The following is a 144179-nucleotide window of genomic DNA, read 5'->3' as shown; positions in this document are numbered from 1 at the left end:
TCAACTTACAAAATATGTCAAAGGTTTAAGCATCCCAAACATTACCATGTGACTTGAGTTTTTGATTTGTCAATATCAAGCTCGATATTTTCCATAACATCATAATAGTTCCGTTTTATCATTAAAACAACAAAGGACTAACTAAATATCAATGTAAGATAAAAAAAAAACTTAATTCAAATAGTTTGGTGGGGGGGGGGGTTAAACTGCTGCAAGATGTGGTTATCCGACATTGATTTTTACATATATCTGTATGGGTCAATCGATTTTTCCCAAATTAAGTTAAGGTTAAGAGGAAGGGGGGGAGGGCAGTGAAAAAACTATGTGAATTAAGTTTTTTTTATCCTCCATTGAACTTTTGATGTCTTCCCTAAGTACAATTTTAACCCAAGCCGGGGGTGGGGCGGCTTTCGTCGGAAAACTATGTTTGATTAAACATAGGGAATCACTGGAGCGAGCTACCCTTAGCTCAGTTAGCGCCCTCTCCCCCTAATGTGAAATTCTGGATCCGCCACTGAATCATGATTGGTTTGAACAGTGCGAGGGAAGTCATCAAATGTATAAAAAAAAAAGATTATGCAAGTCTGTGCTGGTTATTTACATACGGGAACGAAAATTTAACTTCAAATTGTGAAAAAGAGTGAGGTGTAAGATTCGTTCAAAAAAAATATCGTCTGACTCAAAATTCGTTCGAAAAAAATATTGTTGTCAGGCAAAATTTGAAATAAAAAAAAATATAAATTCTGATCAAGATTCTAAAACCTTACAGTGTTAAGTTTTGAAAGAACAAAATATTTGATTGATGGAGGCGGACAATAAATGTTAGCGCTCAGACAAGAAAACCATACCCCCTTTGAAGCTAAATGATTAACTTACTTCCTTGTTGATGAATTGTTTCCTCGCTTGCTTTGGTAGAGTATTGTTGCATGTTTCACACTATACGCATGTGTAGTACATGAAATATGAAGACACCGGTGTAATACTATAGTACTTGACTTGTACAAGTGAGTATGTATGAGAAAAATAGAGTGAGCCACCGTATACAGTAAAAAATCAATATAAGGGAACTTTGATATTCTTGAATTTGTTGGTGAGTTGTGAAGAACTAACATACAAATAACGGTTATTCAAGTAAAGTACTATAATACAATCGAGTCTTTATGTGATAAACTATAATAAAATTGAGTCTAATGTAAAACTGTTAGATAAGTAAAGACTCTTTATGATCCTTTATGTCTTGCAAATTTTCGACTGTAGGTAAACTATAAATAAGAAAAGAAAAAGATATAAATAGTATATTCAAATCGTATGAATCGTATGAAAAATATTGGCGAACCAAAAAAAGTATCATATGTCGTCGGACAATTGTAAGATGCTATAAGATAGACTAAAAATGTATCGAAAATATAGCACAAAAGCATAAAATAACTCAGTGCAATCCCAATTTAAGATGCAAACACATCAAAAGAAAAAGAAAATCACACCATATCTCCCCATGACACAAAACAAAAACCAACTGCAATCAAAAAATAAGACGCAAAGAGTCAAAAGAAATTACAAAAAAATCCATTCGCGGGCAACTACCGACTTATACTGTATGATCGAACACAAACATAGCCAAAATATGACACCAAAGAAATAAGACGCAAACTTAATTACAAGAAATTGCAAGATCAATAAATGATGTATAAAAAATAATTCCGAACGACAATTGGTTAACACAAACAAAAGGAATACAACGATATAAATCTATGCTACGCCAAAAACTCAACTTCACAATGATCAACCAATCTGGGTTACTGTATAACTGAGGTGTAACAAAATGTGTAACAATTTTTTTTTAAATAATACAGAAAATATGACTGTCGGTGTAATTGTAATTGTTTAAGAAAAAAACATATCAAACTTGCAAATATTATTAAAAAAAAATAGTTTTAAATCACTTAAAAGTCATGTGATGTTACATATAAAGGACGGGTGTGTTCGAGGCGTAAATTAAGTAACAAAACCCCGTCATATAACATCCAACTTTGAAATTGCGTCCAAATGTCAAATTTAGGTGTGCCACCTTGGGAATGGTCTTAAACAATTGATAATACATTTCTCAATTTTTGTAATTTTTCCCAGATTTTTCTATGTCGGGCAAAAAAAAGTAGCAGTTTATAAGGAGACCCCTAAATGACGTAACAACTTGACTTGTGGTCGTTTTAAAAACGATTGTTTGCAAGTTGCATTGTTAACAATTGTACAATTTGAAAATTAAACAACGTGAATGCAAAAAATTTTAATGACTTTACGGAAAGTTACTTTTGTGACATCTTGACAACCGTATTCAAAGTTCATTTCACTTTTCTACCTTCTAAACACAAGAGGTCGAATTCTTTTGTTCTCTTTAAACCGCATATCAGACTGTGTCAATGAAAACTCATCAATAACAACATTCTTTAGATTAAAAATTGTTTCTTTTTGATGTTTTATCTATTCATTGTGTTTACTTTCAAATATGATTAAAGCCTTAGGGGGCCGTGGGGTAAAACACTCAATCAACAAAAACACATTTTCATGTGCAAATGTCGTAAATGAGTTGTTCAGGTGAAATATTAAAATTTGTAAAGGGTTCTCTATGGAACCCTGGTTCTCGCCTGGGATTTCTCCAAGCGAAAAATAATTTATCAGTCCATTACAGGATTTAAACAAATCAAATATTTTCATTAGATATTTTGTCTTGGTCAGGAATATTAATTTCTGCACAAGTTTCATGACAAACTACGGAGGTTTATAAATTTATCACGAAAATTAACACATCATAGATACCAGCTTTGACATTTTGTACTTGCGCCAGACGCTCGTATCGTCTACAAAGGACACATTAATGTCGCTCGAAACAAACGTGACAAAAATTCCAGATCGTTTGATTTAAATTGCGTAAAGATATTAAAGTCTGTCTGTCATTATAACAGTTACACGGAAAATTGAGAGAAAAAAAGTTTGCTTCTGAAATTAACCATAAAAAAAACTTCAATAAAGTTTCATTAAATTCGACGAATGTTTAACAAAGTAATTGACATGTAACACATTTTAACCTCAGACTGTAAATGCAAAATGAATTCCTTTTATCCATAAATTACGGGAAAACTCAAAATATAAATCGAAAATGTTGAATTATCATTTATGTCTACGAGTACGAAACCACAAGATCCTACTTAAATTGGCCATGTTTTCAAATCATATCAAATGATTTCATTGGTCTTCACTGAAAAATGTACTGAATTTATTGTTTAGCTAAATTATCAATGTTAGGTTATTGCATATTCTTCAGAGCTGTATATTTAACTAATAAATTGAAAAAGAGGGGATGAATATATGTACTAAACTTTTGTCTGTATTTTCAACACATCTAACAAACATGTGTGAAAAATTAGTTTTAGAATACGAAATATCTCTCTCATTCTGTAAACAGATATTGTAGGATTGTTAAGGTATTTTGGTATTTTTAAAAGTCCACCTTTTTTTTGTAATATACACCACACTGAAAAACATTTAGTTAGGACGAAGAACTAATAAACGATAGTCCTATAATGTAAGGCTTCAGAGTTACATATCATTTACTTGCTTGCATTTCCTATCATGATTTTCTTGATAGAGGTTTGCTGCTCACAAGGAAGCTATTAAACCAAGAGTTCCAAATGGTGAAGTTGAAATCATCCCTTCGTAAATTTTACGGACGCCATCACGAGTTGGTTGACCGTTATGGAATAACCGTTTCACAAATGATATCGGATATGTTCCTTACGTCGTAACTACAATCCCCATCCCTTTCATGAATATGACCTACCGAATTAGACTATTTACCGGATTTGTAATCACTTAAGCAACACGACGGGTGCCACATGTGGAGCAGGATCTGCTTACCCTTCCGGAGCACCTGAGATCACCCCTAGTTTTTGGTGGGGTTCGTGTTGTTTATTCTTTAGTTTTCTATGTTGTGTGGTGTGTACTATTGTTTTTCTGTTTGTCTTTTTTATTTTTAGCCATGGCGTTGTCAGTTTGTTTTAGATTTATGAGTTTGACTGTCCCTTTGGTATCTTTCGTCCCTCTTTTACATTCAACATGTTTATCGGATTTTTTTTAACTGAATGTAAATGATATGAACCTCAGGTCTTATATTAAAGGACAATACATAAGACTTCTGAGGTTTATACCATTTACATTCAACGGTTTTGTCGGATTTCTTTTTTACTATGAACCGTTAAACATCAAGTAAAAGAAAAATCCGATATAAAAACGTTGAATATAAGTGATATGAACCTCCGAAGTCTTATATGATAGCACTACGGTAAATAAAATAATTGAAATTTAGTTAATTGAGTGTGGGAGGCTATTTTAATCCACTTTATGAGTGTGCATAATATTATGTAATGTTACAATGTAACAAACCTAACAAACACACCGTGAAAAATAACATTATCTCCCCTGGAAATGCTTAACAACAAGACACAAAAAACTGCTACCTTTTTTTGCCCTATATCACATAATTATGAAAACACATTACATAGATAAGGAATACTGTGTCTGTGTATACATTTGAATCTGTAGGTGGCACACTCAGAACGATCGTCTCTAGATTTTTTTTTTTTAATTCGTCCCGGCCTTTCCGGGTTCACGTAGCAACACGTTTCTTTACTTTCCAGCTTTTTCTGATTATGAATTAATTCAAATCATGCATTTATCCCAAAGCAACAACTATTAAACAACTCACCTATACCCAATGGTGATCGTCAAATTTCTAGCTGATTCCGTTAAAAGAGGGACGAAAGATACCAAAGGGACAGTCAAACTCATAAATCTAAAACAAACTGACAACGCCATGGCTAAAAATGAAAAAGACAAACAGAAAAACAATAGTACACATGACACAACATAGAAAACTAAAGAATAAACAACACGAACCCCACCAAAAACTAGGGGTGATCTCAGGTGCTCCGGAAGGGTAAGCAGATCCTGCTCCACATGTGGCACCCGTCGTGTTGCTTATGTGATTACAAATCCGGTAAATAGTCTAATTCGGTAGGTCACATTCATGAAAGGGAAGGGGATTGTAGTTACGACGTAAGGAACATATCCGATATCATTTGTGAAACGGTTATTCCATAACGGTCAACCAACTCGTGATGGCGTCCGTAAAATTTACGAAGAGATGACTTCAACTTCACCATTTGGAACTCTTGGTTTAATAGCTTAGTAGTGAGCAGTAACCCTCTATCAAGAAAATCGTGATAGGAAACGCAAGCACGGGAATATCGTATCAATTGGGAGATATATACCCCGTATGCAGGTGCTGCTGGAATGTTGCTACTTAGAAATGGAAAGTTCACAATTGGAAAGCTGAAATCATCTCTTTTGTCGTAAAGTTTTGTTTTCAACCGACCCTCATTGTCAATTTCTAGATGTAAGTCAAGATATGAAGCCGACTTAACTGTATCTGTAGTATCCTTTATCTCCAATTCGATGGGATAGATGCGTTCCACATAGTCACCAAATTTAGAATTGTTTAGTGAAAGAACGTCATCTATATAGCGGAAAGTAGAGTTAAAGGATATTGCTAACTTCTTATCTTTCTTCCTAAGAAGTTCCTGCATGAAGTCAGCCTCATAATAATAAAGAAACAAGTCGGCAAGTAGAGGGGCACAGTTTGTTCCCATTGGGATGCCTGCCGACAGTCTGTTGAAAAACACGTCCTCCGAACGTTACAAATATGTTGTCAATCAAGAAATCAAGCATCTTGATAATATCGGTTTCAGAGAATTTTTTGTTTGAATCAGAGTGATTCTTTACAAAGTATGATTTATCCCTCCCTAAGACAAGATATTTGTATCTACGTTGGCCATTCTTTTTTATGAAACAAAGTAATACCAACTCTTTCAATTTGTCTTTTAGTTTGGAATGTGGAATACTTGTATAAAGAGTAGAAAAGTCAAATGTTTTAATACTGTTACAAGATGAAAGAGAGTTAGATTGTATGTACTCTAAAAGATTTTTGGAATTTTTAAGTATCCACATCTGATTCACGCCACCTCTAGAATAGGCAGTTTCACAATAACTTTGAAGCCCGTCTTTGATTGCTGATAAAATAGATGTTAATAATTTAGAAAGAGGTTTCGTGGAGCACTTGGAAGACCCAGCAATATACCGTTGTTTGTAAGGACACTTATGTAGTTTAGGTATCCAATACAGTGATGGAAGATCCAGTTCTTCATCTTTGGTTGAAATACCAAAGGAACAAAGAACAGACCTATGATTATCCAGGATTTCCTCTTTGGTAAGTGTCGTGAGGGTATATGTTGAGTTTCCAAGTGAATTGTCTATACCTAATTCGTTTATCAAGCAATTAATGTAGTGACTCTTACAGACAAAAACGATGTTATTTGGGTCTTTGTCTGCAGGGACAACAACATATTTATCATGGAGGTCGGATAAGTGTTTAGCAACATTTGGGTCTTTAAAGATTGACGTAGCATGGGCATTGATGGACCCATTCAGTAATCGTACCTTTCTTGACGACACCCGTCGTTGTAGCGTCTACCATTGGAGGTAGCGAAATTACATGATTTGACAGGAGAGCGAAATAAACAAGGGGAGCAATTTTATCGAACCGCATTCCGGACTGGACAGGAATGGTAATATGTCATTCTCGATAACGCATAAACTTCCGGAGGCTTCACCCCCGCTAATCTACTACCAACAGGTTCTTTGGCCTGGATCCGCTTGGGCCTTCAGGCCCCTCAACAAGGTTCGGGCGTACACGTAAAAATGATCCCTCCCCGTTCTCTTCCTTCGATAAAATTTACTGCGATTCTACATAGATACTAGGGAACAGGACAATATTTTTTTGCAATAAGAAAAACTTGTGGTTTTGTAAATCACAATGAATTGTTATAGGAGTTAATATTTTAGATCATACAAGGTTTAAAAAAAATGTTGTTTTTTTTGTAGATGCTTTGATTTAATAAACTAAGGAAAATAAACGGCCTAACCAAAGGGTGGGGGTATATATCCCCTAATGTACGAAATATTGGTATTTTTTATTGATATTTGACTGTCGTTCCCCCTTTTCATACAAAATAACTCACACAACCGAAGCACATTAAACAAACGAAATATGGAAATCAATTTAAAAATAGACCTATGTTTTTCCAAAGTAGTCACGTTGTTTTACCTCATCTTCAAATAAACAAGTTGTCGACTTACTCAATGAACAAGTTGAATTCATCATGTCGACTTCTTATTACTATGTCATTACATTTATATTAGCAATCGAAATTGTAATGCAATTATTTCTTCATCATTCCGACAAGTTGACTCTACATGATGATAAGATTCCAGCTTATAACACGCAACATAACTAATAATTCCGACTTATTAGCAACAAAATAACGTTAAAAGGGGTGTACCATATGCGCTTCCATAAAAATACTCCGTAGTTCCCGTTCTTTGAGTAGGCGGGAAAACTCGTGTAACTAACGACGCACATTTTTGTTTTCAAAAATTTTCAGGAGTGGCGTGTAATTACGTATACCTCGCCTTAAATGATAAATCATAGAAAAATTACATAGGTAAACAAGTGATACATCAAGAAAATATATGTATGATATTCCTAAAGAAATATAACAATTCGTCCATTGCTAGATTTGTCAGATTTGTTAACAGTTATATCTGTTATAGCATTAAAATAGTTGCAAAGTTAATTCCGTAAGTATTATTCCAGGTAACTGCAAGAAAATAAGTTTTGTTTGTCAAAGGAAATATCATTTAAAACTCTAACGGTCGTATAAAACAGACGAAAACATAATTTAAAACCATGTGCAAAGACAGAAAAATTGTGAAAAGAAAATTAAAAAACGATTATTTGTTTTAACATTTTAATGCACGTTGTATTAAATTATAGATGAAACACAAAGTATAAAAGGAATCAGAAAGTTTTATTTGTGGTCATCTTAACTTATCTGCTTAATATCTAGCTAAACAAAAAAACAAAAAATGTTGTTCAGTAGTTGTCAGCAGTTGATGTGGTTTATCAATATTTTCTCGTTTCTCGTCTTTTATATAGATACTACCGTTGTTTTTACCGTTTGTATGGATTGACACTAATACATGTACTTTTTTGGGCCCTTTAGAGCATGCTGTTCGGTGTAAGCGAATGCTCCGTGATGAAGACAGTACTATAACTTATATTGATTTACTTTTATAAATTGTGACTGGGATGGAGAGTTGTTACATTGACATTCATACCATACCTTCTGATATCGATTGTGTGTTCTATTAACCTAAATATAAGGCAGTGATTTAATGAAAAAGAAAACACACTTTGAATTTTGGTAATTTTATTTCGGATAAAACAACGTTGCAAAAGTTAAAAATTAAAATGAATGTAAAAGCTTCAAATAATATCGAAAAGTTTAATACAAACATACAACAATTCTTTTGATACGTGTATTTTATAAACATTGGTAAAAAGTTGTTCACATTTCAGATTGAGATTGGTTGATGTATACATTAAATAAAAAAATAAGTAACTTACCTTTTTCGCAGATAAATGGTAATAACGTGTTACAATTGCCATCATACCATGCAAACTCGAAGGCACTACTCAATGCAAGGCAATTTTCATTTCCATTAAGATTGTTTGGTTCTTCCCAGTCCCAATTAGTATAGGTGAAAAGGTTCTGACTTGGTGACCATATCCAAACATTTTCTTCTTGTTCGTCTGTTCCACCTAACCAGTGCCCTATAGATTGCATTACAACAGTATTAAAATATTGTCCTTTATAATGGTAAAACCCACACGATGAAATATGTAGTAAATTTAAATCATTGCTTTATTATTTATGTCTTTTTGCCTGTTTTGTTAGTTGAAGATTGTGCCTGTTGTTAATTGAATCAACATAGTACTTTCCGTCTATTTCATACAGTTGGTTTTGTCTTCTACATATACGAGTAATAATTCCCTCTCCTATACATGCTGTACTTGTACAATGATGGGGCAACGATAAATATATTGAACCGTCACATGCTTTGTTATATCGGCTAAGGTCACGTCATCTCACTAAACGTCACGTAGCGCAAATCGTTGGAAATGAAACATATAAGCGACTGAAGAAGGGTCACATGTCGTGAATAAGACGTTACGGGACACATAAAGGGGGGGGCGTACATTTAGGCTGTAAAGATATATTTAACTCTTACATTTACATGTTACAAAGCGTATGTTGAATTAAACTTGGTGTTTAAAATATTGTTTTCATTTTGCGTGAGCTGCCATAATGAGATTTCATTTATTCATTCAGAAAATTAGTTGAAAGTCAGGAGCCTGTAAATCAGTGTCTGTCGCTTGTTGGTGTACTTCATTTGTATGTTAATAAAAATAATTTTCCCTAATATATTGTAATACATTTTATGCATTTTCGTAGTTTGTTATGCGGTATGGTTTTCGCACAAAATAGAATGTCGTACTGAGACCTGTTGTTATTAATTATGAGATCTACACCATTTTGTCTTTGTTGAACAGTTTTTTTTATTGACAACCGTTTTGACTCGCAGTTCGTTGACAGAATACGTATTTCGCATTTTTATGTATATATCCTTGTAAGCTAAAACCGTATAAAACCGTTGATCAAAGCGTTTGAAAATGTTCAAATATTGATATAATGTAAATCTAGAAATTATTGCGATGTTATTATTAATGCGAAAAATGTGACAGAGTTATAATCGAAATAAATCAAACTCCATTTTAATCTTTTTTTAGAATCTGTTATCTGGAAATTCGCATTTTAGTATAAAATGACAAAATTGCAATAATAAATGCTTGCAAAAATTTACAGTTGTAAAGTAAGTTGATAATTTAATAATAAAATAATATATTATTATCCGTCATTTGCTTTTTTTTTAAACGGTTATGATACCTATGCTCACATTTTTTGTCTTTATAGATGACTTTTACATGATAGATATATCACAATCTTTAAAGATGTCCACCTGTGAAAGCTTTATAAGCATATATGTGTAGCAAGTTGTATATGCAATACCCGACTCACTTGCTTTCATTTTATTACATTAAATATACATACATTGCTCGCTTGCTGACATCTTTAAAAAGTCGTTTTCACATTTTGAATTTACTTCTACAAGTATTCCTCCATCATCTTCGCAGGCAACCTGTCAAACATATATATATATATATATAAACAAGTCTTAATTCAAAACAACGTTCAATCCTCTGATTGCGTTGGATAAAAACCACATTTTTTATGCCTGTGCATGTAAAAACAAATTTTGTTGTAGAAGGGCTAAATACAGCACAAACAACATTTTCCAAAAGACCAAAAAAGTGAAAAAGTTTATTTTAACAAAACGCATTTGACTAACAGGTTGAACAACTGAAGTTCTTAAACCCTGCCGACTGTAATTAACGATTGACAAATAAATTGATTACACAATGTAACAAAATAAATCTTAATATTAATTTAATACCGAACAGATCGAAAACACTATATATATAGTATGAATAGAATAACATTTTTTATAAACTGACTTTATCATTGTACGACATCGGGGTCGTACCTGCTTTATTCTGTTTATCTGTATGAAAGAAAGGAAAACTCTTTTATAATACGGAAAAAAAGGATCTACTGTACGTTACAAAAACAATGACATACATTTCATTTACACAAAAAAAAATTATGTGCGACTTTTATCAATGAAACGAATAGTAGATCCTTACGCGGACCACTCGCTACGTCAATTTTGAACTTGCCTAATAATTTTGTTTTACGAGTATACTGACTATACTAATTACTGATAATTAATGTATATTGTATAACACATGTAACATAACTTTTAAAATTTAAACAGCTCTTTCGTCTATATTGTATTTTTTTTACATTTGGGCAGGACTATGACTATTCTTAAAAAGAGTATTAATCATAACAATAGTAAGTTTAATACAGTTGATCGATTCATCTTATATGTAAGGGCTACTTAGTATTTTGTTTACAAAGAGTTACAAAGTAACCAAAATTGTGGACATTACAATTTGTGGGTTTTGTTGGTTGACATTACAACATACAGTCGATATTCTATTTTGCAGTAATTTTTCATCAGAACCGTTTGACTTGATTTTGTACACAAAAGACAGAAATAAGTCCACCTGGACAATTTCAAATATGTCACTCCTATACCTATAGTTGGGTGCAGACCTAGCATTACATAAAGTAAACGCGTGTTAACCCCGCGTGCACATATTTCGTTAGTTTACTTCAATTTTTGCGTTTACTATAATTACGTTAACGCGGTCAAAATGGTAATTTATCATGTCTAACCGAGTAAACGGACATACTGTGTGTCCGTTAAGGCTAGTAGTAAACGCGTTTCTACTTCAGATTTCACATGTTTAAAAATAAGTAAAAGTAAACGGACGTTTTGTGCAGACTTCACAATAATATGTTTACGTGCACTTGAAAGTAAACACGCGTTTACTTTTCGCGTTAACTGATTGTCTAAATCATGAAATATAACTTCGTGTATACTTGTACGTTTTGAATTTTGTCTTATCTACATAATTAAACTTACTAAAACTAAAACAATGCATGCATGCCCTTAATGATATCAGGTTAATGTTTTTAATATTGACTGAGAGTTGTGTATCAAGTTATTAAATAAAATGTCTCAAGATTGATTTTCAAAGGAAACCCTCTGTCCATGTCCTTTTATTTTAAAATGCAAATTTAATAAAGAAAATCAATAACATGTGAAAAATGCTTTCAGCAGTTATCATGAAACTTTGCTGAGTTGTTTGTATCTATTGATATAAGCTCCCTTTTGATTTTCATACATTTGTAACATGATATTGAAAAATTAGAAAAAAATATTGAAAAAAATATATCAAATCGAATACGAATAAAATAAAATGGTTTGTCTATCTTACTAAATAGAATATTACTAAATAACATAAAAGTGCAAGCAACATCCGATAATTAAAGAAAAATACGATGTGAAATAAATTACAAATTACCAACCTTTGCGTCCATCCAAGTTTTAAGCTCTTCACTGAAAAAGTAGCATTTGGTTCCGTTTCTAAACCATCCGTTTGGGCATGAACGTGAATCTGAAATTTGATTATAATAAGCGTTAACAAAGAGGTATTTATATAACTTAATGTCAATTTAAACAATTCTCTACAGTGTGTTCCTGAATATCAAGAATACGTTTGAGTGACAAATATTTGAAACTTATTTCGTTTTTGTTCTGGCAGCCAAAAGCTATTTTTCTGAAATACATTAGACAAAAGCTCTACAATGTAATGTGTTTTTGTACTACAAGTAATGTTTTAAATTTGTTCAAATAAAGCAATATACAAACATACATTATGTCCCTTTTCCAAGTCAGGAGCTTGCGGTTTGGCTAGGGTAGGTAATTTATTTGTAAAATATTGTTACGTTATACATTTGGCCGTTAGTTTTTTCAATTGGATTGATTAATACTTTGTATATCGGAGTCCTTATGGCTGACTTAACAGAATGAGTTTTTCTCAGTGTTGAAGGCCTGTTACTGTTGTCCATTATGGCTTACATCCACTTAATTTGATTTTTGATAGATAGATGTCTCATTGGCAATCATACCTCATCTCCTTATGTTAAAATACTCTGTTGCAGCTGAAGAGTGGACTTAATTATATATACAAAAAAAAACGCACAATGTTATTTAAAGACAATTAAAGTTCAGTTAACAATTATCGTTGATTGCATTTAATGGAAGTTTGGTTTATAGTTCTGTCATAGGAATAGAGCTATTGTCTTTCCGCACAAATTGTACTTACATGGTCATGGGGAAGACCGACTGAAATAGGCACAACATACGCATGAAACGTTTTAGATAATCATCACAAATGTTATGCCTAATGAGATGTGTCAGTGTGTCGACTTACAAGCGTTAGGTTTTTCATTGTTTTAGATATTTTGGTACCAGAACGGTCGTTTGATCTGTATCCTACCAATATAGGATTTCGCTATTTTCTTCTAACTAGAGGCTCTCAAGAGCCTGTGTCGCTCACCTGGTACTGGATTTACTGATGTCGGCCGGCAGGGTCATTAGACACTGTTTTAAAATAGATACCCTAGTAATGATTGTGGCCAAGTTCGGTTAAATTTGGCCCATAGTTTTAGAAAAGAAGATTTTTGTACAAGTTACAAAAATGACGAAAAGTTGTTCAATATTGATAATAAAGGACAATAACTCCTTAAGGAAATCTCTGATAACTTTGGTCATGTTTGACTTATTTGTAGATCTTACTTTGCTGAGCATTATTGCTGTTTACAGTTTATCTCTATCTATAATAGTATTCAAGATAATAACCAAAAACTGCAAAATTTCCTTAAAATTACCAATTCAAGGGCAGCAACCCAACAACGGGTTGTCCGATTCATCTGAAAAATTCAGGGCAGATAGATCTTGACCTGATAATCAATTTTACCCCATGTCAGATTTGCTCTTAGTGTTTGGTTTTTGAGTTATAAGCCAAAAACTGCATTTTACCCCTGTGTTCTATTTTTAGCCATGGCGGCCATCTTGTTTCGATGGCCAGGTCATCGGACACATTTTTTAAACTAGATACCCCAAGGATGATTGTGGCCAAGTTTGGTTAAATTTGGCCCAGTAGATTCAGAGGATTTACTGCTAATAGGAGAACAAGATATTTTAATTTTAATGCCAAAAAATGGCTGTTTTGAATCAAAAGAAGATAATTTGGAGCTTCTCAATGATATAAAAATTTTAAGTCATATGGGTCCAAACCAAAATCAATGCATATGCATATGGTTTGGTGGATTTTTTACTATATCATCAAGTAACAACAAATAAAGTAATACAAAAAAAAATTAATACAAAAAAAAAATAAGTAATCAAGAGTATATTTATTCAAAATTTCAATTCAGCTAAATGTTGCCTTCATGAGTTTTTTTCACGTACAGATTGGAGGAAACTTCAATGAGAGCGAAGTACATAAACACGAACAAGGTCAATCGTAAAATATATTCGAATAGACTTTATAAGAAGAGTCCCCACCAGTTATTCCACAAATATTCCACATATGGATGTAAACACTCATAATTGTTATAATTGTTTCGATGATGTAAATACAATTATATTCCTTAACTTGTTAGACGATATGAAGCTTGGTCCTTCAACAAGCTCTCATGAATGACATACTATTTAATTTTCTAACATTTATAGATGTATTTACATACTTATATTGATAAAGCATTGAACATTGAAAGCAATAAAATAACGACACATATCTATATATAAAATTTATAATCCTGGTACTTTTGATAACTATAAACTATTAAACGAGAAGACCTCATTTTGTGTGTCGCTTCTCTTCCTTCCACAATAAGTCAATCATCATGCCTTGGTGTCCTATAGGTAACATGCATAGTCGCATTTGTCATCCATTCTTATGATTATTCAGGTTGAGTTATTTTGGGAGAAAAACGACAAAAAAGGAATCCGGATGTGATTCCGTCATCAGACTGAATTTTAGTCATAGATAAGACTTCCGGTTCGAAACATGTACAAATACAACTAATCGTATGATAGATAACACAAATGAAAAATAAATAAGCCAATCAGAGTAATCTCAACATCATGGTGGTTAGATCGCAAAAACCACAACTATTATACCTCCTTATAGAGGACAATTATTTTTCGCGTTTATCTACATGTAAACTACGATTATACTACTTCAATATATAGAGACTCTCTGTATTCTGTCTAGTGTTTTCTTTGAAATGTTAACGTTTAATATCTAAGGGGTCATACCAGTTGCATATATATTAAAATAAGTAAAACATGTGACACAAGTACAACCAATCGTATGATAGATAACATACATGAAAAATAAATAATCAATTCAGAGCGTTCTCCATATCATGGTATTTAGATCGCAAGAATCACAACTATTATACCTCCTTAAAGTGGACAATTATTTTTCGCGTTTCATATCATGGTGTTTAGATCGCAAGAACCACAGTTATTATACCTCCTTAGAGAGGAGAATTATTTTCGGCGTGTATCTACATATAAACTACGATTGTACTACTTTAATATATAGACTCTCAGCTGTATTCTGTCATGGACTTTCTATGTTAGTAAAGAAAGTCCCTGATTCTGTCTACTGTTTTCTTGTTTTCCTGTTTACTATTTAAGGGGTCATGCCACTTGCATATATATTAATAAGTAAAACATGCTCAACTTCATCTAAAGCTACCTCGACCAAAAACTTTAACCTGAAGCTGGACAGACGGACGGACGGACGACCAAACGGACGACGAAACGGACGAACGAACACACGGATGCACAGACTAGAAAACACAATGCCTATAAATGGAGCATAAACATTTATGGTTGAAAGGGAAAATAGTGATTTGGCAAAAATGAAAGTAAGGTAGAGATTAGAGGGAGGCAGGACCTTTTTCGGGGCGTCGGGATCTGGTGTTTTTAAGCTCGGGATTTGGGGATTGACCCTTAAGGAATCCGGGAATATATTTTTCGATTTCGGGATTTCGGGATTTCGGGATATGAATTTCTTTAAATTTTGCATCTCGGGATTTCGAGATCAGGACCCCTCCAACCACCCCTCAAATTAGTTTCTTTAAATTCTGCATGAATCCGGGAATATATTTTTCGATTTCGGGATTTCGGGGTATGAATTTTCAAGCCCGGGATTTCGGGATCAGGACCACCCCTCAAATTAGCCTAAGTCGGTCTTAGTCATTTATACATGATTCATATCCTACCATTGGTATGTTAATAAGGCTCTCAAAAGAAAAGGCACTGGTGGACTGTCCTAGAAGCATATTTATTTAGACTAATAATGGTCTATTATATATAAGCAGTTACATTTATTTCATGTTTGAAACGGTGCAAATTTTTAATTTGATTTGACTTTTACCAAAAGAAGCATTGTAGCAAAGGAGAAGAATAATTTTGGTCTGAGGCCAGAAACCCAACAATAATTGAATTTAACAGAAAGGAAACAAATATCGGATTTTGGAAAAAGAAAGAGGGCTTTTGTAACCTTTTATGATACTCTCCATACATAATATCTTTTACAAAAAATCATTTTACAACAGTTCACAAGCTGTATATGCCCGCGATTTCGCGGGTGTGTTCTAGTATGTAGTTTATAACACCAAATATGATACGTTACAAATAGAAAATGTTACCCAATTTAAAAATTTCAACAAAGGATTTGTGTAGCATAATTTCGTGAATGTAAATCATTTGCCAATAGGAGAAAAAGATGATAAGTTCTATAAAATATTGCGTTTTTACTACATTTGCAGTTCTGCATTAACCACAAAAAAAGAGAAAACTAACAGAGAAGTAGTAATTATAGTCATCTAGGGAACACATTTCGCCAACCAAATATACCCAAATTTCTGTTTATTGAAACTTCAATGAACTGTCCGTACTTTTTTTATCCAGGTATAAATAAGCGCATTTAAGGTTTGTGATATTCAAATATTACCATAATTTGTGTAATGATAACTTTGTTTCTTAAATGTTGCTTTATTTTGAAACATGTCCAAAACAAATTTCGAATAGTTTTTATGGTTTTACATTGTTTATTTTGGGGTCCTTTATAGCTTGCTGATCGGAGTTAGCCAATGCTCCGCGTTGAAGACTACGGTTTGACCTATATTGTTCACTGTTACATATTGTGACTTGGATAGAGAGTCTTCTCATTGACACGTATACAACATCTTCTTATGCATGTGCTATTGGAGTTGTTTGTTCTCTTAAAATTTATCGTTTTTAAACAAACACTTGTCAGTGTGTGTAATAGTTCTTACTAACTTTGACCTGAACTCTAAAATAAAAATCAATTACATAAATATCGCTCCATAATTTGTAAATAAAACTGAACTCATGCAATGAAATTTCGAAACATGATTTAAAAAACAAAAGAACATTTGTTATCGAAAATATTAATTTAATTAGTTCATTGATCCAGGTTTAAAAAAGTAAAAACCTGTCATGTATGAAGTTAGAAAACTAGAGAAAACACAGGACAGTCAACAACAAAATAGTAGGCGTCATAAACCCTTCCGAGTCGATGGATAACTCGATTGAGCCTGAAATATTTGACCACTTCAACGTCACGATTTAACCTAAACATGCTAAATGGACAGAAATCGATAGAAGCGTGACACACGGAAGTAATACTAATTGGAATCCTTTAACGAACTAATAAAAATGGGAACATGTTGATGCTATCACACTTATTGCACATCCTTTAATAAAAAAATAAATAAATAATTATTGTTTCCGGGTGGAACAGATATATACACATGTTGCAAATAGAAATTACCCACACACAAGAAAACAAATAAAGGACAATTCCCCTCCCCTTTTTTTTTTTCTTTAAAATAAATCAGACTCTGAGATCATTTGAAAATTTTAAAACAATAGACATATATGCAAATTGAAAAAGCACCATTATGGTACACTTACAGTTAATATTTTCGATAACTTTTGGACCTTTTGGATTATAGCTCTTTATCTTTTATATAAGCTTTGGATTTCAAATATTTTGGCCACGAGCATCACTGAAGAGACATGTATTGTCGAAATGTGCATCTGGTACATGAAAATTGGTACCGTTAATTTTATTATACTTTTTGTGTCATTGAAGTTAGACATCGAATTCAATATCTAAAGTTAATTTTCGTATAATATTTTTGTAAATTTAAATAGATTTGTGTAATACAACGTTGATTTACTAAATAATTTAAGTATATTTTTTAGACACTTATACGCGTTCAGCAATTAACAACGAATGATAATTTTGAAATTGAAATAATGTTGGATGAAAATTTACCTGATCGCATCCCCAAAATCAGTGCATCTACTGATTGCTCAATTTCTGGACAGCAAGATTTATCTACGATGCATTGCGTTGTTTTCTGATCATAGCTAGCAACACAGCATGCTTTATGTTTTGAACAAAAAGACGCACACGCTGACAGTGATCGTGAGTTTTGCTGAAAGATTGTGGTATAGCTTGGAATAATTCTTCTTTCTTTTGTAGTAAAATAGTCACTTTTTACCACATTCAGCTGTGCAACACCTATTGCAAACATAACACACAAACATACTATCGAACCATCAACTCTAGTTGTATGCAAAATAATCATGGCAAAAAAAATTGTCAGATTCGTCTTATGATCAATATGATATAAATGTTCGTATGGAGATAAATTGTTTCCAAACTGAATATTTTCCAAGCACAAACTTTAATGAATTGCAAACAAATGTACATTGAACATTAAAGATTTAATAATGATTTCGAAATTAAAGGATTGGTTAATTGATTGAATATGAATCAATTGAAATATCATTTCATGTGCTGTGGGTGTTTAATGACACATTTTTTATATCACTCTCTATAAATTTCAATTTACAATGTCAGATATTCTATGGTGTAAGCACAATCCTCGACACTCCTTTTTGACAACAAATGCAGCTGCATGCATATTCCTCAACTCTCCTTTTAAACTACAGATGCAATTATGACGTAAAAACCTGTCTTAACAAGGACAAAGGACGAAGCATAGTCGATAGTTATATCGTCTATTTTAAACAACAAATGCGCGCACTAAAATAACAAATGCAATAATATACTAACACGTTAAAGAATAAGTATATCAGCAGTAAAAATGTTGCCTCAAAAGTACGTCACACCTCTCAATATCATCAAAATTATTGCAATTCAAACAAAAAAGTAAGGGTAAATAAAGGCAACAGTAGTATACCGCTGTTCAAAACTCATAAATCTATGGACAAAAACAGAATCGGGGTAACAAAACAAACTAAAACTGAGGAAAACGCATTAAATATAAGAGGAGAACAACGACACAACATTAAAATGTTACACACACAGTAACGGACTAAGCATTAGACAAAATCCGATGAGAATAACTAATATCACATCAAAACCAAATATATAAAAGACAAGATGAGAAAAAAATCCATACGTTTAGTTGTATGTATTGATCATATTCATCCACCTTAAAAAAAAATAAAAGAGTAGTATCTCTATTTTGTCCGAAATTGCAAATCCTAGCCTTTTTTACGTAGATTAATTTAATTCTTAAATTTGACAGCGATGCACTAAACTACATAATGACCGGAGATTAAGTAAGTTTCATATAAATCTAAGACAGCTGCATAAATCCAAGTTGATTTGAAAAAGTTATTTAAAAATATAAATTGCACTGTCTCTATTTTGACCAAAAAAAAATTGTACTAGTCGAGTAAAATGTGTGCTCGATTTTACTGGTCGATCACAAAAACTGGTAAATTCGGACTCTGAGCAGTTTATAGTGATAGAAAGCACATACAGTCGGCGAAAAGGCCCCTCAATATATTTTAAAATCATCAAATCTCAAATTTCAATTACATAGATTTTTTTTAAACAAACTATAAATTGACAGTAAATAAATTGTCGTTGAAAATATGCTTTTCAAACAATACGGATTGACTTATCAGGTTGGTACTGGGAACATAGGAACACATAATAAATATGTAATAAAAAAACAAAACAACAAGAATGTGTCCATAGTACACGGATGCCCCACTCGCATTATCATTTTCTATCTTCAGTAGACCGTGAAATTGGGGTCAAAACTCTAATTTGGCAATTAAATAAAAAAGATCATATAATAGGGAACATGTGTACTAAGTTTGAAGTTGATTGGACTTCAACTTCATCAAAAACTACCTTGACCAAAAACTTTAACCTGAACGGACGGACGGACAGACGGAAGGACGGACGGACACACAGACCAGAAAACATAATGCCCCTCTACTATCGTAGGTGGGGCATAAAAAACACTCAGTAAAACCCAACAAACACAGAGTGCCAATCTTTGAGACCTAAAATGGAAAATGTTCACAGAGACTAACATCTCTAAAAATGTTGTGTACGGACTTCAACAGCTGTATGCGGAAAGCATGACCATTAACAAAACGTGTTTAAATCTTGACAAAACACGAGTTAGATATGATTCGATATTGGAATTCGTTGATTAGTTATTATTTTCATTACATTGACAAATGACATGTAAATGGAGTTATAGTAGAAAATATGAAGTCTATTATCTTTTTCTCCGGAACCACAAGTTGTTTTTCGGCGACGTCAGCGACGACGTTTTGACAACACGTATTGTTGTATGACGTCAGAGGAGTGCAATTATCGGTTTTATTTCACTGGGTAATGACGGTAATTCATAAAAGTAAAAGAAAATCACCGTCCAACAAAAAAATGAAAACAACAGGAAAATAGAATTATCTCTTTTGCTCAACATTTTAGTATCACTACAAACCAGTAACAGTCCGAAATGGCCTATATCCGAACTCGACCATATTGATTTTTACTCGACCAGTCTGAATTGATATGAATTTTATTTGACATTACTCGACCCTAATCTTAACCGTGCTGGACTGTATTGATTTGTACTTGACCCTAATCTTTGACATTGAAAATAGTCTGAAGAATTACTCGACCAGTTTGAAACAGTCTTAACCCGACCTAATTTTTTTCAGTCTTTACCATACTCAACCATAGGTGTGAATAATACTCAACCTGTCTGAACCATACTTGACCAAATAACCTCTTTTTTTCATTTTAACTGTTAAAATATATTTCTTTTTAACTGACACGACAACAGCCACAATATAATATATATGTATATAAAATCAGATGATTAACATCATTACATGATTCTCAGATTTATCAAATAGAAAAGATTAAATCATATTATCTTATATAAAAAAATATTTTTAAGAGTTAGAGTTCCGTTAAATTAAATGATTTTCTTTCGAGTATGGTTCAGACTAGGTCACTCATCGTTTAGACTTGATCTAACATGGATTAGACGGGTTTCAAATAGTTAAGTACAAGTTTAGATTATTAATAGAATTGAGAATGGAAATGGGGAATGTGTCAAAGAGACAACAACTCGATCGTAGAACAGAAAACAGCAGAAGGTCACCAATAGGTCTTCAATGCTGCGAGAAATTCCTGCAACCGGATCCGTTCTTCGGCTGTCCCCTTAACAGATATACATACAAGTTCAGTAATAATGGCCGCCATACTAAAGTATGGTTCAGACCATAGTCGAGTATTATCAAGTTAATTTCAGACCAACTCAGACTGGTCGAGCGAAAATCAGTACAGTCGAGTACAGATATAGGCTATTTCAAACTTTACTAGTTTGTAGTGTATACAATTTCTTATGTGAACGCTTATACATGATATATATGACAGACAGCAACCATCGACACCAATTGAAAGTAAAATCACAAAAATACTGAACTCAGAGGAAAATCAATTCGGAAAGTCCATAATCACATGGCAAAATCATATAACAAAATGCATAAAAAACGAATGGACAAGAACTGTCATATTCCTGACTTGGTACAGGCATATTCAAATGTAGAAAAGAAAATGGTGGATTGAAACCGGTTTTATAGCTAGCTAAACCTCTCACTTGTATGACAGTCGCATCAATTGAACAACAGATATAAAAAGTAGGACATACATATTTAGGAGGGATAATTTTAAGACAGTGAATTTAAGAAGACAACACAACAACACATGGTAACAATCATGAAATGACTAGACATTAGATCTGCGCAAAGCACACATATAACTAACATCAATACATGGGGGGGGGGGGGGGGGGAATCGGAATAATAAGATTACTCACAGCTGTATCATATTGATATTTAAATTGAATTTTAATTTGATAAACACATATCGTCTTCTAATTACAAAATACGATTCTAAAAAGTTACTGGAAACAAACAAATCGACAACATATTGAAAAAATTACCCCTAAGCATTATCCAATCCCTAACTCTTACCCTAACGCTAACTCGTATCCTAACTCTAACCTTAAATATCGTGATATTGTTTACCAAATGAGCAAATACATAGTTTGTCTTCTTCTACCTTCACTCAGGCTTGCATAAAATACTTTTTATAGTAAGTAAATATTTTAGATTATGTGAAAAAGATAGATAAAAGATAGGTGATGGGTACCAAAATGATTTATAAACTCAAAAGTCAAAGACAAGTTGACAATGCCATGACAACAATGGAAATAGAAATAAACGCAGTCAATAATTCACTAAAAACAATAATGACCATGCAACATAATCTTTTCATGCCATTTACAAAAAAGCAATGTCCTCGCCTCATTTTGCTAAACATTGTTACTATTGTTGAATACTTTTATGTGATATCCGTTTGACGTGGCTCGGTACTTATACATCTCGTTTATATGTTTGTATTGTCTTTCATTTTTTGGTGGCGTGTTTTGTGTATGCGACTCTTTGTATTTCTTTAGATCTTATAACGTGACTCTGCACTTTAAAAAATCCCGTCAGTATGATATTGTCCTATTTTATGTCATTATGATATATTTCTATTATAAATTACAAAATACGTTGAACCATCAACGTCAAAATCATTCAATCGCGTAGTGGAATTAACTATTTGTGGATTTTTATAAATTCTATATATAACTTTTTGACTATTGTCAATCGCGGTCTATTTCCGAAATTTATTCTTACATACTTTTGATTTTTTAACCCTATATGCTAACATTGCCTATGTAAATTTTAAAATTGTTTGTATGCACATTGAACGACAAATCTATGTGACGTATTACATTTTCTGACGTCAGACACACAAATCAATGAATGTGTTTGTAGACAGATGTTTTTGTGTTCTGTTAAATTGTTCCTTTTAAAATTGTTATACGATGATGACTGATGTACCCATATTTTGACTATTTAATTTATTGTGTCTGTTTAGTTAACGCATCAATGTTAATATAACGGAATTTGATGAGACTGTCAGGAATATGGCAGTTCTTGTCCATTCGTTTTTTATGCGTTTTATTATTTGATTTTGTGATTATGGACTTTTCGTATTGATTTTCCTTTAGGTTCAGTATTTTTGTGATTTTACTTTTTTTACCATTAAAAATTCATGACAGGGAAATGAAAAGAAAATGTATAAGGGATCGAGTTACCGTTTAACTGTGTTAGTTGATACAGATGTTTTACCGTGTCAATTTTTTGATGATTTTAGGGAAAACAACAGTCAACATAGCAACATTTTAATAGCAATTGTATGTCTATAAACTAAACAAAAAATAGTGTTTTTATTCGAGCGTCACTTATGAGTCATTTGTAGACGAAGCGTGCATCTGGCGCAAAATATCAAACCTGGTATCTATGATGAATTTATTCATAGATAATTGTTGACCTTTACATGTTGTGACTTAGATGGAGATTTGTTTCATTGGCACTCATACCACATCTTCTTATTTATATATATACTTTTTTTTCTGTTTAGTATTAAATTCATATTAAGAACCATTTTGTTACATCTTGTAATCGCCAATGGCAGTCAGCAGGGTTCAAGAACATCAGTTGTTCGACCTGTTAGTCAAATGCGTTTTGTTTAAATATACTTGTTCACTTTTTTGGTCTTTTGGAAAATGTTGTTTGTGTTGTTTTTAGACCCTTCTACAACGAAATTTGTTTTACATGCACACGTATATAAATTGCAGTTTTTATCCAACGCAATCATATAGGTTTGAACGTTGTTTTCAATTTAGACTCGTATATATATATATAGATATGATTCGTAGATTTTACAAAGCATGTAGAAGTTTAAATGTTTATACTGTAATTATCTATAGGCGAATTTATTTTCTATAATACTTAAATGGTGTATGTAGTTTTTTATTTTTTTTTTACACACTAGCTCTTTATATTACACCTATTATTTTTAGCATATATTATACCATGTATTTTAAAGATAATACTTTATTGTAATATTTAATTGAACTAATAAAATGTTAAAATCAATGATGAGGACTAAGTAATGACGAGATGTATGTTAGGTCGTTTGGAGCGGTTGTGGCGAAATCAGGTCTTAGTAAAGGCGAAATGAGTGAGCAGTAAGATAGTGGTAAGTTTGCAAAGGTCGCTGTAAAATCGCGATTCTAGTCGAGGAGAATGCGCTACGATCTCACAGCGACTGTACTACGACCTAACTACGACCACCACGTTCTTACCACAACCTGAACACCCTTCCGCTATGAATATACCACGTTTATACCACGGTGTTCAATAAAGACTATAGTACGATTGTAGAACGCACTTGTCGTCCTCATCACGTTTCTCATACAACCAGACTGCGTTCATACTACGTTCATAATGCTCGTAGTTATTTTCATATACAATACATAAAAGATCTTCAGCTTTTGTTTGTCTGTATGCTTATTCTTTAAGCTCCTGTCAAGTTGGACCACAATCGCACCACCCTCACCACGATCTAAAATTAGTTCAAATAGTGGTGAGCTCGCAGTAAATTTATTTCCATTTCAATCTCATCATCATTACGCTTTTTCAGCGATCTGCTACGGTTGTACCACGTTCCCACTGCGCATATTTTGCGTGTTCCACTTAAAAAAAAGTAGTGAAAATGAAGATGAGCACACTTCTACAATTATTAACGCCCATAGACTTCCCAACTATACACAAATAAAACTTATACGAACCATATCTAAAGTTCAAATTAAATACCTACACGACAGTGCTATATGCTGAATACCCACACGACAGTGCCATGTGCTGAATACCCACACGACAGTGCCACGTTCTGAATACCCACACGACAGTGCTATGTGGTGAATACCCACACGACAGTGCTATGTGGTGAATACCCACACGACAGTGATATGTGGTTAATACCCACATGACAGTTCCATGTGCTGAATTCCCACACGACGGTGCCATGTCCTGAATACCCACACGATAGTGCCACGTTCTGAATACCCACACGACAGTGCCATATGCTGAATAACCACACGTTAGTGCCACGTTCTGAATACCCACACGACACTGCCATGTGGTTAATACCCACATGACAGTTCCATGTGCTGAATTCCCACACGACAGTGCCATGTGCTGAATACCCACACGATAGTGTCATGTTCTGAATACCCACACGACAGTGCCACGTTCTGAATACCCACACGACAGTGCCATATGCTGAATAACCACACGACAGTGCCATGTGCTGAATACACACACGACAGTGTCATATGCTGAATACCCACATGACAGTGCCATGTTCTGAATTCCAAAACGACAGTGTCATGTGCTGAATACTCGCGTATTTCAGATATTTTCCTAATAAATAAATTCACATTAGCAAGATAAAAAAAAATAACCGAGAAACGCGTCTAGTCGAGCCAGCTCTGTCGTGCTAAATGGTTATATCCAATGAAGCGCGGGAGTTCAAAAAACGGTCTTTGGGCAGACAATTAGAAGAAATTAGTTTCAATAATTCAGGTAAAAATTTCATTTCTTCTACAATTACTAGCGTCCATAGATTACCTAACACATAAGACTAACAAAATCAAATTAAATTGGTACCCAACACTTTGACTAAGATTAAATTGGCTCGTTTAATTTTCTTAAAATTTTGACAAAGTATTTACTTTGACCCTTCTACAAAAATATAAAAATTTCAACAAATTTGAACCAACGGTTTTATCAGAAAAAATACATCAGTTTGACAAACACTTATTTTGATCATTGAGAAGCTTGATATTCCCTTAACAACATAACGTAATTAAAACGTTTTGCTGATTTTACAGAGTTATCTCCCTGCAGTGTTAGGTACCACCTTAAATTTCAAATTGAATATCCACAAGACAGTTCCATATGCTGAACTACAAGGAACAGGAAATAAAATGTGTATCTTGATTATAGAACTTAATTCACTTTGAAAATAAAAAGTCAGAACCAGATTATAAACCTAAATTTTCAGAAACAATTCCCTGAAATCCAGCTACCATGTCTTTTGAACAATCGATCGGAAATACCTCTATTAGCGCCAGTTGTAGCTCCACCAGAACGTAAACTGTTGAATCCATATTTCTAAATATCTGACACAAATGGTTGAAAAGCTTCAATAAATAATTATCTCATAAGTGTGTAAGACAGGGGTTTATTGTCCTTCCGAAGAACACATCGATCCTTGAATTTTGTTAAATATTTTTCTGAATCCGGCGAAATATCAGCCCAAAACAAATACAACTTCAATTTCTTTACTGGCCACATATCGAAATCCACACAGGCTACAACTTCAGAAATGCCATCACGATAAATATCAGTTTTACTTTTCGGAATAAATATAGATATATAACCTAACTAAAAATGATATCACATATCTGTATATTTAATAACTCGCGCGATCGGACACTCTCAAAAATCCTGTGTAAACAAGTAAACACGCGCAAATAATACGCTGTGACATAACATTATATTCCTTAAATAATGAACTATACATTTCAGATAGAAGCTCAAGAGTAACTGGTTCCTTTTCTCCATTCGTGTAGCTGAACGCCGTTTTGCACCTTCTTACACATTTTTCACAACTAAATTTTAGGTAGGAGACGTTTGACCAATCATATGATGTGCTTATTGTACATGTATACTATAAAATGCTGAAATAACTGAACTAGCAATGTGACTGTTATAAATTAATGAAGATAAATATCGTTCAAGGTGCAAAGATTTCGCCTGTAAAATATCACTACCATTTATACTGTTATGAACGGCCAACTTTTTCCAACGGACAAAACCTGCATGATAAGTTTTAATGGTACTGTCAGCTTTAGATTCGCAAAATAAATCCATAAGAACATCAACATTGGTATGCAGCGTTGGTAAAAAAAAAACATATTCATAGGCCTGTAAAAACACACGACTTTCTGTATATACACTAATTAAGCGAACAAAATCTCACATGTAAGAAACTATCAACAGAAACAATAAGTGTTAGTACATATCACAAGACCATATACAATAGTCTTAAGGTGGTACCTAACACTTTAACTTAAATTAATTTGGCTCGTTTAATTTTCTTAAAATTTTGATAAAGTATTTACTTTGAACCTTTGACAAAAATATAAAAATTTCAAAAAAATTGAACCAACCGTTTAATCAGAAAAATTACACTGGTTATATAGCAGTTTGACAAACACTAATTTTGATCATTGAAAAGCTTAATATCCCCTTAACAACACAACGTAATTAAAACGTTTAGCTGATTTTACAGAGTTGTCTCCCTGTAGTGTTAGGTACCACCTTAAATGCTGATCATAAGCATAAAACTAATTTTGTATTTGTTAGTATATATATTAGTTCTTAACACACCAATTATAGCCTTAATGCAGATTCAGATACTGTAAACCAACTAAAATTTGTGAGAGATTTATTTTCGCTACTTTCGCGAGTAGAAAAATAATGACGACTTCAGTAAGTATACTAAAGAAAATAATCCTGTTGAACTTTCTTTAAATAAAGCTAATACTATCAATGACCACTGTCCTTTCATCGATCTTGATATCTATATCATTAACGGAAATCATAATACTAAAATACTTATGATAAAAGAGATGTTTTTTTTTCATTTCCTATCGTTAATTATTCATTTTTAGATGGTGACGTTTCCTTGTCACTATCTTACGGTGTTTATATATCTCAACTTGTACGATTCGCTCGTGTATGTAACAATGTTATAGCTTTTAACGAGATAAATGTATGTATTACTAAAAAATTATAACACTAGGGTTTCCGATATCACAAACTAGTCAAAACATTACTAAATTTTATGATCGGTAGCAATAAGGTCATTATTCCCCAATCATTACGATCAACGATGCGACTCAAAAAATCAGCTAACGGTTTTTTGGGGGGTCCCAGGTATCCAAACTTTAATCACTGTTGACATTGTTCTTCAAACATGCGCTAAATATGTTCAATGCTCAATTTTGTAAATTAGTTCTTGTACTTCCTTTGCTTACATGCTCACAACTTTTTTGGATACCTATAATAACATTAACGGTACCAATTTTTCTGCACCAGATGCGCATTTCGACAAATAATGTCTCTTCAGTGATGCTCGTGGCCAAAATATATAAAATCCAAAGTTTTAATAAAACATGTAGAGCTATAATCCAAAAGTTCCAAAAAGTATAGCCAAATCCGTGAAAGGAATCAGAGCTTTGCATGAGGGAGATACATTCCTTAATTTATAATAATTTTTAACTTTTTGCAACAGCAAATTTAATAACTCAAAAAATCCGTATTTTCATGACAGTACCGGAGTACTGGCTACTGGGCTAGTGATACCCACGGGGACTAACAGTCCACCAGCAGAGGCATCGACACAGTAGTAGTAATAACATTAACGGTACCAACTTTTCTGCACCAGATGCGCATTTCGACAAATAATGTCTCTTCAGTGATGCTCGTGGCCAAAATATGTAAAATCCAAAGCTTATATAAAACATGTAGAGCTATAATCCAAAAGTTCAAAAAAGTATAGCCAAATCCGTGAGAGGAATCAGAGCTTTGCATGAGGGAGATAATTCCTTAATTTATAATAATTTTTAACTATTTAACTTTTTTTTCCTTTCTTTACCGCTGAAAGTTCCTTCACAGTAGAACTATCTCTACCTTCTGATTCAACCCATATACCATGTACAAGGTTTTGTGGTGTTTCTACAATAAAACCTCCTAAACCTGTATCCCTAGCGTCACTGTATATAATACTATGAGAAGATAAATCAACACTAAAATGTTTTACGTTAACCTCACTAATATACTGTTTCTAGAATTGTATCTGATCGATACTAGATTTAGAAAGTTTGATATAACATGTATAAGAATACCAAGACGCAGATGCTTTAATGTTAAATGTTTAGTCATTAAATAAACTAAATTTCCAATAACCAAGTATGTAGATATTATCTGACCTACAACAGATGCAACATTGTTCACATACACGCTTTTACGCCCAGTTGAACAAGATATAATGTCATCAATAGAATGAATCATCTATTCATTCTGTTATCTGATATTTTGTAAAAAACATTTTCTGTATCAATAAATGTTCTTAACCAAACCAAACGTTTAGTAGGTTCCCACAATGACTTGTCAGCCTTAGGTACAAAGCCACTTCTAACTAAATCTAGCTTTTCTTGTTCAGACACAATATTGTACATTTCTTGACCTTGTTCTATACCAAAAACATCATCAAGATACGTGTTAAATTGTTAACACTCAGATTGCCATTTCTTTTCAAGCGGCCTAGTCAGTTTAGTAAAAAGAAAACAAGCTGTACTCAAACCAAATGGTAGAACAACAAATTTGAAAAATATAGGACACCCATTATTGGTCCATGAAAAACCCTAGTACTCTGTGTGTGGTTGAAAAATGTCAACATAGTGATAAGCTGGGTGAACATAAAACTTAAACATGTTATTAATCTATTTAGTATGCTGTTGACCAGTTCTCATATGCTCAAATGTAACGCTCGGTGTCCATAAATGTTTATTTACCGGTCTCAAATCAAGTATCATTATTTGCTTCACATTAAATTGACTTGATACAGTAAGAGGATAAACGACAAAAGGTCGCTTGTAAAACTGAATTATTAAACCTCTATGTAAATATTTGTATGTGCAAAATCGAAATTATACAAAGGCGATAAATTATTATTGTATAAATACGTATACGAAATACTAGAATAAAATGGTATCTTATAACCACTTTTTATAGTATCAATAATATAGTCATAAGCACCAATATTTAATCAAAATTGGATATTTTTCTTAACCATACCTTTAACAACAATATGAGTACTTTCTTGCTGATATTCGTAATAATCATGTGTAGAATTTAAAGCATACACATTATCTAAAGAACTTATGTCAAAATTATACTCATATTTTACAAAGTTAGTTTCTTTTGAGTGATGCAGCTGCTGTCTTGTTGTTTTGGAAGGAGCAGTTAACTCTCCAGTGCTTGTAAGACCAACAGTTCAAGCATGGTCCCCGTTGAGATTTTCCAGCGTACTGGTATTGGGCATACGGGAAACCTTCACACCAAGACGGCTGGCCCCTCAAAAGGGCTGTTGATCTTAAAGCTACATCTAGCGATTGCAGGAATCTGCTGTTTCGCTGCTGTTTAGCTACTGGTTTGCTCTTTGTCTTTTTTACTAATGGCCCTGTTTCAGCCCTGATCGTCTATGACTCATCTTCTGAATCGCTAGGAATTGCGTTTGCCTCGTACTGGCGAGCGGTATCCCAACCTCCATCGGAAGTATCCGCGATATTGATGAGCTAATTTCTATGTTTAAAGCTTATCAGTACAGGATGCAACAATGTCTCTAGCATAATCAACTTTGTCATTGTCAAAAGCCCAAATAGCCTGGGTTAAGTCTTCAGGGTTTTCTGTATGATAATTGAACTAAATTTTGTTACCTTCAGAACGCCATTTGTGCTGGGAGTCCGACTTCAAATTCTTAACTTGAGACTTCATACTCTGGTTTGTCAATTTTGTTAATTTTGTCGCGCAAACTATTTATCTTATTGCTGATTTTTGTGTCCACAAGAACATTGATGTCCTGATTTTGACGATTCACTTCGTCTAAAACTGTCAGGAAGATTTTTCTTAATGGGGTGTATCGGAACCCATATTTGTTATAACTAAGAAACACGTTTAGTCGAGTCAACCCTGTCGTGCTGAATGATTATATCCCATGAAGCGCAGGAATACAATTAACGGTCTATGGACAGACAACTAGAAGAAACTAATTTCAATCTAATTCAGTCCCTTCAAACGGTTGAAATTCCATTTAACTGATGTGAATATAGATAAATAAAAACAATCTTGATTCAAGTTAATACTGTATCGTTCCTTATGTGTCTTATTAATACGTAGAAATTCATGGAAACCACACAGTCACGCAACGAAAATCTTTGTTAGGATCAATCCGACCTGAATCACAACTTATTGCTGGTCAATCAAGATCAAATGACGATGCCTTAGTGAACGACAGTAGGAATGACACAGATGTGTCAAGAATGATTTAGCCATTGGAGATAAAGGACGAGGTTCAAATTACATACAGACAAACAAAAACTGGTGAGCTTTTATCAAATTGTATATAGCAATTACAATGAACATGATGATCGTAGTATGAATGTAGTCGTATGGAACGCCTACACTGTCTTGTTATGACAATTTTCATTATATCATGTGCAGTCACCTTAATATGATGTGCTTTTACCTTTATATGATGTGCACTTGTCATTAAACGATGTGCAAACACCTTTATATGATGTGCAAATATCTTAATATGATGTGCAAATATCCTTATATGATGTGCAAACATGGTATGGGCTTTGCTCATTGTTGAAGGCCGTACGTTGACCTATAGTTGTTAATGTCTGTTTCATTTTGGTCTTTTGTGGATAGTTGTCTCATTGTCAATCATACCACATCTTCTTTTTTATAAGACTATAGAATATATTTATTTATCGAAAATGTCATTCGTCACGAATATCGTTATATAATTCTAAGTCTTGTAAACGGAATTATTGCCTCAAAACGTTCAAGCTTTTCGGATAATCGTGTCGTGGACCTGTCTCACGTTCATGGGCCCAAACCATTGAGGGCTTCATTCATTCAACAGTACAATTTTACCACTGTGAACAGATCGTACAGCCCGATGCTTAGAGATAATTGGTGAGTAACATATGGCATAGATAGAATGTACTTTAGTAATTTTTGTTTGTACCAGATTAGGAGATGACAGTTGTTACACTTTGTAAATTCAACTGTTTCATAGGCCTCTTTTTGGTAGATGTATAATATTTATAGATATTTTGTTTTTGTTCTGTTAACGTACTTGTTCACCGATAGATTCTCTATGATTCATCTCGTTTAATTTAATTTAATGATTGGCTACGTTGTTTTATTTATCAGCTCATAAACATAATTTTGTCATGTTAACGTGACGTTATCATCGTTTTTTTCATGACTTACTCCGGTTTAAGACGGAATTAAGAATTAAGAAAGATTTGTAATATTTTTTCTGTCAATTAGAACTAACATCAAAAACTTATTTTACATGATAATAGTAATGAATGATGAATCGGTTTTTTTCAGAACTGCCTGATTCTTACAAATAGTTGTTTTTTGGTATTTTGGATTTTTCTTTTATAACGAATTATGTATTCAATTAGATGCTATTCGTTGAACTTAAAGATTGATTATGCTTCAAATAGATTACTGCATCTTACTTTTTTCGAATTTTTTTTAAAAATTGCAAATACTACGCTTACCATATTAACTTTAATCTTAACTCGAAGTATGATTTGTATTTATTATCGTAATTGATCCAGTAATTATTTAGCATTCAACCTAGGACGTGCATACATTTTTATAGCGCAAATTGATCGTTGTGTAATGCGTAAAATCTGCAAGTTTTTCAAAATTTCTGGAAAAAATATGTGAGTCTTCTGTTAGGCAAAAACTTTTTGATATTACAAGTAATATTTAAATAAAAATTGGTGTCAACGCCTTTATGTCAATATCATTTTTCCACGGTTTAAAAACGAACAAAATTTGCAAAGGGGAACAATCTGTGTTAAAAGAGAATTTACCGCATAATGAAATTGTCAATAAACATATTAATCATTTAAAAATGTATATCTTAAGTTGCTGGATGAAAATTTAAAAGCAAACACTGGTCCATATTTTACTTTGAACTATTAAACATTTTAATTTCAGCTGACACTTCTATTAATCTGTATTCAATATTATGCAGGTTTGAAATAAACTATATTGGCACAACAGAACCTAGTGGAAACACATAGATGCTCCTTTACAGTTCTACAGAAATAGAAAATGCACGAGATTCCATTAGAAAAGTAATATGGACCGGGAGCTATAATAGATATCACGGTCATAAAACTTTCGAGCATGATTTTTGTACTCAGACTCGAAAATCAACCAATCAAATTACTGGATTTTATAATTCGAGCATGATTTTTGTGCTCCGAGCACTGAGCAAAGTTTTATGCCTTCAAGGCCAGGTGTCAAAAAACTAAATATTGATACCAGAAATGCACTTAATAATTAACATTAAGGAAAAAAAAAATCTTTGCTTTTTTTCTCTTTTTTTTTTTTTTTTTTTTTTAATTTCCAATAATGAAAGCGTATACATGAAACACATATCGTAATACATGTCAATTTTCACGGAACTAGAACTGTACACATGTATGTTTAGAGGCCAGCTAAAGTCCATCTCCGGGAGCTCAATTTTATCGCTGTATTGAAGGACCATTGGTGGCCTTTGGCTGGTTGTTTTACTCTTTTGTCGAGATGTTGTCTCTGTAACACATGTATTCCAATTTCAATTGACAATTTTACTATTATAGATAATAATAACATATATTCTCTTATGGTTGGGGCCTGTTATCTATTTCTCGCATGAATAGATAATTCTCGTATCACACTGTCCGGAGTGTGATACGAAAAAGTGATACGAAAAATGCGTTAATTTGATTGGCCAACGAAACCTCCTGAAACGATATTGCGGCATTTTCATTGGCTATTCTTTAGGTCATTGTTGACAGTTAAAGGTCACAATGATGTACATTTCCTCCATTGCAACGGAGATAAGCGATTTCTTCAATAATATAGAAAATACGCACACTTTTCACCTTATTATATATTCTTATTCAAATATTATTACATTCTGAAGCGTACAAAATGTTTAAAAAAGTCTTATGTTGAAGATTGACGACGAACAGGACATATGACGTCACAATGCAGTTATGTTCAAGCGACTGGGTCGACGTTTCGCGGATTTTTTTTATTAAGCACAAAAAGCATGTTTACCATAAGAGAAATAGGTTTCACAACTCGGGAGAATTAGATATCGTTTGATATCAACTCTCTTTATTTAATTTAAATAGTAATAACAAACTCGCCACAGGCTAGTTTATTATTATATTGAAATTAAATAACTCGAGTTGATATCAAGCGATATCTAATTCTCACTCGTTATGAAACCTATAAGTATAGAAGTGGACAATGGAGAAGAAAACGGAAAAAAGAAATTATTCAGTTTTATCCCTTTATTAAATATTATTTTTGTTTATTTATATATGTAACAAATTCAAGATTAATAATTGTCTTTGTTGATTTCAAAGAGTCGCAAAAGTTACCAAAGGGACATTCATAATCACAATTCGATTCGAGAACAAACTTACAACGCCATGGAATAAAAGAAAAAACGATCAAACGATAAACATCAGTAAACAAAACACAATACAGAAAAAAAACCTGATTGACATTCCCCCCTTCTAAAAAAAGAAGGTGACCTCAGATTCACTGGAATGGTAAGCAGATGCTGCTCATCATTTGACAACCTTGACATCCCCCCCTTCTAAAGGCAGGTGACTGTAGGTTCACTGGAATGGTAAGCAGATGCTGCTCATCATTTGGCAACCTTGACATTCCCCCTTCTAAAAGTAGGTGACCTCAGGTTCACTGGAATGGTAAGCAGATGCTGCTCATCATTTGGCAACCTTGACATTCCCCCATTCTAAAAGCAAGTGACCTAAGGTTCACTGGAATGGTAAGCAGATGCTGCTAATCACGTGACAACCATCGTGTTGCTCATGTAGGTACAAAAAAACGGAAGTAAGTATAATTCGGTAGTTCACATTCGATGAAAAAAGACAGGGTTGTGGGTACCTTGTCCGTAAAACTGTATTAGTTTTCCCTTTTTGACAGTGATTTTTCTGTGGTCTCTTCTAACAGTGAATATATTTCAAAACTTTTTCAATATATCCAGCTCTGTCAGACTAAACTACTACTTCATAGCCCCATATCACTTTTGTTAACTTCTGCAGTTTCGTTTCAAGATGGAAAAGCTACTAAGTCTGAAGTTCATACATGTATAAAGTGGCAGTCATTGCAAGTCAAAACTATATGTAGTAAGATTGCCTAGGAAAAACACAACTAGAGTTCAAATGAATTAAATGTAAACAATAATAGGTAACCGTACAGCGTTCAACAGTAAGAACCCATACCGTAAAGTCAGTAATAAAGGTACCAAAATGAAATGTGAAACAATTTGTACGAAAAACATAAACTTTCAGGCATTTATAAAAAAAACAATTGACGAGAACAAATCATAGACATACTAAACCAACAACAACCTATAGACTCCTCACTAGGGAAAGAAACAAATAGAATATGGCGTGGTTAATCGTGTTTTGAGAACTCAACCATCCCCTCACCTTGTACATTGGTGCAACAAATTTTGAAAATAAATAGCAATTGGCTCAAAAGATCGATACGAGAACATAAAAACAAAAGACAAAATGCACTGAAATAAGACGTATCTTACTGAATGCTAGTTCAATGCCAATTACAACTTATTAACAAATCATGTTCTACCACACTAAGTACATAAACGTGTTGTGGATAAAAAAAAATATGATGTCAATGTAAGAAACTGTTTCATGCAAAATACAACATACAGGTCATATGTTGCTGATATTGATCAATGTGGTTGTAAATTTTGTAAAATGGAGATAAACGACTATAAATGATTACTTATAACACAAGAATACAACTTACCTTATACCCCCCTCCCCAGATGACCCCAAGTTTGTAAAGAAAGTTGATGTTAAATTTAATTGAAATTGTACGGCGTATAGATCTTATCTACAGATAATAAATTTGTTTAGAATGCAGTAAAGTAATGATTATAGACAATGTGGTGCGAGGAAAAATAGTGTACCCGTTGTCTTCCTGTCATTAATACGGTGCGAACCCAGCGAAAGATTATTTTGTATAGCTTGCAAAAGAAACAACATATCTAAAGTTTATGCTTAAGATGTCATGCCATCGTTTTAGTAGCCATAATTCAGTCCTATTTGTCTATACTGCTGTGAATCAATTTGCTTCTGAGGATATGATGTCATCAGAAAATACAGTTCCTTTCTGATCTGACGTCATCGGGTTATTGGACTGACTTCATCTATTGTGCAAATGCTTATTGTACATGACAATTAATAAAATCAGGTATATGCTACAAAATACTACACCGATTCTACTTAATATAATGGAATAAGGAACTTCCATGATTACGTCCACTTTATTTGCCTCACTAATTACTTCAGTAAGCCACCGCCAAACTGCCACCCCTGTTGCTATTCCTGTAAATAAACAAATATACTATCAAATAAAATTGAGAATGGAAATGGGGAATGTGTCAAAGAGACAACAACCCGACCAAATAAAAAACAACAGCAGAGGGTCACCAACAGGTCTTCAATGTAGCGAGAAATTCCCGCACCCGGAGGCGTCCTTCAGCTGGCCCCTAAACAAATATATACTAGTCCAGTGATAATGAACGTCATACTAATTTCACAATTGTACACAAGAAACTAAAATTAAAATAATACAAGACTAACAAAGGCCAGAGGCTCCTGACTTGGGACAGGCGCAAATATGCGGCGGGGCTAAACATGTTTGTGAGATCTCAACCCTCCTCCTATACCTCTAACCAATGTAGAAAAGTAAACGCATAACAATACGCACATTAAAATTCAGTTCAAGAGAAGTCCGAGTCTGATGTCAGAAGATGTAACCAAAGAAAATAAACAAAATGACAATAATACATAAATAACAACAGACTACTAGCAGTTAACTGACATGCCAGCTCCAGACTTCAATTAAACTGACTGAAAGATTATGATTTCATCATATGAACATCAGGCACAATCCTTCCAATCAAATAATATGCATTAGGGTGGATCAAGGAGCATGAAGGTGGGTATTTGTAATTTACAGAATAGAGAATAATGAGCATAAAATATAAAAATTAGACCGGTTCAGTGGAAAATGATATCTGAGATATAATTATAATGGACTAATTTAAGACCTATTAGTAACCGCCGGCTGCTATCTGCTCTTTGGTTGGGTTGTTGTCTCTTTGACACCTTCTCCATTTCCATTCTCAATTTTATAAGTATAAAGCATAGGGAAAATAGCCTATAAATTACAGAATTCATAAACGAAGGACCACCTCCCACCCTTTTTCACCATCCAAACACTTAGCGGCGTAGGCCAAGGCTGTACGACTATTACATAAGCAGAACATCATGTGTACAGTAACCTTCTGTTAATATGCATTGACCTTCAATTAATTTGAGCTTCGGACAGGTAAAAGTGCTGCATCTCTATTATAAGAAAGGCACTTAATGAAGAAATAACTGCACTCTCGTCTTGATACACAAAAGAAGCTTTAAATGATGTTTGCTTTTCCGTTTCAAAATATAATCTTTTAAAAAGACAGTTATAAATCTATGTATAAAAATAAAGAAACAAAAAAGACAGACAAATATGAAAGGTCCATGTGCTTGTTTTCGAGATAAAAGTCATTGAAAATTTGGCGGGAAAATTTCTCTCTAGACTTCTCAAACATATACCATCGGTACTTTTTTTCTTTCAAAAATAATGACAAAATAATAAAGTTTTCCTAGAATTTTCAATTACGGCTTTTTAAATTATATGTAATAAATTATGAAAGGTAGGGGTTAGCAGGGAAATATATTTAGTGTATTTTATCGATAAAACCCGATGATTCTGAATATTCGACAAGACAATATTTTAGCACAAGAATGAACATCCTTAAGGTTAAAGTAACCTTACCCGTAGAGTATTCACATTTTATAAAAGTAACTCATCCAGAAGCATTTGAACGAATAATTGATTAAAGACAAACCATCTGATGTTAAAAATAACCAAAATGGTGTATGATTAAAATTGAGAATGGAAATGGGGAATGTGCCAAAGAGACAACACCCGACCATAGAAAAAAACAACAGCAGAATTGCCTTTTAAATGAAAAAGAAAATACACTCTTATCAAACATAGAAAAAAGTAAATGAAACTTTATCCTACGATTTTTCATATTTTATAAGAATTAAGCCACCATGACACTTTTCACATAACCGATTGCAAGGAAAAAAGTGCATTGATTTAAAAAATAGATGAATTTAAGGGCATTTTTTCAAAATGAAAGCAAAAATGTAATGCTCATACCTGCACCTGTACTTGTTATGATTGGCCACATTAATATAGATGGCGCACTGTATTGTTTGTAGCATGACGTAAGAAGTATCAGCGACAGTATACATAGGACAACTCCAATGATGACCTCGATCTGATATTCTAAAAGAGGGACGAAAGATACCAAAGGGACAGTCAAACTCATAAATCTAAAACAAACTGACAACGCCATGGCTAAAAATGAAAAAAGACAAACAGAAAAACAATAGTACACATGACACAACATAGAAAACTAAAGAATAAACAACACGAACCAAAATCCCTGGCTTCAAGCATAAAAAAGAACTCATATTGATATACTTCCGTTTCCGGTTGGGGAAATTCAAATAGATTCCAGGCTAAAAGAACAACAAATACCATTTATAGTTGCATAATTCTGCTTCAAGTTATGGAAATTCTAATAAATTAAGAAATAATTGATGCAAGATATACTTTATTGTAGTTTTACATGGGTAGACATTATATTCGTGATGATTTTTGCCCGAGCGACAGTGAGGGCTAAAATAGCACAAATATAATGCCTACTCATGTTAAAACTGCAATAAAGTATAGATTGCATCAATTATTTCGATTCTGATTAGGACAATTAAGGTCATTTATATGTCTGATGTGTATAAGGGTAAAACGATTAGGTAGGCCCTTCGATGACCCTTCCCTTTTTTGGGTGTTGCTAAACGGCGGAAACGGAAAAAGGTACGGAAACGGAAACGGAATGAAATTTTTATATAGACGGAATTTAAGGGGGGAAATAAAGAACTAGGAACATCAATGGATCTTGTCTTGCTGATAATTTTTTCTATTAAAAGTTTCTATCTATTTATCATATATTTCAATATAACTGGCAAACATGCAAGTGAAAAAATTCGTCATATAAGGTCTATAACTCCTATAAGAAGTCATTTGACTGACCGTTTTGACGTGAATGGACTTCAACGCAGCGAGAAAATCCCGCACCCAGACGTATCAGTTGGGCGCTAAATGAAATTGTGTACTAGTTCAGTAAAAATAAGCGTCACACTAAACTCCAAAACATATAAGGGACTTATCATTTTTTACCTGAGAGGGGGGCTGGTCATTTTGAAATCGAACATACAAAATTTATTGACCCCCCTACAATATTTCACCAATTTTATTTGACCCCCCCCCCCCCCCCCCCCAGTAAAAACATTAAAAAAATTTGACACCCTCTATTAAAAATGTCAAAATTTTAACATGCAAAACACTTATCATGTTATTTCACGAAAATATTGAAAATGAAATATTCTCAGTAGATTGAGTCCCAAAACATAGTTGAGGGAAAATTGTCTTGAAATAGGGCTCCCCCATGAGGCATCTTCCATGAATATAAGTAGGTAGTACAAGCCAGTGCTTTGCGCAGCTTTTTCTGACTTTTTTTTCGAATTTCCTATATTGTGCTATTAAAGAATACTTGATCCTATGTAACTCTAAAAAAATAACTTTTGAAACAGTAACAACATATTATTTACCAAGAGGAATCTATTATATGTCCTTCTCTTGAACGCTGCTTGAACTTAATTTTTACGTAAGGCCTTATTGAAACGTCAATTGAGTCGCTTAACTTTTTTTTGGGATAGTGCATGCTTTCAGCTTGAACAATTAGGTATATCAATATTCAACTGTCTGTATGCAGATTAGATGAATATTTAATCATCTTTTGGAGAATTTATTGCTCTACACTATATTCTTTCATGATTCGGCGTGCTTTGTATTTTTGGACACAATTTTGCACAAATCGCTGTAGATTTCGTTTTAATTTATACTTAATTTCTTTCAAACTACATTAATCTGATTAAAACAAAACTTGGCAGTAATACTTGTTTATTTAGTTATCAAGGGGAGTGAAATACATGTATAACGACTGAATTATTTGGATTATGAAACACATATACAGCTTCCTACATCACCAAAGTCTTGTTATGTTTTACTTATAATTAGTTGTATATGAATGGTGCTAAAAATATATTTCGATTTGACTGTCGTAATGTTCTTCTTGACATGTTGTCTCTTGAAGTGTCTGAAATACTTATTTCCATGTGTAGAAAATATTGATACCCCACTTTGAACTTATAAAAAAAATTGAACCCCCCTTTTCAAAATACAGAAAAAAAACTTGATTCCCCCTGTCTTTTGACCCCCCCCCCCCCCCCCTCCCAGATAAAAAATGATAAGTCCCTAAATGAAATTAAATTCAAAAAATGTATACAAGACTTACAAAGGCCAGAGGTTCCTGACTCGGACAGGCGCAAGAATGTGGCGGGGTTACACATGTTTTGTTAGATCCCAACCTTCCCCATATACCTCTAGCCTATGTAGAATAAAGAAACACATATGAAGCAATACAAACAGAAAGATGCGACAGAAAATATTCATGGGAAAGATGGACAGGCAATGATGTAAGTATTAGGTATACAGGTAGTTGTTAAATGATGAAATTAATTTGAAAACGTATCACTAGGTACATTTACAGGCGACTCTTTCAAAACCTAAAACCGAATTTTGAAAATCTTTTAAGTGTAGTTCCCAACAAACAACAAACTAAAGTTAATTTGGCTCGTTAAATTTTCATAAAATTTTGACAAAAAATTAACTTTGACCCTTCGACAAAAATATATTTTTTTTTAAATATTTGAACCAGCCAATTTATCGGAAAAAATACACTGGTTATATATCAGTTTGACATACACTAATTTTGATCATTGAGATGCTTAATAATCCCTTTACAACACAACGTAATTAAAATGTTAAGCTGATTTTACATAGTTGTCTCCCTGTAGTGTTAGGTACCTGAGTAAAATGTGAAGAATATTTATCAAGTTATAGCGATCATGATACAAGTATTCCGTAAACAGGAAGTTGTTGAGTGATGAAAACGCACCACACGGTATATGTAGCTGACTTCTATAAACCCTAAATCCATGCAAATCTTATGATGCAGTCTCTGAAAAGATGCGACCAAAATTTTGATGCGACGGACAGACGGACTGACGGACATCAGAGGTATGAGTTTACATATACTTTTTTAGAGTGGGGGTATTCCGGTAAATTTTTACTAATTACTCTATTCCTACTAGTGGGAATGGTAGTTAATACAGACATTGTCTAATCAACATGACATCTGTCTTAAGATCTTTAACTTTAGATAAGATAAATAAGATAAATACGTTTATTGCAATAAGCACAATTATGCTATAGCACATTTAAATTACAACATTATCATGTGTAAGCAACATGAAATTTATATTAATACATAGGTATACAAAACTGCAGAGAACATAATTAACAATATGAACATTTTGTTAATGAAAAAGACAATTAGATTCATATATATGACTAAGTTAATATGAAAGTTCTGAGTTTCCAACTTTCACGCAAAAAACACATCAAATTGTAAATAACAGTTTTTGTTTGAACTTGTAGTAGTGAATACAGTTTGTTGATATTTGGCCATGTATGATAATGTTTTGAGAAGTATTTAAGTCTATACTGTCTATATGCTGGACAAACCATAATAAAATGATATTCGTTCTCTATACATTTAATTCATGTCAAATGATGAAAATAAATAATAGAAAAATGATACATAGTAATAAAACATTTACAAAAATTGAGTTCTTTTAATAGATAGTTACAGTAGAGCACTATACATTTACACTAAACTACCTTCACACTATTCTATACACATTTTTGTCGCACTTTTTTACACGTTTTAGTCTAAACATGTATCTGTTCTAAACATGTTAAGTTTGAAATGTGTTTAATATCGTGTTAAGCTCAATTTTCATTAATGTTGGATTCTTATTCAAACTCTAAAAATAGCATTTGTTGAAATTGAAGACATGTTTATATTTGATGTGATTACTGAGACATGTGTTAAGATATTAAACAAAATCTTAAACCTATAAAGAACTAAACATGAAATACAAGTGTATATTTTCTAAACACGATTTTTAAGTATAATTAATGTATCATCCCTGAACTTGTTTGTTATATTGGAGTCTTCATTAATCAGTCTTTGGAACTGAGAGGGTCAGAACCATGTCAGACAAGCTCATGATTGTGTTTTATACATCAATTTATAATTTGAACTCTTAATATATGTTCTATTATATTGTATTGTATTTCATTGTATTGCATTGTATTTTAAATGTATAATTGTTTGTTAATATTGCTTGACACTTATGGGTGTAATTTTGCAATAAAGATATATTATTTGTTTTTTAACTGACGATTTACGACGTTTTGGTGTTCAATTTTGAAAACATTACCCAGAATCAATTTGATTTTGAAACGGCGCATTAGTACGCCAACACAACGAAAGATGATTTGGTACAGCTTGCATGAGAAAATAACATATCAAAAGTGTATGCTTTAGATGACCTTCATTAAAAGCCAATATTCGTCTGTTGCTGTGTTAATTGCTGTGAATTCAATTGTTCTGGAAGATGTGCTGCCATTGCGACATCAGAAAAAAAGTCCCTTTCTTAAGTCATTGGTTCCTGTTCTGACGTTATCGAGTGTGCTGCCTGTACATGACGATTAATAAAATCATTAAAATGAAACAAAATATTCCACCGAGTCCACTTAATATAATGGAATAAGGAATTTCAATGTTTATGTTCGTCTGTGTTGCCACAACAATTACTCCAGTAAGCCACCGCCAAACTGCCACCCCGGTTGCTCCTCCTAAAAAAAGGATATTCTGACAAATTTACAAGAATAGAGAAAAATGGCTAAAGCAGTAAAGAATACAGAAATGAAAGACCCCATAATCCAGACCTTTTTTCAGCAAGGGGGGGAAAAGGGGGGGGGGGGGGGCGGTCGAGCAATGTGTCATAAAGTTTCAGTCTTGTTTACGATATACGATGTTTTGAATAAAATTACACAGACGTATATTAATACGCATGATACGATTGGTGCTATTCAGCAATACACGTTCCCAATAAAACCACGATTTATATATATAATATATATGATGCCTATGTCAACTTTCAATATTTTAAAGTTGGTCAGGGTCCTATATATTTTTGTTTTAAATATTTTTTTCATTGATTACAATTTATAAACCAGTGTCATTTTATCATGCAAAATGATTCACGAAAATTCATTTGATAACGGAATTAACACATTTTGAACATAAATCAGGCTGTTAGTTTTCTCGTTTGAATTGTTACACATAATAAGTTATATGGTTTGCAACTGACCCCCTACGGATCCATAGAGGGTAAGTAAAATCCATAGGGGTTGAACCAGAGGTACGATCATTGTCATTTTGGAGCCTTTATATATAGCAGACTATGAGGTATGGATTTTGCTCATTGTTTACGCCATTATGACATACGCTGTCCTAAATTAAATGTTAACTTCCATGCTACGAACATAACAGGTAAAAAAAAGAGAGTAATGGATTTAAAAATTTAAAACATAAAAAAAACAGGTGCTCCGCAGGGCGCAGCTTTATACGACCGCAGAGGTCGAACCCTGAACAGTTGGGGCAAGTATGGACAAAACATTCAAGCATGATACAGCTCTGAATTTGGATTGTGATCAAATTTTTGACATTACATGGTTTTTTTTTACACAAAACAAATGCCAAGATTTTACAAATCAATTAAAGATTTCTTCTTCAAACTTTTTAAATCTAAAATTAAATAGTTGACACAGCATAGGTTTCTGACACAGAATGAATGTGGTCTAATGAACTTAAAAGGTTTTTTTTGCCTTTGAGCAAATCACTATGCTGTTGAATATTAATCCTCTCAAAAAAATGTTTGAAGAAATTTTCTTTTTATTTATGAAATCTGAAATGAGAAAAATTTAACCCCCCCCCCCTTTTTTTTTCACATCCCCGTTTCCCTTTTTCAAAACTGATATCAATTCAAATTTCTAATGGAGTTTGCAACAATAACTACTCATTTAAATACATCATAAAATATTAAGATGTAAAAAAACTGCTTGTTATCACTGAATGGTAAAGATTATTTAAATTTATCAGTTGGTAGTAAAAAGTGTATATACATTGTATATTGTATATAACAAAGATTTAAGTTGATTCTGGACAAAGAAAGATAACTCCAATTAAAAAAAATTCTTGCTATTGCACAAATAGGATATTTCTTGCTTAATATTCTGGACAAAGAAAGATAACTCTAATTAAAAAAAAATTTGCTATTTCACAATATTGTGCAATTAGATATTTCTTGCCATTGCACAATACTGTGCAATTGAAAAGACTTGCTATTGCACAATACTTAATATAATAATTTTAGATCCTGATTTGGACCAACTTGAAAACTGGGCCCATAATCAAAAATCTAAGTACATGTTTAGATTCAGCATATCAAAGAGGCCCAAGAATTCAATTTTTGTTAAAATCAAACTTAGTTTAATTTTGGACCCTTTGGACTTTAATGTAGAATTTGAAATTTGAAAACAGGACCAAAAATGAAGAATCTACATACACAGTTAGATTTGGCATATCAAAGAACCCCAAGGATTCAATTTTTGATGAAATCAAACAAAGTTTAATTTTGGACCCTTTGGACCTTAATGTAGACCAATTTGAAAACTGGACCAAAAAAACTTCAATAATCAAGAATCTAAGTACATTTTTAGATTCAACATATCAAAGAACCCAACCGATTCATTTTTTGTCAAAATCAAACTAAGTTTAATTTTGGACCCTTTGGACCTTAATGTAGACCAATTTGAAAACGGGACCAAAAGTTGAGAATCTACATATACAGTTAGATTCGGCATATCAAAGAACCCCAATTATTCAATTTTGATGAAATCAAACAAAGTTTAATTTTGGACCCTTTGGGCCCCTTTTTCCTAAACTGTTGGGACCAAAACTCCCAAAATCAATACCAACCTTCCTTTTATGGTCATAAGCCTTGTGTTTAAATTTCATAGATTTGTATTTACTTATACTAACATTATAGTGCGAAAACCAAGAAAAATGCTTATTTGGGTCCCTTTTTGGCCCCTAATTCCTAATCTGTTGGGTCCTAAACTCCCAAAATCAATACCAACCTTCCTTTTGTGGTCATAAACATTGTGTTTAAATTTCATAGATTTCCATTTACTTAACCTAAGGTTATTGTGCAAAAACCAAGAAAAATGCTTATTTGGGCCCTTTATTGGCCCCTTATTCCTAAACTATTGAAACCAAAACTCCCAAAATCAATCCCAATCTTTCTTTTGTGGTCATAAACCTTGTGTCAAAATTTCATAGATTTCTATTAACTTAAACTAAAGTTATGGTGCGAAAACCAAGAAAATGCTTATTTGGGCCCTTTCTGGCCCCTTATTCCTAAAATGTTGGGACCAAAACTCCCAAAATCGATACCAACCTTCCTTTTATGGTCATAAACCTTGTGTTAAAATTTCATAGATTTCTATTCACTTTTACTAAAGTTAGAGTGCGAAAACTAAAAGTATTCGGACGCCGGACGACGACGACGACGACGACGACGCCGACGCCAACGTGATAGCAATATAAGACGAAAATTTTTTCAAAATTTGCGGTCGTATAAAAATCAGACACGAAAACACGAAAACATATATAATCTCTATACCTACATGTTTGTTATCTTAAATAAAATAACTCATTCCGACACATTTTTTAAAACAACTTTTTTGCAAATAAAAGTGCATTGATGTAAGTAAAAAGAATGTTTATTCTATATATGGTCGGGTTGTTGTCTCTTTGACACATTCCGCATTTCCATTCTCAATTTTATATTAAACAATGAAAACACCAAAAAAGATCATACCTGCAATCGCGCTTGTAATAATTGGCGCCAGTAACATAGATGGCGCTCTGTCTCTGTTGTACGCTAACGTTAGTATCAGCGATAGTATACATAGCACAACTCCAATGATGATCTCGATCTGATATTCTAATAAATTCCAGCCTGAAAGAGGAAAAAAAACATTATATTCCTATACTTCCGCTTCCGGTTGTGATTATTCTAATAAATCTCAATCTGAAAAAAGAAAAGAATGTGTACATAGCCGTAGGACACCAGTGGCGGATCCAGCAATTTTTATAAGTGGGGGCCTACTGCCTGCCTAAGGGAGGGACCGCTCCAATCATGCTCCATTGATTCCCTATATAATCAACCAAATTTTTTCCCAGAAAAAGGGGGGCGGGACCCATGTCCCCCTATATCCGCCCACGGACACAAATTATACATCGCTTGCATATAACGCTATAAAGGGACATCACTCAAGAACGGTGAAAAGTTAAGCTTACCAAATTCCTACTTGTTCTAAGTATTGTTATGATTGTTGTTATAAGCATTGTGTATTAGTTTCATAACATTCAATTACAGCCAGGATTCTACTTAGTCAATTTTTACAATCGTGAAAATGGAAGCCATTGTTGGGATGACGTGCTGCCAATTAAGCTCTTGATAACCGATAAATTTATCCTAATAGCACCATTTAGGTCCTATTAGCCAGTTGTATTGGAAAAGAAAATGTAACTACAAGCTATTAAGCACCATTTGATGTACTTTTCTACATCGGTTTCTAGATGGAATTTTCGAAAGTTTAAAAACATTAAAAAAAAATGAAGACTAGAAACCATAGACAGTCATGGATATAACTCTATAGGGTTATTACAGGAAAATAACATACATTTGTTATTGTAGACTAAAAAATCAAAGAACTGTGATAACATACGTATGTTACATGTTTCAAAGGGACAATATACATCATTCTAATGCAACAACGTTTATAACGTTCCTTTTGATTGGATAACGTCACTTATTTACATGGCATCAATTGACAATTGATGCTATGGGACGTACGCGCAAGCGCAGACGGCATATTCCAGATTTTAAATACATGTTTTAACGTTGTTTTCTGTCAGTTTCATTAGAATGGAGATAACAATATTATATTTTAAGCTCCGACGGCATCAATTGGGGATTTGATGGTCGCAAATACCCGTTTACTGTCTCCGCTAACGCGTCGCCAGTAAACTTAATTTGCGACCATCAAATCCCCAATTGATGCCGTCGGAGCTTAAAATACAATACAGTTATCTCCTAATTAATGTTGTTTAAATTTGTAAAAGTTCTATTGATATTACGTTTGTCTATATGTATACTTAACTATTGAAAGATATAACAGTTCATAGTTTGCCATTTTGCATAATACACCTATATGTTATCACAGAAAAAATATGCCTGAAATAACTAAAGGGTGTTATCACAGCTTCTCTATATCACTTCAAAGGATTTGCTCAGACATAGATCATGCTTTATTACAATGTATTTTAATTTATTGTAAGAAATAATGACCAGAGCATGTAATGAGGTTCTGCGCAAGTTTCTCAGTGATTCCCAAGTGTCTTATATAATAAGTTACATTCCTTTAATAACTTAGCCTTGTTATTACAGCTAAGTTTATCCCTTAATAGCCTCAACTCATTGATTTATCATAGTTAATCAAAAATGTATTAATTTACTTAAGAAATTAGTTATCAAGGCTATGCATTTAGTTTCTGCGCAGAGTCTCAAGAGTTCCCTAGAGCCCACTATAAATGAAATAATTTTACAAATAACAAACATATGTTATTACAGATTTAGAATATTTTAGGAAGAAAATCTGTAAAAACACACACAAGTTATTTTCTGTAATAACCCTATAGAGTTATATCTCTGACTGATAGATGATAACACACAAAAAAACAATTTTTTTGAAGAAGTAAAATACTTGCCATTGGTAGATTATATATATGCTGTCCGTATATACTTATTTTAGGGAAAAGAAATAAAGAGACATAATCAACTGTTTGTATTATTTTAGTTTGTAATTGAATTAGGCAGTGGTGAAAACATGATAAAAAAAACCCACCCTATTTGACATTGATTTCAGTTCATAATATGTAGTTATGCACAAAAATAACATTTATTTCCATTTTCTGTTCTGGTAATAATAGATACAATTTGGTTGAAATGCACTAGAAATTAACAAAAAAGGGGAGATAACTCTGTAATTTGCTATCAATCTAACCAATTTTCTAACCAAGTTATTTGATATTACCAGACACACACAAACAAAAGACCAATTAATTTTAACTCAGGATGATGGTTAGTATTAAATAGCATGATTAGCTCGGTGGGTTTTTTCTAATCATGTTTTAATTTTTACCTAAATTGCCTGATTCTTACAAAGACTGGCACTTAATAATGAAAACAGAGCAAAACTACATGTATATCAGATATCTAGTGAATTTAAAACAACAAAAACTGGGTTTATTTTTGGAAAAGAGAGTTGTGTTTTGATAAAAAAAAAATTATAATCGTAAAATGCGTGCAATACTTGACACTGGACTGACAGGAAACAACTATTAGTTTTTCTCTAGTGACAACTGTATTTATTATAAATATACAACTCAATCCTTCTCCTCTGATCAACGAGTGTTTGAATGGAGTTTACAGAATATATTATACATTGGAAATAATTAGGGAAAAGAAAAAAACCTGAAATATTAAGAGATTAGAAAAGAACATATGTACAAACTGAAAGTAAAAGGGAATAACATTGGAAAATAACAGATTTATATATATATACATACAATTATAAACACAGAAAGAATGAGGTAAGAAAATTAGCTTTTGGTTTAAAGATAAAAGATAACCAGATGCTCCGCTAGGGCGCAGTTTTATACGACCGCAGAGGTCGAACCCTGAACAGTTGGGGCAAGTATGGACACAACATTTAAGCTTGATACAGCTCTGAACTTGGATTGTGATTAAATAGTTGACACAACATAGGTTTCTGACACAGAATGAATGTGGTCTAAGAACTTAAACTTAATTTTTAAATTGGACATTTACCTATTATGGTCCAATATCCAAAATCTAAATGCATGGTTAGATTCAGCATAACATAGAACCCGCAGAATTAAATTTTTGATGAAATCAAATAATGTTCAATTTTAGACCCTTTAGACCTCAATGTGGACCAATTTGATGACCGGGCCCAAATATTAAAAATCTAAATACATGGTTAAATTCAGCATATTGAAGAACCACATATATTCAAGTTTTGTTGAAATCAAAAGTGACAAAGTTTAATTTTGGACCCCGATTTGGACCAACTTGAAAACTGGGCCAATAATCAAAAATCTAAGTACATGTTTAGATTCAGCATATCAAAGAACCCAAAGAATTCATTTTTTGTTAAAATCAAACTAAGTTTAATTTTGGACCCTTTGGATCTTAATGTAGACCAATTTGAAAACAGGACCAAAAATTACGACGACGCCGCCAACGTCATACCAATATACTTCCAAAATATTTTCAATTTTTTGCGGTCGTATAAAAACCATAAACAAAATTATTGGATACAACTCCTTATCCTTATCATACATATTATAGTCATGTCTCACGACAGGGTACATTTATTAATATATTAAGGATGTTCGCTTGCATGTCACGTTTTGAATTGTTTTGTCAGATTTTCGGAATCCTCTGGTTTTATCCATATGAATGCCTAAGATTTTGCCCATTGACCCTCATGTTTCTTTTAACAAATCTTTTACATGTGTAATTCTAAGTCATTTGTAAAAGTCTTATAAAATCTTATTTATTTTAAATAGTTTTTGAGAACTTTAACTTGTCAATGATAAAGCAATGAAAAATGAAAAGAGAACATTTTCCCGCCAAAATTGCAATGGCTTATTTTGGTTTGTCATATGTATAATATCTCGAAAACAAGCACATTGACCTCTATATATTTTTTTGATTTTTTTTATTCCTTAATTAATCCCCTATCAATATATACTAGTTTTATGAAAAGCAATTTATTGAAACTGAGTAGCGAACTTCCTTAAATAGCCATTGAGATCTTTTCGTCTCTTCAAAACTTAATTTTTTTGCAAGTATTTTCAGTGCGAGTAAACTTAATAAATCAACCATCATGCGCGTAGCTACGTTTACGTCAAAACGCCCGGGCGTACACTTGAATTTTGAAAATAAAACAAATAATCGACATAGAATAAGAAAAATCGGTCAAAAGCACATCAGTCTTGTGCTTCTTTTTTCAATGGATTGTAATTTTGAATAAAAAGGGACTAAATTTACTCAAATAGATCATTTCCTATATTTATTCGAATCTTTTGTAGAAGTCTGAATCTACTATGAATTCTACGTACTTTTCTTATATTTAAAGCAATTCACTATCTGCTCATATTCGATATGCTGTTTGTATTTTTGTCGAGCCTGTGATTTATGTCCCAAAAGCGAGACAACGCGGCGTCAATATTTAGGTTCCGAATGTGGATAAAGTCTTTTGAATGACTCTCCGTGAAATTTTACGAAAGTTGAACAGAAACTGCAGCTGTTTATGATCAAAAGAGTATTCAGAGCAATATAATAATGCAATTATATCTTTAATTTCCCCGCATTTTAAGGACAAAATGTATTTCTTTCTGCAATTAATAAGTGGTCGCATTTTGGGCTTACATTTTGTTATTTCTCAACTACATTAACTACTTGTCGAACCTTCATCAAATTTTATGAAAATGCCAAAGAAACTTTGTCTATGACTAATGTCTAAAGCTAAAATTTTGAAAGCATTTGTTTTCGTTCATTTTTCTGATCTTTTCTGATAGACAGATAGCCGGACTCTTCTTTACGCAATTCATTGTTTTACATGCTCAATTTATAAACCTTCATAGATTGTCGTGAAATATTCCAGATCAAGAAAAAAATATCAAAAGAAAGTTTTAGATTTTTTTTAAATTCCTTTAAAGGAAATAATGATAAATTGATTCACTTTTTGTGGGAAGAAATCCCAGGTGTTCCAGAATTTTTTTATATTGCACCTCTTAGAAATATTTTTTCAGTTTCGTGTTCATTAAAAGGTGCTTTTGTCGATTGTATGCTCACTCACGGCACCCTTTAAACTTTTTTAAAAGTAATATTGGTTTGGACGTTTTCTCTAAAACCAATGACCATTAGGCTAGCTTCCAGTTTAACACGATGAATAAGTTAACATATTACAAAATTTAACCAAAACAAATAAACCATTTAGATTCAAAAGTATGTTGCTATCAATGATTTTTTACTGACAGGAATCATTATGGTATCTCATTCTCGATAGCTATCCCTTTCGAACCCACTACCAGCAGGTGCTTTAACATTGAGCTTTTGGCATCCCTCATATTCCTCGCCAAAGTTCGGGCGTACACGTAGAAATGACCCAGCTACGCCACTGACCATTGAATGCTTTATACATGTATGTTTTGAAAAGAATGCTAAGAGTTCAAATACGTTTGAATAACCACAATAAAGAAGGGACGACATCAAAAGATCAATGTAGGATAAAAAATAAATATATATAATTCACATAGTTTTTTCACTGACCACATCACCCCCTCCTAACTTAATTTGGTGAAAATTTATTGACCAATAGGGATACATGTAAAATCGATTTGGGATAAACAAAAAAAGCAGCAATTTTAAGGTAGCAGAAAATTGTAGCAGTTGTAGAGTAACCATGTCATGTAAAACTTACTCAGGAAAGATATCCCTACTACAGATCAGATAACTTACCAAGGAAATATGCCTCACCGACAGATAAGTACCTTAATATAATTAACTTACCAAGGGGAGTATCTTAACTACATAACAAATCCATGAAAAATACTTCCCTGACAAAGTACCCCAACATACCTAGCCTATCCATATAAGATATCCCGCCGTCATCAGGGATAGAGCCGTATCCCAAAGACATTGAGAAATCCTTTCCAATGATAAGAAGGTAAAAAAATCCCATATGTAAAGTGACTGCATCTGAAGTGTCGTGATCACTCATGTCGGTGAAACTCGATGAATCCATCACCATCCATCCCGGTGAAAATGCTCCAGCTACTAGAAACAACAGAGCAATTACTCCGAACGCAACCGGGAAAAGTTTCTCCATTGTCTGTGAGTATATAATCCGAGAATAACAAATGTTGTTATTGTATACTGATTAAAATTTATATTAAACACAGCACTTGTAAACTTATTTTGATTCAAGTTTTGATTACATTTTCTTTCAATCTGTTAATTGTGTGTACTGCATAGTAAATGAATATCTTAATTAGTAATTGACAATCCGTTCCTAAGAAGTGCTTAATTGAATCAGATATGTTAATGGTGCGATACAACGCACAGTGCTTATCGTTTCTACTAATCATGTGTATTTCTATGGCTATAACATACATGTGCTAAAAATAGTAATTACACGCCACAAAATGTACAGCAGTTCAAGGTTTAGAAGCTACCATTTGCTTCTTAGGGGTGTGTAGAAACTTTGGTTTAATCAGAATACTAATTGTTTTAGTTTATATAATGTATTCCAGGAGGACGAAATGTTTGCCTTCAATTTGTTGCTAATTTTATAGTGCGTTTCCACAAAAATTAGTTTCACCCATATTGGTTCCAGAATTATTTATTTCGAATAACTGACAAAACCCGACAATATTATAATCAAATGCCCCCCTCCTCCCTTTTTTCTTGTAAAATAAACAATCTTCATATGTACTTTACATGTGATCCATATGGGGTCAATAATTGTGGATTACTTAACATGACTTGGTACAGGTAAAACTTTCAAATGAAAAAAAAGAATAGAAGCCTTGCTAATTTTCCCCCGTTTAGTACGAGTTATATGGATATACAATATAGTGATTATTCTTTAAAAAAATACCTTATAGGGAAAAAAATGCAATTTTCTGTAACAAGATTAATTCTTTTATCTGTACATCTTTCATTTATGTTGTGGATATTGCATTATATTATTCTTTAATGTATTCTAATAATTATATTTTGTATACATATTTCCATTTTTTCCCTATACTTTATTAGTTTTCTCGTTTAAATTGTTTTACATTGTCATTTCTGGGCCTTTTATAGCTGACTATACGGTATGAACTTTGCTCATTGTTGAGGGCCGTACGTTGACCTATAGTTGTTAATTTCTGTGTCATTTCGGTCTATGGTAGAGAGTTGTTTCATCGGCAATCATACCATATCTTCTTTTTTATATTTATATTTAAAGTGCTCATTTTTTGTATACATTATTTTGATTTTTACTTTGTTCTCCTTTTTATAAACTCCAGTCAGTCCTTCTCATACTAGGTAAAACTGTTAAGCAAAATTTGGCTTCGTATTTATTATGCATACCTCACAACCATACATTGATAGAATGCGACAGGGGGGGGGGTGGTATTACAATAATAAATCTAGGGAGCAAAACGATTTCCAATTGATTTGATGTTCCTTTAGAATTTCGTTTTTTTTTTCTCCATTAAATGTATAGAAAATAATACAAGGTTGAGTCAAGACTAGATAACATTTGCCCAAAAATTCAAAGTAAACCCCGTGCCGGTAGTGTATGCCCTTATATTTTTACAGATAGGTTTTTTTTTGCTTGTGAGAGAGCTGTCTACTTATTCTATTATCTTGATTAATGATCTATTTCTTATACTGTATTTCTGTGTCATGTTGGTCTCTTGTGGACAGTTGTCTCATTGGCAATCATACCACATCTTTTTTTTTATAAAGAAACTAACGGGCAAACAAAGTAAGAAAATAAAAAAAATAAAGAATATATAGAAAATGATGGAGTGCTATAATATAAAGAATACAGAACAGTGGCGGATCCAGAACTTTTCTTAAGGGGGTCCGCGAACAGATCCCAACCCCACCCCCACCCCCTCCCTGGGTCCGCCTATGCAGAATAATTGCTAAAATAAACGAGGAATAGAGAAACTGAAAGAATGTTTTCAAGACGGTGTACTATGGTTAGTAAAACACAACCTTTTCATGACGAATAACTTCTTCTGTGTGTAATGAACTGTTTCACACGGTATCTTCGCGACTCGAGACTTTTTGAGTTATCTCGCTTTTATCAAGCAATTTATGTCAAATAAAATTGTATTAATTGCATTTTATATTCAGCGTGTATGAGACTTATATATAAATTAACTGTATTCTTCATGCTTTGCCAAAAGGTGTAATATCATGGTAATTCAAAAAATATAGTAATTAAAAAAATATTACAAAAGATATTTTAAGAGGCAATTGTTTTCGAACAGTTTGTTATTCAAATTTCTTTTGTAAAAATTAAAAAAAGTATATTTGGGTTTGGTAAGAAAGTAAAAAAGGCGATAGAAGTCAAATATTCATATATTTTAAGCAAACAGTTTCGACTTTTCGCATGCAATGTGTGATTGATTGATTATTGCTTGTTGAACGTCCAGTGGAAAATACTTCATGTACATTTAGGAAGATAATAAATTAACAATTCATACGATTGAAGTTTGTTACGGGGTAGGTCGACGGGAATTACGGACGAGGCATTTATAATTCCTCAGAAAAATGGGGAATGGTTAGATAGGAGCAACACTTTTTAGTTTGCAACCGGCTACTTACATACCCTTCAAGGAATTGTTGAAATGGTTCTTTAAAATACAGGAATCGCAATATTCAAGCGCCCTCAACGACGCATGTATTTTCTGTCCCGATTCCACCTCGATGTTGCACTCCCTCACAGACAAACAGATGCCCAAGTTTTGAGTTGTATTGTCAGAACAGGTGTGCTCATTTTATTTGTATACCCAAGTCAAAATTCGGGATTACCAATCTATATAAGTCTAGTACATGGAAATAATGAATATTGTTATTTTTAATACACACTTCATCCGGACAACAAACACATTTTTTTTTTATATAAATAAGGCCGTTAGTTTTCTCGTTTGAATTGTTTTACATTGTCATATCGGGGCCTTTAATAGCTGACTATGCGGTATGGGCTTTGCTCATTGTTGAAGGCCGTACGGTGACCTATAGTTGTTCATGTCTATGTCATTTTGGTCTCTTATGGACAGTTGTCTAATTGGCAATCATACCACATCTTCTTCTTTTTATAAATATAGTAAAGGCGACAGTCTTAGAGAGCAAACTTGATACATCGATAGTTAAGCAGATCACAAAACTTCAATGGTATATTTAAACGCAGAATAAATTTTTAAACACCCTGAGTTAATCGTTGAACTATTTTAAATAATTTTTTTATTAACATGTTTTGTTTACGTTTCATTGTTTAATTTAGATCTTTTAAAATATCATGGGTCATATGTAGAATCATTATCACATCGTGGTATTGTTTTACTGATTGTATCACAGCTGTATGGCATTGTTCGACTGATTGTAAATACCTATTTTTGGTATTGTTTAACTAACATCTGATTTGTGTGAACATTTTTATTTAGGTATACAAATACGTTGTTCTCTTATATAGGTTGCTAAGGTTGCCATTCAGTATTATACACATCTGGATATTGTACGAAGCTATATGTGAATTATAATAAATACTTGGTTTAATTACGTCAAAAGGTAAAATTAATAATTTTAATCTTTTACAAATAATTAAATATGCATTTTAAGATTGAGTACAACTGTAGGTCATCATGGTCATTTTCTAAAGGCACATTAAAATAAGAAGACATTGTATGCCTGCAAATGATAAGACTAGCCACAAGAAGACCTAAGGACAGTGATTTATGCAACTCCGTTTAAAGATATTTGAAGAGTCTGCTTATTTACATGTTAAGAATGTCAATTATATGTTTTCCTGCTATAAAAAGTCTTCAAAGATACCAGTTTAAAAAAATTGTACCTCAGTCATACATGCGTCTTCAGTAGACTCATCAGTGGCGCTCGAATCTAAACAGTTTGAGGCCAAATCAAGTTCTAAATCGACGAACATTGTAACCCAAAAATGTACATCAGTAGGTTTTGACATTCGCTTGCAGTCTGAAAACAATTATTAAGTTTCATCTCGCGTATATCAGTTTTAATTTATATCGATAATTAATTAATTAATTTTGATTGATTGATTGATTGGCTTTTTAATTGATTGATCGGTATCAGTTGTTGTGTTTACGTCAATCAACGCGCATTGTCGTAATGTTATTATGGAAAGAAGATGTAGTTGTGGATGTTGCGTTTTCATTGAATAGAAAAAAAAACACGACTTTAATAGACCGTGTGATTGGTGTTTATCAATTATTATTAAAAAAAATGAAATCTTATAATCTTTTATACAAATAAGATTCCTGACTTTGCACCTGTCCTAAGTCAGGAATCTGATGTACAGTAGTTGTCGTTTGTTTATGTAATATATACGTGTTTCTCGTTTCTCGTTTTGTTAATATAGATTAGACCGTTGGTTTTCCCGTTTGAATGGTTTTACACTAGTAATTTTGGGGCCCTTTATAGCTTGTTGTTCGGTGTGAGCTAAGGCTCCGTGTTGAAGGCCGTACTTTAACCTATAATGGTTTACTTTTTAAATTGTTATTTGTATGGAGAGTTGTCTCATTGGCACTCACACCACATCTTCCTATATCTAATTATAGTTTAAACGATAATGGTATTTGAATGTATATTTCAGATTAAAATGACACAGTCTGAAAAGTTTTGCAAGCCATGTTCAAGAAGTGGTAGCTCATCCGTTGCTGTAAAACACTGCCATGACTGTGAAGAAACGTTGTGTTCCGATTGCTTCCAGGTCCATGATACGTTTAAACCTCTTCTCACTCACCGCATCACTGATCTTGGTGGAACTGGCGCACATGCGTTTTTGAGGAGTAAATTCTGCATAGAACATCCGGGTTCTAAAATGGAATATTACTGTACCGCACATACTTGTCTTTGCTGCAAGTCATGTATAGAAGACGGACATAGAAGTTGTGTTAAAGTAAACCCGATCGATGTGGCTTCAAAAGGCGTGAAAAAATCCGCAGAGTTTAATGATTTTGTAAAGACAATTGCCATCATGAAGAAAACGGTATTCCAACTAACAGAGAAAACCCACCAAAACAAAGAAGATCTCAATGACAACAAGGCTAAAATAAAGAAACGAATTCGAAAATTCAAATCAAACGTTCTCAAACGCATTGATAGTATTGAAATAGAATTGATGGCGGAAGTTGACTCGGTGTTTTCAAAGATAATATCGGAAGCTGAGAATGAGGTTAATATAATTGACCAACAAGCAGAGCATATTAACGAAATGTGCAATCAGTACGAATATCTTGAAAAGAATGGAACAGATAGCGATTTATTCGTTGTTCTAAAATCTAACTCGAAAAACATAGCGCAAAATCTAGAGGATCTCAAAGTAGCTTTGAAATCACGTGCGCAAACGGAAGTCTCTTTTCAAAAATCAAATTTGATATCTGAAATTAACTCACTTGGAACAATAACTGTTGATTCTATAAATGAGGAAGGTTTTTATATAAACGAAACCGGTTTTACAGCCGACACTGTTAGCAAGCGCCGTCAAAATTACGTGCCTACGAGATTTAAGTTAGATAAAACATTTATGGTGAGTGAAAACAATGCTGAGATTGAGATTACCGGGATTGGAGTTACACGAAATGACCGTTTAATTCTCTGTAATAAGCTTAGTGCCAAGTTGATGATTTATTCTAGTAAAATACAGTATCTCTCCGAACTAGCACTAGCAGGTAAACCATGGGATATAACCGTCCTACCGGATTCGGACGAAGCATGGGTTTCTATCCCGGAAAGAAGTTGTATTCAGCATGTAGATGCGGACTCCATGAATGTCGACCCACCAATAAAAGTTCCTAAGTGTTATGGAATAACTTTTGTAGAAGATAATATTGCATTGGGTCGATGGGGCGAGGTTGTAATTATCAATAAAGAAGGGGGTCGTATCAAACAATTGGAATTCGGAAAGGGAATAGTACACAGCCTCTCTTCTGGTATAAACGGGACAATATACTGCTGTGAGGGTGAAGACGGTATGTTCCGATGTGTCAGACTCCTAGATGGAAAAGTCTTGTTTACGTATAATTCCGAGGATTTCCGATGGCCAGTTAACATGACGACTGACGTGCAGGATAATATATATCTGCTCGGAATGAAGTCGCATAACCTTCATCGCCTGCTACCGAAAGGGAAGTTTCATAAAGAAATGTTGACAGAGAGCGACGAACTAAACTTCCCACGATGCGTTGCGTTCAACAAAAACTATTCGAAATTATACATATCAAATGATCTGGGGAAATCTATTACTGTTTTCTCTTGTAAATATATTTGATTTTCTTTGCCAGCAAGATTTTAAAATAAATTTTGTGAAATAATCAGACATTTCTCCTTATCTTTAATATTTCTGTAACATAGCTAAGAATGTTGACCATGCAGTCTTTAATTCTCATACAAAAATAAGGAGATGTGGTATGATTACCAATGAGACAACTATCCACCACAGTTCAAATGAAGTGGATTTAAGCAATGAAAGACAACCGTACGGCTTTCTTCAATGAAACAGACCCATACGGTCGGCTATAAAAGGTCCCGTCATGAAAATATGAAACAATTCAATAAAGAAAAGCAAGGGCCTTATATATAACAAGACTTTTAACAAAACCAAATACGACCCAACAACAATCACTGAACTACAGGGTTCTGACTTCAATTCGTTTTGCTATTGGTTCAAATTGTAAAAGGGCTCAATTTAAGAGCTATTACATAATTAATTTTGTTGTAGAGTTAACGTTGCATGGTGGAGAATTTGCAAGTTATATCCAAACGATCCAAGTTTTAATTTGTATAGCATTAGGCATATTATAACCATATATTGCGCCATTTTTAACATATTTGATTTTTTGGCTCTACCCATTGTCTTCTGCCAGCGACGTTCATGTAAGAAATCGAACTTTGACTTTGAATAATGTGAAAACCACGCAAACGTTCTTTTTCTTTATGTTTGCCGTGCAGCAATCACCTTTACTGTTTATTAATATCAAGTGTCCACTATAAGATAACGACAGCTGTATATAGCCTTGACATTCATCGTTTTCCCACAATTTTGTGAGATAAACATCTGAATATTCCGCGATTTCAAATGTAGTTAGATCCGGTTTCGATTCCGATATTAATATTTTCAAGTAAAATAATTTGGGTTTTCTACGCCCTCTAGCAATAGGCTGGCAATTGAATGTTATAATTTCTCCTCGATGAATTGGTCTGTTCATAGTACATGATGTCCATGGGTTTGGATGGACCAAGCTTATTTTTGTAGGAGAGAAAAACAGCATTTTAACCAATTCACTAGTAATGGCGTCACTTCCGTTTGTTGAGATGACGTTAACATCCATGTTTTCATGAATCTTATAATCTTTCAAACCATCAATTTTTACTGGAAAAAAATATAGATTGCATTAAACTGTTGATTTATATTCAAAAGTTTTATTGTTACAACAAATGTACATAGTATTTCAGACTCTTTCTAAACTATACATTCCATGAAAAATGTGCCGGAAATGCTAAGCAAACGGCAATACATTTTTCCCTAAGATATAATCTTTTTTTGGAAATGCGATCTTCGACAATAATGCAGTTCAACATTCAGCTGAACGGTTTCAAAACATACCTGCTAAATCATTGCAAATGCATCAGGGAAAGACAATTTAACTTCAACATGTGCATTGGGGGAAAGGGTGATTAAAAAAAGATTTATATATAGCGTCGAAAAACTAAAATAAAAGTTGACTCGGACACAAAAATCATAACCCCCCCCCCCCCCCCCCCCCCCCCCCCCGTTTTTTAAGTTAAATGTTTGCTTCTTATGGCTAAATATTGACTAATAGTGCTGGTTTTGCTCATTTATTCTCGAAGGCCGTATCCGTACTTTATGGCATCATTTACGTTTGGTCTCTGGCGATAGTTTGTCTCTTTGGAAATCATTCCAGTTCTTCTTCACTGAGGTTTAAACAAATATGAATTATAATATTTCTCACCTATTTCTACAGTAACTGTGCCATAAATTATTTCGAAGACAATCCAAGCTCCTCTATTTCTTTTCACGTTTGCAAAGCGTTTGCCTGTAGTAACTGAGCGTAAAGTCAGTGTATCACCATCTTGTCTTTTACCGCGCATGATCGTTACAAATATCGGTGAAACATTTGAGAGTGTTATGCTACTTATTTGTGAAATTAGATCAGCTCCATACACATGTTTTCTGAGGTTACCAAAGAAAATCGGGTCGATCTGAATTACACCAAATCGTATCTCACCACTTCCAGATAATTGGACAGTGATCTTATCGCCCTGGTTGACAGGCAAGTTTGTAAACGCCAAACCACCCGAATAAATTGGCGCCCACTTCACTGCTAAGCCATTGTCAACGACTGTCAAATTCTCACCATGATCTTCAAATTTAATTTCTAAAATTATACATCAATATAAAAAAAAGAGAGAACAAGAATACATGTGACGTTAACAAGTTACGCATAGAAAGAACCACAGAGCAGGTACTTGTATACAAAATTTACCAAAATGCAGTTGCACTCCGTGAAATTGGTTATATTTTCTGCGATATCTATGCGACCTTCATGCATATGAGAGGCTTAAACATGTTAAACTAATGCTAATATTACAGTTGCTTTCTATTCGTTTGATGTGTTTGAGCTTTTGGTTTTGCCATTGGATAAACTTTCCGTTTTGAATTTTCCTTTGAGTTCAGTATTTTGCTATTTAACTTTTTTGACATATGTCATACATTACCGTTGAATGTTATCATCATTAAGAATTACACCCCATCATTATATTTTTTTTTCATTAAAATGATAACATCGAAATATTTTTTATATAAATTCAAATTTACCTTCTGTTAAAACCATTTCAAAATTCAAACTTCCATTTAAAGTGTCGTGTCGACAACCGAGTCATTAATTCAGAATAATGTGTGAAGTGATCCTATCACAGAAAACAAAAGAGTTGCTCATTTATAACGATTAACATTGTAACAGTTACATATGATATAAAGACATTTGAAGACCGTGAGAAGTATATACTTGTTTTATATAGATAAGACAGTTTATTTTGCCATTTGTGACCCCTATTATAGCTTGAAGTTCAGACAGTGGAGACAAAGCTCCGTGTTGAGACTGAACGTTGAGCTATAATGGTTTATTTTCTACAAATTGTGACTTAGATGTAGAGTTGTCTCATTGGCACTCATACCACATCTTCTTATATCTGTTGTAAATTGGAACTTCTTGACAGGTCAACCTTTATCAAAGATACCTATTTACCAAATCTTTTAGGTCAACCTGTAAAAATATATGAACCTTCAGTTGGAAATTTATGTTTAGTTTAAACATACTTATTTATAGTGGATTGGAGTGACTGTCCAGAGAGAATCACAATCCTTCGGTAAGAAAATTGACGACCCAACTCAATTAAGATTGGAGTGAACAACGTGCTGGAATCGAACTCACAACGTCAGTATATATTGACTGGATAGTGATACAGTAGTTAAACTACTAAGACCACTTGGCCATCGAGGGCCACGACATTATATCGACTCTGAACAGACTATTCTTTGCTCATGTACTTATATTTTCAAGATTTTGTCACCACAATATATTGCGGTTAACTGCCATATACAAAAACTTGTGTCGGAAGCTAGACGTGCAAACGGACGAATGCCTACACTGGTAAATAGTGGTATCACTATTGGAGACATTACAACATTCAGAATTTCAGAGGAAACTATAAAATCAATGATGAGACAAACATAAACACATGTTGATGGGATTAACTGGGTTTTTTTTAGCACTCCCCTTTTGAGTTATTTTGGAGTACCGGTATAACGAAAGAAAATACCATCTCAAAGAACAATTGAAACCTAAAGAATTCAATTTTTTTTTGCAAATTCCATAATTGAATCTGAAATTAAGATCAGATTTTTTAGTTGTTTCCATTTCTCATTAACATTGACAACGTAGAGCTAACGGAGACATGTGACCGGAGAGAGCAAATTAAATTTATCTGTTTTGACCTTTAAGTTTTTCAAAGCTATAAATTGATAGATTTTCTGTTAAGAAAAATATATATAAACAGATATAAGAAGATGTAGTATGAGTGCCAATGAGACAACTCTCCATCCAAGTCACTATTTGTAAAAGTAAACCATTATAGGTCAAAGAACGGTCTTCAACACGGAACCTTGGCTCACACCTAACATAAGCTACATGTATAAAGGGCCTTAAAAATGACTAGTGTAAACCACTTCAAACGGGAAAACCAACAGTCTAATCTATATTATACTCATTCTGTCCTGTAAAGAACCAACCAATTGATTGGCAAGGGGAAATAATTGTGATAAACATATTCAAATCAGACTATTTGTTGGTATGCAATCCGCTCATTTAACAGTCTAATATTGGCTGCTGAACTAAGATACATTATTATGCATCAAAGTCTTATACAAACGCGTATGCAGTAATATTGTAGTTATCCATACACCATGATTCATATAGCAAGCAGTTAAAGAACAAATGTGAGTGATAGACTCAGGTAAAATCCATTGAGTTACCAATTTGATTAGGGTGGACGCTATATCCAAAATGATTAAAACTATAAACATACACAAACGTTATGATGGCTTTAATCATTTCTGATCATAAAATGATTTTAAGTCTAATTTTTAGATAAAGTCATTTTTAATTTTCATATATTTGAAGACAAAACTACATTCAGATAAAAGGTATCACATAAAATCTATCGCTTCTTCAGTAATCTGACCCGAATGTTTGTCTCGGTACCGTACGATAATTTCCGTTCCTCCGGTTTCCATATCAATAAAACCTTCCGCATTTTCCGGCCATTTACCGCTTGGCGGATTAACAGTGATTTTTCCTCTAAGGGAACAACCAGCGTCCGTGATATATTCAGGATCTTCGTCTTGTGAGGCGTACACTTCGATAATCTTCGGATGTTTTCGTAGTTCTTTGTTTGTATGAATATCTTGTATTGCCACTGTACGGGTTTGTCCAAGTTTAATGATTTCATTTATTGAAAACATTTTTTGAAAACTTTTATCTGCTCGAAGTTGTCCATCAATTTTAAACGTTTTCTTTTCAGTTTGACCTTCCGGCACATATGGCCGACGGAGTGTGAGGCCTAGCGTTTCGCGACAGACTCGGCCAGTAACTATTGCTGGTTCGTGACCAAAAATAACTGATCCTTTTAAAACGGCCAATGAAGTCGCCACGGGAGACACAACATCTTTTATAACAGGAAATGCATCAACAATTGCTTCCCGGATTACAGGAGCATCAGAAAATCCACCAACTAGTATCATTGCAGACGGCCAAGCACATCCTCTTTTCAAAAAGCTTTCATTTATGTGATTGACAATCTCTTTTACACAGTCTTGGAAAAATCTTTTGAAGATTGCTAGGTCAAATCGTAATTTGTCTCCTGTAATTCTAACCATACCTTTAAGTTTGTCTTGTAATTCATCTTTAATATCTTTTCCTCGCTTACTTTTAAAAATATGACGAAGGTCTCCTCCAAATCTGATTCCGACACCGGTTTTCGTACCGGAAGTTGAAAGTGTTTTCTTTTGCACTTCAAAGTCCCTCATCATCTCCAAATATTGAGACAGATAGTCTCTTTTAAACTCGTCCATGACGTCATTACCGAATACCGATTCTAAGAATTTTTCAAAATTCTTATTGACTTGGTTGCCGCCCCACGCCCCTCCTGTGACTCTGTACACGTGCTCTATATAGGTCAGTTTCTCTTCACGTTTTATTACTTTGACAACTGTTATATCAGCCGTACCACCTGTAATGATAATAGTGCTATTCATAATGTGATACGTCAAACACAGAAAGTTCATGCTAAAAGTTGCGGAAACCGTGTAATATTTGTCGTTGGACTCTAATTATCACTCAATCATAATGAACGAGCAATCACTCGGCAGATTACTCAGTCACATGATTTTTCCCCCACGCGGAATATGTTTCAATACGATATTTTGATTATGATCGTCGCTCTGAACTTTAAGCTTTAAAATTATTTTTTTTATTTTTTAAAACACTGTCTTTTATCAAGCGTTTAGCGTATAACCTTCTTATGTGATGTTGACTGAGACAAATACCATGAGATATTTTATCAAATAAAATGATCCAGACAAACAGAGTGTGTGTGCATAGATAAGTGGTCATGAACTTCGGTTGTATTTTGTAGTTTTTATGTATTACATTTTAGCTTTCTATTGTTGACTAATCTATAGTCTGTTCGTCGTGCATTTGACTTCAATTTTGTTGTCAAACCTTTGATGACATATGGACGTCGAATACGGTTTGTATCATGAAAAATTACTGGTTTTTTTTCAACGCATAGATAACTGCGTGACTCATATGAGGTACAAGCTACAGTGTTGTCCATGAGTTGCCTTTCACGCTATATATATAAGATAAGATATTTTTATTTTCCAATTATGGGCCCCAAAGGGCATAAACATTACAACATATGGATACATTATCTTTTATTGATATTTCTGTATTTCAAATGAAAGTATCTTCATACATCTAGTAAAAACTAGAGGCTCCAAAGAGCCTGTGTCGCTCACCTGTATTTACTGATGCTTTGGAAATCATGTAAAATAAGGTTAAAATCATAATTACTATACTATATATAAAAATATTAATTTTCGCGAACCATTTAGGTCACGGAAATTCCAAAATATGGCACCAGTAAGGAGAGTTGTGCAAATAATGTAAATACACAGAGCTCCATCCAAATTTTCTTTAGCTAAAAGTATTCATCATTTTCTATTTTATATGTACTAACAACATTCCATTTTTCTATAATTTCGATTGAAAAATTCCAAAATCTGAGTTAAAATAGGTCGAATGCCCCAAATAAACATTTTCTGATTGGTTGAAGTACTTGGCGTCGATGATAAGGATAGCAAGCCTCGATATTTTATAATATAAGATATCATTAGATACTACAACTAAAGGCTCTAAAGAGCCTGTGTCGCTCACCTTGGTCTATGTGCATATCATAAACGAATAAAAATTTACAAAATTTACTAAATTTATGACAAATTGCTTAAAATTGACTATAAAGGGCAATTACTCCTTAAGGGGTAAATTGACAATTTTGATCATGTTGACTTATTTGTAGGTCTTATTTTGCTGAACATTATTGCTGTTTACAGTTTATCTCTAGCTATAATAATATTCAAGACAATAACCAAAAGCTGCAAAATTTTCTAAAATTACCAATCCTGGGGCAGCAACCCAACAACAGGTTGCCTGATTCATCTGAAAATTTCAAAGCAGATAGATCTTGACCTGATAAACAATTTTATCACATGTCCGAATTGCTCTAAAAGCTTTGGTTTCAGAGATATAAGCCAAAACTGCATTTTACCCCTATGTTCTTTTTTTTTTTAGCCAAGTAGTTTCAGAGAAGCTTTTTGTAAAAGTTAACGACGACGGACGACGATTCAATGCAAAAATTAAAAAAATACTAGTCTAAATGAAATAGAAAACAAAAGTATTTCCCTGGATCCTAAAAATATAATTAATAATTCCCGAGTCTTGATATATGTAGGTGCAAATCCATCCCGAGTTCCCGCGAAATTATAGGCCCAATCCCGAATTCCCACAAAATAAAGGCCCACCACGACGTCCAGAAAAGATATCTTGCTCCCTCTCATAATACTTACCACCCAGATCTACTATCATAAGTCTTCGTCGTTCCTGGAAATATTTAGCTATTCCTTGATCCTCGGGTAACAGACTACAGAACAAGGCTGCCGCTTCTGGTTCATAGGCTAACATCATCTGGGAACTTTTTATTCCTGCCTGAGAGTAGAAAATTTCATTCATTAATTTGCAAGCATCTTTTGTCAATTTCTGTTCCTGTATAATAAAAGATACAATTAAGTCATTCTTTCTTATTCTTTTTTCGTTCGTTTCAGAAGAGGATATTTTTAAGTTGGGTCCGTAATTTCAATAAAACGTTTCAAATACCGAACGTAAAACGAGGCAAAAGACTTTTGGATGATTTAAAAGAAAAATTAATAAATCGTGAAAAAAATATAAAGTTTAAGCCCCCACCCCCTTATTTTTTTGTTGTAATTGATAGGGAGGGTTGGTACGCCCTATACTCTACCTGGACCCCCACTGCACTTGTTCGGTTAACCTTCATTCTTACATGTTCGCATACACACATTCAATTATTTCTTGTTTATTTATCTATTCATTCATTCATTCATTCATTCATTCATTCATTTTTGTTTATTTATTCATTTGATCATCATGTATATAGTTAGGTATAGCTCAGGAAGGATATTCTGTTAGTATATCAATAGATAAAATTGATAACGATCGCCTTTTCTCGTGTTATCGGTAAACTTAGAATTCAGGAAACAAACCATCCCTTGTTAAGACTTTATAAATCCAGGTTTAATCCCACATTGTCTACATAAGGAAACGCCTGTATCATGACAAGAATATGACAACTGTTTTCCATTCGATGGATATTTTTGATAATTTAAGGAATGACTGTAATATTTTTTCTGTCTATGAAGAAATAACATAAAAAAATTGGTGCACACTGAATAACGCGCGTAGCGGGTTATTTAACAGTGTGCACCACATTTTTTATGTTATTTCGAATAGACAGAAAAAATATTACAGTCATTTCTTATAATTTAATTCTAAATTACATTTTAAACCGTAGAAAACCATGAAAAAACGTTGATGACGTCACGGTCACATAAGTAAATTATGTCTATGGGCTCATAACAAAATAACGTCAGCCAATCAGAAGACGCGTTACATCCAAAATTTAATTATTATTATATAAAGGGACTTTCCAATTTTAATTTTCCTTGGAGTTTGGTATTTTTGTTGTTTTACTTTTTTAATATATATGCATACCTTATCATATGCGGATTTAGGGGGACAGGGGGCCGCCCGCCCCCCCCCCCCCCTTTTTGAGAAAAAAATGTAGTTGCTTCTATAGGGAATCACTGAGACGTGATGAAATCGGGCCCCCTCTTAGGCAGCCAGTGGGCCCCCACTTGTGAAAATTTCTGGATCCACCACTGCTTATTTTTTAGATGATTGGAAAAAAACAATATTTTTCTTAGTAAATACTGGAAGAAAAAAATAGTTTTGTCAGCCCTTACTGACTCCGATATGTTCCTGAATCTCAGAAATAAGTCAATGCATAAAATTAGTACAATACCACCAAAGACCTCACAAATAATTAACCCATACTTAACGTATCAACTTGTTCTATTTTCTCTAATCTCCAATTGTTTTGGCGCCATTTTATTCAGCTGTTATTCTATCAACCCTATCAAGACCCTCATTTCTATTTCAAATAGTGCCAAAAAATCATAAAATTCAATATCATAATATATTAAACCAAAAATTAAGTGTCAACCTTTTTCTAAATATTTTTTATGTATTTTTAAAACTACTTCCTTAAACATAGGAAATGCTTATTTCGACATCACATAGTATCACAAATTAATATAGAAATGAGTCATTGATGCATAATATTAACTATTTTGACTTTATAAAATCAATTTAGCGATTTTGTAAACAATGTTTGTTTATATTTTGTATTGTCAGCCTACTGAAGTATTTGATGTTTTCAGTCTAATTTAAATAACCTCTGTTCAATCGGAATCAAATAGAGTTCTCGAAAAATGGTGGGCCGAAGGTTTGGTCTCTCAAAATTTTAGAAAGAATCGACATACTCTTTGTATTTAGCAATAGATCTAATCGTTGGCACCTTCAAATTTTCTCCAAGGACCACCAGGGATTTTTTTTTTTTTGAGAACTTTTCAAATAAGAGATAGAAACATTAGAAGTGATTTTGCCTGTCATATCAAATATCTTTTAAAAAAATATGTTAGCCTATTTGCATCTTTGTTGGTTCTTAAGGAGGTAGACCTAGGTTAAGGGAAATAACTCTTAAAATCATCAGTACGTTTGTGTCAACCATTTTCAAAAACATATTCTAAGCTTCTAGGTTACATAGATTATTTTTAATCTGTTTCAGGTAAATGCTTAAAAAACATTGATGAACTTGACTTTTACAAACGCTTAACTGATTTAAAGAGTTATCTCCCTGAACCAAGGTCTACCCCCTTAAAGTATTTCGTGTGCTGGGGTGTGTTGTCAGTACATTCCACAGAAAATTATAACAATTTATACGGACCTAAAGATTATTTCAAAATTGCAAAATCCATCCTGTAATGAACACGAAAAGGGTATATAAACAGAAATGAGACTTGACCTCCACACCCAACCCCTAAAAAAACATAAACAAACAAAATAAAACAAAAATATACCAAAGAAAGTTTAATTGGGACAAACTGTGGACTAACTCTAAATTATATAAAACTGAAAACAAGTAATCTCTATTACGTGTCAAGTTATAAATAAGAAGATGTGGTATGATTGCCTATTACTAAATAACAACTCTCCATCAAAGTCATATTGTGTATAAAGTAAAAGTATGGCCTTCAAAACAGACTTGACTCGCATCGAACAGCAAGCTAAAAAGCACTCCAAAATTGCTAGTGTAAAACAAATCATAGAGGGAAAGGCTATTAAAATAACGAGAAACGAGAAACGTATACACACCCAACAAACGACATCTACTGACCAACAGGCTCTTGAATTGGGACTTTTTCGTGAAAATGCAGTACCTGTAAGATTGATAAAAATAATCAACTGTTTTGCATGAGGATGAAGTTGTGATAATATTCATGTCCATCAGTTTAAACTTCTTTATTCCCAATAGGATGTCGCAGAGTATTTACATATTGCTATCACTATAACAGAATTATATGCAACTGTCTTAAAAGTGAGAGGTTTAGTTAGCTATTAAACCAAGTTTAATCCACTATTTTTGCCTGTACCAAGTCTGGAATATGACGGTTGTTTACCATTCATTAAGTGTGTTGGAGCCTATGATTTTTGCCAATTCAATAAAGGACTCTCCGTTTTGGGTTGTGGTCTTTTTTGTTGATATTTTACTTTATTTATAAACATAGCACATCCGAACAGACACCATCTGGGGGGGGGGGGGGGGGGGGTAGGCAATAAGATTAATGTTCAACGAACGGCCGGGGGGGGGCTTTGTCGTTCCCACTTAATTGCTATTTTTAGGACTGTTTTGGTCATAACACTTTTCGATTGTGAAGGCCTTGAACTTTCTCGGCACTTTTTTCTACAATATAGATCAGTTGAAGATAGATTACCTTCTCAGAGGCCACCCTCATAAACTGCTTTGCAGCGTCGCTCCAAATGGCAGGAACGGTAATCACAAAGAACACATCGTTGATAGTAAATCCTAACTTTTTGTCGGTAAACATCTCAAGAAAATGGTCTTTGAGAAATCTTATTGATTCAGTAAATACTTTGATAGCAGGCAATTCTTTTCCTGTTACATCTAGAATCATCATTCCCAACGAAATTTCCTAGAAAAAATATTTCATTCAATGTTGTAATAAATCGATTTCACCTCATAGCATTTGATAGACACGTTAACAAATAATAACTTCTATTTTGTATTTTGAGAAGGTGATGGCTACGCTTACGTAGAAAACGTAACAATAACGAAAATTTTGTGTGTTTTTGGTTGTGTCCGTATTTAATCGGTTCCCAACCCGACCTTGCATTTCCGGTAATTTGTCTTAAACGTAACGATATTTTTTTGAAATTATTATGCTATCAACGTTATAGTAGTGTAACCGGAGAGCACGAATTTCATTACAAAATTGCTTGTCTCCACCGGGACTCGAACCCGGGACTTCTGTGTTACAAGGCAGCGCGCTAACCGACTGAGCTAAAGAAGTACTTCCTTAGCTCAACCGCTTACGGCTGACTTTATTAACGTATCTACTTAGTTTTTCTAAGGGAAGCAATCCCGTCACACTTCCCCCACCTCAAGAGTCATTATACTCTATAATGATGATATCTTCATCTTTTTAATATTTATATTTTAACCTGGCTAGGTAATTCTTCTAACCGTGGGTTATTATTGTTGGGCGCCAATGTACCCGGAGAGCACGAATTTCATTACAAAATTGCTTGTCCCCACCGGGACTCGAACCCGGGACTTCTGTGTTATGAGGCAGCACGCTAACCGACTGAGCTAAAGAAGGACTTCCTTAGCTCAACCGCTTACGGCTGACTAAGTATCTTCTAAGTTTTTCTAAGGGAAGCAATCCCATCACACTAGCAAGTACTTAATAGGAAAAGGTATTTACACCAATATTTCCGGTATCTGTTGCATTCTGTGAATTTTTTCTTACTGTAAAAGTGTACATGCTTTTTATGTGATATTCTGATAAGGGTGGGTTCGCATAGGTTTTTGACGTGATCAATGCATAACTGGAGATGCTAACCCTGTCGATAGGGCCAGTCTCACTCCTTTCTGTGTAATTGCTATCTAAACCCCCCCCCCCCCCCCCCCCTTTCCAGCCACGAGTTTTGTAACATTTAATCGTCTTTAAACGTGATCTTAGATGCTTGAACATTGGTTACCTGGCCGCTGTTGCTTATATTTATAGAAGCTGTGGAAACAAGAATGTGGGTGTGCCCTTTTGTTAGGGAAGGGTGCCATGGTGCTCTTAGTTTGTTTCGATTTATTAGTTTGATTGTTTAAGTTGTGTCTCCTTTTCTAAGGTAAAAAAAAAAGTAACGGTGAAAAAAAACTGAGGAAAGAAAAAATGCGAAAATATTTAACGAGTAGAGAGAAACATCAGTATGAGGTATATGGTCATGTAAGGGCAATCAAAAGCATAAAATATGTGCACTTTGAGTAGTATATATTGTGTGGCAGCAGCAAATATTTTTGCCACGTTGACAAAAATTTGTTCCCGCTAGCAAAATTGTATAATATATTTGTTGAATAATATCAAAATATTGGATTTTAAAATTTGTAGAAATATAAAAGACTGTTTTGATTTTTTCACACGTTGCATTTTGCAGACGTCAAGAAAATTACATAATATAACTGTTGTATAATATTAAATGAAAATTTTGTTTTTTCACTTATAAAAGAATGTTTTGATTTATTTTCCATCGCATTTAACATATAGACAATTTAAATTGTTAATATTTTGGATAAAGAAGTTAAAAGTAAAACTGAAAAAATAGAAGATTAAATGACTTCGCGTTGAGAGAAGAAATTTTATAAAACTTTTAAGTTTCATTTGTAACAAAAAATGAATAAGAATTGAAAATATATTAATTAACCCTAACCCTAGCGTATATTGTAAAAACTATTATTATTATTTATTAAAACAATCCATACTCAAACATTAATTAAACCTTATCCATCTACCACTCTTATCCCAACCATATATCACGGAATTAATTACCCCTAATTTATTCCCTAATTAGACTATTGTTTTTATTTCTCATCCGGGTATTTAATTCCTCAAAATATTTGCAAAATGTCACCCATCAACACCATGTTTATATTCATCATCATTTGTTTCACAATGTCAGCTGTTTCATGCTCGCATGAATTGAGAGATGTATGCACAGTGGAGGGGGATACTCTCCATTGCAGATGGACTGGAGCAGGGCTCTACAACACCAGAATCCGACTAGATGTAAAGAAAGTCGTATTCGAAAGATTTTTTGTTGCCGGACAATTGGACCTTGCAAATAATAGAGACCTGCATTCAATTGAGATCAAACAAGGAAATTCTAAATGCAGCAATGTTTTAGCAGCACCAGAAACAATAACAATTGTTAATGGTATACATTGTGATGTAAGTATATAGGAAATTAGAAAAGAATAACAGAATAATAAGAGCTTTAAAGTAATCACGTAGTATTGTCTCTATATGTAAAGTGACTAGAAACAACCTAAACTATGAGCAGATCTTATATATTATTTATTAATTTTATTGTGTAAAACATTTCTTACATTATGTATATTTTTTTTTTACAGAATGGAGTCATAGCTTCTACAACAACAACAGCAGCAACAAGAGTAACACCAGGATCCACATTGTCAATCGGCACCACTGATAAACAACTGGTAAGCATTTATCTGATATTTTTTTAATTAAAACGTCCGTTTTGTTTTCTATTTTTATTAGGAAATACATGTACATGAACGAGTCAATTTGTATTCTCTATAGTATAGTGCTTAAAAACAAATTAAAATGTGAAGGATAAGATTTTTTAATATCAACATTTTCATGAAATACATGATTTTATTTCTTTATTTCAGAAGTCAACACCACATGCACAGGAGGAAGACAAGGGTCTAGATAATATTAAGATCATTCTTATAATGATTTTTGGTAAGTATCTAAATTTAATTTATTTATTTGATTGACAAACAATATAAAAATAAAATAAATAAATAAAATAAAAATATATACATGTTCTAATAAAAACACTTATTTATAAATAAGAAAAAGATGCGGTATGAGTGCCAATGTATTATAGATCAAAGTATGACCTTCAACACAGAGCAAAAGCTCACACCAAACAGTAAGCTATAAAGACAATTCAAACAGAAAAACCAATGGTCTAATCTATTTATATATATCAATATATTTTATAATTTTTAAAGTAAGTGACATATTCAAATTTATCTTTACAGCATCTCTAGCATGTGTTATGCTCTTGTCGCTGATGTTATTTTGCATCTGCAAAAAGAAGAGAACTGCAAAAACCAATTTCCGCCAACACCAATTCTCCTTCAATGTCGATGCAGATTCACTATCCGAAATAGAAATTGCAGATTTTGTTAATACACCAAAAAAAACTGTTTAAGTTAATATCTATCTCTGTATTTACTACTTTTTAATTTGTAGAATATATCCTCATCGCAATTTATGAAAGGCTTCAAGAAATTATAAATTATTTTTTTCCACCACGTGAAAATAACAGACGAGTAGCCCCAGCACAACAACAACCACCAAGAATATTGAGAAGATCAAACAGGATATCTATTCGGCCACAGAGACTAACCTATGATTAATTTTCTAAACTTTTAAATTTTATGAAATTTTTTAAATTTTTTTTCTAAATTTTATATTTTTTTATTTTTTTTTTTCTAAATTTTATAATCTTTTTTCTAAATTTTATAAACTTATTTATACACTGTTATCTAAATTTTAATAATCACTGATGAGGATGTATTCTACAAATCTACTTATATTATGAAAAATTATATCACCAAAACTTTTCAATTTTCTTTCATTTGATTTATTTGGATTAGTTACACTTTATTTTAATTAAAGAAAAGATTTTGATTATACTCGCATTTCTCTACTCTCATTTTATTATATTGTAAATAGTAGTATACATGTAGTTTGTTTTTATAAATTCACCTTAGTTTATATGTTTCATGCTCATTCAAACCATAAATTTCATTATAAATCTATTCTTTTCATTAAATAATCTACTTTCTCTGGTATTAAAGTTCATTATTAATCTATTCCTTTCATTAAATTATTCTTTTTAGTTTTCCATTTACATATGTTTAGTTTTGTAATAGAAATAAATTAAATTAAAAAACAAATATGATTGGTATTATTGTATATATGTAAATAATATATATATGTATATAATGTTTGGAGAACTTTTTGTTTTTATGTTTACTTTATCATCATTTTCATCTTTGGAATTTTTTCATATGAGAATTTACAGCATCCAAATTTAATTACAACATATTATCGCATATTTTATCATATTGTGTTTGCTTAAACTTTTTTTCTTTTGTTTTTATTACTTTTTATAGTGCTATATGATTAAGTTAAACCTAGAGATAAATATATAAAAATTCTTGATTTGTAACCGCTGTCATGGTGCTTTCTATAACATGTTTTATGTGAAAAAAATGGTGCATTACAAATGATGTAAGTTTTTTATAACCAAATTTCATTTGATAGTTCTCTTGTTTATATTATTTACAATTGTTATATAAATAGTGCAGAAAACTTGATTTGTTTTGAAACTTACTATGTTGTTTCATGGAATAAAGTATTTGTATTTGATATGTGTTAATAAATTAGACTTTTCTTAAACTTTTCCCACTGCATTGCTACCCCAATCAATGTGGATGATTACCAGTTGACACCATTTGTATATCATCTAGAAATTTGCAAACAAAAACTTTGCTTAATTAATTTTTATCTACTTTAAATTTATTAATTATAAAAGAAATATGGTTTAATTGCTGATGAGACAACTCTTCAAAGAGGTCAAACCACAAGCTTCAATCTCAAATCTTGTCAAGAAAATGAAATATTTACACAGGAAAAAAGAAGCTAGCTGAAAAAAAAGTCATGAACAAAACAAGATTCACCATTTACAATGATCCAAAGAAAAGAAAAGAGCATATCTAGAAATTTGCAAAACAAAAACTTTGCTTAAAACATTTTTATCAACTATTAATTATAAAAGATGGTAATCCACAAGCTTCAATCTCAAATCTTATCAAATGAAATATTTACACATGGGAAAAATTAGCTAGCTGCAAAAAAGTCATGAGCAAAACAATTAACTACGATCCAAAGAAAAGAAAAGAAAAAAGTAGCATGTAGGGGGAAAAATAGAGAGAGAGAGAAAAAGGAGATATGATCCACCATTGAAAATATGATCCAAAGAAAAGATGATCCAAAGAAAAGAAAAAAGTCGCTTATGTTCTAACGAAGGAAAAAATAGAGAGAGAGAAAAAGGAGATAGGATTCACCATTGAAACTATGATCCAAAGAAAAGAAAAAAGGTGTTTTAACGATGAAAAAAATTAGAGCGAGAGAGAGAGAGAAAAAAAAAGGAGATAGTAATGAGATGTAAAAATAATCGTCAAAATCCAACTCGATTTACCATTGAAAATATGATCCAAAGAAAAGAAAAGAAAATAGGTTTTGTTTTAATGAAGGAAAAATTATATATAGAGAGAAAAAATAGTAATGAGATGTAAAAAATAACCATCAAAATCCGGTTCGAACAAATCTATAATATATAATTGATCTTAAATAAAAACAATCAAAATTTATTGAGTAATGATCACTTTTCAAATTTGAAAGGTGATAAACACTTTATATTTAAACTGATGAACTAAGATTTAATGTAAACAGAAGGTGTATTATCCAAATACTGCCGCAATATTGGAGATCAATCTGACATGAAAAATCGCGATCGGGACAGATCTACACTGAAATTACATATGAATTAATAAAATGGTGTAACATGGATAATGGAAGGTTGGCGAGCCTTTAGGAGTAAATAAGTGTTGGAAACTATTATTCATAATTTAATGAAACGGAAGCTTTATTCCTTTATTAACGCGGTACACTCAATTCTATCATAAAGCGATAAAAATGATGAACCAGGTTGAGTACATGAGGGGATTTGGTGGAGAAGTAGAGCGGGCTGAGTTGAATTTTGGAAGAAAGAAGAACATTGCGGTTACACCGTACAAGGGATATGTTTATATCCACATAGGCAGTTTAACAAGTAGCAGAAGCATAACTCTTGGGACTGATGAGTTTAAAGAGCTATGCAATCTGAAGCCAGTTCTTTTAAAAGCTGAGGCAGAAATAAAAAAACAGGTTAGTGATTTCTAATATTTAGCAGTAAATATTTACATGAACATATAGCTAAATTATTATCGTTCAGCAGCAAATAGTTGAGCGTGATATATATTTTATTCTCTAAGAAATAGGAGCGATCTACAAAATTATTTTAAAGTAAGATATTGCGAGTGTTTAATAAAAGCACCAGCTGCAGATGTTTCACCTTATATGTTTTTTCGTAAATTTCACTACTGCTAGTAAGTACACATAATTTTCAAAGTTATTGAAAGCGAGTAAAAACTATATGATAAACGTTCTAATTATCCTTCAACAGCAAATAATTGAACATAAATATATACTTTATAGGTTTAATATACAACAAACGTTTTAGTTAAAAGTAAGTTATTGATAGAGAGTATTTACAAGCGGCTTGCGTTCAGCTGCAGATATTTCACTTGTTTCTGGGTTGATTTCACCACTGTTAGTATTAATTTTCAAAGTTATTGATAGCAAGTAAAAAATGTTTTGATAAACGTTCAGTTGCAGATATTTCAACATTTTTGTTTCTAGGTAAATTTCTCAACCGCTAATAAATACGAATTTCTTTCCCACAGCAAACGTTGATTTATATGATTTCTTACACGTTCAATTGTTTTTATTATATATTAATTTTTTTAGCTGCAAAAACCTAGCAGGAAAAAGAAGGTTATAGTTGTTGAAGAGGAAGAAGAAGAAGAAGAAGAAGAAGAAGAAGAAGAAGAAGAAGAAGTAGAAGAAGAAGAAGTAAAAAAAGTTACTTTGAAAAGAAAGGTAAAACAACTTTTGTTTTTTTTTTTCTATGTAAATCAAAATAAGTAGTTATAATTTTCAAGTTTATGAATTTAAAGTAATTATCCAATTAAATGTACCATAAAAAGAAAAAAAAAAAAAAAAAAAAAAAAAAAAATTGAAAACATTGAAATAACTTTAAAATTTTAAGATGATTTTCTATATTATGATATTCTTATTTTAGAGAAAGGTGATTGCTATCAGCGATAGCGATGAGGAGGCGGGAGTGTCAGAGTCGGACGTCAGAAAGGTGATTGTTGCAGCAGAATCTGGCCCGTTCAAGGGGCTAAAGAAGAAAAAGAAAACAGCTGGAGCTGGATTCATACTTTCTGAAGCAGTTGAAGATGGCGAGTGAAGATAACACCAGTAAGTGATCAAATTTTTATTCTGTTTCTAATATGTTCTTATATACAATAGTTAGGATAGAAATCATTTATAACTTAGCAACATTTTTCCAATCAAAGATTGATTTATCAATATGTGAAATACTCGCTTTAAGATAAAACCATTGCCTTTGATTTAAAGCGATTTCATTTCTAAGAGGATCATTTCTCAATAATACAAACAGTTCACTATTCAATATACATGTATTTACAAAAATATCTTCAGATAAAGCAAAAGTGTCCATTTTATTACAAAATAAATCGTTTCCGCTACTGTTTCGTTTAACATCATCAGATATGAATGGAGGATCATTTTCACTGTTTAATGGCCCATTTATTAATATAACTGCTAGAGTTATCGAACAGAATAACAATCCGACAATTTTCATCTTTGCACCAAGCCAGTGCAGTTGTGGAAACTGGTCACTGATTTCAGCTGTATCCATATTGATAAAATTGTAATCATGCTCATCTGTCATTTTAAGTGAATATTCTTCCACATTTGCACTACTCAATTCATCCTTTTCATTTATTTTAGAAATCTCCATTATGAAATCCAATTTCTTAATACAGGTGTCGCACTTTGTTCATTTGTTTTCATGCATGTATCTGTAGATTTATGATGTGAAAACTATTTTACTAGAGTTTATGTATCTTATTTATTTCTTTTAGCCAATCAGAACAGAAAAAGGACAATGGGAGAAGAAGTAGAAAAAAAGACACTGAGTGAAAAACGAAAGCGGTCAGCTCCACCTTCATTAAGAACTTTATCTGTTGCATGTATTTATAATAAATTAACAACAAAATGTGATATTCAAATGAGAGATTTTTTTTGTAAAATTCCCTCACCAATTTTAATTATTTTTATGGATTATGCAGACTTTCAATTTGTTTTAAATCCTGGATTTGCCGAATTAGATGTGTTTAATGCTGCCGAGGAAATTTTTGATCAAAGATATCAATTAAATAAAATGATAAGGGAATGGAGCCATTTCACATCTGAAGAGATATTCATTCATTTAAAGAACGTCCCAGGGTCTGTTTTAAATTCACTCGGACTTTCGTTCAATAGGGAGAACTTTTCCGATATTTTAAGGAAAATATTAAACATGCGATTTTCACGTGTTTAATTTACCAAAGAATATGTCTCATATATTTTAATCTAAAATTTAAGAAATTTATTTGTAATATTTTCATCGTGTTTGAAGGTCTTTTTCCCCATTGCACAATGTATTTCACTGGTGCGTTTGAAGGTGTAATTACCCATTTTCATAATTGTGTTTAATTTACCAAAGAATATGTCTCTTATATTTTAATCTAAAATTTATTTGTAATATTTTCATCGTGTTTGAAGGTGTTATTCCCCATTGTCCAATGTATTTCACTGGTGTGTTTGAAGGTGTTATTCCCCATTTGAAGGTGTTATTCCCCATTGACATAATGTTTGAAGGTGTTATTCCCCATTGTTCTAATGTTTGAAGGTGCTATTCCCCATTGTTCTAATGTTCGAAGGTGTTATTTCACATTGTCCTATGTTTGAAGGTGTTATTCCCCATTGTCCTATTGCCTTAATGTTTGAAGGTGTTATTCCCCATTGTCCTATTGTCATTATGTTTGAAGTTTGTTTGAAGGTCCATTTGGGTTTTAAAGTTATGTATTTTCATTGGGGTTTTTAAGTTAAAGTCGCCATTTTACCATGCTACTCCCCATTGCCCTATGTATTTCACTTCCCCAGGTTGATAGCAAACGGATAAAACTTAAATATGTTGATATATTTTATTATAAAATCATATATTTATTTACATGAAATAAAATATTATATAATTATTGTACAGTGTGTTTTCTTTTTCTTGAATTTATTACGGATATGGATTTTTTTTTCAATTTACAATTGTATTAATGTTTTTCTTTTAATTTTCTATGAAAATATGCTAGCGAATGCACATTATCATCCAGCAAGTGTCTCTTGTCATCATATGGTGATAGTCCACTTTTCACAACCTTCACCATGTGAATCTGATGGTTGAAACTTCTCAAAGTGTACATATGCGAGAGTAGTGGAGAACAATTGAACAAGGTGTTTTTATATTGTTCGAATCTAACATTTCGGGTTTTAATACCCTTTGCTACTACAGTTTCCTTGTCGTCTGCGGTGATAAAACTATACATTTTTGCTCTTAGTCCGATATATTCCACCATTTGAATGGACTTGCATTCATCTTTGAATAAACCAATAATCGATTTCCTGTCTTTGGTGTAAAGAGGGTGATCAGCTGGATAATTTGAAAAGTCATATAGCTCACTGTTTAACGACATGTCTCTATATATGTCATCAGTTCTCACATGCATAATGAAACTGTCAGTATCTGTGTAACATAATGTTACATTCTCCTTGTATAGTTTTTTCATGTGGTTGTAGTAGTAATCAACCATGTGCGCCTTTGACAGATCGAGAATCATTTGTCCTAGGTAAATTGGTTTGTTGAAGAAAATTTTTGTTTTGGTTTGTAGCACGCCGCACAAGTGGTCGTTGAATATCTTAAAGCTTTTAAATGATGATTTTGCAGTAAGTTTTTGAAACTTATCCCACCTATGACAGAGAGAGAAGTTGATATGTTTCCGCAACGATTCCATTGATTTACCGAAAATAGCATTGTTGCCATTTTTAAAAAGTTTTTGCTCGAAATTGCTAGTAGCCTTTTTCCTCATTTCGGTATTGAAGTCAATATACTGTTTCAACCATGGACGCTGTTCAAATGAAACTATATTGTGAATCTTCTTCAAAACCAAACCTAGTTTGAGGTATAACTTTAGATTCACATAGTGCAAGATGTAATGCTTTTTATCTTTCAAAGTAGCTAGCAATTTGGTGCTCGGTTGGTATTCTTTCCCATCATCATTTGCTTGCTCATACAGATGACGTGAATGAGGTGAAAGCATTTCATTTGTTATCACTCCTTTTTCAACTGCAAGAGGAAAATCATTGTGAAGATCGTGTAAGTTATCTGGGTAATCCAAATCGCATTCAATGACATATCCGATGTCAGCGTTATTGGATACATTTAAGACATTGAAATCGTTTATTTCCTCTTCTGACAACCACTGGAATTTCCCCACAGCTAATGGCATGCTCATGCTTAAACCGTATAAATTGTTCGCATCTACATACATCAAGTATGAAGTTGGTAAAGCTGGATCATAATTGCTCAAGTAGGGATTGTTTGCTTTTGCATGTCTGCAGCTCACCATTGTTAAACCTCCTCGTATACTCTGCTCAAAGAAGAGCCACATTGTAGGATCTGTCAATAGCTCAAGTCTCACACCAGTCATTTTCAATGCAGATTGCCAGGAAAGCCCTGGAAGAGTGTAATAATTTGCAGGGTCGAGGGAATAGTTCGTTATCCACTTCTTCCTGAAAGTTTCAAATACATCAGCTAATAATAGAACGTCAGTTTTTAGATAAAGATCGTGATATTCGCCTATATTCTTAATATTCATTTGATTCCATACCCGTTGCGCATGTTCATACTCGGTTTGACTAATTGTTTTCTCTGATAAATTGCTGTAGAATTTGTCTATAGAGGGTAATTCAGTTTCATTGAACCTTGCTGCATTGTCAATGTATTCGTAAGGATATGTTCCTTTTTTCAACAAAAGAGCAATCCGCTTATCATCATCAAATTCTTTTGTAAAATGTTTAAATGTTTCTTTCGGATTCTCCTTAGACATTGACGATACCAATTCCTCTAGTGAACAATTCAAAAACTGGTATGAATCGATAAAGCGCAGATTGGATAGGTTGAAACTGATGTACTTTTCTGCATTCGTGGCTATGCAGCCAATTTCTTCACTCTTGAAAATACCTATCGAGGAACAGATTAAATGTGCATCAAACTGTTTCAGGTTATGAAATATAACTGGCACGAATGTGTGTTCTTTAAAATTAAGATTGCAATCTCTGCATGAAGCGCCACGAAATTTACCTGAAACATGTGCATGGTCTCGAACGCGGATAGTGGAATCTGTAAATTCTTCCATGCAAATGTGGCAATGTGTACTTGATTGAAAATCTTCCTCATCTTCAACAGTCATGCACAAGGGTTCAGGATTGTTCAAAATAGCCTTTATACGTTTATTTTCGTCAAGAAGACTATGAAGGAAGTGTTCACTAACATTTTCACCTCTATATATTTTAGGTGGTTGAGTGTATCTGTCATCGATGCAAACAACTTGATAACCGTACCCGCATGGTATCAACTTTGTTAATTTCGTTGTGCTGGTTCGATTATCTTCTGGCTCTTCAGTAACCATAGGTTCGCAAAATGTTTCCATGTCAGCATAAATAACAAATGATGTTTGTAACTGTTTGGCGTGATCTTGAAATGTTAGTATATCGTCTACCCCCTTGGTGGGATATGTCACATGTTGAGCTTCAAATTTTGAGCAGTATTTTATATGTTTCTCTAAAGTATGTTCACTGGTGAAACCTGATAAACAGAATCTGCAATACTTATGACTGCGTCCCAAGCATTTTGTTCGATATAAAAGTCTATTGAGATCTGTAATCAAACACCAGTGACTTTTATTCCCACTTTTCAAATACAATAAGTCAACTTCATGATGAGCTTCTCTTAGACCTGTTACATGGAGGGGGAAAAATTCACCCTCTTCAAATCCTAACACCATTACTGAAATGTTATTCTGCCTTTCAAATTTACTCACAAATGATGGTGCAACGGGCAATTGTATACCTTCCATGTTCAATTCATGTTCATATGGGATGTAGTGATGCACTTTAGAAGGGTCACCTGAACACGTAGGATGTATGGATGCTATAATAGCATATACAAAACATTTTTCATCTAAGTTTCTTATGTTGAGTAACGCTCTGGTTGCAGCAAGAGTTCTTGGTAGGGGTATATACGATCCACCGCCTAAAGGTTTATATTTAGCTGTATTAATCTCAATGTGTTTAATATGATCTAATGACCAACCGCTCCCATTTCGTATATACTCATCAAAACTTTTGAATATTTTTTGATATGTCACATTAATATCATGTTCATCATCTATATTTGCTCTATCAACTAGATTCGATGTCTTCGAGATAAAATGTGCATTATTCTTTAAATCATTACCACCTTCACCTCCATTCGGCTTGATCATTTGCACAAGACAATTCATATACCACTTAATATGACCGAGTTCATCACACATCTCTTGTAAATGAGTTTTTACCTCATGCTTAATTCCAGATAAAAATGCTAGAAGATCATACTTTTCCCCATTATCCTCATTCGGATAAATGAAACGAGCTCGTGCTATTCCCAAGAGAGCAGACTTATCCACACTTTTATGTTTGATTGTAGTATGTGAATTTGAATCAGTGTTTCCTGAACCAGTCTGATAAGTTGTATGATCGATGTTGCTATGTTTAAACAAATTTTCCGCTGAATCAAAATGTCTATCACATTGTCGACATGGAAATGTACAACTGTTTCTCTGGTGTCTCTTCAGTTTGGAAGGGTGATCAAACAGAAGTTTACAATAATAACATGAATAGACCTTAACCGTAAGATTTGATCTGTTGTCATTATCAACACTCAATCGATCATTTAACTCTCGCAACTGCTGTTGATATTGAGGGTTACTGTCAGGATAAAGACGCAATAAATCCTCGCAGAAATGATCATCAGCCATGACAATTGTGATATCAATAGCACTTTCAACGTTTTATATATACTACGCGATCGTGGACTAGAACTAATAGGCGAACATATGTTATCTAAATATTTATTTTATTAATTAAATTTAAAGGTACACAGTGTAAATATACAAATAGACAATATATTATATACATATATAAATATAGACAAATTTAAAGAAAAATACAAGTGATTGATTGAAGTCTCCAATAGTTTTAAATAATCCACTTCTTCATTACAAATGAAATGATAACCATTTACTCTTTAATCTTTTGCGATTTTGCGATTTTTCCACATTTCTTAAGAATTTTTCAGGAGACATCTTGATAGCTTTACCCTCTGCTGCACCATCATATTCATCAACATCCATCCTATTTTCCTCTTGATTGTCTGATTTTGATCGATCTACAGTTTCTTTTAAATTTTTCAATTCTGTTTTTTGCAAAACCTGACCACTACCATGTTGTTTGGTTACATCTTCTTCTAGGTTTATTTCTGTTTTTATACTGTCACTATCTTTACCATCATATTCCTTTTCTTTTTCTTTCACATTAACAATTTCACATTGGTTGGACATATTCATCAATCTTTCATATTTCTCCTTGGGTAATAGTATTAACTCCCGAGTCATAGTATTTGAAAAAAGATGATATCAATGTTGGAATAATAACAATTATCTTCAGTAAACGTTTTCTCCTCAACTGAGGTGTTATATTATTAACTACCACAGCACGAATGAACTTTGCAAAAGTTGAAAGATTCCTTTTAACCCTCTCAGACAATGGTATGACGCTTTTTAGACAGTTGAATACTATTTCTACTAATAGTTGTAATTGTCTGTGGTCCGTGCTTTTTATGATTTGAGCAGATTGTTCAGGTGTAGTGTTCGCCAATAATTTAAGGAAGCTTCTACTTGATTCTTTTAAAATCATTTTGGTTGATAAACAATCGTGTCCTCCCCCGGAAAAGGATTTGCGCGCAACTGATATTCAGGGTTTGAACCTGGTGCTATATCCACTATCAAGCAATTGTATGGTCTGCTAATTGCACGTTGGTAAACGTCCATGAAAAAGCGAACTTGACCTGGAAACATTTGTCGAGCTAAAGATTGTATTTGCAGTGAATCTCTACCATTTTTGAAAAGAAAAAAGACGTGAGAATTCAAACTGATTGATCGCATAACCTTCCCCTTCTGATATAAATTTTGTAGTATAAAAATAATTGATGTTAAGGTGTGATGACTTAAAACGCAATAAATCTTCTGCATCAGTTTACAGTCCACTACTTCATCCATTTTATCATCAATGATCCATAATGTGTGTATATCCTTATCAACAAGAAAATCACTTTCATCAGGCAGTTCCAGTTGAAATGAAATGTTGGAGACAGTTTTTTTCAATTCATCGAAGACATCTTGCCATATGCTGTAACAGTAGTATATCTTCTGAGGTGGTATTGTAAACATTTCCTGAGCGTTCTCTAATAATCTTTTAATGTATGTAGTTTTTCCTGAACCCGTTGGACCGACACATATTGAAGTCATGGGTGTTTGAAATTTCACCAAACTCATGATGATCACCTCTTGCTCGAATGATGATTGTTACCATGTGTCTCATCATTTTAAACACTTTTTCATATGCAGTGTGAATAGGTTTTACCAATCACATTGAAAACAAAGATGTCGTTTGCTTGATGATTATCACTGAAAAAATCGTGAATGTTAGTTAGATCATACTCTCTACATAAGAGTGATAAGATGAAAATGCAATATTGACCGCATACTGATGAATTCTCACTCTGTAATCGTTTTTGATTTATTTCCAGAGATATCGCATTGTGTTCAAAGAATTTTAAGAAGTGACGTGAATAATAATCGGGAGAGTGTGCGAAGCTGTCGAAAAATATCCCTCTTCGTTCCTCATTTATGAAAAAGGCGATCCAGTGTGCACCATTCTCAAAATGATTTTCAGTGTTACAAATAAATCCCATGGGTCGATTTCTCACTATCTTAGGTATCTGATCTGCTGCAAATATACCAACAATTTTATCCTTCATTAGTTCATCACAATTAATCATACACTCCAATTGCATAGTGTTCATTCTTGAATTATGATGTCTCGAGTTTGAGTTATTTCAAAATATCCACTAAATTCACTATAAATGATTATAGTTGTTGGTTCAGTGAGGGGAGAATCAAATGTGCATTCCAAATTGACACGTTCATTCCTTTTCAATGTTAAATAATCTAAACCTTCAAAAATTGGTTCCAGTTGAAAGGCATACAAGGCATATCCTTCAGAAAAACTGTCTCTGTTTAATCCATTACCACAGTCTTGCAGAGTTTTCCCAGCAACCTCAAATAGATTGCGAAATGCAACAATGGATGATTCTCCACTTGACGAGTCAAATTTTACTCTGACAGGATTCCCGGAAACTGGCACTCCCTCAACTTTAAGATTTATTTCACTTAGGTGGCAATGTTTGAATGTCCACGGACATAGTGAGTAGTCACCTGCTATGTTTTGACTCCCCGTAAAGGCTATCAATACCTTATTGGGTCTATTATTCTGGAATATGTTGTTGAAGTTAAAACTTATTTGACCAGCTGGAAGTGAAATTGTGCGAACATCATTTTGCACAATGGGATATTTAGCGTTTACTGTCCTGAGTATAGAATCGTGGCCATATACAATGCCGGGGTGAACGTGGATCTTTGCTATTGATAGATACATATCTTCAATCTCAAGGTAATAATCAGCATCTTCATCAACCGACATTAGATAAAATTCTGGTCTCGATCTGTAGAATTTCACAGTAACTCCTACTTGATTTAATATGTAACGATTCATTGAAAACAGGGGATGGAAAATGTTTCCTTCAAGATCAACAGTTTTACCATTTTTTATGTATGCTGTTCTTCTGTAGAGCCCAAGATTTGATCCTGTGTTACAATCTGCATCATCCAATGTTCCTTGATGATCGTCTATCCATAATTGACTTGAGAGCTGCGATTCTTTAGCTTCTTTCCCATATTTCAATAAAGTTTGCATATAAGCTTTGTAAGGGTAAAATCCTGTTGAAGATGTGACAATTTTATTTTGAATTAAAACATCTATTTGATTAAATAATGCATGCAAAACATAGTTCACAGGCCCGCAATTAACGTCACTGCTATCTGCTATGGTTCCATCTCCTCTTTTAAGTCTTAGACGTACATGCATTGTTGATTTACTTAAGTCTAGATACTCTGTTCCACCAGATATGTGAAACTCTATTGGCGATGTCTTTGTAAAAGTTGCAGCTGGTCGAATATGTTCATATGTGATTCTTGTGACTGCAGTTTGATGACCTGGTAGATTGAATAAAGACAACTGACTTGGTTGCAGCTCATGAAATGTTTCAGGATTTATTTTAGCCATTTTGAATTTTACTGGAAAATATCCTTTTCAATTAGCTGATTCTTTAATCTTTTTTTCACACTCTGTACACTTCCTTTCTTACTGTTTGTTTTATTTTTCCTTCCTCCTTTCTTTGTCTTTTTCGTTTTCTTCTGCTCCCCTCTATGGCTTTTTCTATTACTGTTTTGTAACTTCCCACGTTTGCGTTTTATCTTTTTCACAGCTCGACTAATTTCCGACTTAGCATTTTCCACCTGCTGCTGTGCATGTGTTACAAGTTTAATGGGTGATTGCGCATGTGGTTTACTTTGTGGTAATGTGATTGGTTCCATGAAGCTAGCTGCTGAATTAGTGAGGGAACCACCACTCTGGATAGTTCTTCTGTATGAATTATTAAGATATGAATTGTGATGTTTGTCATTCGCTAGATTTTCATAGTACATTATCCATGTCCTAGGGTCTAGCACATATTGAGAATTGTTCAATTCCATGATTATCATGCAAAGTATGGATACGACCTGAAGTGCAGTGTAATCGACACTGGATTTTTTAAAAATGATGCATGACTCCCTTGCATGTCAGTAATAAAGAATTCAATGTCTCTTATTTCACTTTTCACCACTGGAATGTATGCAAGTTGATCAAAGTGGTAGTATTCAGTTTGAGAGCAGCAACATATTCGCTTCAATAAGGGTTGTTTGTTACCATCGACTATTACATCACCGCATATGTTTGCATATATATATAGATCATTATTTGATGATAATTTAATATCAACTAATGCGACTTTCCATTTTGATTTCATCACTATTGGCGTCTGAAGATATGTACGGAATTTGTGTGGTCTGTTATGTGGGTAAATGTCTAAATTTTTGTTACTGTTAATGACCATGTAAAAGCTCATTTTAAAAGTCAACAATATCTCTCTCAGGAATCCACTGACAAAAACGTTTATCCCAATCCTGGAATTTTACATAACCCTCACGTTGACCATTCCGCCTTCGCCATTTAAGCACTTTCTCAACAAACCACAATGCGTCAGCCTCCTTTTTCACACGCTGCAACTCTGTATAATTGAAATTGCCTACAACTTCCTTGTCCAAAAAATCTTGTACTTTATAAAAGATTTTCCCATGTATTAGAAATCGTCTATATATTTTAAATATTTCGGAGGTCCACTGTTGCTGATAAGCTCTTTGAAACGGTTTCTTCAAATGGCTCAGTCTTACCATGTCATTGATTTTAAAATGAAACTGTTTCCCTCTTTTACGTTGTACTTTTAATGTTTCTTTCTTTTCTCTGATTCGTTTTTCTTTGGGTGGAGTTTTAATATACATATATGCCCACAAATCATATTTGTTTTTCTCATTCACATCTTTTGGAGCTGTATTATTTAAACTTCTATGTGGCGTTGCATTATAACTTGCTACCAAATTTTGTATAACATTGAGATAGCTATAAGTTCTATGCTTTGTAAAATATCGGAACATCATCCTCCGAAATGTCAAATTGACCCTCTCTGCTATTGACGCTTTACTACTGTCGGAATTTAAATAGACATGATGGTAAATGTCATATTTTTTAAACACACGTTTCAAATCTTTGTTTTTGAATTCAGTTCCCGCATCTGTGGAAACCTTCAAAGGGATTTTACCATGTTTGAAGATTTTTTCAAATGCATCAGCTACTGTCTTCCCAAACTTGTTTTTTAATGGATAAATCCATAAAAACCGTGTGAAAATATCGATAACAACCAACAGGAAACGTGTCTTATTGTTATATTTCTGTATGTTGGATACATCCATAAGGTCAGCATCGTATTGCTCATACGGTTCCGATACAATTATTTTCACTCTTTTAATTCTACGTTTTACAGGTTTTTGTAAATTGTAGTCGTCTATTTTTTCCATCCATTTCCTGATCTTGTATACGCTTGGTACATTTCCATCTCTTGATGTCTTCAACGTTTGATAAATTTTTTCAGCACTTAGGTATGCTCCCCCATTTGCTGTATTGTAATATACATTCCTAAGTTTTTCATCTAAATCATCATTTTCCATTGTTAAAAATAGGTTCCAAATCTATCATTTTTTCAACTTTATCTATTATGCGAGATGCTCTGTGCGGTGTTTTCAATATAGTATTTTTCCAATCTGTTGATTGTAAAAATGTAAGTTGATAGTAGACTCTCACATTATCTGGAATATTTGATTGTCTGACTAAATTAACAAAATCGGTGTACACTTTATCTGTTTCTACTTGATAAAAAAAATCCCATGCATTTCCTCCACTTATGTGTTCCACTTGATTTTCCTTCTTCAGAATGTCAAAAACTGACTTTGCATATATTATATCGAATATGTTATCAAGTCTGGCTATATTTTCACATGATTCTATCTCATCCATGTTTTATTAATAATAATAATAATTTATAATGTATGATATTTTTGTTTGGGTTAGGGTTAGGGTTAGGGTTAGGGTTAGGGTTAGGGTTAATTATTATATTTACCAATTAAACTTTTATCAAATTAAAGCTCTCAAATTGTTTTAAATGTTCCTTTTACTACTTCCATATCCAGCATATCAACAATTTAAATGATTGGTAATGCGTTAAATTGTTTAATGAAATGAAAATTTTTTTTAAATGTTCAATTTACTTTTACTACTTCCATATCCAGCATATCAACAATGTTAAATTGATTGGTAATGCATTAAAATTGTTTAATGCAGTGAAAAAAAAAATAAAAACATTCTTTTATATTTTACAAATTAAAAATCAATATTTTGATATTATCCAACAAATATATTATGCAATTTTTGCTGACGGGGGCAAAATTTTTGTCAACGTGGCAAAAATATTTGCTGCTGCCACACAATATATACTACTACTTTGGGAGGGGGAGTTCATATAATCACATACCCTATTGTGTAACTGCATTTTGAAGTTCTTGACAAAATAATATTTGGCAGCTTTATCTGGGTCATCGTCCAACAAGTCTGAGTAAGTATGTTGTGCTCGGTATCCAAAGCAGTTAAATGATTGGTCAGGATTTAGTAACAATATAGATGGCGCCTTCATCTCTGAACTGTGAACACCCTCTGCAGACCAATCATTTGTGCTAATTTTGAGTGGGTTGGACTCAAAATCAGATCTGAATGAAAATGCGTATCCTGAGAAAGTTGTTCCCAAGTCTATAGCTGCAACAACTAACCGGCTTCCTCTGCATTCTGAAGTTCTCCTTGATGCTTCCATTTTTGTTTTAAACACCTACAAGAATATATAACTTAATTATAATAGACTCAGTGAATCTTATACAGGGGTGGATCCAGTCATGTGTTAAAAGAGGGTCCTTATCCAGGATAAAGGGGAAGGATTCAAACTATATGTCCCCATTCAAATGCATTGATCGTCAAAGAAGGGGTTCCAACCCCTGCACCCCACCCTGGATCCGCCACTGATATTTAAAATTTTCGTTGTTGATTTGTTGATTTATGTTTGTCAAACGTGTAATAACAGAAATTGAGCATTAAAATTGGTACTGTATATTTCATTATTATCACTTTAAACCTTCAAAGTATGGACTAAAACAACGAAACAAAATGAGTCTAAAAACACTACAAATCGAGAACATTTAAGGGAACAACCTCTTAACTTCAAAAGGGGGTTATGATTTTTTCCTGAAAAAATATTCTGATCCTCAATCTAATGGAAAAAATATTGTTGTCAAGCAAATGACAAAAATATATATTCTGAATCTATATTTTCCCCATAACTTATATGGTTAACTCTTGAGGGAAAATAATAATTGAAAGCGTCAAAAACCTATCAAAGAAAAAGAAAAAGAAAAAAAAGACTTAGACAAAAACATGAAAAACATACGGTACCCCCTTTCCTATTGAAGCTAAATGGCTACTCTCTAAAGAGAGAACTCATCGAAAAACCGCCAATTAAAGACGGAAACTCCTGAGTGTAATCAGTTGCTGCTCCACTATTGGAACCTGTAAACTTACTTATAGTATACATGCGATTCATGGTATATACATACGAGATAAAAACGGTATGCACTGATGTTACATCTAGCTGGTACCAAAAAGTTGTGCAAATCGGTTTATATTCTTTCATTTATTTATTTTTCAATTATACGCATATGAATATATATCATACAACTCAATATTATGAATATAATACATGTACTATGTCCAGTTATTTAAGAAATGGTGATATTATCTTTCAAAATGCAATAACATTTTTTAAACTACTAAGTACAAGTCAGAATGTGGAACATCGGATTAAAAAAATATCACCGTACAATCTTATAAAATCTATAGGGATACGTTTCTTGTTTCGGATAAACCCCCTCCCTTAACACATCTGTCAGCATCAAAACTATTTGAATATATCTGAAAGAAAAACAAACGGTTGTTAGCCGTCCACACCCAGAAAATTGACGATTACCCAACTCCGATTTTAAATGTCATTGAATAAATTTTTAAAATAGTTACCTCTTAACACCGCTAACCTACAGGCTACACACAATTTAGTCCATGGTCAATTTTGTGTCAAAAAAACTTCAATTGCAAATTTACAGCTGATGTTTTCATTGTGACCTTTTTATTAATTAACTTCCTTGTTGGCATTAAAATAGAAATTTTCAAAGGGAGAGAATGGGTTTTTCCAATCGATTATTTATAGATGGTATATTTTCCTTGTATTATTATTCATTATTTACATGTTTAACGCTTATAACTTGTACAAAAAATAACGTTTCCATAAGGTACAATTTTTGTTAATCATAAAAACAATGCAAATCAGATTGTAAAAAACAGAGAATCAAAGGTCCAGATTTTCCATCAAGTTAGCAAAATTTGATGCAGGAATGCAGATGTTTAATGTACATTTTCATTTAAAAGTACCAATTTAAGAATATAACTTCTAAATATTGATATTTTTGCAAATGTTAACTATTTTGGGTTGTTTTTATTTTTTTTTAAATTGGCATTTTAAGGGGAGGTAACTCTAAAAAAGTGCATTTTCTGAAGGATTCTGTATGGAATTTTCCTATTTTGTATGTTAGCCGGAAAAAACGTACGTTGACCCTATCTTTTCTTTTGATATTCTCAAAGCAGTGTCTGAAAGCTATCTTTTCCTGAAGTATTTAACAAATCTATCATTTTGTTTAGTTTCTAATCACAAAATAGTGTTTTTCATACAAAATGTGTCATTTTGTCCCGTCCTGTAGCTTGAGAAAATGCGCGGTGACCTATCATTTTTATTATATTTTTCAACATGTATCAATAGATACAACGTTTTGGCAAAGTATGAACAAATTCTATCATTTTTATTTTAGACTCCCATACCACCTTAAATATTGTATAGCCTCTCATAATCACAAAGTACCGCAAACGTCACTCATCACTGAGCTGGTGATAATTTGCGAAAGTTGCTATTTTAGTTAATATGCATCGAGTTTAATTACTGGTTGTAGAGGCTGATTTATGAGATTCACTTATGAAAACTTAAAAACTTTTTACAAGTAAAACTCGAAACGTTGGCTTTCCAGCACCCCCCCCCCCCCCCGGCCCCTTTTTTTTAAGTTTCAAAATCCTTGCTCCACACCTGTGTTGTTTAGTAATCCTACCTCATGACCAAAAGCATTGAGGTTGCATTTTCTCTCTAAATCATAAATGTATTCAATGTATATAGCAACTTTCAATATCCGAAAACGTTGTTTAAAATCTTTTCTTTAATTCATAGATATTGCAGCTTGAATTCATTGTCCGCGACGAGTACACATTATAGTAAAAAAGGGGTACATTAAAGAAAACAAACTATTAAATTTGAAATCATACCGGAGGTTAAATTGTGAAATTGAACAGTATAAAATAAGACAATTTCTAGCTGAAACACTGCTCATCTTGAACATTTTTTTTTACCGAATTGCCATTGAAATAAAATAAAATAAAATGTGTATGAATAAATGTATTTTAATAATTTTTTTTCTCTATCAATGGTTTGAAACATTATGATAGCATGATCGTTTATGATTTTTTTTACTATTACCTTTATCCTTCTGCAATTTGCGAATCTGATAGAGAAAAATGGGGGAGGGTTATAAAGTATAAAGCCAGATAGGCAAACAAAGGAATAGAGAATGAAGCGGTGTTCAAATATAAAGAAAGCGGAGTAACTGACGACTTGAGATGGAGAAAAATGGTCTAAACATTTTTTTCTTCTTTTTATAAATACGTATTGCGTGTAAGAAAATGCTTAAATTCCACAGCTCATCGTGAAGTTGAAAGTTTACTTTTAGAAAAAGATAAAGAAGTAAAGGCTCTCATCAATTTTTGCTTGTGAGAGGACTGTCTATTTATTCCATTCCGTAAGGTGACCTAAAGTTGTTAATTTCTGTGTCATTTTGGTCTCTTGTTGAGAGTTGTCTCGTTGGCAATCATACCACATCGTCTTTTTTTTTTTTTATATCTGTATATATTTTTAAAACACAGTGTATATTTCTGTTTTTTAGATTACGAATCCTGCCTTTTGAAAATGTGGTTTCAAACCACCGGATCACCATGAAACGTTCACATGATTCTTTTGAATCCACGAATGTCGTTTGTTATCGTGAGATTGATATTTTTGAGTGGTAAAAAGCAAACACACACAACTACCAAAAACACATCTATTCAGAGGACAGAATTAGTTTTCAACAACAGTTATCAGTAGATGTCTAAATATACAATTTGTCAAACATGAAATCAGCACGAGTCTATAAAGTTCATAAATGAATTAAACAAACAAAAATAATGTATTCAAAATGACGAAAATCTATTTCTTGTCTATGTTTCAACCTTAACTATGTTTTCTATTGAGGAGGAACTTGAAACCTTTATAAACTTGTCTCCGTCATAATATAATGTTACCTCGTGGTATCGTTACTAATGCATGCTCGCCACGAAAGCTTGGTGCCGTGGTTTCGATTCTCCAGACAAAACAAAGAGCTCAGAATTTAGAATCGGAAGCGTCTCAACAAATAATACACCATTTAGGGGTACATGTATAGGAGCAAATAATTTTTTGCTAAGAGTTATAATGATGTGTAAGGGAATAATGACATGTCCTCCGGTGGTTTTTTTTTTTGTGAATAAGCATGTTGAACATCGGGCTCAGAGTTCATGTATAGAATAAATCATAGTAGGTTTCTTTTTATATATACCTGTATATCGCATTTACATAGTCTCGCTCTCATATGCATGTAATAGTTGCCACTGACTATTGCACACTAGTGAATTTATGTATTTTGAAGCAACTGGAACACGCATACATGTCTTTTTTCACTATGTGATTTAGATCTCAAAGAAATTATTTTAAAAATACCAAACTCCCAGGTAAATATAGAAAAGGGAAATTGCAACAATCTGATTAAAATCTAGATGCGTTTTATATCTACCTAAACTTCCTACTTATTACAGTTGCTTATATTTCCGTTATATTGTTCACCAGGAAAGTGTATATCTTCTTCTCCTTCTTCCGTTAAAGAGTTGACCTCATATTTGAGTGATTCACTAACTCCGCTCGGTAAAACAGGCGGCTTCTCCATTGATTAAAAGTAAATATTAACAAAATAATTAAAACTATATACACTGTACAATTTGGCAAGCTGATGTCTAGTTAGGCTGCATCTGGGTCCAGGGCACACTGGCTAATCTGGCCCTGAACTCCTCGAGTTGGTGTAATGAGTATGCAACTTATCATTGTAACTCAAGAAAATTATGCCTCATGATAAGAATTTAGATTTTTATCAGGCATTTTATATATTAAGACATGTTATCCTGAATAGAGTGCGTTCCTAGAAAATAGATTTATTTTCGTGTTTGTCTTTAAACATATAGGTTCAGTTCAGAAACGTGGCTCAGAAAAGATGTGCTTGATAGTGTGCAATCTCATTAAAATCAGCTGTTACTTTTCGTTATGACTATCTCTGCTAATAGATGAAGTGTAGCGTATCACAACATCGGATTTTAATCGGATTGAATATTTTGACACTTTTAAGAGATATAGGAGCATGAGAAATTTGAAAATAAATGAGGGTTTAACGGAGATACAGAATATAGAGAATATTGGGCAAAAAGACCAAAGTATAAATAACAGGCTATTATTTGAACTGGGAATTATTTTTAATTATGGAATTTGCACAATTTCTTGTGTTTAAAATTTTTAATAAATTCCATGTTTACTTTTCGTTATGACTATCTCTGCTAATAGATGAAGTGTAGCGTATCGGAACTAAACACATTTATTCAAAAACCAGTTGTTGGCATGACACGGGTTATGTTCTCCTCATATATGTTATGATGGTATGATACTAAACCCCTAACGGGAAGGATTGTGCCTGATGTTCATATGATGAAATCATAATCTTTCAGTCAGTTTAATTGAAGTCTGAAGCTGGCATGTCAGTTAACTGCTAGTAGTCTGTTGTTATTTATGTATTATTGTCATTTTGTTTATTTTCTTTGGTTACATCTTCTGACATCAGACTCGGACTTCTCTTGAACTGAATTTTAATGTGCGTATTGTTATGCGTTTACTTTTCTACATTGGCTAGAGGTATAAGGGGAGGGTTGAGATCTCACAAACATGTTTAACCCCGCCGCATTTTTGCGCCTGTCCCAAGTCAGGAGCCTCTGGCCTTTGTTAGTCTTGTATTATTTTAATTTTAGTTTCTTGTGTACAATTTGGAAATTAGTATGGCGTTCATTATCACTGAACTAGTATATATTTGTTTAGGGGCCAGCTGAAGGACGCCTCCGGTTGCGGAAATTTTTCGCTACATTGAAGACCTGTTGGTGACCTTCTGCTGTTGTTTTTTTTTTTCTATGGTCGGGTTGTTGTCTCTTTGGCACATTCCCCATTTCCATTCTCAATTTTATTATTTGGTATTATAATCTTTTCAGCGGTTAATAACACTTTCCATACAATGTATTTTGGTTAGATAGTGTTGTGCGCGGCACAGTACATTCTATTAAAAATATACTATTTTCTTTGTAATAAAAAGTGTTGTGCGCAGAACAGAACATTTCAGTACAGAATGAACATGGAATTTATTAAAAAATTTCAATAACAAGAAATCAAGCAAATTCCATAATTAAAAATAATTCCAACATTCCAAGTTCAAATAAATAAAATGCCTGTTAAATGGCAAATGAACAAAAGAATAGAGGGAAACAGTAAAGAAATTAATATAACTATATACGTTTGTAGAATTACTCTGTAAATTGAAAATTACGCGTGAATATACACAAATGTATAAGAAATTTGCTAAATTAATTTAAAAAAAAACCTGCTATATTAGTAATTAGCAATACAGGGATGAACTTAAGTGCCATTGTTGTAACACTAAGGAGCATTGTAACTTTTAGTGAAATAAAATATGTAAGGTTGGTTTAAAAAGAAAGAAAATAGTTCCTGTAAAGGGGAAATGAATTAATTAGCGTTTTAGCGATATTTTATGTGAAGTTACATTGCTGTCTAATTGTGCATCTCAGTTTTTCGACCATTTTCATGCCCTGTCCACTAGATCATGGTCCAGTGGATCAATCTGGTGAGTTAAGTCTTATTTTCCTATCTTTATATTTTGTTTTCATGTTTTTGTACTGTTACATCGCTATCCAATTCTAGGAGAGGGTATGGCACCAGCAAACGATGTTTAACCCCCACATATACATGTAATTCAGTTGTTGTCATTTGTTCCTGTAATCATAGTAATCACATTTGTTTTTAATTTATTATCTTGGTTTTAATTGTTTTACGTTTGTCTTTTCTGGACAAGTATGGGGTTTTGTTCATTGTTCAGAACAGTACAGTCACGAACAATAGTAAACTTTTGCGTCTCTGGTGGTGATTTATCTTATTGGCAATCTTACCACATCTTCTTATTCTATTTTGTTTGGGTTTTCCTCGTGTATATTAAAACTGAATTGTTGTTTTGCGGAGCTCGTTTTATACACGGCAATAGTCTTAATTTGTTTTTATTAGATGGGGAATGATTTTAAAACTATCACCTCTCATTGTCTATTTCACGTCTTATGCATAGATTAGAAATAATATTAGGGGAGGGAAAGGAAGTTGCAAACGTTTGCCTCAGTGTGAGTTAAAATCCTAATGGTATAAACAACGTAAGTCGCTATACCAATTTAGCAGCTATGTATGCTTAGATACAAGGAATATAAAATTAAAAATGGAAACGGTGAATGTGTCAAAGAGCCAACCCCCTAAATAAAGAGAAGCAAACAGCCATGGTCCACCAATGTGTCTTTAATACAGCGAGAAATTACCACAACGGACCCTCAGCTGACCCCTAAACACTTACAGTATGTATATCATGTATATACTAGTTCAGCAAAAATTGACGTCAAACTGAACTCGGAATCAAAAAATGCATTTCTGTATTAAGTAGATGCCTCTGTTATTATTTAGAGTTATTCCGCTTACTCTAAAAAAATAAAATTGTAGTTTCACCTCGTGTTTATTAAAAGACTTTTTTGAATTTCTGATGGGAATTTTAACTGACAAGTGGACATATATGTAGCATGCTTTATTTCCTACAGTAAAAGAAGGCTGATTCATTTACATCAATCATTTATTTTCTTTCAAAGAGCCCAGACTAAAATAATATTAGTTACTCTTCGTTATTTAGTCAACAGTTTACCTAATTTAAAAAGATTGAAATGTTGCAGCAAAGGTATTATCATGAAAACAAATCAAAACCAGCCTTTTTTGTTTCCCAATGAAAATTCCAATCGGAGAATCAAAAACGCCTTCGGTTCTTAGAATTTCTTCAGCTGATTTTCCATCGGGTTTTATTTTAAGAATATTGCCCGAAGACGTTCCGACAACAAGGATATTGCCTTCATAGTCAACACATATGCCACTTGGACATTTTAGGTCCGACCTCTTAAATTTCCAATAAATTTGTTGTTCCAAATCGCAACACACTACTTCGTTTTTCTTCCAGTCGGTATAGAATAAACGAGAAGAATGAAATGTTATGTATTTAGCGTCATGAAACTTCATTTCTATTGTTTTGACAAGTTTTCCCTTTAAGTCAAATATTTGGAATCCAACTTTCTGGATCGCCACAATCAAATTTGGATCGTTGAAAGTTATAGCGGTACAAATACCAGCTGAAGTACTGAAACTCTCCATTACCTTGCCCTTGGATGAAGAAATTTCTATAACCATGATTGTACTTCGAACAGGGAAATTCAAAGCTACAGTTTTATTCGCAACCTCGCACACATCCCATGGACTGTCAAACAATTCAATTACCCGTGATTTAACGCCATTACCTTGATAGACAACGAGACACTTATTCACATATTCTGTGAATACAAGTTCGCCATTTGAAAGTATAGCACATCCATTTACATTGACGTGATCGGTAGATTCGGTAACGAATTTTTGTTGAAGCGTCAACTCTGTCGAAGATGAAAATCTTGTCGACTCAGTCACCCTAGAAGTACGGTTATAAACTTGTTCAGAATCTTTCGCTCCAAGAGATTTGCTTTTCCCACCACTAACGGAAGTGGTTGTCCATTCCTTTGCATTAATTTTGCTTTGCTGAACTATACGTGACTTTGTTGGAAAGGTTTCTGCATGTGTTAGTTTAGACCTATAATCATTATGGGTCTTACATGTGATATGTGTTTCGGAAAACTTTTCTATACATGATTCAAAAGGCTTAATATCTAAGTCCCTCGCAAATTTCATTTCACAATTCCTTAGTCGATCTTCTGTTCCTGACATAGAACATCTTATCGCATCAAGTTTTTTTTGTAGTGATATTGTCCCGAGAAACATATGTAGGTCAGTTGCAAATTGTTTCATATTTGATAGATTATCCTTGATACCAGTGCACTGATTGGTCAATGCTTCTAGTTCATTATATGACTCTGTAATTTCATTCTTACAACGATCAGAGGATTTTGAAATGCTTTCAAAAAGCTTTTTTTCTAAAACGTCAAGAGAACTGATCATACTTTTTTTAAATTCTTTAACCTCAGATTCTAATTTTTGTCGTTGCTTTTTGATATTTTCATTGTTTTGTTGTTGATCTTGTTTCAAAATATTGACGATTTCAATAACAGAACACAAGCTTTCTTCCAGTTCTTGAACATAAGACGATGGGTTCGCGTTTTTTACAATATTTTCTAGTGATTCAGAAGATATTGGGGGACAGTCAGAGTGATCTCTTGATATGCATTTGACGCAACAAGGTTCCTTGTGAGATGAGCAAAAAAAATCTAGTTGCATATCATGTTTTTCACACAAAACATTAATCGTCGGAGAATCAGCCTCTAACATCTTTACTTCTTCAAAGTTTTTTTTTTCTTTCTGATTCACTAAATCGTTGTGTTGTAGCACAACTATTGCTGACAGGAAATGCGCAAGCTTACAGCAGAGTTTGTTGCATTGTTAGTCATCTTACATGGTGTGCAGAATTTTCCAGGCGTAGACATAATTTTATCTACAAATACAAAGTTTAGTATTTGGATACAATTAATTTAGGTAGCAGTAGTTTATAAATGTTGCAATCTCCTTAATGGATTAAAGAAATACAAATGGAGTTCACAAAGAGAACGGCATTGATCTATAAGGAGCAAGACCAACTTCGTCTCCCACATACGGAGTAGAAATCATTGATAGAGGGTGACTGCTCACATGAAAGCTAGTAAACTATAAGAGTTTTACGTGATAAAGTGGAAGATATTCCTTCGTAAATTTTAAGGACGCCATCACGAAATGGTTGACATTTATCGAATATCTGTTTTACAGATGACGACGGATAAGATCCAATTGTCGTAACTACAATCATGTTTCCTTCTCCCGAATGTGACCTACATACCTGAGCAACACGATGGTTGCCACATTTGGAGCAATGTTTGCTTACTCGTCCAGAGCACCTGAGATCAGCCCTAGTTTTGGGTGGGTTTGATATGCTCAGTCTTTAGTTTTCTATGTTGTTTGGTGTACTGTAGTTTTTCTCTTTGTCTTTTCTTTTTTAGCCTTGACGTTGTCAGCGTGATATATGTATGATGACCATATTTCGAAAAAAAAAACCATGTCATTTATCTAAAAAAAAATACTGCATTACAATTAATGATTAATACGAACCTTCTTAAAAATTCAAGTTGTCTCATCTTTCATCACTAAAATCATCTGGTTTTTATTCAATCTTGTTTACATTTATGTTAAATAATCTAGTAATGGAGAATCATTACTTGAACTTGATAGTTCAGTGCCTTTATTGATTTTCTAGTTTTGGGGTTTTAAATGACAAGGTACATTTATTTTGCTCAAAAGAATAAAAATATTACTGTTATCATACTATCGACAAAGGTAATTACCTACATGTATATATCGCAAAATCTTCAACCGGTCTAGTTTTTATTTATTAGATATATAAAACTTAAGTGTTATTTCTTGTAATTCGAATTCTTAATGTATTAAATATGCACATACCGTCCGGGCAATATAAATTGTAATGGGAAAATGAAAATGTTTAGTACTTAATTCTCGGTCTAAATAAAATCTTTTATGCGCAATTTCCCTAAAATCACATAGGTCCTGTTTATCAAGTATACTGTAAAGTAGCAAATATCCACCAGAGGACTAGATAAGGGGATTTTGTTTAATGACTTTTTTAATGTGTTTGTCTCCATCATATATACCAGATTGATTTGTTTAGTATACATGTATTTTGGTAGAGAGACTTCGATAGAAGGTATAAAGACTAATCGAAATATATTATCATATAGGCATTAATAATAATAAGTTTAGCTAAGATTGAACACGGACAGGATTATTTATAAAAATCAAATGTGTCCAATTTTATATTTTTGTTTCTACTCTGTTAATAGCTCACTTGAAAGTTTAAGACAAATATTTGTTCACAAAAGTAATAAATAGAGTTTGGAAAATCATAGTTAAAAACACACGGCGACTTGGAAAGACTTACAAAACAAATGTATAGGCTGTGAAGTATTCGATATTTTCTGAAACGATTACTTAAACGCCCTTTATACCAATACCAAAAATTTAAAGAAAAGGTAATATATGACAGAATATTGGAAAGTATTTTTTCTTGTGTATCTGTTTATTGTTTATTAATATGTTAACATACTCAAAGAGCGAATTTGCTCTATCAAGTCATTGTTTATTTTAACTTAAGCTTTCTTTTGCCTTGAATACACAATTTAAAGATTAATAAAGCTAGTACAGTCGACACAATGTGTTTGAATTGTAGCAAAACATCTTGTAGAATTTGTTCGTTTGCATTTAGAAGAAAAAATTGTCTGATGAAATTATCTGTATCTCTCTATCCGAATTACCCTTAACACCTGTTTTTACTGTGAAATAGACTGCTTCTTGTTACGGAATGTTACGCAATGTGATGAAATGAAGTTATTTTTGCGCAATCTTTTACTAAGTTAATTCTAAATTTAAGAAATAATTAAACTACATTGTTTACAAATTAACAACTACAGCATGGATGATATTGCTACATATTGCCCCGGTTTTTTTTTCTATAGTGATTGTACAAAATCACTCATTGATTTGCTGTATAAGATCAAATTATTCATATATAATAAAAATCAATGATCTTAATCTTTCTATTGTATTAAATTATTAAATGTCATAGTCTACTTTTATAAAAAGGTACTTGTACAAAAACTTTAGCCTCTTTAAAATAACTAAATTTTGTGTATGGAAAAAACGTGTTATCTTCTTTTTATAAACACGTGTTAATTTATTTCATTCCCATTTAAAATTGACAATTTGACAAGCTTATGTTTGTTTTAAAAAGAACAATAAAATTTATGAGAGGTTTGAATTGTCAGTAGATGTACTTACTTTTTTACTAAATGTTTGTAATGAAAGAGTATTTACAACATGTACAATGTTGAAATAGGACATTCTTTAAGAAGTTATGAAAATTATACAGGTCATGTGCTTTAATTGTAGTTTATTACCAAGTTAATAGTCAGATCAGAAACAACTTCTCATGTTAAACGTATGTCACCTAGATTTAAAAGATTGTGTATCGTACATGAAAGTAGCAATTACGGTGTTATTAAGGCTGTATCATTCTTGTGTAACCAAAAATGAACACAGAGAGTTAAAAAGTCAAAATATGACCGATCTATCTTTTGTTTAAAATGAAAAGACTATCATATCATTTTCGTCTACAACACAAAATATTGTAAGGCAGGTTTATGCCATTAAAAATAATGTGCGTTTCCATTATCACAGTATTTATCATTTAGGTGAAGACAGTGTTTAGGATCGAAGACATTTAGCGAAGTTACGTAGTTGCAATACATATTTTATCCCCGTTTTATTCAATTCATAACTGTTCCCACTTAAAACAAAAGAGTGGATACAAATCTTCCCATAAATAAAGGCAACAGTAGTATACTGCTGTTTAAAACTCGTTAATCCATGGACAAAAAACAAAATCGGGGTAACAAACTAAAACTGAGGGAAACGCATAAAATACAAGAGGAGAATAACGACACAACATAAAAATGTAACACATACAGAAACAGACTAAGCATGAGACAAAATCCGATGAAAATAACAGATATAACATCAAAACCATATACACGAATTTAGGATAGAAAGGTACCATGACACGTCTTATAGTAATGTGAATTCACACTAAAACACAAGAATGTAACATACACAGAAACGAACTATAATATAACAATGGCCATATTCCTGACTTGGTACAGGATATTTATAAAGAAAAAATGGTGGGTTGAACCTGGTTTGATGGCTTGCCAAACCTCGCACTTTAATGGCAATGCTAAATATAACATTAAAATGACAACATAATATTACAGGAATACAATACAAATGAATAGGAGAACATATTAGACAAAGAAATACATGTATAATAGCTAACAAAAGGCATCAGGTTAAAAATTCAATACGCCAGAAACGCGTCGTCCACACAAGACTTACCAGTGACGCCCAAATATAAAAGTTCGAAAGGCAAAACAAGTACAAAGTTGTACAGCACTGATGATCAAAAGTTCAAAAGGTTGTGCCAAATACGCCTAGGGTTTTCTGCTTGTTATGTAGAACAATTTATGCTATTGCCAAAAAGTAAATTTTATCAAATGAATATAAAAGATATACATGATAAAACTGAAGTATTAACTAATTGCAGAAAACAAAAAACAAAACATAACATCTTGAAAATCGTCCTCAATAGTTTATTTCCCTTTGCTTCTTTCTCATATCTTTTCATGACCATGTCCGTTTCATCTTTTTCGAGAAATTATGTCATTAATTGATATGCATAACAGCTTAACAAAGATACATGGTATGACGAGTAGTAATTTCTCGTTGTTCTCCTTTAGTATTTAATGCGTTTCCCTCAGTTTTAGTTTGGTACCCCGATTTTGTTTTTTGTCCATAGATTTATGAGTTTTGAACAGCGGTATACTACTGTTGCCTTTATTTGACCAAAACCGAAAGAATGGAAATGATTTTAACATACCTTAACATACATCTGAATGTAACTGTCATCAGGAAGACATGATACCTTTCGGTTACGTCCACTCTGTGTTTTTGTTAGATATGTTTTTCTATGTATTTAAATCTGATAAGTTCCGGAGCACCTGAGATCACCCCTGGTTTTTTGGTGGGGTTCGTGTTGTTTATTCTTTAGTTTTCTATGTTGTGTCATGTGTGTTGTTGTTTGTTTGTCTTTTTCATTTTTAGCCATGGCGTTGTCAGTTTGTTTTAGATTTATGAGTTTGACTGTCCCTTTGGTATCTTTCGTCCCTCTTTTAAGCATAATTTCTCAGATTGTTATAGTTCGTTCTTATGTTGTAATGTTACACCACTGTCCAAGGTCAGGGGAGGATTGTATATTCCTACAGTTTAGTTTCTATAGTCATGTAACATAAACGCATTGCAAAATTGCAAAACAATGTGGTTTGTTTTCCTGTTGTATTTGTTGTTATATCAGGAATCGTAGAGATAATTAGTTATCAAAGGTACCAGGATAATAATTTAGTACGCCAGACGCGCGTTTCGTCTACATAAGACTCATCAGTGACGCTCATATTAAAAATTTTATAAAGCCAAATAAGTACAAAGTTGAAGAGCATTGAGGATCCAAAATTTCAAAAAGTTGTGCCAAATACGGCTAAGGTAATCTATGCCTGGGATAAAAACATCCTTAGTTTTTTGAAAAATTCAAAGTTTTGTAAACAGGAAATTTATAAAAATGACCATATTATTGATATTCATGTCAACACCGAAGTGTTGACTACTGGGCTGGTGATACCCACGGGGACGAAATGTCCACCAGCAGTGGCATCGACCCAGTGGTGTGAATAGTTATCAAAGGTACAAGATAAACTACACTCAGTCAATTTAACCATACAATCAAACAGCCAAGCAAAAATTCCCTACACGAAATAAATTCGATATGAATTATGCCATAGAGGTAAAATCATGAATAATCATAAAAAGTGATGATTGATTTTGAATAAAATGTCCAATAATGTTTTGTAAATGTATATTTTCATAGAACAATTACCAACTTCGCGTCTGTAGAAATACATTTAGGTAAACACAATTATAAATAAAGTTTTTATTACAATACATGCATCTGTATATATTATATATATATAGCCACGTCACAGTTTCTAAGAATGACTAACATCCGTTTATATTTATTCATTGATTGCATGACTAATACTTCTTGATATTTTGGACTTATTAGTAGAGAGTTTGGCAAGAAATGCTCAACGTATCCATGTAATATCTCTCTAAGAACCCGGTTGGGATCTATCTATCTGCACAAACACCAATGCATGACGACATATCATTTCATTTTAAAGGAAATCAATGTTTTCTTCAGTAATCTGTCCAGAGTGTTTGTCCCTGTAACGTACAGTGATTTCAGTACCTCCTGTTTCTATGTCAATGAAACCTTCGGTAGTTTCCGGCCATTGTCCATTTGGGGGATAAACAGTTATTTTCCCTCTCAACGAGCATCCCGCATCTGTAATGAAATTAGGGTCCTCATCTTTTGAAACATAAACTTCGATGATTTTCGGTTGTTTTCTTAGTTCTTTTGATTTATGGAGATCTTGTAACTCTAGAGTTCGGGTTTGTCCAAGTTTAACAACTTCATTTATAGTAAACATTTTATTGAAACTTCTATCTACACGCAGAATGCCGTCAATTTTAAAAGTTTGTTTGTTTGTTTCACCTTCTGGTACGTATGGCCGATGCAGTGTGAGGCCTAATGTTTCCCGACACACTCTACCGGTAACTATACCTGGAAGATGACCAAATATTACTGATCCTTTAAGCACAGACAAAGAAGTTCCAGGGGGTGACACTATTGGTTTTATTACAGGAAATGCATTGATAATCGCGTCTCGAATAATTAGAGAGTCAGCAAAACCGCCTACTAATATCATCGCGGACGGCCATGCGCACCCTCTTTTCATGAATGTCTCATTGATATGACCGATGATTTCTGTAACACAATCATGGAAAAAATTCTTGAATATCTCTACATCAATACACAACTTGTCTCCAACTATCTTTACTTTACCATCTAGCTTTTCCTTCAGTTCATCTGCAATATCTTTTTCTCGTCTTCTTTTAAAAATTTCTTTAATTTCTACACCAATTCTTATTCCAATTATTATTCGTGTACCCGCGACTGATAATGTCTTCTTCTGTAACTCGAAGTCTCCTTTCAACTCCATCCACTGGGAAAGATGGTTCTTTTTTAATTCTTCTATAACATCATTTCCAAATACATTAGCCAGAAAGTTTTCAAAATTTTTATTAACTTGGTTACCTCCCCACGCCCCTCCTGTTACTCTGTACACATGCTCTATATAGGTCAGATTCTCTTCCTTTTTTATAACTTTGATAACTGTGATATCAACCGTTCCTCCTGAAATATAGAGAACTGAATCACAGCTTTATCTTTAAGGACAAAGATACTCATGAAGTGATGGAGAAGTATGATTTCACCTTTCGGTATATTGATGATGTTCTGTCTAGTAATAAAAATAGATTTAGTGATCACTTATATTTATTATATCCAAGTGAACTTGAAATTAAAGATACTATCGACACAGATAAATCTGCTTCATATTTAGACCTCTTTTTAGAAATGACTACTTATGGTAGGTTGAATATCAAAATTTATGACGAACGCGATGATTTTAATTTTCCTATAGCCAACTTTTCATTTCTGTGAAGAACATCCCAGCGGCAGCGGCATATGGAGTATATTTGTCTCAATTCATACGTTACTATAGAGCAAGCTCAAAGTACGTTGATTTTGTTGAACAAGGAATACTGCTTTCTCAAAAGAAAGGGCTATGAATTAATCAAATTAAAGTCGTCACTCAAGAAATTTTACGGTCGCCATCATGAGCTGATTGGCCATTATGACAAAAGTGTGTCAGAAACTATTTCTGATATTCTTCCTCTGTCATAATAACCTTCCATCATTACCGAACTGAACAAAGAAATAACACAACAGGTGCCGTATAGGATGCAGGAAATGCTTCCCCTTCCGGAGCACCTGATTTCACTCCTGGTTTATAGTGGAGTTCGTGTTGTTTCTTATTTATTATTTATAACTGTTGATGTGAATCTCCTTTGGTGTTTATAGTCTTTGTTTACTTCTTGGTTGTTATTGTTATTGTCTTAAATATGTTTCATTCATGATGCTTAGATGTAGCAATACAATATGTTTAAACTAAACTGAACAAAGGTCAAGATGCGAGTAAAGCCATTTCAATTCATATTTTATAGTGTGTCTTTTCATGTTACAATACTAGACTTCTGTTTCAGATAAGAATGAAGGTTGGTGCCTATTAAACATTTACATCCGCTGCATTTGTATGCAAATATTTTAAGTTAGAAGCCTGTTGTTTCGTGGTTGTCGTTTGTTTATGTGGTTCATAAGTGTTTCTTTTTTTTCTTTTGTTAGAGATTAATTTTAAACCGTTGGTTTTCCTATTGTAATTATTTTACACCAGTAATTTAAGGCTCTTTATAGCTTGTTGTTTGATGTAGGTCAATGCCGTACTTTTACCTAAAATTGTTTACTGTAAATTCATTGTGATTTTGTATGTATTTTTCAACTAGGTTCAAAGCGACCAACTGTAATTTTCTTTTTCAAATCTACTCTGAAAACATGTTTTATTTCAAATTCGTCTAACCCATCAGATTTGTTAGTTGACTTATTTACAAACACAACCAGACATACTATTAAACCATGAGACAGAGAAAGCTCCTATCCGTACTTTTCCTTAACTGGATATTTGCATGAAGGGCTCTTATGGGGGGTATTGTTCTTGATTTTTTTATTCCTTAGATTTAATGCCAATTTATGTGTTTTTTTTTTAATTTTAGCACCCAATTACTCTCTACCCTTTGTTAATTTTGCCTATTTTTTCCTCTATTATTTATTATTTTTGCATTATTTCCTTCCCTTTTTCGCCCCTTATTCTGCATTTTTTTGACATTATTTCTGTTCTGTAAATCACATCCAAACCATGGTACACCTGCTTTACATCAAAACAAATTAAATGCTTGAAAGTTGTACGGTTAGAAAAATACACAAAATAAGCGTAGACCAATATCTATATGAAATGATATGTATTGAGATAGTTCGAGTAAAATATGATTATGATTATCAATTCTAGTGCTTTATGAATTTATATACATACTATTGATAAATTCAGGAAAAGAATACTTAATTGTAAATCATGAAAACCTAATCTCAATACCTTCACAATTTGTAAATGTCCTAGAGTTAATGTGATATAACATATACTCTAGAAAACATGCTGTAACAATTAAACTATTTAGTTTGTTCATAATATTAAAGATTTGCTACACTTACCGCCGAGGTCCACAATCATCAGTCTCCGTCCTACTTGAAAATATTTCGCAATGCCTTGGTCTGCAGGTAACAAACTACAGTACAGTGCAGCAGCCTCTGGTTCATAAGCAAGTACAATCAATGAACTTTCGATACCTGCCTAGAAAGAAACATACCCGCATGTATTGGCTTAAGAGGATACTAATTTTATATAATGAATTATCTTGTATTCATTCCAGACATCAAATATACAATAATTGTCTTGAGCTAAAGTACACATTCTGACATAACTTGTGTAGATATTTTTTTTCCTCTTTGAAATAATGAGTATGAGACAAGGTTAAAGGTGCATAAGCTACGAAATATAAACAAAATACACTATAAGGAAGTCCATTTCTCTCAACTAGAAATACTGCTGGTGACAAATATAAATTCGTTGATAATTTGAAATGAATGAAAAAAGAAAGGAGTTTGCCGATTTCATTATCATAATTTAACAATCAATTCAGACTTGAAAAAAGCAAATAGACTCGGATTTGTTAAGTTCATTTTATGGGTTTTTTTCAAGATCAAGTTTTCTTTTCTTGCACAGAGGAAATCTTTCTAAAACTTCCAAAACCATTGGATGAAACTGTCTCATAATCAATAATGAAATACATATGCACACTGTTTTTGGATTTTTTAACTAGTACAAATATACATACCATTTCAGAGCAAACTCTCATGAATTGCTTAGCAGCATCGCTCCAAATAGCTGGAACGGTAATAACAAAAAGAATATCTGTTATTTTGGTGTCTAAATTTTTGTTGGTAAATATCTCTAGAAAGTGATCTTTTAGGTATCTTATGGATTCAACAAACACCTTTTGGGCTAGCAACGTTTTTCCTGTTATGTCTTGAATTTTCATCCCTAATGAAATTTCCTGATAAGATAAAATATACATACATGTATGCATTTGAAGTCTTATACATACAAAACTACAACTAAAAAATATATTGATAGGCACTTTAAATCACAAAATCACAAAATTTATCAGCAAGGCAAGACCTACTAACACAATAAATTTTGCCGGTGTAGTATAGTATTTAGACTGTCATTCTTTATAGGAGGGATTGCCCTTTCTGTTTAGAGCAAAAACTAAAGAGGATCGGGAGAACCTAAATAGAGTTTTTAACAGATCAACAAAACAGAAATTTTTGTTTTGAAATCTATTCTACAATATTTGAGAGTTTCCTTTGGTAAATATGCACATAGACCAATGTGACCGACACAGGCTATTTAGAGCCTCTAGTTCCTTTTATATTGTTCAACAGTTTCACTCTTAATGTTATGGGGTTACTAATTTCTAATGATTTTCAAACATAAAAAAGATATAAAACAACTATTTCTTCGGTTATTAAACTTTTTTCTTTTTCATGAACGGATGGTACATTTGGTGATTGACAGGAAAATTTTGTATATCAGGATTTGTTAGTTCAAAATTCCGGAACACCTAACATCCCCTGCTTTGTATGACCTCGTGTCACTTTGTCTTTTCTTTGACGTCGTGGATTTTGTCTGTTTTATCGGTGACTAGAGCTGTTTTTGGACACTTTGGAATCTGTTGCCTTTTTTTATACCCACAAATTTTACTTTCGTGCAATAAAACTGACAATTTATGATTCATAATGTATACCCTGTTATGCAGTTGCATCTTGAAATCTTGTACGTAATAGTACTTAACAGCTTTCTCTGGGTCAACCAATAACAATTGTTTGCAATTGTTCTGTGCTCTGTATCCAAACGAGTTAAATGACTGGTCTGGATTCAGAAGCAATATCGATGGTGCTTTCATTTCATCATTAAAAACCCCTTCTGATATCCAGCTATTGGTGCTGATCTTAAGTGGATCCTTTTGAAATTCGGATCGAAATGAGAAGGCATATCCAGAAAAGGTTGTCCCTAAATCGATTGCAGTAACAACAATCCAGTCTTTTTCAGCCATACTTAAAACCCTTCAGTAAAGTATAAAATGAAAACAAGTGAATTCAAAAGAACTATAAATGGATATTAATGTTTATTTCAGTGAAAAAATCTTTCGCAAAGTGATTAAATTTCGATGATCTCTTATTGTGTCATTTTATTGCATATGTATAACTTTATGTAATGATTCGCAGTAAGCGACAAAACCAATAATGACTCACCAAAACAACGCATATATTAAAGCAACAACTGCAACGGTTATATCGATATTAAACGTAAGAACAAATGAAAAAAAAGAGTTAGACTCATCCTATTGGCACAAGGCGCATGCACCAAGCAAAAATAAATGATCATATAGAATTAGTAAACATAGTTATTTATTCAATAAGTGAAATAAAATGATCATCGCTGCAAGCTACTTGTTTATATATAACCTTTGAAAGAATATGAATTGATGGCGGGGGAAATTTCAAAACTGAAACTTATACTGCAAATATCAAAATTAAAAAAAAATGTCAGTGTCTCCACGCTGAAACTTTTTAAAAATTGTAAAAAAGCTGAGGGACAAAACGATTATATATATATCTAACTAAACAAAATATAAATGACAATAGAATGTTTTTCAACTACCGGGACTGTATAATTATTAAAGGAACAGCTTATATCATTTAAACCCAGTCATTGAGTAATAAGTTTGTGTGTACCATAAAATTTTCCACAACCACACATTTTAACATATATTATTTACTATTTAAATAGTCGATGGTTATCAGAGGACAGATCAATGAAGCATGAGACAGGGGTGACATTATTTATCCAATCCTTTAAAATCAAACGAAACAAAAAGACATTTCGAAGTAAAGATTCAACAGGTTATCAATAAGGATCGATAGAAGAATCAATTTCTATCTCACTCATATATTTATGATTTGTATAGTTGTATAATGTGCGCAGAATATTGGTACTAGCGATCAAGATTTCGTGAACCTCTTACATTATGGTGAAAAACGAACAGACAAACTGTATAATGTTCACACAATAACATCTTGTACAAAATGCTTATTAGAAAACCTTGTAAGACCTCAATACAAAAATAGATATTATAAAACACATCGTGTTACTCCAATTATTAAATTAAATTATTCAGGCTTTTTTTAAATGAATTTTAAAATAATTATTCTTTAGTTTTGTTCTCTCCTATAAAGATATTTTCATTAAAAGTCAATCAAAATTATTAAAATATTTTGTGGTAGAGTACTACGTTTGATAAACAACTAAATTCCATTCACATCTTATATGTACATGAAGCTAAAATGAGCAAATGCTGGAAATACTCAGGTTTTTTTTCTATCTGAATAATTCATTGGGTATAGACATGTGGCAATTATACCACCAAAGTTCAAATTTAGTGAAAGTAAGCACTTATTGGCATACCATTTGAATGCGGATAGTATAATGCATGCTCATTCATGTCAAATATGAAATAATCTTAAAAGGCTAAAACATGTTATTAATCATATATGAAATGTATTTTTCCTTTTATTGTCTTGGTATATATTTTTCTAAATTTTCAAATTGAATTTCATGAAATAATATATGACATGCAATATCACACACACCAACGGTTGTTTTCATTCGTTAAAAGTTTTACCCTGAAGATGAACGGTTTACATGTCAAATGCCTCAAATAATATAAACTTTACCTTTCATTTTCACTGTTCGTTTTCCATATTTGTGTATCTTCTCATAAAACAAATGCAGAGATATTTGAAATGATGAATAAGAAATAAAATTAATATTTATATTGAGACTAATCAAGTAAATACAAATATTCTATAACCTTAGACTTCCATTTTGAAATATAATTCCTCCAAGAGTATCTATTTAAACCTGCAAAGGGAGATAATATTTTTCTCTTATTATTTTTTTTCTTTCTAGTGTAAATTCATTTAATGATTGATTAGTTGATTGTTGGTCTCCTAACGTAAAGTGGTAAACATTTCATGCATTTATATGACAAGAGCAAAATACCAAATATAAGCAATGGATATGTAGGCTCTGCAATGCTTAAGATCGGGAAAATATGGACTGACACTGGAAAGAAAGGAATGAATTAGCTAGAATTCTCGTCTTGTTTAAAACTTTTAAACCATTTATTTACATTCAGGTTACCATACCAATTCCGATATAATTTCAAAAGTGTTTCTACTACACATATAACAGTAGTGAATTTGCCAAATAAGGAAATATGCAAGGAAACACAATAATGTATGCCTAATAGTGTATACTGTACCCCAAATTGGTCATATTCAATAAATCATGAACGTAAAATGAAACTATGAATCCCCATATGAATATGAGACTAATAATCTACCCAAGTCTCCGTGGTTTCTTTTTTATTCAATGTTTATTATTTTTATTTATTTTTTTGTACCATCAAATTTCTTTTTTTTTTCTTTGTTATACATGTACTTTCAATTACTTTTCTGCAAATTCCAAATCGTTTTGGCAAACTGCTTATTTTTTGGCAATTTTGCATTACTATTTCTAATAAGAAAAAACAGTGAACAGGTCTACGTTAAACATACAAAAGATATTGGGCTTAAGGAGGTAGACCTAGGTTAAGGGAGATAACTCTTTAAATCAGTCAAGCGTTTGTAAAAGTCAAGTTAACCATTGTATTTTAAGCATTTACCTGAAACAGATTGAAAATAATCTATGTAACCTAGAAGCTTAGAATATGTTTTTGAAAATGGTTGACACAAACGTACTAATGATTTTAAGAGTTATTTCCCTTAACCTAGGTCTACCACCTTAAACCACGAAGATATTTGATTGTACGAAGTTATTTTTTTATATTCAATATTTATGATGTATCAAAGAATAGATGATATAAACTTCATTTAAATTTTCGCTTTGTATGACTGATAACTGAAACTTCTAATAATGAAATGGGTTTAAGTTAGTTGATATTTTTCTATTTTAGACATGGCATTGTCATTTTATTTTCTACTTGTGAGTTTAAATGTCTCTTTGGTATATGTCACCTCTTTTAATATTCTTTCAAAGTTACCAACTGATGAAAAAAACAAAAATATATGTTTTAAGTACTATCAAAGGAGTAGGTTCAGTAAGACCCCTTTTTGGCCCCAAAAAATATCAGTTTTACAGAATTGTAATAATGTAAACTTTTAGTTTTTTATTGGGAAGAAAAATACTTCTGCTACATAAATATGGGCTGTGTTTAACAACACAATGCACATATATCGGGTATATTCGTGTTCATTCTTAATATTGGAATGTAAGTTGTATTTGATGAATATACATAACATATATAAAGGTTGAGGATGAACACGGATACGGCCACTTTCATTTTTGACAAAAACTGTCTGAAATGTTACATATTATGGCATATATGATAGATCTTTCATATTTAAGCTTGAATATGAGCGTCTGAGATGACTAAATCAGTTCAAATCTTTCACACATAATAATTTAATCGACTGAAGTAGACACTTAAGTATTTAAAAGGTGTACAAAATCTTTCATCAGATGAACCTGAAATTTGAGGCCAAAATGGGACTTACTCCTTTCAAAACACCTACAACGACATAGCTAACATGAAACCCTTTCTTCGTCCTCTTGTTGATATGACTACTGAGTTTTACCACTTAATACAAGGGAAATTGTGCTTTAAAGATTTTGTTTGTTTGAAGAAAAAAATCAAATATTTAACATTTTTATTTATTTTCGTTCATATAATTGATAGAACTTTTGTATTTGGTCTTACAAATATTATGAATACAAATTGGACGAAATTAGACCCGTTGTTACGTGTATTATATATAACGAATAAAGAAATGAATCCGTATATGCTTTTGCTGGGTTGAGGTAATTAATTTTTGTCGATAGCAAAATACCTATATTATTCGTATTCTTTTGTGCAAGATTCAATCCACATATCAGGATATCAAGAACTCAAAACAATCATCTACTGTTAAAAAGCTTGAAGACAGTGCATGTTCTGTTGTTGAAACCCTGGATATTTTGAAACAAGACCAAGTACAATACTACGACAGAGTCAAAAAGCAACGACAAAAATTAGAATCTGAGGTTAAAGAATTTCGAAAAAGTGTAAGCAGCTGCCTTGATGTTTTTGAAAAAAGGCTTATTGAAAGTATTGCAAAATCATCTGATTGTTGTAAGAATGAACTAACAGAAAAATACAATGAACTAGATGCTTTAACCGTTCAGTGCACAAGTATCAGAGATAATATTTCAAATATGAAACAATTTGCATCCGACTTACAGATGTTTCTTGGGACTATATCACTACAAAAAAGACTTGATTCTATTGGATCGTCTATATCAGGAATAGGCAAGAAACTAGGGATGTATAAAATACAATTTACAAGGGACTTAGATATCAAGCATTTCGAGTCGTTTGTGGAAGAGTTTGCCGACACACGCATTATATGTGAGAACCATTACGATTCTAAGTTTTCACAAGCTCAAACCTGGACAGCAAATTCACTCGGAGCTAGTGCTAAGGGAGCAAAAAGTGCCTCCATTAGAGGTGGGGAAGGTAAATCTCTTGAAACTAAAGATACTAAACGAGTTATTAACCCTAAATCTAGAGTGACCGAATTCGAAACCACAAGGTTTTCGTCAACGACAAAGCTGACACTACAACAAAAGTTCGTAACTGAATCAACTGATTACATCAATATAAATGGATGCACCATTCTTTCTAATGGGGAGCTTCTATTCACAGAATATGAAAATAAGTGTCTTGTTGTCTATCAGAGCGATGGCGTTAAATCTCGAACAATAAAGTTGTTCGATAACCCATGGGATGTATGTGAGGTTGCGAATAAAACTGTAGCTTTGAATTTCCCCGTTCGAAGTACAATTCAGGTTATAGAAATTTCTACATCTAAGGGCAAGGTAATGGAGAGTTTCTGTACTTCAGATGGTATTTGTACCGCTATAACCTTCAACGATCCAAACTTAATTGTTGCAATCCAGAAAGTTGGATTCCAAATATTTGACTTAAAGGGAAAACTTGTCAAAACAATAGAAATGAAGTTTCATGACGCTAAATACATTACATTTCATTCTTCGCGTTTATTTTATACCGACTGGAAGAAAAACGAAGTAGTGTGTTGCGATTTGGAACAACGAATTTATTGGAAATTCAAGAGGTCGGACCTAAAATGTCCTAGTGGCGTATGTGTTGACTATGAAGGCAATATCCTTGTTGTCGGAACTTCATCAGGCAATATTCTTAAAATAAAATGCGATGGAAAATCCGCTGAAGAAATTCTAAGAACCGAAGGCAGTTTCAATTCTCCAACTGGAATTTTCATTGGAAAACAAAAAGAGCTCGTTTTGATTTGCTTTCATGATAATACCTTTGCCGCAACATTTCAATTCTTGCAGACAAAATAAACTTATAAACTGTTGAAAAAAATAAAGCTGAGTAACAATTTATTTGATATCATCTAATCGTTTCTGTAGAAAATATATGACTGTTTTATATGATAAAGCAATCGTTTTCCTTCTTTTTTTAGGAAATAATGTATGTCCACTTAAAATTATCAAAACATATTTAACCCTGCCACATTGGAGATGTGCCTGCAACGAGTTTTGAGTCTGTAGTTCAGTGTTTATCGTCGGTTCATGTGTGTCTTATTTGTATTTTCGCAAATGTGTTTGTTATAAATTAGACCGTTAGATTTCTCATTTGAATTGATTCATACTGTTCATGTCGGGGCCTTTTATAGCCGACGACACGATAAGGTTTTTTCTCATTGTCGAAGACAATTGCTTACATCCACTTTATTTGAACTTTGGTGGACAGTTGTCTCATTGGCAATCATACCACATCTCCATATTTCTATAGTAACTGAAATTTAAAAAAAAAACATATGCATGTTGGAGCTGTTTCCTGCTATAGGTTACAAGAGCGCAGTTATTTGTTTACATTTTACCGGAATGTTTTCTACCACAAGATGGTACTTAGAATAAAATCCTGTATGGCTTCTAGCTGATTGGATGATTATTTATATCGTCGACTCGGAGACAAACATATGGCAAGCCGTTTTGCTATTTTTCTAACTTCAAGATATCTCATAAACTTTACAAGTTATCTTATATAGTTTATGAGATATCTTATATAGTTATGAGATATCTTATATAGTTTATAAGATATTTTATAAAGTATAAAAGATACCCTATATAAAATATATTTATAAGATATCTTATTACCTTTAAGAGATATCTTATAAAGTATATAAGATATCTTATAAAAATGAAATTATATAAGATATCTTATAAATAGAATAAGATATCTTATATTTTATATTAGATATCTTATATATTATATAAGATATCTGATATATGATATAAGATATCTGATAAATGATATAAGATATATGATATATTATATAAGATATCTGATATATTATATTACATCTCAGATATCTTATATAATTTATAATATGTCAGATATCTTATATAATATTTAATTGTTCTCCATATTTTGACAGAATTTAGACAGGCAATGTGCACGCGTGATTGAACATGTTTTTTAGCGCTCAATGATACATTTTAAGCATTAAAATGTGGTTTAACATGAAATGATAAGATTTTGTTTTCATGCTTTTATTTACAAAAAAAGATTGGTATAAAGGTTGAAAATTTAGCATAAGGAAATATCTGAAGTTTTATGGCCTATTGAATACTTAGTTTTATAACTCAGATAAATATCGAAGGGTCAACTAAATTTATAGCCTTTCAAATAAGAAAGTTTTGAAAATCCCCAACATAGTAATGAAGGAAGGGAGATGTTTGGTACGGCATACTATTTCATTTGTAATAAATAAATTTTGATGATATGTATTAAACTTGAAGGGCTACATTGAAATCCTATTTTCGTCACATTTTTACCAGAAAATACTCAATAGAATGACTTCAACACCAGTTATGAATTTTTTCAAAATTACGGCCTTCTCTTACTTTAGGGGTCCCGGCCCATAAAAGTACGTCTTTTGTAATACTTAATAATATAAAATATTTTCTTCTCTATCAAAAGTACAATGGCTTCAATAGAGGGTCACTCGCATGATATTTGGGACATATTTAATCCTTTACAAAATTGAAGGTTATACGGAGCAATATATGTACTTTTGTTTTAATATACCATCTATTCTATTCTAAACAGTATTTGACCTATGGAAAGAACTTAATAGATGGATAAATGCAAAAGTGCCAATTGAACATCCCTTAAACTTAAGAGAAATCAAAGCTCAGTTTCAACATTATTGTAAAACTGCCTGTCATTTCATAAGTATTTCACATCTGCTAAGACAATTTAAAAGAATTCGTTTTGCTTTGTTTCATAAAAAAGAATGGCCAATTAGATTCAAGTAACGTGTTTTATTGTGGGATAAATTGTACCCTGTTGTAAAAAGCACTCGTATTTATATGACAAATTCTCTGAAATTGATATTGTCAAAATGCTTGATTTTTTTATTGACAACATATTTGTTACATTTTGAGGGCGTGTTTTTCAACAAACAATCGTCATTTTAATTAGAACAATTTGTGAGCCTCTTCTTACCGACTGTAATTTTATTCATATGGAGCTGACTTCATACAGGATAAGGAAGATTAAAAGCAGCTTTCACACTCATTTAACTTCAAGTTCTGCATTGTTGATGATGTCTTTTCACTAAATGATTCAAATGTTGGTCCCTATGTGAGTTTGAACAAAAACAATTAAGTCTGCCTCCCATCTTGACATAAATCTAAAATTGACAATGAAGGTCGATTGAAAACAAAACTTTACAAGAAAAGAGATGATTTAAGATTCATAATTGTGATGTTTTAATTCTATGTAGCAACATTACAGCTGCGCTGGCATATGCAATATTTATCTCACAGTTGATACACTTCTCCTAATCTTGCTTTTTCTATCAAGATTTCCTTGATAGATGGCTGCAACATACAAAGAAGATGTTAAACAAAGAACTCCAAGTGGTGAAGATGACACCATCCTTTTAAAAATGTTACGGATGCCATCACGAATTGGTTAACCGTTATGGATAAGAAATTGATGAATCTCACTAAGCACGCATTTTGTTTTAGCCCATTCGATTTTTACATCAAAATGCCGTTTTGATGGGGTCCAAGAATCATACTATCCCTTGATTAAATATAACTGGTCGATTTGCATGTCTGGAAAGGTTTGATTATCATAACTAATCTCATTCGCAAGATCGTTCCAAAAAATTAGAAGGTTTATAAATAATGTTTTACACAAAAGTGATGTATGTTAGCGAAAGACAAATACATCAAATTAGTTTATGATCATGTAAGGCATTGTACGACGTCTCGGACGATATCAATAATGTCGTTATTTCGCAGTTTTTAACCCAAAGTTTACACAAATATTTGGCACTTTCCAGCATCAAAGATGTCGAACAAGTATAGCATGCATAATTGAACACAATTTGGGATAAAATGAGGGATTTAAACGCTTGCATGTCTTTGTAGAAACTAAATATAGGCAACAATAGTATACCGCTGTTTAAAAGCCTTAAATCGATTGAGCGAAAACAAATCCGGGTTACAAACTTAAACCGAGGGAAACACATCAACTATAAGAGAAAAACAACGAAACAACAGAAACACTGAAGTGCAACAAAAAACAAACGACAATGCACCATACATATAACCACATTTAAAATTCAATATGTTATTCTCATTTCGAATTATCAAAAGCAAAAGTCAAAATATCAAACTATAACGTTCTGTTCAATCTCATCCATTACAATACCACTGAATGTTTTTAATCATGACTAGGGCGTCTCGTAAATTATATTTAAAACTGTATTCAACTATCTTCGATGAGTATATATAACACGTGATTTGCTATCGATTTACAAGTTACATTACTTTTAAATATACATTCTTGCATAGGTACATAAATGTGAAAAACTAGCACATTAGGATTTTAAAAATGAAATATGAAGCTCTAAGGTATGTTTCTTTTTTTCATTCGCAGTTACTGTAAAAGAAAACAAGACACATTTATTGTTTAAGTCAATGTTATTGTTTGGTAACTTGATTTCATTTTATGATATTTGAATATCGGTAAACTACTAATGCAAACATTAAATATATTTGTTATAGGTAGGTGTAAAAATAATCTAAATATACGTATTCACATGAAATAAATTTTCAATTTAAAGTTAACAAAACAAATGACAGACTTTTGTGTGATGTTATTTTATTTGTGGTTTTCTTTTTCTTCTATTGATCATATCATTACCTGTCTTTCTCTAATTGTCTCCCCTTTGAACGTCTGTTTAAACATACATTTTCATTATCAAAGATACCTTACTTAGTGTTTCAATAATTCAATCTTTTTAAGATACCTTTATTGAAGGTTTTCCTTTCTAACGGATAAGTCTTTCTTTTGAAAAAAAACAAACAAACTTGACGTTACCAAGTTTTAACTGAAAGGCAAGAAATAGTTATATTAGGTCATAAACTACTCCGATTAAAATGCAAACTGCAAATATTTAAATGTAATTCGTTTGTTGATACATATGTAGTAGTCGTGTGTTGTTGTCGATTTGGGGTTTACATACATTTTACTCACCCGTTTTTGTTTTTATACGATTCCATAACTTGTTTCGGCCATTTTCCTTTTCTAGACTAAAAATAAAATTTCGTAGATTTTTCACCTTCTTCTGACCATTTAATTTTTGCCCTAATTTTCGCAGATTCTGTCAAATTTGTATAAATATCCTTAATTTCGCTTTCAATTTCGGTTATTCTAGAATTGGTGAAAAAAAAAATTCTACTAATTTTAATGCTTCAAGTCGTTTTTATTATTGTTATTATATACTCGATTCATTGTTTTACTAACATCAATTGTTAGAAATTTTATTTTACTTTTTGGTACTATCCCACCATTCTTGTATATCATTATATTGTCTTTACTATTTTTCCATCCTTCCCAAAAGATTTTAAAAGCATTTGAAAACTGTTCAGATTTAATTGTATTTAAATTCATAATCCACATACCCAGCCCTCTTTTTATATCATCTAGCTTAATTTTTTATGTAACTATTTCGTGATCACTAAATGGGAAATGAGATATACGAGTGTTCAATATTTTATTATTCAAAGATTTGCTGCAGAAAATAAAATCAATACGAGACTTCGAGTTTCCTCTCTGAAACGTATACCGTTTTGTATCTGGAAATCGAGATCTCCATACATCATCTAATTCATATCACAATAAAAAAAAATCAAATTCAATTGTACCGACGTCATTATTTTGATGTGATGGTATTCTGTCTATTTTTTGTCTAAAGTACAATTAAATTCTCCTAATAATACGGTGTAGTGTTGAACGCTGTCATCGTCATACACTTTATTTAAGTTACGCAAATATTCGTAAAAAGTCTTTCTTTCGGAACCGTTGTTCGTTGTATATACATTAATAATATGATATACAGCATTATCTTTTTTATGTCACACATTTGACATCTTCCGTTTTCATCGTGATTAATAAAAGTTACATTTTCTGAAAAATTCTTTTGCAAAAGGAATCCCACGCCCCTTGATTCAGAAGTTCTGCAATTCCAAACTGATTCACCTCCCCCAAATTTTTTCCAGTCATTACCCCAGTTATCAATATCATATTTTGAACAATGTGTTTCTTGAAGACAAATAATATCAAACTTTTTAAAACTAATCATATCTCGTTTTTTTATTGTTTCGTTAACCATTTACGTTTATAGAAGCAATTGATAAAGACATATTAAGGGTGCATTTCTTTCTAACACAAACGATGAAAACGGCTAAGCGTGCACATGTTTTGATAATTTCTTTCAATTATACGTTTCGTAGTTTACATAAACTTTGACAAACAACACAAACGCTAAAAATGCGTCTGCAGTTTGTCGTTTGTCGTTTGTTAGTACAAACGCTGGATTTGTTTCTAACTTCAACCTGATTAAACGAAGTATTTGTTTCTACGTTTGTAAAAAAGTCTTTTTACCAACAACATGTGCATGATTTATTGAAAGTGCAAACAGGGTCGTTAAAGACTTATTAAACGATGTATCTGTTTCTACTTATGTAGCGTTTAGAAAACAGCAACAAACGCGACACAACGTTTACAAAAATTTGGTTAGAAAGAAATGCGGCCTAAGTTCGAATAGTTTTCTTTTTCTTTCTGTCGTCATTTAAATGTTTCACTTGAATGCTTTGAACCTGATTATGTCTATTCGGTAAAATAAACTTAACGAATCGTTTATGTGTATACCTTTGTGTAAACAAATCAGGTAAAACTTTAATTATCAAGCGTCGTTTAAAAACCGTATAAGGTGTAATAAACATATACTTATTCATGTTCTCCACATATAACATTATTAAGCGTTGTTTAAAAACCGTAAAAAGTCTAATAAACAGATACTTATTCATCTTCTCCATATATAACATAACAGTTTGGTATAGCTAATCAATGTTTGCACTTTTTGCAGTATATACATATAGGCATATAAACGAATTATATCTAAATAAATTATACATAGAAAATTATGTTTAAAAAAGTGGACATAATATTTACAGTGATACATTTGTGTTTTTTTGTTTGTTTGTTGTTTTTTTTTGTTTTTTTTTTGTTTTTTTTTTAATATTTGTTTTTTATCATTAAAATTAGATTAAATAGTCTGAGTGTTTATTCACATGGGTTTAATCATGATCTATTCCTGTCTCTTTTCTTGATACTTAATGAAATGTGCAAATCTCGAGAGTAGTATGACTTTTCATTTTAATATAGCAAATTATGTGTTTTATCATATTTACGGCTGTATTTAAAAAAAATATATATTTTTGTTGAATTCACTTTTGTTCAACATGCCAAACAAGGAGAGATAACCCAGATATAACAGAAGATAACTCAGATCAAGTAGCTTTTATATATTATGTGATGAAAATTTTCCTATTTTATTATATAGCAGGAAAACGAATCAGGTGACCCCACCTCTTCTTTTTCTTATCTGAAAGCATATTATTAGAGCTACCTTCTCATATTTAATCTTAAATATTATGGTGTAATTTTCGTTTTATCACGCAAAACGTTGTTTTTTTTTCATGCATAATCTATACAAAATGTCACAATTCTGCACAATTCGAAGCGCGAAAAAAGCCTAGTGACCCATACTATTTAATATGTTTTTGAGAAAAGCATGATATAAACTATATTTTGACAAATTATTGGAAAATTTTCTGGATTTTGATTTAGACCACCATCTACTTTAAGCTTTTAGATAAAGACTTTTGGTTTAAAAAAAATCGCGCTAACGATTTGGTTTTTAAACAGTTTGTCTCGTGAATAATTGAAACCAACAAGGTAACAACTTTTTATTCTTTCAAATACGATTATTTTGACCAGAATCAATCAATTTTTAGTTTCTAAACTTCTTATCCTTATTTTATCAGAATTCCTTTTCACTTGACTCAAACTTTTTTGGAAGTTTCTTATTCTTCACTGACAAAAATAATTTTACTAGAAACATATATTGAAAAACCCTCACAAATCGTAAGACCAACATCTATATCTTTCTGTAGTAGAACCATTATAATTGTAGTCTGCATTTGCCCCAACAACTTTGACCAACACACGAAATCTACTAGATACCAGGAATATTGAAATACCATACGAGTAAAAAGTTAGTCATAGTCGTAAAATGATTGACATTAATATCAACGAATGGTCACTTGTTTTAAGAATATACTTAGGAATTTAAAATTGTAATTATTATAGGTCGGAAAATCATTCTTAAAAAAAAAATAGGCTAAAAATATTGATAGATTATGTAGCTCCTTTTCGAGATAGTAATATTTTGAAGGACGGGAAAAGCCTGTCTCGGAATTTTACCTTATATTTGCACTGGTATTATTTGGGTCTCATATCAAAAGAAAAGAACTATAGAATCTGTTTTAATTTTGGTAAAAAAGCCTTTTATGAGATATTGAAGTCTTTCCTAAAAGAAAAATAGGTGGTATAGCCGTATAGGGAACATATTTTACACTGTATCGTAAGAAAAATTACAAAGGAGTCCGAAGATCTGACACAGGCTCATACATTTGATCTAATTCTATCTTTCATAAGATATGCAAGATAATATTGAAGTTCAAATGTTGTAAAGAACTTTTTTGAAAATGTGTGTAAAGCTACAATCTCTTCTTCTGTATGTATATATAGGAAGATGTGGTATGAGTGCCAATGAGACAACTCTCCATCCAAGTAACAATTTATAAAAGTAAACCATTGTAGGTCAAGGTACGGCCTTCAACACAGAGCCTTGGCTCATACCATGGCAAGCTATACAGGGCCCCAAATTAATAGTGTAAAACCATTCAAACGGGAAAACCAACGGTCTAATCTATATAAAAAAGAGAAACGAGAAACACGTATGAACTACATTAACAGACGACAACTACTGTATATCAGATTCCTGACGTAGGACAGGTGCATACATTTGCAGCGGGATTAAACGTTTTAATGGTACCAAACCTTTATGAGTTTGTAAAATTATGTTAAAATTTAAGAACGACAGTAATTCATGGCCCAATATGCTTGTATTGTAATAAACAAATAAGTCTTGTGTTACTTTTTATGATCAAAATCTATATCGAAGGCCCCATACAAAGGTACAAAGTAACGTCTTAAACATAAGACGTAAATACGGGAAACATAACGTTATAAAAAAGAAGATGTGGTATGATTGCCAATGAGACAACTATCCACAAAAGACCAAAATGACACAGACATTAACAACTATAGGTCACCGTACGGCCTTCAACAATGAGCAAAGTTAACATTTGCACTATATTCTCAACATACTTGAGCGGGGGCGCAAAAATATATCTTTGTATAAAATTAAAATATTTTTCTAACTGTCCATATATATGAAACGAAAAACGACGATTTTAAATATGATAGGCAATTACTGTCTATAGAAATCACTATGATAAAATTGAAAATTAGCAGTCTCTATAACGATTTTAAAATCATACACAAAATTAATGTCTAAGAATTTGTCCAAGTTTTAATGTTCTTCTTTGCACGCATAGCTGCCTTTCGCATAGGCACTTCTGGAATCACCCTCATTCGCCTCATCTGCTTTATTTGGTAGATCCGCTTTGTGGATCTGTAGCGGATAAAGTTTGACGATCGGACGAATCGTACGACCACTGTCAGTTCTAGTAATTGCAGATCTGATTAATCCATCATTTCCAACAACTAATTCTTCAACAATTGCTATTTTCCACCGAGTTCGTGGTTTTTCGTCGTGAACTTGCACAATATCTCCGACCCGGATGTTGATTTTGTTGTCTCTACTTTTTTTTTATGAAACTCTTTAACGTTTTCAGTTCTCTGTTTTGTAAATACAACATTTTGTGTTAAGGTCTCGTGATTGTGTTTCCATGCAACTTCGCTACGTATCTATTTTCTTGAAATTCTACTGATATTTTCTGGTACATGTTCAAAGAGTCGATATTTTCGTCCTCATGTTCTGTGTCGACTTCTCCTACTGACTCTACTTTAAACTATTCCGGTTTAATATTTGTCATAATGTTACAAATTCATACGGCTCCCGATTTACGAATCAAAACTGGTGATGTCGGACTAGACAACTGGTAACCAAATTTAGACTTAACAGCTGTCGGACCTTTTCCCCTAATAACGGTATCTTCTATAAAATCCCAGTAAAAATCTGCTCCTATCAGTAAAGATATACTAAAATTGTTGTGGTTCGTGATTGGGTGTGCTAATCCTAATCCTTTTAGATGTTTGCAATCTCGGGTATCATTTACACTATAATTTGTGATCGGACTTGCTATAGTAGAAACTACTAAAACTTCAATGAGTATTTTCTCTCCTTCTATTGGTTCAACGTATATAATTGCTCTCGGTAAGTGTCGAACTTAAGTACTTGTATTTCCAAATGTAGAAAGATTAATCACTTCGGTACCAATTGCCATCATGTCTAGTTTTAAAGCCAATTCTTCAGTCACGAAAGAACGCTGTGCTCCCTCGTTGATTTTTTGGGTACATATACTAGTATGGTGATTCTTCTTACAGAGTCGGCAACGAAATTGAGATCTACATTCACTTGCACGGTGCGTTCCTTAGCAACAGAATCATAATTTATTGTGTTTGATAATTTTATACAGTGTTCATAATCTGGAACTTTTAAGCATTTTGCGGAGTCGTGCATATCGTAGCAATAAATGCAAGGTTTCTGATGAATATTTGTACTACTTTGTTTCTGGTGGTTTTCAAATCTATCTTGTATTCGCGGGTAATCTCTTTTATTGACGCTTGTCAAAAATGACTCTGTAGACGGTAAATGTTCAAAACTACAATGTACCTCGGTGCCTTTTCCTGCTGCCAAAATTGTGATTTCTTTCAGTATTCCGTGTCTCAATTCCTTTATTTCCCAGTTATCGGATCTGTTTTCCCTTGCTAAATTTTGTCTTATAGCTGACGGTAGCTTATTCAACATGATTGGGATGAGCAGTGCGCCATATGAGTCTCCCGACCTACCTAATGACTCTAGACCTCTTATATATGCCTCTTGTTTGTCGTAATAATTTCGAAGGTTAATAAGGTTGTATTGCAGTGCAGGAAGTTCTAACAGGGCTTGCATGTAGGCATTTGTGATTTTATGTGGCTGACCAAAACGTTCTTTTAACAGTTTTATGGCTTCAGTATAATTATTGTTTGTGAGCGGTAGTCCATCAATACATCGAACGGCTTCATTACTAAGTTGCGATTTCAAAAATGTGAATTTCTGTATATCGGTAAGTGTGGGATTATAGTGTACAGATTATTCGAACGAGTCCCAAAAAGTTTACCACATGAGTTTATCTCCTGTAAATGTAGGTAAGGTGAATTTCGGAAGTTGGTGATTTTGCGTAACGTTGAGCGGAACATGGTACATTTGTTGTTGAACAGAGCTATATGTATTTTGTACTGAACTATGCTCATTTGTATTTTCCGTTGATTGATTACTCAGATTAGGCAAGGTGGTAATATTTGAAGTTGGTGAATTTGAGTATTTCTTACGAATGTCTTATTTTAGTATTCAGAAAAAATTTATACTCATCTGTTTGTAGAATTTCATCCTCAACATCCTCATCCTTTGTTAAATTTAGAATTTCTTCAACTAAGGCACTAATGATTGTTTGCTTTTGCGAAAGTGTTTCTAACAGATTTTCTTAAAAGTCTTGCTACATCACTTTGATGGCCTGCTCTCACCGCTTTCAGTTTACTTTCCCATGGCGTCACGGCACCAAAATGTATTGTAATACTTGAATAAGGCCGTGTTCACACCAAACGCCGTGTAGAGTAAACATGTTTACAATTAGTTTAGTGTAGTGTACACTGGTTTCACATTACATTTGTTCACATCTATACACCTTGTTTAGCTACCTGTACATAAGATTTGTTCCCACTTGTAAACTATATGTCATTTAAATGTTCATAACGTAGAACTGAATTCAAAATTTTTGGAAATTTTTTCTAGCGGTAAGGGAACAACCATTTGACTTCAAAAGGGGGGTGGGGAATGGGAATGGAAATATTCCGATCCCCAATTTGATAAAAAAAAAAAATGGTTATACAGATGATAAAAAAATATTCTGAATCAAGAGTTTCCCCAAACATTGTAGTGTTATATATTGAAAAAAAAGTATTTGATCACCAGCATCGAAAAAAAAGGAATAAAAACGTACGCGAGAAAAAAAATCTGACTCAGATAAAAAAAAAAAATAACCCTCCCCCTTTTTTTAAGTTAAGTGGTTGCTACTGTATGAAAGCCATTTTTATAATTTGCAGTAGTTTGAATATACTAGAGATGTCTCGATAACGCATTAGAAAACGTTAGCTGCAACAGCGTGCTTACAGCCGAAAAAAAATGATTGAGATACATGTATTAGGGATCACTACATTTTTATCTTTTCTGTTCGTTTCAAATGGTATTTCTTCTCCAAGGAGTATTTGGTAAAGGAATAGGGTAACGTTTTTTTTTTAATTTATTTTACGTGTTATTTAACGGATCTGAGATACTAGACAAACATATCATTTACCTCACACTTTTTTTAGTCATGCATTTATGCGTGAATCGTTTGTGAGTAAAGACCAGTGGCGAATATTTCTGTGTACGTCAAGTCGATTCGGGAAGACCTTTTCAAATGAATTAGGCAGCAACTATTTACTTCATTTCTTTGTGGAGGGGGAGGGGGCGCGAGCTATTGATTTTTTTTCAGTACAAATTTAGGTGACAAGTCGAAATCAATTTTAGCATTATATATAGTGGCAGCTGAGGGTGAAACAAACAATTTTGTTTTTCAGGGCCAAAAACTGGAAACATTTTTTGTTTCCAAAACAAAATCCATAGCTTACCACCCCCACCCCTTGCCTTTATGTTTTATACTCAACTATTATAGCCCCCCCCCCCTGAAAATCAATTGGTTGCTGCCTTATGGGTTCGGCAATGATGCTGCTTTGAGTCTTAATTAGGGGTTAATAAAGTACGTTATTTCTTTTTAACAAAAACAAATCTGTAAAATTTAAACAACTAATAATTATCAAAAATATCAATTTTACTCAAAAATAGTTTCCTCCTTAAATATATACACGATGAAACTAATGTCCTAAATGCCTAGTTTTGTGTACACTTAACCTACACAAGGCCTACATTGACTATCGACTGTGTGTAGGTAAAACATGATTTAAACTACATGTAAACATTGAGTTTTATCAATGAGAACGCAATTGTGTTTAGTTTACGTGTGAGTTACACTAACACAACACCGAATTTAGGTCAATGTGAACACGGCCTGAGTCTCTATACTTTGAGTTGTGTTACTTTTTATGATCAAAATCTATATCGAAGGCCACATAGAAAGGTACAAAGTAACGCCATAAACCTTTTATATAAATGACACCTAACATCCACGCATTCCAACATCTATCCAAATCCCGAATGCAAATACAAACTTATTCGGAAGACTCCATATACATAGTATTGAATTGTAATTATTTTAAAATATAATGGTAAAGAGGATGCTAGTATTACTAGACTTGTAATTGCTTACAACAATCCGACACTAATTTAGTGTTTTGGCGGTTTTTGTATAATATGCTAACGATAAATGTATAACATTTATGAATTGGTTTAAGCATTGAAGGCCCGCCATCGTCAGGGATTAACCTATCAATTTATTTTAATTTTGTCGTTGTCAATAGATGCTGTATTTTTATGCTTTTTATAAGCCATTATTGGTTTGCTTGAAGATATTTCGTTGCAAACCGCATCCTGTCTTAGTAGATCCCAATGTTTACTAATGCATTGTTTTAATTTATGAATGCATGGATTGAATTTCGTTGCCAATAATAAAGGAATTTCCCTTGAGTGTTTTGGGGCCTTTTTTCTGATTAAATCCGATCTGTTACATGGTAATGCCTCATTTATGTACTTTTCGATTTCAATCTCCTTGTATCATCTCTTTGTTAAGTTCAATCTGAACCGTAATAAAATATTTTGTAAATCAACATCATTATTTGTTGTTCTAATGTATCTGTTTACTTCGCCCTTGATAAACCCTGCAAATACGTGTCGATTGTGACAACTTTTACGATCTAGATAAAGGAAGGCATTTGTCGGTTTGAAGTGTGTTTTCACATCCAAAATATTTTCATTAGAAAATCTTGTTCCTTTGAAAATATCAACATCAAGAAATATTATTTCTTTAGATGAAAATTCTAGTGTGAATTTAAGGAACGGATGATGATTATTTGCTATCTCTAGCAAATCCTTTATTTCCTTCCACTCGCCGTGATATATTAATATCATATCATCACGATACCTTCCATAGAAAAAGATATTTTTACTATGTTGAAACTTAGAAAGAATTTCTTGCATTAATTTATACATAAGTATATCACAAATTTCCGGGCTTGGCAATGCTCCTATCGCGGCGCCTATTTTTTGCTTATATAGCTGTCCATTAAAATCAAAAATGTTGTTCTCTAACATTGATCTGAGGATATATATTAAATCATCCGTTGGTGGGCGTTTGATTTTGTAATCTGACTTATCAAGCTGATCATACTTTGTATATAAATGACACCTAACATCCACGCATTCCAACATCTATCCATATACCGAATGCAAATACAGTCTTATTTGGAAGACTCCATATACATAGTATTCAATTGTAATTATTTTACAATATAATGGTAAAGAGGATGCTTGTATTACTAGACTTGTAATTTTTGGCTTTATAAATATTTTGATATGAGTGTCACTGATGAGTCTTATGTAGACGAAATGCGCGTCTGGCGTACTAAGTTATAATCCTGGTACCTTTGGTAACAATGTACACCACTGGGTCGATGCCACTGCTGGTGGACGTTTCGTCCCCGAGGGTATCACCAGCCCAGTAGTCAACACTTCGGTGTTGACATGAATATCAATAATGTGGTCATTTTTATAAATTTCCTGTTTACCAAACTTTGAAATTTTCGAAAAAATAAGGATTTTCTTATTCCAGGCATAGATTACCTTAGCCGTATTTGGCACAACTTTTTGGAATTTTGGATCCTCAATGCTCTTCAACTTTGTACTTGTTTGGCTTTATAAATATTTTTATATGAGCGTCACTGATGAGTCTTATGTAGACGAAACGCGCGATTGGCGTACTAAATTATAATCCTGGTACCTTTGATAACAATTTACATCAATCATAGGATTGATGTAAAGCAATTGCAAGTCTATTAATACTAGCATCATGTGATCAATACTTTGTAATGTAATTACAATAACGTACTAATAGTATCTATACGGAGTCTTCCGAATAAGATGATTTGCTATCGGAATTCGGATTGAGGTTGGAATACGTGGATGTTAGGTGTCACTTTTAAAATCTATATCGAAGGCCACATAGAAAGGTACAAAGTAACGTCATAAACATAAGACGTAAATACGGGAAACATAACGTTAACATTTGCACTCTATTCTTAACAGTGCTTTCATCCACTTAACTTTAGTAGTTAGTAATACTTTAGAATTTTGAATACAGATAAAACATATATGCCTTTACTTTACCTTGTAGGGTTGTTTATGCTTAAGGCATTGCTATGGACCCAAAGCTAGACGCGGTGAGTTACAAATAAACCGTAATAATTACTAAGTTATAAATATGTGCATTTCAATTTGATTATCGTATTTATCCTTCGAGATAATTTTTCACAAATTTGGTCTTTCATACGAAATACGTCAAAACGAATTTTACAAAATAGTAATGTGTGCATAAAATTTGTAAAACTTTTTTTTTTCTAAAAAAATGAAATTTGATAAAGGTCAATGTAATATGTAATTCGTAATATCCCTTATATAAAAGGTTGATCGGAAAAGATCTTAAAATTAGCATTGGGCATGGAATATACAAGTAAGGTAATCAAGTCTAGATTGTGTTTTTCCACTTTGACAAATTCTACATCACCGGTATTCTATTCAATGCGTTTATTGGTATATTTGTTTGGCAATCACCATTAAATCTTCTTTTCTTACACCTTAGTTCAACTATTTTAGGGAAAATAAATGTCAATGTATATTATTGATTTTTTTTTATCTTAAAGTCTGACGTTCAGAATTATAAGTCTCGTACTTTGAATACTTTTTGTCAGCAAATCGGCCTTTTGATATCTATATATTTTTTTTATATTCAAATTGATGTTTTGTCAACACTTGGTTTAAGGATATGTGAAACTGAACGATATTTGGAGATAATGAATGATCTCTATTCAATTTTAAATCTTCCAAGGGTACAAATGTTTTCGATTATTTTTTTAATTTATTAAAATTAATGGAATCGACCGTGTGTAAGGTGTTAGGCGTTAGATGAAAATATAGTTGTTATTTTAATATTCTCATAGACATATAATGTCAAATATAGATATTGATAGACATTCATATATTGAGATATTCAATATATTTTCAAAATTAGATAGTGCACGATAAAGTGTTCTTAAAGAATGTGTGTGAACGCAATCTATTCACCAGTTATTATTTAAAAAAAAGATGCAAGTTGCCAGGATTATTTTTCATCTGTGAAATAAGTCGTTTTGGTTTCACGTTTTCATTTGATTATTCTCACAACATCTTACAGAGGAATACGATTTCGCACAATTATCTTACAGATTTCTTGGGAAGGAATACGATTTCCCGAAATTATCTAACAGATTACTTGGGGAGGAATACGATTTCCCGCAATTATCTTACAGATAACTTTACATTATATATAAGGGAGCATAGAGTTTCCCGCAATACCTAATTATAGACAAGTAATTGGGATGCGAGAGGCTTATTTGTACTAGGTAGAATTTTTGGACCTAATTTTGGTTTGTTTACATAAACACAAATCTGTAAGGTTGATTTTTAAAACATACAATTGTATATCAACATTCACGGTAACTTTAACGGATGCACATTTCTACAATTAATGTCTTGTGATGCTGAAAGCCAAACTATTTATCAGTCTAAAAACTTAAACAAACGTAGAAGAGCTGAAATAAGGACCACATTTAAATCTAAACCCGGACAAGAAAAGAAACACAAAACTAGATAGGAAACACAAATTCAATAATTCCCAGTGAAGACCGATTTTATTTGTAAACACAGATAATGACGTCATGAATAAAATGCTTAAAGTTTCAAGTAGGTTAAAAATATACTTTTTTTTGTGTTGATAAAATATCTGATTTGACTATATTTTAACTTTTGCAGAGTCCAAATACGAGGTAATTTTGCAATCAAGAAAATTACTTAACTGATTATACATGTTAAATTTTAAGATGATCAATATGTATAGACCAAAAGTTCATTGTTGTTTTGTTTTGTCTCTTCTCCTTCGGAATTGCATAACTCACATATTTTGTACAGTCAATTATTTGATTTTTAAAAACTTTTAAAAAAAAAGAATCTAACACAAACATTTGCGACATTTTACGATTATACATTTTTCAGCCTTATAATACTAATATTTTTTGTTTTTATTATAGAACACATTTTATAAAGAGGACTTTAAACAGCATTTCTTATTGCTTTATAAATATAATTATACAGAAGTATAGGATATTTTGTATATCATAAATATAAATCATTATTTTACACAAATTCCATTTTCGATTTATGATGTTCTGTTTTGATATGAGTCCTGGATAAATTAGGGAGATAACAGTGTAGTTCTATGTTTAAGATACATTTGTTGACTGTTGGTGCTTAACGAATTAGCACAGTAGAACAGAAACACATTTGACATGATACAAATCATATAAAATGAAAATGAAATAAATAGCATGACATGAACATAAAATGGAAAGAACGACAATATAGGACATATATGACGAAAAAGAAAACATAGTTTTACTGCAAACACAATTCAAACAAACCGTTTTCATTTATTGGGAAATTAATTTGTATCTGCTTTATATAAATTGAATGGCACACAACCAATACTTTATTAAACAATTATATTTGACGCTATGGGCGTATCACAAAACCAATTTGTCTTAGGGAAGTCAGTCAAGGTCGAAAGTTGTACGGTGGATGTTGAGCTTTGTTTGATTGATATGATTATCCTTTCAATTTTATAAGTTTAATATTGAGAAATGGAAAATCATAATAGATCAACAGTTGGCTAACAGTTTTCAAGTGTTAAAATTAAATTTAATCAGGTTTAAAATATTTTTCCATCTCCATAATTATGTTTTATATCACGGTAAATTTATTTCATGATAAGCGACTGGATTTTAAAGATCGTTTTATAGTTTATAGCGAGAAATATGTATTCTAGAATGCACTAACAGAGACTTAGTCGTATAAAGGAGCTGACATATCGAGCCCTGAGCCTCTAACCCATCTGAATTCGCCCTTGGCTGATATTTATCACAGGGGTACAGTCAATGACGAGCATGACCATGAATTAAGTTCTATCAAAAATATATGACAATATAGATTAATGGTATGATTGCGTATGATACTATCCATCAAATGCTATCTTTCCGTTGAAATAGTGTGTGTTCTAATTTTAATTGCTTTACAATCATATTTTAATGATTTTGTTTGGTCTGTCTAAAGAAATGTTATACAAATGAATTAAAATCATAGTTTTATTGTTAGATAATATATATATATTATGGTAATATAAAGTTTCATTAAAACAACTTAGACGGTGATTCTATAGTGCATGTCACCAAGAACTATATAACGCATACATATAACAATGGATGGATCGTATATATTAAAAGAATAAATGAGGTACACATGGGATATATGTTTTTTTTTTGGTGTCCGACAATAAATGTGTTTTTATACAATTTGTCTTCGCCAACCTCTATTGGATGTCATAATATATTACAAACATGTACTTGTTTTAGGACCGTTATAGGGCAGTTATAAATGGTAATACAAAAGAAGTTCAAAAATTATTAGATGTTGGAGCTGCTGCAAATGCAACATCGTATAATAACGTAAGTGAAGGTTTTCTTTGAATGTTTCAATTATTGTCATAATGATATACATCATTTTATATATTTGTTTATATACGAAATTATTTACTGTATATTAAAATGTCCATTATATTGCAGGTAACTCGTTCTATCAATATTGTTTTAAATATATATTTAAAGAACAATATTGTTTTTTCTCATTTGTGCTCGATTATATCCAACAAAAACAAAACTAAACAAAATTAATCTGGCTGGCGAGAACCTAGTTTTTCTTCGTCTTTGGTTTCACAGAAGCATTAAATTTGTATGTTCTACAATGTCCTAAGTAGTTTATTTATCGTTAATTTCGATGTTGATGATTCTTAGATAAATTTTACCAAGATGTAGTTCCTGAATTAATAAAAACTAGGCGCGAGTACTGACGAAGTTTAACTCGAATAGTGTTTTACTTTTTATACCCTGTGTGGGCAATTTAAAACGATTTCTTGATACTAATTATAGAATTTTTAAATAACTGTTAGACGGGCGTTTTATGCACGGATGGAACAGTTTTTAATTGTTTTCACACATTTTGTTTTTTAAAAACTACTTTTTCACAAACAATAAGTGTAAATGCATTTTGGTTGAATTCATTATCAAAATGGTGCCACAGACATAAACCAGTGGTTCGATTTTTTTATTTTATCATCTTCTTTTTCTGGTAACGAATATTATTCAAATTTCGAATGTACTTGGTTCCGCACAAAAATTTGTCTCATTTCTTACTTCGTCTACTCATGATGAAACGTATTATTTAGTGCTATAGCATCACCCTGAACATGCATGAAATATTTACCACTGCACGTAAAGCAACCAACAATCAATCATCTGTATAAGTATCCAACTGTTTTTTTACGAAGAATGATATGTTGAATCCCCGAGTGTATCATCGGCTGAGTCTTCAGTACTTTCGTTTGATATAATTTAAAACAAACCAATTTTAAATTGTCGGTTTGTCGATTTTAAAAAATAAAATGAAACTTAAGTCGAATCTCCCTCAGGCCAAATTGATCTTACATGGCTTTTACTCTAATGAAATTAGAATTTGTTCGTTTAATACTTATGATTCAGTTTTTCTGCATTTTCCTTCACGAGGAATTTCGAAACAGTTGTTGTCAGATGTACGTTCTTAGTGCTATATAGCACAATAAGCGTCAAAAAACCCGAATACAATGACATTTGTTATTGCCTGAAAACAGTAAGTATGCGATGAGTAAGTGTTTATGAGATGTCTCTGTCTTGTATTTATAGAATTGGAGTCCACTTCATCTGGCAGCATTTTTGAATCGTACGGATATAATTGAAAAACTGATAAAGGGAAAAGCTAATGTTGATTTAGTTGATACGGATGTAAGTATAAAGGAATTTTGAATTAATACCATTGTTTTGAACTATTTGTTATTTTTGACTAATCGTGCTATGTCGAGGATAATGTTGGTATAACAAAAGAAGAAGAAGAAAAGAATGTTAACAGTTCACATTTAATTAAACACGTTATGTATAGATGGATTTTATTTTTATTTTTGTTTATGTTTTTTAACATTACGGAAATAAAAGAGAATCCACGCACACTGTGACTAAAAATCTTGATATTGTAGAGCATCAAAACTTTAAAAAAATGTTTGTATTCTTTTTCATTACGTTTGTAATACTTTTTTTCGCGTAGAAACTATATTTTGTTTTTCTACCAACTTTGTTAGACATAGGAAATCTTTAAACCAAATAAAAGTAGGTGAACATTGTTTTTGCCAAAATGCATATTCAGTTAACAAATAAAATCTAGTTTCATTCTTTCATTTTAAAAATGGACTGGCACACAAATCTTTTTGAAAAAATTATAAGATACGAGAAAAATATCATTCTACAATGCATTTCAAAAAAAAAATATGTTCGTAATCTTTGTTACTTATTTTTCTCCATTAAACCAAACACAGACTATATCTGTATCTATATATACTTTTTCAGGGTGACACAGCATTACATTTAACACTTTTACAAAACCATCTACAGGCTGCAGAGATTTTGAAACAGCATGGTGCAAGTCTTCAAACGAAAAATATAAAGGTAACACAATTTACGATTAGTTACTGCACTTTCTGGATAGTTCATTGTTTGTATTATTTTATTAAATTATTAAAAAAATGGATAATCGAGGTTGATAACCTGCTGTTATCTTTAACCAGTTCATTTCTGCCATTTTTGTTTTTCATAAATAGGTTTGTTATAAATGAGGCCATAAGTTTTCGCGTATCAATGGTTTGCACATTTTTTAATGGCAAACTATACGGTATTCGTTTTTTAGCTCACCTAGCCCGAAGGGCCAAGTGAGCTTTTCTCATCACTTGGCGTCCGTCGTCTGTCGTCCGTCGTCGTCGTCCGTCGTCGTCGTCGTTAACTTTTTACATATTGAACTTCTTCTAGAGAAACACTGAATGGAATAAAACCAAACATGGCATGAATGTTCCTTATGAGGTGCTGACCAAGTGTTGTTACTTTGTAGCCAATCCATCATCCAAGATGGCCGCCAGCGGGGGACTTAGTTTAACATAGGACCCTATAGGAAATGCATACAAATGACTTCTTTTAGAGAACCACTGAATGGAATGAAACCAAACATAGCATGAATGTTCCTTATGAGGTGCTGAGCAAGTGTTGTTACTTTGTAGCCGATCCATCATCCAAGATGGCCGCCAGCGGGGGACTTAGTTTAACATAGGACCCTATGGGAAATGCATACAAATTACTTCTTCTAGAAAATCACTGAATGGAATGAAACCAAACATGGCGTGAATGTTCCTTATGAGGTGTTGACCAAGTGTTGTTACTTTGTAGCCGATCCATCATCCAAGATGGCCGCCAGCGGGGGACTTAGTTGAACATAGGACCCTATGGGAAATGCATACAAATGACTTCTTTTCGAGAACCACTGAATGGAATGAAACCAAACATGGCATGAATGTTCCTTATGAGGTGTTGACCAAGTGTTGTTACTATGTAGCGGATCCATCATCCAAGATGGCCGCCAGCGGGAACTTAGTTTAACATAGGACCCTATGGGAAATGCATACAAATGACTTCTTCTAGAGAACCACTTAATAGAATGAAACCAAAAATGGCATGAATAATCCTTATGAGATGTTGGCCAAGTGTTGTTACTTTGTAGTCGATCCATCATCCAAGATGGCTGCCAGTTGGGGTACTTAGTTTAACATAGGACCCTACGGGAAATACATACAAATTTCTTCTTTTTAGAGAACCACTGAATAGAATGAAACCAAACATGGCATGAATTTTCCTTATGAGGTGCTGACCAAGTGTTGTTACTTTGTAGCCGATCCATCATCCAAGATGGCCGCCAGCAGGGGGCTTAGTTTAACATAGGACCCTATGGGAAATACATACAAATTTCATCTTTTAAAGAACCACTGAATTGAATGAAACCAAACATAGCATAAATGTTCCTTTACTGATGAGGTGCTGGCCAAGTGTTGTTACTTTGTAGCCAAATTTTATCTTTTTTATATGATTTCAAAAACCCAGGTAGAGTCAGGTGAGCAATATAGTCCAGTCATTCTAGCCAAAATATTACCAAACCTCAAACTAATTGCAACAGAATGTTCTTCTAGTTTTCCAAGCTGGTTTAGGTGTACTGTTGAACATAAAAAAAAATCGAGAATGTTTGGATGAAGGGAAATTGTTAATTTTGGGTGAAAACCTTGATTTTTTGTGAAAAATCGCTGAAAACTGGTAATTTGCCGTGACTCAAAAACAAAAATAGCAACTTGCATAATTTTTAATGAAGTCAGTAGATCTTATTACAGTAATGATTTATTTAAACGTTCATGTACTGCAAAGATAAGGAAATTGAAAATTTTGGGAGCCTCTAGTTCTTATTGCTGAAGTGTTACGATGGCGTATATTTGCTTATATGCAATTGATTAGAACTTCGAAGGATAGTTGTGTCAATGGTAATCATATCGTATATCCTACTTATTGTATTATTTATTTTTCTTTATTTCATTAACAAACTTTTATATCTAATGCTCTAACATCTATAATACTAAAATTACGAGGTCCAATTTGTCAGCCGTCATCACGTAAAAACGACAAATCAAAGAATTCAACTTTATATATAACTAATATAGTACAAAGGTGTAGATTAAAAATTACACCACTCCAGGCCCTTTTGTTTTCCACGTAATTAATATTGTCAATAATTAAGAAGTTCCGGATCGAGTCCGATACCGATACCAATAGTATATTCACCTGTTACCTATTACCTTATCTGTACGTTCCGCATCTGACAGGCGCACCACCAAACGGTGTATTCAGGATAAATATGCTATATACACGGGTCATAATCACAGGATTAACACTACTAAGTTTTAACACTACTAAATTGTAGTATTTTAATCAGTAAGACTTTCTAAGATAACAATACGAATACTAAACATCTGGACTAAAAATAAGGCGTATAGGTACAGTTTTGTTAGCGGGCATGACGTAAAACAGCCAATCAAAGAATTCAACTTTATTTATAACTAATATAGGACAATGCTGTTGCTTAAAAAATACTCCATTCCAGGACCTTTTGTTTTCCAAATAATTAATATTACCAATAATTGATAAGTTCCAGTTCGACGGGTTCAAACAGAAAGATTTGAAAACAGAGAAAACTGTGCATCTTATAATCGGCATGACTTTATCAGATGACAATACTAATACTAAAATAAGGCTTACGCACAGTTATATACTTTAATTCAGTCACGGACCCGCGATATCACGGGTGTGTTCTAGTAGTATAGAAATAAGGCGATGTTACATGATTGCCAATTAGACAACTATCCACCAAAAGTGAAATAAAGTGGAAGTAAGCAATTATCTCATCCTGTATTTGACAAAATCTTACGGAAGAAGGTTCCTCAATGTTCTTAAATGTCGTACTTATATTGTCTATTTAACTTTTTTAATTCTAGTGTCACTAATAAGTCCTTTGTAGACAAACTCGCCTTAGGCGTTCAAAAACCTGGTATCAATGATGAGTTAAATTGCAACCACAGAGTCAATGTAATTGTTGGTGGAGATTTTCAGCACTTTTGTGTTGGCTAGAGTTATCATTGATATGTTTATAATTATGAATTGACTGTAAACAAAACTTGAAATTTTGAAAGCACTTAGAATTTTTATACCAGGAATAGATTACCTAAGATGTGTTTTGCATAACACTAGAAATAAAGGGTCATCAATGTTATCCTTTTTGCCTTTTTTGACTGAAGCGTTACTGATGAGTTTAAATTGGACTAAATCCGTGTCTACGACTTCACACTAAAATCTATGACACATGGGAAGATTTAAATTCCTAATTATCAGTTTCCCTTTTCCCAGCAGTAACATATCCTCTGCCCCTCTTATTGTGTTTACATATCTCAGTTGATACGATATGCTAATGCATGTTCACACTAAACGGATTTCACATACATTAGTATGCTCCTTACGCAGAAACTGCTCTAACAAAGTTATGAAGAGGGACGATTTAAAATGACACTCCGTGATTATTATGAACACCATCACGAATTGGTTGATTCATACGATGTGTCGGTGTCTAAACTAACTAAAGACATGTCTTCCATGCACGTCTTAAATTATGGTTGACCATTTACCTCGTATGGTCTGTTAAGTATCGAACGTGACCTATTCCCAAATATGACTGTTTTACTGAGTGATATAGTTTTATGTCTAATCGTTTGTAATCGTGATTCTATCTTTTATTTTCTATTCGCATGTAAAAGTTAAGATTATTAATCATCCAGTTCATTTGTATGATTTAAGATTAAAGGAACTATGTGCACAGGATATATTTGTTTTACACAGTTTGATTTGGAAGAAAGGCCGACATAGTTAGTTGCACTTTTACTAACACAATTATATACTAATATTCTTGTAATTGTTATAAAATATACAAAATAACATAAATAGAAATATAATCTTGTTTTTTATCAAATTTATAGAAATTTACCTGTGACGATACTTTTTGTGTCGTTGATCCATTCGTGTTACAGACACATACTTCGTAATTCTGATAAGCTGTTTTTGTGTACTGTCCTGAATTATTTTAGTTATTCGTTGTTATTCTGTAGTTAACATGTCGAAATGTACTATTATATTATTTATTTATGTAGTTCTCTGTGTTTGGTGATTTTGCATTTTGTACCTTATTCCCGTCATGTAATGTTGTCGTTTCAGCGATAAATTTAACATTACAATAAAGCGCGGAGGTTTGGCTAGCCACAAAACCAGCTTCAACCCACCAAATGAACTGTACCAAGTCTAGAATATGGCAGTTGGTATCTAATAGTTTCTATGACTGTATTATTGTTGTTTTTTTTTGCTGCCACATTTTGGATTTCCACATGTTTTGTCTTTGAGCATCACGGAGGAAACACTAACCAACAAAAATACGCAATTGATGAAGTTACATTGTTGCAATTAATGTTATTGACAATGGTTCGAGTTAACTTGTTTCCAAGTTGTTATGAACAAACAATGCATACACATTAGTTCAGGTTTCAGACATGAGAAAATTTGTATATTTGAGTTTTTATTTCTGACTTAATTTCAAAATTCGGAATTTTGCAGGGAGAGACACCCGAAGATAAAGGTCATGATGAGCTGAAACGCAGAAGAAGGAATGCCGTTTACTGGGTAAGGCTTAAAACCAAAACGTGATATGCTATTTGTGTTCATTTCCTTACACCCAAATTAATTTGTCAAATGTTTATATGAAAATTGAACATAAATGACTTTAAAATAAGAAGATAACTAGAATCAAATAAAGTGTCAGCATCTTGTCCACAACTAAAAAAAATTTAAATAAATGTTCGTAGGATTTTACATAGCGTGTCTTTTTATATTGTAATGTTATACTACTGGTTCAGGTTAGGGTGAAGGTTAGCGACTGTTAAAATGGTCAAACCCGCTGAATGAATTTGCTATGTTCTTAGTAAGGATGACTGTTTAATTTTTTAGGTTACCATTTGACTAAGGTGAAGCTAGAAAAATCGCCCAAATTTAATAGTTCAGGACCATATTACTCATTAGTGGGAATGGTTAAAACAGTGTATTATATAACATGTATATCAGAAAGATAACATCATATGAGTTCGAAAGTCAAACCTGCTGTATGTCAGACCGATACGCTGAGATGAATTTTGACTTGCTAGTTCACAAGATAAAAAAAGGCACCAGTAGTATACCGCTGTTCAAAAGTTATAAATCCATTGAAGTAAAACCAATCCGGGTAACAAACTTAAACCGACGAAACACATCAACTATACGAGGAAAAAAAACGGCAGAAAAGAAACACTGAAGTGCAACAAAAACAAACGTGAATGCAACATACATAGAAATGAACTATTTGATAACAACTGCTTTATTCCTGACTTGGTACAGGAAATTTCAAGAAATAAATGGTGGGTTGAACCTGGTTTTATGGCTAGCAAAACAGATAAACAGTTGGCATGAGGAAATGTCATCCGTCACTGACATTTGGACTGACTCCGTTTCTTCCCGTCTTTTCTCTTTCTCTTAGTCTTGCATGCTCAGCGGAAAAACAGTAAACACTTATTTTCAAGTATAAACGTTGATCCAAAAGAAAAATAAACTCATGACCTCCTGCGATCGATCAATCTACCACGAACATAAACGTGTTTATTAAATTCTTTCCTTATTTTCACGAAACATATATCTAAAACATTCCATCCAAGAAGTATGTTCCCACACGACAGGAAAATACGTTAATAATTCGAAAACATGTATACTATTTTTAATTTAAAATCTAATAATCTTCACGAGAGAAAAAAAAATATATATATATATATTAACAGTCAATTGTTTTATTTCAGGAACATTCGGGTAAGTTCTGTTACAAAGATAAAATACGATAAATAAAGGTGCTTTAGTTGTTTCTCTGTTTGATCATATTTGATTGACTCTGAGTGCCTAACTCTAACGGGTGTTCTTAGTACTATGATCAGGATGGAAACATTAAGGGTCCAGGTATTGATGAGTATCAGTAGGCTTAGAATATAGGTCTGTGGATATAATGCCATCTGTAAGGATGCTTGGAGTATCGAGGATGGTGATTCTAGATTTAGATCTCTCATGATGAAAATTTGATACTTTGATGTATGTTGTTGGCACGAGTGACGAATGTATCTAAATCCTCGTTACTTGTTTTTCCTTTTCATATCCACATCAGCAGTTAATAATCTTAACAAGGGAAGCAATTTTTTAGATTAAAGATTCAAGATTTCAAATTTGCCCATTATGCAATATGTTGGCAGATGTTGAAGCAATTTCGGTACCAATAACAGTTCCAGTAATTTGTAGATAATGATCTCCATCAAAGGTGAAGTTGTTGTTCTTAAGTACCAGCGTAAGCATGTTTATCAAGCATTCTGTAAATGGATAATTTACTGGTCAGGAATCCCCAAAATCTTTACATACACCAATGCCATCTGCATGTGGAAAATTCGTGTAGAGGGATGGGACGTCTGGTCGACTGAAAAAGGTAGTTAATGTTCAAAAGGACACTCGTATTTGAGGGTAGGCGCTAAAATAAGTTTAGTTCCGGTTGTATCAGATATAAATGTATGTTTTTGATCATTTCATTTTGACAAAAGTGTTCTGTATTTTGTATTCCTCGTAAGCAAGGATTTTCCACATTGGTAGCGTTGTACTCTCCCACCACTAAATAATCATATAATTTGTCTTTTCTGGAAGACGGGTTTAATTTTTGAAATATTTTGCATAGGTGGTAAGGTTCTATATAAAAAGTTATCAACGGTACCAGGATTATAATTTAATACGCCAGACGCGCGTTTCGTCTACATAAGACTCATCAGTGACGCTCACATCAAAATAGTAATAAAGCCAAACAAGTACAAAGTTGAAGAGCATTGAAGACCCATAATTCCAAAAAGTTGTTGCCAAATACGGCTAAGGTAATCTATTCCTTGGATAAGAAAATCCTTAGTTTTCGAAAAATTCAAAGTTTTTAAACAGAAAATTTATAAAAATTACCATATAATTGATATTCATGTCAACACCGAAGTGCTGACTACTGGGCTGGTGAAACCCTCGGGGACGAAACGTCCACCAGCAGTGGCATCGACCCAGTGGTGTAAAAAGTTATCAGGTACCAGGATTATAATTTAATAAAGGTTTGTCTTCACACCTTTCTAAGTCTTTGTAAGCTTTTCAGAATATTTTGACGTAATTTGTTTTGTACGTTTAATCAAGTTCATGTTCTTGTTTCGTATTTTCTGCAGCCTTATGAATCGATTTTCAAGTAACATCCTCTGAGGATATGAAACAAGATATTTTTTATTCATCAGCAATCTTGCATAAATTTCACCTTGTATTGGAAAGTTTTGGAACTGTCTTCACCAGTTTAACTGGACTACGGACATATGCTATAATATATACATGATACACTAAAATAAAGTTTTATCAATTGAGGAAAATTGATTTCGATTTCATCTGTTTAAATGTGATCGTGATGACTCTGTCATTATTGTAAGCAATATACACAATATTCAAATTTTAACAAATATTTGCATTTATGTTTTAAGACAATTTTTGATATATTAAGTTAGAATTATAGATGCTACATAAAGATTTTAGTTATAATTTCAAAATTGGCATTTATGAATTGTTTTCTTATGTCATTTCTTTGATGAAGTATTTTAAAACAATCGCTTTTGTGTTTTGGTTATTTATCTTTGTTGTGTAGAAACGTCGTCAAATGCTATAGATTATGATATTTTTAATTGTCATCATTTATTGTTTAGTTGCCTTTATTATACACTTTTTTTATAACTTGCATTAATTTACCACGATCGGATATGTTTTTTGTTTAGAATTTAGTTCAGATTGTAAAGAACAAGAGATAAAATATTCGATTTGGATCAATCAGAAAATAGACTTTTCGCAAAACAAAAACACGTCGAGAAATGTTGTCCTGATATATTGCCAAGCAACAAATAACTTCTTGTTAAGTACCTACGTTATCATATTCAACGTGAGAGGCTAAGCTAGCGATTAAACCTGGATAAATCCACCATTTTGTTTTGAAAATGCTTGTACCAAATCAGGAATAGAACAGTCGTTTTTTCACTAGTTATGTTGATTAGTAGCGTTTGAATATGACAGTTTTTATGGATTCCCCATTCTGAGTTTGCCTTGGAGTTCGTTATTTTTGTTAAACTCTCGTGAGACATATTAGATGAGCAAAACATATATTATGAGCAATGTAGCTTATAATAGTGGAAGATATTAGCAAGGAAAATCGAGGGAATTGTGCAAGTGATGATACATGCATGAAAATTACCACAAAGCATCATTATTATATACTTTTTAATAAATAACTGCTGGCCATTCAAACAAATATTTTTTTCAAGATGGCCACGTCCATTTTCCAAAATGGCTGTTTCTTCAGTTTGAAAATACTGATTTTTCTGGAATTTTTGTTGTTGAACTTCTTTGAGTAAAACCCAATTATCAGGTTTGGTGGCTATATCCAGTATTTGCGCATGCGCGAAAATGTTACAAAATTCTTTCAAAAATATTTGAACTATTTACTATAAATTTAGTGTTTTTGGATTTCTAGTGATATTATGAATTGGTTTTTGATAACATTTTTCAAGGTTATGATACACATGTATTTAACACTTTTGCGCATGTGCAAACTATTTATAGACATCAAGAGCGATTTGTATGCACTACCAGGCAATTCTCAGGTATTCGTTGGATAAGGCGAAAATGTGGTGAATCCCAGAGAAACATCAATTGTAACTGCAGATCAGCCACTTTTGGAAATTCCTAAGCAAATTCACTGGGAATGGCCTGACTTTTACGGAAAAGATAAGTTTATCGTCGTGTTTGGTGGATTGCACATTGAAATGACTTGTTATAAAACTCTGGGTGATATATTGCGTGATAGGGGATGGACATGTTGTCTTACTGAAGGCAATATTGCAGCACCAAGAACGGCAGATTCTTTTTATGTATGTTCAAATGTACCTAGGACTAGACAGGCGCATCAGACAACTGCATGTATTTTGCTTGAACTGTTAATTTCGGATTATGAAAGCTAAACTCAGAATATATAATTATGTCATGACTTTGTGACGTACAATGATTTAAAATACTGGTGTATAGAGTCATCTCGACCACAGTTTCATTCCTGGCGTTCAATTATAAATTTAGAACTTCTTCTGATTTTGGTATTATGCTCATTTCATGAGTGAGATTTCGTTCTTTAAAAACAGTCCATATAAAGCATGATAGCGTATTGTTTTAGGTGTTGATCGTGTAAATAATGCTCGATCGTTACCGACCCATCTCCAAGATATGACTTCCCTTCCCGAACATCAACCACAGGTGGCAATGGAAATTGAATATGATAATTTCACTGTACGTAAGACCAGCAAAATTCTTTCTTATAACACAATTGATCAGGCACAAAAACAGAATAATGCAATTGTGAAGGGCGATGTTAGTGCCATAGGATTAACCGAAGATTCTATTTAGACAAATGATTGGTAGCTGGACCAGCAGTCAATATACTAGAAGATGAATTTGAAAGATCTTGTGGTTTGGGTCATTCTATAACAGATGAACGACCTAATGAAGACTC

General features: G+C 32.7%; 8 protein-coding genes across 11 annotated transcripts; 3 read left to right on the top strand and 5 right to left on the bottom strand.

The window, feature by feature from the left end:
* Nucleotides 1-41327: 41327 nt before the first annotated feature.
* LOC139495546 (uncharacterized) lies at nt 41328-52422 on the bottom strand. Its single transcript, XM_071283815.1, has 3 exons — nt 51873-52422; nt 45954-46094; nt 41328-42861 (listed from the first exon to the last, which is right to left on the bottom strand). The coding sequence occupies exons 1-3, from the start codon at nt 52120-52122 to the stop codon at nt 42686-42688; spliced, it is 567 nt and encodes a 188-aa protein (XP_071139916.1). The 5' UTR covers nt 52123-52422; the 3' UTR covers nt 41328-42685.
* A 3048-nt stretch (nt 52423-55470) lies between these two features.
* On the top strand, nt 55471-58363 carry LOC139495544 (E3 ubiquitin-protein ligase TRIM36-like). Of its 2 annotated transcripts, none has more exons than XM_071283812.1 (2): nt 55471-55583; nt 56641-58363. In XM_071283812.1, the coding sequence occupies exon 2, from the start codon at nt 56647-56649 to the stop codon at nt 58315-58317; it is 1671 nt and encodes a 556-aa protein (XP_071139913.1). In that variant the 5' UTR covers nt 55471-55583; nt 56641-56646; the 3' UTR covers nt 58318-58363. The 2 variants fall into 2 exon arrangements, with proteins under 2 accessions (XP_071139913.1, XP_071139914.1); XM_071283813.1 differs by having other exon boundaries at nt 55488-55544.
* A 440-nt stretch (nt 58364-58803) lies between these two features.
* Nucleotides 58804-60959, bottom strand: LOC139495545 (uncharacterized). The gene is made up of 3 exons (XM_071283814.1): nt 60886-60959; nt 60020-60445; nt 58804-59418 (listed from the first exon to the last, which is right to left on the bottom strand). Exons 1-3 carry the CDS (start codon nt 60899-60901, stop codon nt 58919-58921), a joined length of 942 nt encoding a protein of 313 aa, XP_071139915.1. The 5' UTR covers nt 60902-60959; the 3' UTR covers nt 58804-58918.
* Nucleotides 60960-62709: 1750 nt separating this feature from the next.
* Nucleotides 62710-90583, bottom strand: LOC139495543 (heat shock 70 kDa protein 12A-like). Its single transcript, XM_071283811.1, has 5 exons — nt 90427-90583; nt 88844-89191; nt 69316-69534; nt 65755-65893; nt 62710-63857 (listed from the first exon to the last, which is right to left on the bottom strand). The coding sequence occupies exons 2-5, from the start codon at nt 89174-89176 to the stop codon at nt 62776-62778; spliced, it is 1773 nt and encodes a 590-aa protein (XP_071139912.1). The 5' UTR covers nt 89177-89191; nt 90427-90583; the 3' UTR covers nt 62710-62775.
* LOC139495538 (uncharacterized) lies at nt 71518-74085 on the top strand. 2 transcript variants are annotated; one of them, XM_071283793.1, is made up of 4 exons: nt 71518-71841; nt 72024-72113; nt 72309-72381; nt 72901-74085. In XM_071283793.1, the coding sequence occupies exons 1-4, from the start codon at nt 71518-71520 to the stop codon at nt 73065-73067; spliced, it is 654 nt and encodes a 217-aa protein (XP_071139894.1). In that variant the 3' UTR covers nt 73068-74085. The 2 variants fall into 2 exon arrangements, with proteins under 2 accessions (XP_071139894.1, XP_071139893.1); XM_071283792.1 differs by having other exon boundaries at nt 72687-74085.
* On the top strand, nt 73118-77639 carry LOC139495539 (ABC transporter F family member 4-like). Its single transcript, XM_071283794.1, has 4 exons — nt 73118-75645; nt 76288-76419; nt 76622-76803; nt 77493-77639. Exons 1-3 carry the CDS (start codon nt 75415-75417, stop codon nt 76790-76792), a joined length of 534 nt encoding a protein of 177 aa, XP_071139895.1. The 5' UTR covers nt 73118-75414; the 3' UTR covers nt 76793-76803; nt 77493-77639.
* A 5920-nt stretch (nt 90584-96503) lies between the features above and the next one.
* LOC139495537 (uncharacterized) lies at nt 96504-99353 on the bottom strand. The gene is made up of 2 exons (XM_071283790.1): nt 99098-99353; nt 96504-98450 (listed from the first exon to the last, which is right to left on the bottom strand). The coding sequence occupies exon 2, from the start codon at nt 98285-98287 to the stop codon at nt 96638-96640; it is 1650 nt and encodes a 549-aa protein (XP_071139891.1). The 5' UTR covers nt 98288-98450; nt 99098-99353; the 3' UTR covers nt 96504-96637.
* Nucleotides 99354-103612: 4259 nt separating this feature from the next.
* On the bottom strand, nt 103613-110710 carry LOC139495536 (heat shock 70 kDa protein 12B-like). 2 transcript variants are annotated; one of them, XM_071283788.1, is made up of 5 exons: nt 110535-110710; nt 108545-108863; nt 107573-107791; nt 106890-107028; nt 103613-104921 (listed from the first exon to the last, which is right to left on the bottom strand). In XM_071283788.1, the coding sequence occupies exons 2-5, from the start codon at nt 108851-108853 to the stop codon at nt 103840-103842; spliced, it is 1749 nt and encodes a 582-aa protein (XP_071139889.1). In that variant the 5' UTR covers nt 108854-108863; nt 110535-110710; the 3' UTR covers nt 103613-103839. The 2 variants fall into 2 exon arrangements, with proteins under 2 accessions (XP_071139889.1, XP_071139890.1); XM_071283789.1 differs by having other exon boundaries at nt 110672-110708.
* Between the last annotated feature and the right edge of the window lie 33469 nt (nt 110711-144179).

Source organism: Mytilus edulis, chromosome 11 (genome assembly GCF_963676685.1).
Source record: "Mytilus edulis chromosome 11, xbMytEdul2.2, whole genome shotgun sequence".
Taxonomy (NCBI): domain Eukaryota; kingdom Metazoa; phylum Mollusca; class Bivalvia; order Mytilida; family Mytilidae; genus Mytilus; species Mytilus edulis.
Note: the sequence above shows the minus strand (reverse complement) of the source record. Positions and strands in the feature narration are given on the sequence as shown.

Excerpts from the sequence above, each read along its gene's own strand:
- LOC139495546 (XM_071283815.1), bottom strand. The coding sequence starts at position 52,122 with ATGGAGAAACTTTTCCCGGTTGCGTTCGGAGTAATTGCTCTGTTGTTT. Across the intron at positions 46,095-51,872 it reads ATCTTATATGGATAGGCTAG|GCTGGAATTTATTAGAATAT; the intron begins GTATGTTGGGGT and ends TTCCTCTTTCAG. Across the intron at positions 42,862-45,953 it reads TATTACAAGCGCGATTGCAG|GAGGAGCAACCGGGGTGGCA; the intron begins GTATGATCTTTT and ends TCCTTTTTTTAG.
- LOC139495544 (XM_071283812.1), top strand. The coding sequence starts at position 56,647 with ATGACACAGTCTGAAAAGTTTTGCAAGCCATGTTCAAGAAGTGGTAGC.
- LOC139495545 (XM_071283814.1), bottom strand. Across the intron at positions 59,419-60,019 it reads CACAGTTACTGTAGAAATAG|TAAAAATTGATGGTTTGAAA; the intron begins GTGAGAAATATT and ends ATTTTTTTCCAG.
- LOC139495538 (XM_071283792.1), top strand. The coding sequence starts at position 71,518 with ATGTCACCCATCAACACCATGTTTATATTCATCATCATTTGTTTCACA. Across the intron at positions 71,842-72,023 it reads TTAATGGTATACATTGTGAT|AATGGAGTCATAGCTTCTAC; the intron begins GTAAGTATATAG and ends TTTTTTTTACAG. Across the intron at positions 72,114-72,308 it reads GCACCACTGATAAACAACTG|AAGTCAACACCACATGCACA; the intron begins GTAAGCATTTAT and ends TCTTTATTTCAG.
- LOC139495539 (XM_071283794.1), top strand. The coding sequence starts at position 75,415 with ATGATGAACCAGGTTGAGTACATGAGGGGATTTGGTGGAGAAGTAGAG. Across the intron at positions 75,646-76,287 it reads AGGCAGAAATAAAAAAACAG|CTGCAAAAACCTAGCAGGAA; the intron begins GTTAGTGATTTC and ends TAATTTTTTTAG. Across the intron at positions 76,420-76,621 it reads AAGTTACTTTGAAAAGAAAG|AGAAAGGTGATTGCTATCAG; the intron begins GTAAAACAACTT and ends TTCTTATTTTAG.
- LOC139495543 (XM_071283811.1), bottom strand. The coding sequence starts at position 89,176 with ATGGAAGCATCAAGGAGAACTTCAGAATGCAGAGGAAGCCGGTTAGTT. Across the intron at positions 69,535-88,843 it reads AAATGCAGTTACACAATAGG|GAAATTTCGTTGGGAATGAT; the intron begins GTATGTGATTAT and ends TATTTTTTCTAG. Across the intron at positions 65,894-69,315 it reads TGAGGGTGGCCTCTGAGAAG|GCAGGAATAAAAAGTTCCCA; the intron begins GTAATCTATCTT and ends TTCTACTCTCAG.
- LOC139495537 (XM_071283790.1), bottom strand. The coding sequence starts at position 98,287 with ATGTTAGAGGCTGATTCTCCGACGATTAATGTTTTGTGTGAAAAACAT.
- LOC139495536 (XM_071283788.1), bottom strand. The coding sequence starts at position 108,853 with ATGGCTGAAAAAGACTGGATTGTTGTTACTGCAATCGATTTAGGGACA. Across the intron at positions 107,029-107,572 it reads TGAGAGTTTGCTCTGAAATG|GCAGGTATCGAAAGTTCATT; the intron begins GTATGTATATTT and ends GTTTCTTTCTAG. Across the intron at positions 104,922-106,889 it reads GATGATTGTGGACCTCGGCG|GAGGAACGGTTGATATCACA; the intron begins GTAAGTGTAGCA and ends TCTATATTTCAG.